The sequence below is a fragment of the Cheilinus undulatus genome, linkage group 5, assembly GCF_018320785.1.
Source record: "Cheilinus undulatus linkage group 5, ASM1832078v1, whole genome shotgun sequence".
Taxonomy (NCBI): domain Eukaryota; kingdom Metazoa; phylum Chordata; class Actinopteri; order Labriformes; family Labridae; genus Cheilinus; species Cheilinus undulatus.
In genome coordinates this window covers 29,527,035-29,669,438 of record NC_054869.1, presented here as the reverse complement: position 1 = coordinate 29,669,438, position 142,404 = coordinate 29,527,035, and the positions used below count along the sequence as shown (strand labels likewise).

Sequence of the window (142,404 nt, the reverse complement as noted above, 5' to 3'; positions counted from 1 at the left end):
ATGGACTTTCACAATAACAGGCTGACTGCCTCTAATATAAGACCAATTCAAAGGAACCCTGTAGATTAAGACATATTGGCCATATTGGGTTTGGCCATATTGGTAGTATTTTTATGCATTGTATATGTAAGAAACATGCCAGATTTCAACACTTTTGAAAAAAATCTGAAAAATACTGTAGGTCCACATTTAGGCTACCATTGTTGTGCAGTGAACTCTTGGTAGTGATGCCAAATATACTCCCAGACAGCAAGAAGACATTGAATAAATGTTGATATTTCATCTGAACTGTCAGAATGGTTGATATCGATTTCTCAATGATAAATAAACATTGAATCATCATTGTAGTGTTGATGGTACCTGATGTTGATGACTATGACATTGGAACAACATTGATTTATGATCGGCTATTGTTGTTGATTAAGCATTTATTTCTGGTTGACCAGGCGATGACACCAATGTTGATAAATAATTGAAAAATGATTGACGGCGAAACTGCATGTTATTGAAAAGCCATCGATTTATAGTTGACCTGGAAACTGCAAGTTGCCTGAGAAATATGATCAAAAATTAGATGATGTATGGTTGACCGGGAGATCATTGCGTGGTGGACCCATCCATTGTGTCTCACTCTGAAGCCAAGCACCCAGGTAAGTAAACAATCAGGTGTGTCAGTATGCAAGGCTGCAGCCATTACCAAATCAGAGAGTAAGAACCAGAAACTGACAGTATTCTGCATCAAGTCACATTTTCACTCTAGGTTTCCTGCTGCTGCGGAAGTATAAACTAAGCTTTACTTTGCACTTTTTTTGTATTTTCTATTTAGATGCTCTTGTGCTGCAGGGGGACCCGGAACAGTCACCCAATTCGTGTTTTGCCCGTTTGTTTGCAAAAGTGGCTGCGGTATGCACCAGACAGGGCAAGGGGGATTGGACGCCAGCACCAGGAAATGTGTCACTAAATACTATTAAATTGCAATAAAAATGTGTTTATATGTACTTTAAAGTCATCGGGTGTAGTCCTTTTTTGCCTACTCCCAAAGGTTTTCATCACTTTTTTCACATCCTGGCTGTAGATAAAGCAGGGTTTTTAGGCCTGGATATTCAGCTTATTACAGTTGAAATTGAATTGAAACCACCTTGATTCATCGTTGAGTAGAAATGTCCACGTTGTCTCAATATTCCTGATAATTGAAATACCATTGAAATTCTGTTCTATGTTCAGAGCTTCAATGTTGTTTCAATATTAAAAAATGGTGCATCATGATGTAGAATCAATATTAAATTTCAATGTTGATTCAATGACTTATGGGTGAAAAAATAACGGTTGAATATACTAGTAGTTTCAATAACTGCTTGCTGTCTGGGCTGTTTCTACTCATTAGTTATCACTTGTTTATATCGCTCCCTCCTTCCATTCTTTCTCACTTCCTGTTCTGGTGATCTGCTATGGGTTGCACCAGCTGTGAGAAAGTTCAAACGTAGCCTAGTTTGAACTTAAGTTCTTGCTTACGACAGTTTACGCTCTCCTCACATGTAAGGTGTTGCACCAGCTGTGATAGTTTCAACGTAGGCTTACTAGTAGATTCTACGGAGGACTTTACACCTACCCCCTAGTAGGTGTAAAGTCCTCCGTAGAATCTGGCTGTCATAGTGATAGTGCTGACGGTCAGGATAACCCCAGAGGGTGACGAGGAGTTCAGGATTTTACAGGCAATTTGGGAAGTACTGCATTTTCCATAATCAAAAACACTGTTGTTTTTCATGAGCGGAAATAATTTCCGCTGTCTACTGTTGTTGTTGTTATTTCCTCCGCCAAGGAGGTTATGTGATCAGGTGGGTTTGTTCGTTTGTTTGTTAGTTTGTTAGTTAGCAACATAACTCAAAAGGTTGTGGACGGATTTTGATGACATTTTCAGGAAATGTCAGAAATGGCATAAGGATGAACTGATTAGATTTTGGGAGTGATCCGGATCACCATCTGGATCCAGGAATTTTTTAAAGGATTCTGTATTATTGGGAGATAGGGCTAGTGGTGAAGGTCTGCGCTCTCCGAGTGCTTTTCTAATTTTATACTGGCTCTAAGTATAGGCTGTAGGCTTCACAATACTCACATATGCAAAATGCCTTGTCAAATTTTTCATCCACACTGGATGCTGTTTGAGGATTAACGGCAGTTAGCATACATTATTTTTTTTTGCCGTTAGCATCCGTAGCAACCACAAGGTTAAAAAATGCTTGTCAGTGATTGGTTAAAGTAAGAGAAAACGTCGTACTTGCAACAATATTGGTTAGTTTGGACGTAAATCTCTGCTAATTAAGATAAACCTTATGTCTCTGTGGTGCAACTGAACAAAGACACAACTTTAGTTAGAACTTAACTAAACTTAAAACAAAAAGTAAGGCAATTTGTGTTTGGTCCATTATTTCTTTGTTGTAACAATACTTCTTGGCAATAAATTTTATATCGTTAGAAAGCCTGTTTATTACCCTTTTAAATGATGCCACATTTGTAAGGATCATGCATTTGTGAGATGAGCAGCAGAGCTGAGTATGTGGGTTGCGCCCATGAAAAATGTGCCAAATCTTCACCATAACTTAAGGCAGAACTAATGCATAGCTGGTGCAACAAGCTACAGATGATTATGGTTGTTTATCTCTTAACTATTCAGCTCATCAGACTCTGCCACAACCTCGTTCGACCAATCATCACGCACCTGTTATTCTCTCTTTCACAGCTAGTCATCTCAGTGTAGGCACTGCAACCTTCCTCCCCCCCAGCCACCTCCATTGAGTTCATCAGAATCTAGTCCAGATCTTCACAGGTCTTCGGCTCATCACATCCTGCATCCCTCTTCATCACCACCACCAGACTCCATAGGAGGGTATACTATTCCTGCCTTTTGCCTCATTACCCCTACAAGTATCTAAAGTCATCATGATGGAGTCTAATCACCTGAGACATTGCACATTTCTCCTTCAAAAAAAATGTGTTAAATAGACTGTAAACTTGTATTAAGTCTCTCCTGATTGAGTTGTTCTTCCATTTAAGTGTCATCCTAAAGGCATTTTTAAATTTTAACCCAAGCATCGTTTTACTGGAGAGGAGGAGGATAAGGAAGACGTTATCTTAATGTAGATTGAAATAAGTGAGTGAAATCAAAAAGATATGGGATGAGGACCAATGCAACCATCTGACACCACTACCCAGAGTGCAACAAGGGCAGCCTAATATTTTTGTTTTTTTTTTAAACATCACTGATGTTGGGCCAAAGCCTTGTATCACCATTTCCCATCATTTTATTTTATTTTCTCATAAATCAGTGCTATTATATCTGTGTGTGGGTTTACATTAACTTTAAAGCAATAAAAAGTGTTAAAAAGACACTGACTATGACCATTCAGTGTTAAATCAATTGAAAAATGCAGCCTGAAAGGCAATGATTTTGGAGAAAAGAGGCTTTGGCCTGACATCAGGGATATTCAGAAATATGGTGTTTCCATGTATAAGAAAACATTAAAGACACTACTGTTACTCCAGTAAGGATACATCTCAATCTACAGGGTTCCCTTCAAAGTTCAACATTTCCTTAAAGAAAGGATTTCACATTAAGATGGCAAAGGTTTCCCACCATCACCTTCAAGAACACTTCAAGATTCCTCCCTTTTCTGGTATTTTAATTCACACTAATTGATCAATTTTTCTTTCTATGAGCACTAAAACAGAAGACAGCAGACAACCATGTTTACTTTGCACTTGACTGCAACTTTTATTTTTCTGCAAATACACTAGAAATGTTTACAAAAGCACAGTAGAAACATTTGTGCAGTGTAAATTATCAAAACTAAAATGGATATTATTTTGAATTCATTTTGCACCTAACATGACAAGCAGGATTGTCATTTTCAGCAGCAAAATAAACAAGTATATCTGAAGAGGAAATTTCTGTTAGTGACTTCAGAAAACTGAAACAGGGGGATGTGGTTGTTACACCCAAGAGCAAAATTAGGGGAGGGGAAAAATAACAATAAAAGGATGGTATGGCACAAGTGCTCATCCCTGAAGGAGGGCTTCATTCATCTAGATCGTTACACAGCATCAATGCTTTACTTAATCAGTCATCAAGATAATCAGCCTTCCTGTAAATATCACTCCAGTTTGATAGAAATGGTGCATTTTTTTCTCCAAACGCAATTTTTAATCACACAAGTTCTCAAACAACCTCAAACCATTCACAAACACTCTTTACAGACACATTACAGGGCTCCAACAACTCCCAGTGTGAAATACTGGACCAGCTTTTACACGTTTTTGTATTTTTACTTTGAAATGATACAAAGGAAATGTGTTGAATAAAAGAATCATTTACAGAATAAAGGAAATACTAGACAAGTGAAACTAAATCAGAGAAAACATAAATATGGTGTGGCCCCTTAGAAAATAATTTCACATACTCTGTATTGCTTTGTCTTACATAATACTGAGATCTGCTCACAAAGAACATTGATTACTTTTGTTTGCTCTTGCATTCATTGACAAAAAAGCAATACTCATCAATCTAACAAATTCTTTTCTTGCCTTGGTGTAAAAAAGGCACATACACACACGCATTTCAGTTCACGCTCACACAACATTGCTGCAAATACTTCACATAACTGGTGGCACGGTTTAAAAAAAAAACAAAACGTTGGCGGTGGTTTGTGGCACAGCCGTTATCGCAGAGGAGAGTAAACACGGTCGCCGGGGCAGATCTACGTGGGTTATCTTTGGTCAAGCAGGGACGAGCCAATGGGCTTTATCGATTGGGACTCAAAGGTCGGAGTAGTAGAAGTCAGGCAGCCGTGGCTCAGGTGTGTGTTTGAATAGACTACACATGACTCAGGGATTAAGGTCTCTCAGGTTCAAGTTTAAAAAGGTGGATAATGATGGACTACGAGTTTGCACAAGGCAATGGCTGCTCGTGCAAACACTGGAATAAAAAGGCCTTTAGTGAATTGATATAAAGGAATACTTTCAAAGGAATCTCCACCACAGTGTTATTAATCCCAGAATGACTGACTTCTGACACCAATCTGAGGTGGTGCTGAAGCGGCTCGCCCTTTTAGTGCACCGCAAACGATCTGTCAGAGTTTACTAATCCTAAAATGAACCCCAACGATAGCTGTGATATGGTCAGATCGTCTTCTAACAGAGGAATGAGTGGTTAAAGTGTGATAACTAACTGCTAATTCAGAAGAATGGCAGCAAGCTTTGGGCTTTGTATCCTTGTGCTCAGGTGGTAAAAACAGGCTGAACGCACAGCAATCAGAGAATTTAAGACTCTGTGGATCAACCTGAAGCAGAGCACGTTATGGTTCATACCCCATATACAAATACAAGTCCATAGGTCATGGCATTTTTTAGCAGCAATAACAAATACAAAAGTATATCAAAAAGAAGACACTCCATGTGCTGAAAAGCAAGTAACACAGAGGCGTGGATGTGTGTTGTTTCTTTCACAACAACATCCTTCATTACCAATACTAGTGAGGACAAACCACTGAAATGTACTGAACATACGGACCACCTGCATTGAAATAACAAGGACAAAAACATACAAAAACAAAGAGGGCACACTTTTCCAGGCAAAGTGCAGGGAATTCTCCATGTTGACAGTATTATGGCCTTAAATTCACTTCCCATCTTGACTACCATTTAAAAAAAATCTTTTTTTCCTTTTTTGACATGTGGCGGACAGAAAAAACACAACATGAAACATAAGACAAACAGTGATTCAAGTGCTGTGTGCTGCATTTGTTTCTGTTTTTGCCTGAATGCCTACAGCTCCTTGGCAAACTGAATGACGAGTGGTGCACACAAGGCTCCCTCAAAAACCCCAATGATTTCACTTTTTTTTAAGTCACGGCACTTGACAGTGTCTTTGACAGATCAGCTGTTAATATCATAACAAAAAAACAAAAAAACGGTCGCCTTGTGTGAGGACTGCTTTCAACAATCCATATTGTGCTTTCTCTAATCAGTAACAGTGTAGACGTGCAGGAGCGGTCGACACCAGAGCGACATTAGTGTCTTTCAGCACACCTAGAAGGACTGCTCGCTGGATTTGGTCAGAGGTATCTCAACGTTTCCCCTTTACATATGTACAATAAAGACAGAAGAGATTTTCCAGCTTATTTAAACCAAGTATGAACATAAAGAACACGCTGAACCGTGTAAGGCAGAAAGCAGGTTCAAGTCTCCCTTGTAAGTTCTTGTGGGTGTTTTTTTTTTCTTTTTCCTTTTTGCTTAAAAGTGTGACAAAGCCTAAAAAAGGTGCAGTTTAACCTTTCACAGCTAACTCAGGCATCACCTTCAAACAGTGATGACTTGGAAATGTCGCAAAGCTCTCTGATATTGTTTTTTTTAAATTAGTGTTGTAGCAAAACCAGGTTAAGTGGACCAAAACAAGGACATATCACATGTACTCCAGATGTCACAGTATGGTGTGCCTGCATCAAAGGACATTTAGTTAAGTTTTAAAGGTGCACACACATTTACTATCTGATACTCGAAGTGCGTTTAGTGTGTTTGTTTGGGTTTTTTCACTAATTCTTCTTCAGATAAAGGCAAAACTTGTTTAAATAATTTGGCTCAGTCATTTTTCTTTACAAAAAGGATAGGCTAATTTGAAAACATGTCATCCTTTTTCAGGTTTCTGTCCTGATAAAGGATTTACTTTCATGTTGGGGGTTTAATAAATCTGTTGGCTTGTTTATTTCTCACTGAAGACCTATGAAGAGTAGGAAATCGCACCCACTGCCGTTCAGGTGTTAAACTCAAACACTTTAAGTTCATTTATCTGCACACAATAGCAACATCTATGCAGCTACCGTGTTCCCAGGAGAATCGTGAGGAAGAAAGGCTTGTCCCGGCTGAACCCACTCAAGAGGCCATTCATCTTTGAGCTGACCGGGACGGAAAGTGTGAGAGAGTGAGTGTGGGCTGTGTTGCAGTATGGCAGGCAGTGAGGGCCATGCTCAGCAGGTAGAGTAGGAGGAGGGCAGACAGTCAGAAGAGGGCTCAGTGAGGGTAGCAATGTCTCTGTTGACTAAACATTTACTGGGGGCTTGTGTCCAATCCCTTTCCCTATCCTCCCCCACCCACCATGTATCCTAACCCCCCACCCTTGGTAATGTGACACCCATGTGCTGCAACCCCAGCCCCCTTCCTGAGCTCCACACTCGGGGAGGAGGATCCTCGATCAACACTTCTGGGCCTCCACTGGAGACATGGCGATGTACGAGCCGTTCCTCATCGGCTGGCTGGCGGGCGTTTCTGACGGCTCGTCCGGTTTGTCGCTGACCTGAGTGTAGGCCGTGTCGTCTTTCACCGTCTGGGTGAGAGAATCAAAAACGTTAGTGCAGCCTAATGCAGTTGTGAAACATCCAAACAGTCTGAATATGATCAAATGGAGTAAATGTTTTGACTGAAATGTTCAAAGTAAACCACAGCAATCTACATAATTCATCAGTTAACAACAAAACAACCACCACAGAAAATATAGCTTAATATTTTAAATAAACACAGTGAGGTGAGAACTTAAAAGGGAATATGATGTCCCAAAAAGATCATTAAAATGGCAAATAATAACCAGAGATGATGGATAACAAATTAAAAAGGAGAATAGCAAACAAAGCAAAAATTAAGACTTACAGTAAAAGAATGAAAAGCTTCAGTAAAATCAATACGTTTTACTTCGCTCTAAAACAGAAAAGGAAAAAAGGGGGGTTACAGAAAATTAAAATTAGAACATGTTAATACAACAACATTTCACATTGCAATTAAGCATGATGACAACATTTTCTAATGCTAAGATAACTTTAATACATGTGTGTATTAAAGGCAAGTTTACAAAGTTTGGGAAATACACTTGATCACTTTCTTGCAGAGTTTAATGGGGAGATCAGATCTAGTCCACCCAAATTTGAGCACTGGAAATGGGGCTTGTGTGCAAATAATCATATTTATTTAGCCATGGGAGCAACTCTTGATTATAAACTATGGTTTCTCTTTGTCACAGATAATTTTATTCAGTACCTTAGATTAATTTGTAAACTTTTATGAAGTCTACACCAGCCTCATGTCTTTACAAAAAAGGGAAACTATAGTCAAAGGTTGGTTAGCTTAACTTAGCTTAGCATAGAAAAAGATTGAAAAGCTAGTGCATATTCAAAGGTAATTCAATCCAAATTCTTACGCCTTTTAAGCACTCTTATACCTAACGTTCATTAACTTCAGACCAAAAACTAAACCACAAATTTTTACGCAAGTATTTTCTAGCCTTGCATGTCTTTACCTCTGATCTTTCAGCTAAGCTAACTGTCCCAGAACACATTTAGCATGCAATGCCTATCAAATTCATCACTCATTAAATTCGTTGCAAAAAAGGCAGGTATTTCCCAAAGTATTGAACTATTCCTTTGAGATGTTGGGGACAACTCTTCATAGAGTGGATAATCTGAACTAAATAATCTGAGGCTCTTCAGTATTGCAGGATCTGAGGTCAAGAATCCAACATCACTCGAGATAAGAGGCCACAAATGTTGAACATCAGTCTCAGGACTATTCTAGTTCAATGCACTTTGCTACTCAGCTCAGAGCTACTCTTAACAAAAGGGAACTAAAAATGCTTCCATCGACTCATCAAAGATGTGCCGACTGTTAGAAAACATTCACAAACTGAAAAACACAGACAACATTTGATCCAGATTGATAGAAACTTTTCATGCTAGCCTTGCTGTGCAGGAAGCATGCAATATGTTAGTTAGCGTGCATGTAGTTGTGTTAGTTAACCAGCAGCAGCTCAGGAAAAATGTTAATTATGCACAAAAACCCTGCAGTATTTACTATGACTCATTACTACCATCTACGTGTTATCAGTCTAGCTCTGGTTTACTCTGTGAAGCTTGGGTCAGTGGGTGGCACACACTTCAAACTGGGTTTACTGGGTTGATTAATACTACTGCTAAATCCACACTGCAGAGGGAAGCTCCTACCTTCTTCTGGCGGTTTCGGCAGAACAAGATGACAAGCACCAGCAGCAGGATGATCCCCATGCCCACGATAAGCAGCGGGAAATTTGACACAAGAGTGACGATGAGGAGAAGCGTCCTCATCTGAGATGCTGATTCATCATCAATGGTTGCCGTCTGTGGAGGCCAGAAGGAGAGAGAGGTGATTATTGATCTGTGCTTCATTTATGGCCATGAGATCCAGTTTGGCTCAGGTTGTGCCAGATGGGATCCTCACCTCATTGACAAACATGATGGGGAAAATGGTCTCATTGATGTACTTGGTTTTGCTGAAATACAGAGAGAGAGAGGGAGGGTCAGAGAGGACATCTGACTCAACATGTGCCTGAAATTGGGACAGCGTGATAACAGAGAAATTGGGTCAGCGTTCAACAAAGTTTGACTTACGGGAAGCCTTGGACTCTCTTCAGGATGATATTGAGCTGAGCTCTTTTGCAGGCACGGATGGGAACTCCAGTAGTCTGAAAACAAAACCCCAGAGAGATTTTGATGAATTGGACTGTAGCTCTTTCCTGGGATGCTCACAGTATGTAAAGTAAAACTCTCCTCCTTAATGGTACCGTGGAGATGGATGATTTAATTAATAAGCACCCTTGATTAATTTTGCTTTAAAATATAACCCCCTCACATATACCTGTCTTTAAGGAAAACCTTACAATATAAAGATAACAGAATTACATATAATTTATCTTTATAGTAATGCCATTTTAAATGCAAACAGAAACTTTTCATTGCAAGTGGATACCTGCCTTACTCTTTTACCATTTTTAAAAATCATTTTCTATTATTAACCTTTATAAGTAAACTACCGTAAAATCCAGAATACAAGATGTCCTGGTCTATAAAACAGAGTGCGTTTTTTTGGGTCTCCCAAGGGGGAAAAGGTAAACTATTCTCCTGCATGACAAATTCCATTTTATTCAGATTCACATTTTGTCGCTCTTTAACCGTTTTAACCATATAGAGTTTGCAAACTGATCCATCTATAATTCGGTAGTTAAGTTCTTAGCCTCGGATGATTGTTTTGAGACGGAGCCTGCAAGTCTCTTTGCCCTCCTCGGCTCACTAAGGAGTCAGATCACTACTAACTCGGTAACAGTATTAGTAACACGTACGGTATACTTCCTGTTTTCTTTAAATGAACGATCCCTGCTGGATTAGTCTTTGTCGTTATTTTTCTAGCACATTATGAATAGTAGAGCGGCTGTTTTATTATCCAATAAATGGGGTGAATTTTCAATTGCTTTAAATCTCATGCAGTGTATAACAGTGGCAGCCGCACACACTTGTGATAATTAATCACATACATCAGCACTTTATACTGGTATACAAGTCACCCCAGGGTATAAACTGCAGCCAACTTTTTAGTTGAAAAACTGAGTATCAAAAGTGTGTTTTATACCGTAAAAGCACTCAGAACAGTAAGAGTATTCTGGATCTATGAAAATTAAAGCTATTTTAAAAGGAACTAAGTTTTGCACAGCAAAAGCTAAGATTGAAACTGTCGCACTATACACTGCTAAAGTTTTAAAATGTATTGATTTGTTTAAAAATTCTCCTCAAAGCCATTATGCTCTTTCGTCTAGAGTGAAGCACCCTGTGAGGTATTTGGGTCACCTTGTTACTGATATGTGCTATACAAATAAACTTGCCTTGCCTTAATAATAAAAGTTAAACACTAAAGAAAGCAAACAAAAACAAGAAGAGCTATCACTTTGACTGAAAATACTTCTCAGCCACTGAATAAAGTTCAGTTTCACATAGCTCTAATCTTTTGGGATTATAATTTTACCAGACGTACCGGTTGCAGGTCCAGGTACGTCTCATGCTCTTCCTTGTTAGGGCTGAGTCCATCAACGGCATTAATGTACTTTGGGTCCGCCTGATAAAAGTGGGGGAAAGACACCACGATGGGAGCGCCTTGATAGGGGACAAGAAACAAACGCAGGTCAGTATTGGTTCATATCCTGAGGTAACTCTAACAACAAGAGCTGAAGAAACAAAAAAGAAGACACGTGAGATAAGATAAGAGGAGCTATGTGGTACTTAAGAGGGATAACAGCATATGAAGGGGTTCATCTGTAGTGGACAGAGATAACGTATATAGATAACATCATGCTGTATTTCATCTATATGATTAATGGTAGGAAACACGGAAAATTATACATCCTTTGTTACAAAATTGAAAAAAATTTTTACAGTAGATGACTTTTATCTTAAATGACCAACTGAAGTCTTCACCAGGGATGTTTTTATGTTGAGAAAGTTTAACAAAAAGAGTAATGTTATTCTAACTAGTAAGCCAATTAAACATTTTAAAAGCAGAACAACAGAACAGATTAAAAATTAGGGCTGAACGATTTGAGAAAATAATCTAATTGCGATTTTTTTCCCCCAATATTCCGATTGCGGTTTAAAATGCAATTATTTTCAGGTTCCTCATCCTATGTATTATTCAACAAACATAAGCAATAAATCATTATGTATTATTGCCAATACAATATTAGATAAATTAAACTAGGGATGAAAGATTTGAAAAAATATCTACCTGGGATTTTGGCTCATATAGCAAATTTGACATTGATTACTATGCTGAAGGGATAATAATTTTTTCAATGCTATTCTCATTTTAAGAAAATCATACATAGGAACAGAAAGGCTGGATTTTAGTAAACTATTTCGAAAAAAGACACCTGTATGTATGCACAATGTGTAGAACATGAAGTTTTTGCTGTAAAAAAATGGTATCAAATTGGTATTTTGACACATTTCAGGATAAAAATATATTGCACTGCGATTTGAAAATTGCAGCAAGTTATATTGTGATTTAATCTAATTTGCGATTAATTACCCAGCCCTATTAAGAATTGTTAGCAGATCTACCTCATTCATTTTTATGCAAGAAACTTCAGTCTTTAAGGTCCGATTTTCAAAAATTGAAGCCAAGTTGTGAGCACTTCACTGGGAAATGCTCTCAACTATTCCTTTTAGCACTACTTTGAGACCTAAAAGAAGCCAAATTTATTCAAACTGACTTCAAAACTACGAAATCATCTTTCAAAATACTGCTGCTTTTGCCGCTCACTATGAGAAAATGTGGCTTACAAGCAGCATAAGTCTCCTTTTCCCTGTATTTCAATGGTGGAAGCCTGAAGTCACAGATTTCTGCAGCTTTAACACATTTGAATATTTTTTCTTTGTGGGTAGAGCTTAGTCTGAGTCAGGGGGTTTCAGAATGACACCACTTGACACATGACAACAGGGCTTAGTTTTGATTGGCTCTCAATAAAGCATCACCAAATGTCAGCCAATTGGGCTTGTTTGCCTCATATGAGTCAGAGGGGCTGATGTAAACAGCCAATCAGGTTTAAGCACAGTAAGAACAGCACCAACCTTTCATAGAGCAATGGAAAACAGATTCGGGCTGTTTTATTAAGTTTTTTCTTCTGTTACAGCTGTGAATTATGCAACTAAATCAGAAAAATTCTATTATATGAAAGGATTTAATACAACTGTAAGACCATTCAATAAACAGCAGAGTCCTGTGGTTACAGTAGCATATCTATGAGTGATACTACACTGTCTTCTGGTGTTAAACCCAGTGTAGATAGCCTTATCAGAGCAATCACACTCCACTCAATGACCACCATAAAACACTCCAATAACCTTCACATGGTCAGCACAGTTAATCATTGAACCATGCATTGAGTGAAAATCTGGCATGCTCAAACAGAGGGAATGTCAGATGGCAGACAGGGGAAGCGGTGTCTGACTGAAAGGACAGTTTTTAGGGGGGAAATTGGGATAGTTGGGGGGGGACTGTGTCATGGGGCCAGTATGGTCGAGAGAGAGAGAGAGAGAGAGAGAGAGAGAGGTGGGCTGTGCTTGGTAATTGGGTCAGTGCTCCCTTACCTTCTCGACAAACGCTAACTTTGAGTACCCCAGTGCCGAGACAGTCTCCAGCTGGCACACAGAAGCCCTCGTTAGTGGGGTTGTCTTTAGGGCTCATTAGGACGTCACTGGGAGGGGCGAAGCGGTACGCCTGGATGCCTTTCACCTCCACATCTTCCACGTAGGCCAGATGGATTGACCTACGGAGAAAAAATAGGCACTTTAGGGAATCAAAAGGTAAACACTTAAGTTTGAAGAGGTCTAAGTAAAGAGCGTAAAAACCTGTGTATGTAAGGTTAACACAAGACTACAACTATCAGTATTTGTCATCATTTCCTGTATACTAACTCCATAAATCCTCCCAATCCTGTCACAGTCACGTTCCTTCCGTTCCCATGTGTGTTTAACTTCACCACAGTCTTATCAGAAGTTGTAATTACAACAAACTCGACTCTTATCAGTGGATTTATAAGCACACGGGGTATGACTGTGCTGACAATTTTCTAATTTAAACCTGACGAGAAGTTCTGGTCTCCACCCTGCTGGGATGCTTTGACTATAAACAAATAAAAAACCACGGGGGTAACACGTGTATACCTGCAGAGATCAGCAGCAAAGATGTAGAGCAGCTCGTTCCTGTTTATCAGAGGGTGGAAAACTGCTCCATCCGTACCGTTGATCATGTTGCTCTGATTGGAGGACCACCATGACATCTCCCTGTTGATTAAGAACATTTTGTTTGAGGATTTTGCAGCTTTAGTCTTCTAGAACTCAGAGGAACTATTGTAACTTACACTGTAAAAGACAAGATTTATATTGAGTTGTTAGGTTTTAAATTTCAAGTAATTTTTATAAAGTTAATGTCTAGTTTGGACCTCTCCTGACAATCATAGATAACTTTGCAAAGCTAGCATTAAGGCCAGACCTTCAAAAAGTCTTATGATGACAGGGGCCAGTCTCAACACCCATAGAGATTCAGTTTATTATCATGTAGCACAACAAGGAGAGTTTTAAATCCTCACATTTCAGAAGCTGGAAATCAGTAAATATATGGCATTGGTCCTAAAAAGGTGACTAAGATCATTGTGCAACTCAGTAGTTGCAGATTATGTTTGTCCTTACTTAACTGTTTAATGCTAGAGCGGTGCATTTATCCAACATTTCACAATATAAAACAAATATTCAGTCCAAAGTGCGAAGAGTATGCAATCCTTGCAGAAAAACATTGTATATCAGCATTTTTTGTTACCTAAATGTAAGTTAAGGATCTGAGTACTTCTGGATTTGACCTTTAAATGCTGATTTTATTCAAAGTACAAAGTCTTTGTGGATGTTCAAACATTGATTCTGCAACCATGTCCTATCTAAAATCAGGGGGAGAGGCTTTCCCCTTTGGACTTACTAATACAGGTTTTGTAAGGGGTTGAATGTGTATATCAGAAAAGGGCTAAAGTAGAATCTGACAAGTGTTTTTTCTTCTGTAAAGGAAGCAGGGCAAAGGCTAAAACATATGTTGAAGCTGTCAGAGAGTTTTTACCTCAGGCCGTTCCATGTGTCGATCTTTCCATAATCCAAGTAGTTCTCCTCGCCTGTGTGGAATACAAACTCTCCTTCATGGGTGCCATTTTTCTGTGGAAAAAAAAACAAGACGAGACACGAGGTTGAGACAGAGTGGCTGCGATGGGTGACCATTAAGGATACAGCAGTCAATGACAGTGTTTATACTTAAAGATCATGGGAAATGTGTAAAAAATGCTGTGTTGTGCTTGTAAGTTTCATGCCTCTTAGAATATTTTTCATATGACTCTTTTTCAGAGAATTTTATTAGACAACATAAAAGCTTGTGTTGTCAGATTCATATCCAACTTACCACTTTCAGGCCTTAATGATGAAGTCAATTGGATTTTTTTGCTGACTGAAACAAAAATCAAGTAACTGCTTTCCTGATTATGAACGTAATGGCCAAATGCTATTTTTAAGCATTTTAAGCACAAAATGCTGAACGCAGGATCACGAGGTATGCTGTCAACACCAGTGCCAAGCTGCAGACGTTGCTCTATCAACAGGAAGTTCGAGCATCTTCAGTCAGCATGTGGCCAATCTCACTTCTCTTACATGATGTCATCACAGCCTGACATTTGTCTGTTGTTAAGTAACCCCTGACAACCAACATGCAAACATTTTCTTGAGGTTTTTGCACTGAAGTAAAGTCAAGCTCAAGGATGCAAATAGATTTCAGGAACTTCACAATATCTTAAAGTTTCTTGCCCACCTTCCACATCAGCCCAAAATGCTCATCCACTTCTGGTTTCATGGAGTGGATCTTTGAGAGGAGAGGGTCTTTGAAGCCCCACAGGACCTCATGGACAGTACGTGTCATGAACAACTCAATGCCCAAACTGTTCATGTACATGGAAACCAGTGTTCTCAGGAAAAAGGAGTACGAGTTCAGCTCATTCATCACCGCCTAGGGAAACACAATGAGAGACAAAGGTTAGGGAGAGGTGGATTGGCTCCCATCACACACACAAATCAAATCCAGTTTCAAAAAGTCTTTTATTGTTCCATTTAAGTTCACTTGGATTGTTTGTCTTGGTCTGAAATGCCTGTAGTTAGTTTTGTTGTGACATTTTGGTATCTTGACTATACAAAGAAGACAATGGCCTGGAATCTGTTTGGGGAATAATAATGTGTGGGAGAGAAGATGTAAAGCACACATACCAATCATGACTTCCCTTTGAAAAAGGGACATGTGCTTAAATGTTGGCAGCAGGTCATGATAACAGACATCAACACTGAACAGACACCATGTCTTACCACAAACGGGATGTTCACTGTCCTGATGATGTCAACCTCAGGATCTCCGGCTGACTTCTCTGGCACGAACACAAAAGTTTTGGGGTTCAGAGCATAAATCTTGGTGCCGTTCTCCAGAAAAGTTACATTTTCCCGTGGCCTATACTCCCTGGTGTGGAAAAGGGACAACAGCCAGTTAAACCAGATGTCTTTTTGTTTTGATTTCATGCTGTTTTAGCAAAACTAAGACAGAACTTAACCAACACAGCTACAATGATAACAAGTTTCCTTCTCCATCCACAGCTGCAGCTCTACTCAAACAGTTTTCGTTCTTTATTTCCCACCTACCTGTAAGTATATGGTCCGATCTGTTTAACAGCTGCCTTCCCACCTGCCAAAAACACCTCTGGATTGGTCACATTGAAGAAGTAATACTCCATGTAAACAGGTGGAGGAGGATTCTTCCACGCCTCAAACACTTGGCTCTTTTCTGTCAAAGTTATTTCCTATAAAGAAAGAAAAGAAATAGAAAAATTCAGATACAATAAAAAGGCCTTAAAGAGGATCCTGGGCTGAGGTTATTAATAAGTTTCAAGGGCTGTAATTTTACACCGTTTGATTCAAATTCAAGCATTATTGACAGCACTTTGCAGTTCTTAATGAGCGCAATCTGAGTGAACACATGGCACTTTTCAGCAAAGAGCTGGTGCAGAGCCAAGACTCCCCTGAAATCCTGAGGGAGTCGAAGAGTAAAGGCCTCCATAACTAAAGAAAACACCTGGACAGGCAGAAAATCTTCTGTAGCATGTCTCTGACCTTAGCAAGCCTAGACAAGAACCGGACTGTCGGCTACTTCTCAGCCCACACAAACCAGAAATGTGTTGTAATACCATTTAGCACTTCTGCAGGACCAGCAGTTGGAATACAGGAGAAAAAACAAGCCTTAGAACTGAAGTCAGTGCTAAGTAGCTATGAGTGAGGTAAGCCTGGCTGCCACATGTCTGAAAACGGGTAACACTAACCTTTAACTAGACCATTCAGCTGCACAAGAAAACAGATGGTTTGTTCTCCTATGGTGTTTTTAGTGTGTGGGCTAAGGACATAAACAAGCTCTTTCCATTATTTGGTGTGTATTTTTAAAACCAGGAGGGGAAAAATGGCCTTCTTCTTCTTCTTATGTCTGTTTCATGCTGAGTTCCTGAAAACCCTCACTGTCCCCTGAGCGCAATGAGGTGCACTTCAGAGAGGCTATACATTGTCTTCTGCTTTGACTTGTTGTTGAGAAAATATAACTAAGGGTGTGGTAGCCACTTCCTGTTTGGGTTACCATATCCGACCTTCAAACATGTGCGTCGTTATAGAATTGTTACCTAAGGTTTTGTTGAATGATTTTTTCCTTTTTTGCTTTACAAAAAGATGTGCCAAATCAATAGCTCCACATGAAGTAAACAGTTATGACAAGATTCAAACAATGGCGCTAAAAAATGTAATATGAGAAAGTAAGAGTAAGATCCGCACACTTTTTACACTAGTTTGTTTCAAAATTATTCAATCAATAATGAGCCACAGTATCAAAATCACCAATGTTTAAAATAACTGCACATTTTCCAATTTTAACCAAAAATATCTGGAAACGATACAAAGAGGGCGAGGCTCAAGGGCAAGGGTTCATCTGCAATTTTCAGTGATTAAAATACAAGAAATTGCCAATTACTTGGTACCCATTACTTTGATTTCTGTTGCCATGGCAAATCAATATTTTCTAAGTTTAGCTTTCTGATATTCTGACATCCCTAATGGTGAGTCACAACCTTAGTTCTTCAGTTATTAAACAGAGTGGTTCAAATGGTTTAGGACTATAGGTCATAAGTTTAGTTTTCTGATATTTTCACATCCCTTGTGGTGAGTCACTGCCTTGTTTCTTAACTCATTTAAACAAAATGGTTCAAATGGTTAGGACTGCAGGTCACAAGGACTTTTTTTTGCCACTATAAATTTCCCCTGACTTATCTCTTTAAATTGAGTCTTTACAACATACAAAAAAATACTCCTCACATTATTATGTCTTTAGGATTTTCATTCAAATCTTGTTTAAACTATAAGGCAAACCAAAAATACCTATTTTAAAATAAATACATAAAACAGAAAAGGAGCAAATCTTTCCTCGAAGGAAACAGGAATATCCGAAAAACTGCATGCTCTAGACGTGTTGGTATCATGTTTAGTAGAACCTGACCAAGGTGGGATTTTTGTGACTAATACATCAACAGTTTTAGGGGTGAAATTACCTCAGCAGTAGCAGCAAAGGTGACCCTAAAGTTTCTTGCCCTGGTTTTTAAATGTTACCTTATCTATGAGGCTTGTGAAGTTATTTGCATAAATTTAACTCAGCAAATTGTTCTTAAGAGACATGTTTTTAAATAAACAGCCCAGGTGAAAAGTTTTTACAAATTGGGTTTATATTGGCCCAGTATCTGACTAACAATATATCAGTCAGGCTTTAGTGTTTTAAACCTTTGAATGTGCAGTATTCTTTATTTTTCTTTGAAAAATAGTGACAGATCAATCATGTGCATTTTAAAGAACTGAATAATCAGCTGAGTTGACGTCAGAGCTGTATCAATAATAGTAGAAGAGGAAGCTCTTAAGAACCATGAGGTACTTAAGAAGACGGATTCTCCTGAGTCTTGTTCATTCAGTTTCTTAATTAAGATTTAAAGGGAAATCAGGTGACGCAAAAAAAAGCCTGAAACAATCATGAGATGCACTATAGGAGACTACGTCAAACCTGCAGAGCTGACCCATTTAGTTCCCCTTAAATAAAATATACACCATCAGTTTTCTTTTTAAACAGGCTGTGTTCAGAGCAACCAAATCTCTATGTTTGCCAACCTTGAACAAAGATCTGTAGAAAGACCTTCGTGGAAGTTATATGTACATCATTTATCTCCCACATTAACCTTGATATATCACAAACAAAAAGACAAGTGAGGGACCAAGTGGGGCTGTTAGTCAGTGTAATCAAAAGATAGCGTGGCTGATTCACTCATGGAAAAAGCTGGAGGGTTTTGAAGGTCTAGGAATCCAAACAACAGAGCCAATGTGCGCTGTGCCTTAGCCAAACAACTTCAGGCACTGCTTAGGTGTGTTGAGGCAAGATCCTGCTTTGATCTGTAGTCACAGAAAGCAGCAAAAAAGGAGAAAATGCATCACTAAACAAGAAAATCATTGATGTGATTAAATGAGTGCCTCATGTGCTGTCCTTCAGGTGAACATACATGACATTTAGCGGAAAGGAGCGTGCTGTACTGCAGCAGTGTGGCCTTGTTCTTGAACGCTCAATCAGTCAGACCGCCTTGAAAAGTGCTGAGAGGAGTGGCATAAGTGTGGGTGTTTGTCTTTAGTCAGGTTTCCTTGTCTGAGCAGAGCTTGGGATAGGCCAAGGCTGGAACAACAACAAAACTCTGCAAGTTTGCTCCCAGGCTAAAAATCATGCCCCAGAGGCCAAGAACTCTGTCAAATTCCTCACGTGGCGTTGAGGCTGCCTCCCTCCACACCCAAATCACCAGACATTCAGAGTCTGTGTCCTGAAGGCAGCTTTGACTTGTCCCAAAACAACCAGGCTACATCATTATCAGAGAGAGAGATACATTCAAACATCAGATTAGGTAGATTTTTCTGGAGTGGGCTCAGCGTGTCCGTGCCTGCCTAATTCACAGGAGGGCCATGGCGGAAGGGGATTAGCTATGCTGTCATTTCATGTAATCGCCAGCCACATCAGAATTATGTCCCCTGTTGGTGAACTTTGGCTAACTCTTTTAATTTGGATCCCCTGGGATGCTGCCGTAATTCAAAATGAGGAAAAAATAAGACCCAGACCTAAATTTAACTCCAGGAGGGGGAAACCGTGTCAGCCAGGAAGCTGTCTGCCAGTCCCCTACTTGGACAAACACCATGTTTAGCTGTTTAAGTTTTTTTTCATTTCCTTAAGAAGTGTGTGAGTGTGTGTGTGGGGTGGCTTTGTGAAGATGCAGACAGATTTAAAAGTGCAGATAATGAGTTGTACAGAGCATCAAACACAGTGGGTTATGTCTGTAAGAGGAATGTGAGGTATTTTAAAGGGAAGAGGGCAGCGGTGGGAGTGCAGGGTGGGAGTAGAATGTCAGCTGCCAGCACCCCCACTCCATCGGCCGCCACCCCATCACGCTACATGCCTCAAATTTACAGTAACAAGCAGAAAGTGAAGATTAAGCTCAACTCAACACTGATGGTCCACTAGTCATTAGAAATGCAGCAGCATCACCACCCACTAGTCCACTAGTGGAAGTGGGGTTTCCACATATGATTTGATCCAAACCATACAAAATAAAGATGTTTGTAGATTATGTTTGTGTATTTTTATGTGAACATGATGTAAGAAAAGACTAACTTGCTTATGAAATTGCAGTTGATTAAGCCTTGATTGATTTGTGAACAAATGAAGATTCAAAATAGAGCTCTAGAGGGAGACTGCTGTTGTCTCAGCCTTTATTTTTGTATTTCTTTATTGTGTAAACTATTTAGATATACTTTCTCTCTTTTTAAGATGTTAAATGGACTTTCAAATCATAGTTTATTTGTGTTTTTAGACATATCACAACTTGTATGCTTGATTTTTCAGAGTGATACACAGCTGCAACTTGTGTTTCCTGAGAAACTTGCAATATTTCCACCACTGGAAGTCAGGGACTGTCCAGTCCCCCAGGCTCCCTTCCCCCATTGCCCTGAACCTGGCTAAACACATCCCCCGCTTACCCACCATGTCCCTGTTGGCTGAGATTTCTACTATCACTACTAGTAACCCACCTCAGAATACCAAACATGCCAAGAAGTCAGTAAATCGAGCCTGACACAGAAATGTGTCACCAGGTCATTCGCCCAGAGCCGCACAGATTATCAAAAAGCTTCAGTAACATCAGCCAGGAGAGTGAACATATCATGCCTTCTCCTCATTTCATTTCACTACTGTCCCTTTAATTCAATAACTGAATCGTTGGGGAAATGGGTCACACAATTTCCAATTAACCCTCTTGTTCAGTAGAGGAATGTTAACTGGATGTCAGTGGAGATAAAAATGCCATCATATGAAGTAAGGTCATAATAATATCACCTCTGAAAGTCACACAATTGTTATTTCCCCCCATGCGGGACTTACAGGGGATTTCTATCTACAGCAAAGCATAGGTTAGGTTTTGAGAACTGTTTCATATACACACGCTTGTCTTTAATTCAAGCTTGAACAAGACCCCTGAAGCTGTACAGGCATGTAATGGGACTTACACGCTGTCAACCTCAGATCATGCGGATCCATGAAGGGAAAGGCTTTGGATTCATCACGTTGAGCTGAAGATGCAGAATGCAGTAAAACATAATAAAGCACACAGTAACACTAACAGTTTGGACACACTGGAACATCTTGTGACCATGATTCAGAAAGATGTTGAAAGCACTGACTGATCGCTGCAGATATTTAACATTTAAAGTCCCTCAGGTGTAACACACAGGGGGAAGTGGCTGAAATGATTGTATAATCCATTCCAAAGTGGGTTTGCTCACCTTTTTTAGCCTGCTGTGAATCATTGTTTGGAAGACTTGAGCCACGACCAGGGCGATCCCCACTATCAGGAGGTGAGCGCACACGATCCCGGTGGCGTAAATGGCACAGGATCTCCGAGTCATGATGCCGGGTGGATGCGTGTCCTCTCTTGGCGGATAAAACTTCACTGAAGTTAGCAATAACCTCCACACAAAAAAGCAAAAACTAACCTAATATATAGCAATGTGGAGGTGTGAAATCTGTCGTCTCCTTGCTCAAGCAGCTGGGGGTTTAACTTCTCTCTTCACCGCCCTGGAGTGCTCTCTCCCCGGCGAGGCTTTAGGTACAAAAAAAAAACAACAACACAAAACGAGTATCAAAAATGTTGGCACTTTTCTTTAACGATCCAAAGGTCAAACCTAAAGAGACGGAGCAGTGACTGGGTTGCTCACAGGCGGAGTTGAAATGAAACAGCAGGTCTCAGCACATCGGGCCGTAGAAGAAGAAGAGCTGAGTCCACCTCCTCCTCTTCCTCTACGCATTAATGAACTCGGTCAGGCGAAAAGCGGCGTTTTGGGCGGCTGCATGGGCGGTGGGTGTGTGTAAAAGAAAAGAGGCAGTGATGGGGCTTAGCTTACATGGGCTCATGTCACGGTTTAAAACAATAACTAAAACAGAATTATAATTTACATGTATTTTTCACTTTTATTGCTAGCTAACTTAACACACTTTAATCCACTTACATACTCTTATTCTAGTTATTTGCATCATTTTTAAACTGATGGGCTCACATTAGGGGTTATGAGTTTGTAATACAACTACAAGACAGCCAGGATTATGAATGAATTAGCACCCGCGTGCTCATAGACGCGCACGCGCCGGTGGTAGTATCTAATGCACCTGGCTATTCTCTAATGAGCTTACCGGGAGAGTGGTGGTGCACGTGCTCAGGGAAATGCTTTAAATGTGCGCTTAAAGATTAAACCCATAAAGTGTAATCATTTCAAGTCTTGTCAGTGTACACACATGAACTGTGAAAGATCCGTTACTTTTTATATGAATTCCGCTCTCTCTCCTTGTCGAGTCTCCTTAAATAAGCGCAGCGTGCACATGAATAATGTGCCATTCAAGCAACCAACGACCGTTGACGTGGTCCCTTTGTCCGACCAGCTCGAGCTCTCATTGGCTGCCGTCCTCCCGGACCACCGTCTCGAGACCACCCCCTCAGTGCGCTGATTGGTCAGAGAGTGGTGAGTGCGATGTTGAATTTGATCGACTGATTTCGAGGCGGGGCTGTTATAAAGGGGGAGCTCGCGGCGTGATGCTCCGCTCTGACAGAAAGTGGAAGTCGTGTGGGTGATGAGGAGCCACACAAACTTCAGATGATGTAGTAGCTGGATAAGAGAAGGAAAAGTAGATGATTCATTTTCTAGATTATAGTCATCATTACACAGAGACCACCAAATATTGACAAACACGAATTACATGTCCTTAATCCTCTTAATACGACAAAATGAAACAGCAGAACAAGATGACAGCTGTAATACCAACACAAAACCACGTTAAACATTGGATTGAAGACAAAAATGTTCTTACTTCCTCTTTTTGCAAAAAAAATTGTTGTAAACCACAAAAAACTACATTCCAGTAAGTCAAACTGCTATTGTCAGGTCAAAAAAGTACAATATTACAAACAGGATGTAGTAACGCATGATGACATCTCTTTTACCAGTGTCCTTAATATAACTGCAACAATGTGCAATGCAGTAAGCAACGTTAAGGAGACTTTTGCTAATTTCACAAGATTGCAATCAAATCTGATCTATCCTCACTCACACAATCCAGACTACACAATCAAACTTATAAAGATTATAACGCTTTATGTATATATGTATATATATTAAGGCTTATAAAGATATTTGTTGCTGAATCTGCTCCTCACTTTCTTCCATGTCAGACAGATATTAGAGAAAACAATCACATAGCAGTTTAAAAGCTTCAAAGCAGGCATTAAACCTATATATTTGGCTTGGTTTGTTGATTTCAAAAGAAAAATATCACAGAAAGAAAACAAGTACAAACACTTCCCAGTGAAGGAAGGTTGGGCCTTGTTCCTGTTATAGCCTGTGGGCCTACTTATTGATAATTATTTATCGTGCAGCAATCATGCCAAATACAACTGTGAATCCAGGAGGTTTTCTACATCACACTTGCCACATGTGCTGTACTGCTACGGTGAAAGCATATCCTTTTTGTTAACATATGTAATAATTTAACGTTTCAACAGTAAAGGGGGTGGTGTAAACTCACAATGTGACACGCAGCAATGAAAACAAGTTTTCAGCCACACTTGAATAAATCCATTTGTTTCAGCACAGCAAAAACAGATCTGTGCCATGCAGCTTTTAGCTGCTGCTTGGACATTTTTCAGAGTTTTAGCCCAGTGGACATTGATTTTTAATCAGGGGAGATTTTTCTGGTGCTCATTTATCACTCCAATTTAAGCACAATACTTATACAAAATACAAAACCTAACAACGTTACAAATATAACTGCAGGTATAGCCTACAAGCAAGAAAAGTAAATTGCTGTACATGGCTTGACTTTACTCCCAGGCTGGACTCAGCTGTTTTTGGGAGCAAGTGTCAGTGCCATTCAATGTAGGCGGGATTCCTAAAGCCACATCCAAGAGATGTTACCTTCAATGTGATACTAACATACATTAGAAACCAACTGAGAAACTCTACCAAGGAAAACTGATTTCAGTGAATAAAAAACTACTATTTACAGTTATACTAACTGTAAATAGTGTATGTCAAGTTTTAGTGGACCAGAAAATGTTGATCTGCATGCATTAAAATCTAAAATTAAGCTTGTAGCTCTTTAAGCAGATGATGCTTTGCACCTCTACATGCAATTACTTCCTCACAACTCTCAAGCTCATTATCAATTTTACCAGAATTTGTTTGTCACACATTTTAATGCCACAAAAAGTCAGAGGTGAAATTTTTCTGCGATGCCCCTCGGACTGTGTGGCGTTCAAAGCATTTATGGTGTGAGGCTGAAACAGGACACTAGGACTCATGAGCCACCAGCATCCTTATTTAACGACAGCACCAGCTGCTTTAACCCTGAATTCCTACAGTGAAGATGCCAGCCTCCCCTTCCCAACCAAACCAGTCATTCACAGATTCACCTAGCTCACTGGCTGGAGTTTAATTGGTGTTTGGTGACATCCTGTATAAAATGCCTCATGGGTAGTAATGGACGGCCTGAGAGGTGAGCACGGTCATACACTGACCTCTTTCATAACCCATTCCTAAATAAAGCAGGACAAAAGACAATTTTTTCCTCAGGAAGTGATATACATCACATAGTTTGATGTCTGTAGCTGGAAGGAACTGACTGGGCTGGACTCTTCACATTAATGTAATTGAGTGTTACCTCATTGTGCTCAGCCTTATGGTAACCTCAGAGGACGGGGGCTGCAGGAGGGGGGCGGCATCTGTTCAAACAAGAGGAGTAAAAAATGCTAAAGAAAATCATCAGGGGGGAAGGATAACAGTCAAGTAATGCAGCAACATTGTTTCTGCCAAAAGAAAGGGCGGAGGGGGGTGAAGAGGGGTAAAACAGTTCAACCTTTGTAATGGTTTCTTTTTATGTTTGCTCAGAAGAGCGACACTGATTTCTTTATTCTGTTTTTTTGTTGTCGGACTTGTTGGACGCTGAAGACAGCTAGCTTTGAAGGCCTACACAAAGCTATTTGATGATTTGCTTTTTTATGCGAGTATCATTATGTACAGAAACATACAAGAGGTTCATGAGAGTACGGCGAGCACTCACATACAACAACAAGGAGACTTTTATCCAGAGGCTAAATCCTTTTGGGGCAAGTTCTTCAAACTAGTGTTCAGCTGTTCCCACAAGTTATTCATCATGTTCAAACACATTTTGTCCCACACTTTTGCACCATTAGCCTTTTGGTTTGCCCTTTGAAGAGACAGCTAAAGTGCAAATGTGGCTCAACAGCGAGCGCTTCTATTCAGACACAGATGTCCATTCATGGGTTTGGAAAATAAAGTATTCTCTGAATTTTTTTTACACATTCTGCCTGGTCAGCTCTTTGGTGTGGACTGTGATAACCATGCATAATGGGCTATGTGCTAACTCATGTGGGCTTTACTTCACATTGTGTTTACGTCGCCATCCTCACACACCCAATAATTATAATGAGAGTTATACTGAGAGTCTATTATTCACAAGCCATGGCTCAATACCCAAAGAAGTTGTTATCCAGTTCTGCATTGTGTTTTAACTGCACACATGGTTGCAGTTTAACAGTAAACCTAGTTTGCTGTTTAATGGGTGGATTCACTATGTACTGTGTAGAGGCCCAACGCCTTTAAGCTGTTCAAAACATCTTTCATCATCTTTCAAAACCTAACAACATTACAAATATAACTGCAGGTATAGCCTACAAGCAAGAAAAGTAAATTGCTTTACATGGCTTGACTTTACTCCCAGGCTGGACTCAGTTGTTTTTGGGAGCAAGTGTCAGTGCCATTCAATGTAGGCGGGATTCCTAAAGCCACATCCAAGAGATGTTACCTTCAATGTGATACTAACATACATTAGAAAAACCAACTGAGAAACTCTACCAAGAAAAACTGATTTCAGTGAATAAAAAAGGGGGTCACTAAAGTTGGCATGGCTTTTTGAATGATAGAGTTGTGCAGGATGTTCATGTTGTTCTGGTGACTAATGTAAAAAGGATTCTCTCAGTGAGCCCTAAAAATCATGGACAAAAAAACCCATCCGTTGGCATCACTGTCACATTCTGAAAAAATACAATTTACTGAGCTTTGAGAGCTTCATGCACCTCTCTTTCCTTAAATTAGTTTTTAAATGTAATAATAATCTTGCATCCTGAACCCTTATCCAAATTTGTTCAAAGACAGAAAAGCAGCAGAGTAAAAAGAAGCACAGTGAATGGAAACTGTAACATAACTGTAACAAAAACGTAGGCCAACATTTGGACAGTCAGCCTTCTCTGTTAAAGGCAGCAAACTCTGGAATTCATTACCAACTGAAATCAAACTAATCACAGATTTAAAATCCTTCACTACAAAGGTCAAGTGCTGGTTGAAAGCAAACCAGAGCTGTAATCATTCTTAGTCTGCCATGTTTTTAACTTCCTATTTGAACTGGTTTATAGAATTTGGTGTTTTTTTATGTGGATATGTTTTTTATTGTAACATTATTCTGTAAACTCTTGTGCCATTTTATGCTGTTAAATGTTGTACATTTTATGAACTGTTTACTCAAAGGCCCAACTAGGGACAAGAGTTGGAAACTAGAAATTGGTATAAACTCTCTGTGCAGCACATCAGATTCATGCTCTGTTATGGAACTTTCAAACTGCTTCGTCCTATCAAATAAATAAATTCAAATCTTAAATCAAATCTTCATTGCTTAAACTGACCCTTTATTTCTAGGGTAGCTTTGACTGTCTGCCAAAATTTTAGCAAAGAAAACAACAACCAGAGCCCAAGGAGAACCTACAAAGGATGGCTCCAGCAAGCTCCTATAAGTTTAGTTTAGACATATAGCCATATAAAAGTGATGAGGGGTAGCGTAGACTTCCATGTTAGCAGCTTTCTTAGGCTGTATTCACAATGGGCATGGCAGAACTTTAGATTAAACTCAATGTTAGCAGCTAGTTTGACAGCAGAACTGAGTCAGACCCTGCCAAGGAACAGAAGAGGAGAATCTGTATAAGTCTGCAGTAAGCCTGTTAGCATGTTAGCATACAGATTTTAGCCAGTACAGTGTCAACAAATTTACTGTGTTTTGGGACTGTCAAGATTAATTGCATTCATCGCAATTAACTAAGATCCAAAATGAGTGCATTTTTTTAATTGCATGTTTTATTGTCCCTTTTTAAAACACCTGCAAGATGGATTCTCCAGTGAAAAACAAGGAAACGGGCGTATCCATCTGCTTTGCAAGGTTAAGTATTTGTGGGATGATCAGCAGAGCTGAGTATGTGGGTTGAAAAATTAGCCCAATCTCCTCTGCCAGACAGCTTATTTTTGCTATTGACTCTTGTTTGGTGGATTGGATGAAACAAGGCATATTGACAATTTAACAATTTTTTATTCATTTAACAAACAGGAGCCTCAGTAGTGTGTGGAAGAACCATACACAACCACAACAGCCTGGCACCTTCACATCATGCTTGCTACCAGCCTGGTCACACACTGCTGTGGGATGGCATCCCATTTTTTAACAAGCATTTGTCACAAGTCAGCCAGCATGGTTGTGTTGGTCACTCTGGCATGAATAGCACTCCCCACACTGGGGTTGAATTCAGGACTACTGGCAGGCCATTCCATGCTCTCCACTCCCAAATTCTGGAGGTAGTCTCTAATAAACCCAGTTCTCTGGGGGTGAGTGTTGTTAAGCTGTAGGATTTAGTTGGGTCCCAGATTGTGGAGATATGGGATTGCCACTGGCTTCAGAATCTCATCTTGATATCTCTGCATTGAGATTGCCTCGAATGACGTCAAGCTCCCACAAGACCCTCAAACGTTATTTGGCATTGGCAGAGATAATTTGGCAAATTTTTCATGGGTGCAACCCACATACTCAGCTCTGCTGCTCATCCCACAAATGCATGTTCTTTACAAATGTGGCACCATTTTAAAGGGAAATAAACAGGCTTTCCAATGGTATAAGTTTTATTGCCAAGAAGCATTGTTTCAACAAAGAAATAATCTACCAAACAAAAATGTCCGTACTTTTTGTGCTAAGTTTGGATATAAGTCTCTCAGATGTAGTGACACGACACATTGTTTTTTTTTTGCAGTGGCCTATTGAAGCCCAACAAAAATATTCTCCAAATTGAAATTGCCTCAAGCCTCCTGGATAACAGCTACAAAGTCCCTGTCCATCAGTCAGCCACGCCCAAAATATGAAAAACTCTTAGTCATGATAATAGCAAAATATAGATATGTTACTTAGAAAAAACATCACTGCGAGTGCAGTGAGTGCAGGGTGTAATGTTGTCAATAATGTCAAAAGGGGTATTATTATGGGTGTTAATGGAGCTTCTGCTGCTTGTAGTTACTACCTCAAGTGGACACATGAGGAACTGCAGTTTTTTTGCACGTACATGTTTGTGAACACCAGATTGCTGCCTGATTCAAAGTTACTGTGTTTGAGTTTTTCTCTCTTTTATGATTTGGAAAAAGTGTCCAACAAGGCTTCCATAGTCCATATTTAAACTGCAAGCTTATCATAAACATGCCAGGGCAGCTTATTTAGAACAACACTGTGAAGGAGCTGTACTTTTACTTGACCACAAAACTCTACTGTCTGTAAGATGATCCATGAAAGCCAACCACATCATCCAGCAGTCACATTCCATCATCTGTCCTCCCTTTAAGCAGCTCCCTCCCTATATCATCACAGCAGAAACAATGTTAACTCTTTCTGTAAACTGTCTGACACGATAAGCCGTGTCTTCCACCCCGCAGTGGAGCCTGGTACTAAACATTCAGTCACGAAGCATTTGAGCCCAAGACAGTCTCTGTAAGGCCACAGACTGATATACAGGCATGTTTGTGGGAGTGGAGACTTGTTGGGAGTGGCGGGCCTTTTCACTGGAGGTGATTAATGTAGCTGAGCCATTAAAGCCAATGAGAAGAGAATGAATTTATTTTCTGGGTTAATTCATTCTGTGCTCTCCTTGGAGAGAATTACAAGGTCCAAAAGAACTTTTAGCAGACAGAAGAAATGTTAGGTAATATGAGAAATCAAAAACATGAAAAAGCAAAGCAGACTGGGAAGGATCCAATGTCATGAACCCAAGTACCTCCATTCATAGTGTCTTTATGATCCCAACCCTACCAGTTTCAGGCTGAAATGTCATACTTCCCACTTCCTGTATCTGGAAACTAGTTTTAGACCATTTTTACATAAAACAACATAAAAAGCGCATCATAATTCTATTAGATAAAATATGCAATTGAATGTAAAAAAAAAGTGTCCTGTAGACATCTGCAAACTGGTGTATCCATAAAAATGCAACAAATACAATGCAAACTAACTTAACAAATGAAAATTGAAGAATCTTAACTGAATTTTCTTGGTGTGATGTTTATGCAAAGAAATTATTTCTTCAACTGCTTCAATAGCTGCTTGTCTAATTGTCAGCAGGGTTACGGGAAACTGACTATGACATTTGTTTAAGGGGTGGACTATCCATGCACCATAGAAGAACCAATTACCTTTTGAAGCAAGTCCAGATTCAACTCGAAAACAAGTAGTTGAATGAATGCCACTGACGAAAAAGAAAATTGAATTCTCATCTGTTTGCAGATTAGAGAAGACCAGGCAAAGATTCCATGTCTGTCATTAGGTGAATCCATCTTGTAAAGCTTTACTTAAAGCTTGCTCCTGCTTAAAAAATGACTGGCCAATCAGTGTCCTTTTGGCAGGAGGTGGTGGTAACTACAGCTGTTGTTAATGTTCTGCAAGCATGTAGCATCTATAGCAGTACTTTTATCAGAACTCGACATTTCTTTATTAAAAGAAAAGAACAGCATTGTAACCTTTTCTTGGTGGAAAAGATGATTTTGCTCTTCTCTGGATCAGCTTTGCAACAGTTTGATTTACCACCTGGCTTCACTGACAGTGAACAGCAGTAATGGCTGCCTGTTGACCCCTTTTATGTAGCTTACTTACTGGGAGCTGCAACCCTACTTACATTTTGTTGCTCTGACATGCTGATTTGATGAATGTAACTGACAGAACTTTGGACTAATCACCCCCCTGAGTTTAATTTTGTGAGGTTCTGTCCTTCCCAAACACCATGTATGGGGGTTGTCCAGGTGGATGTGAAATTCATCTCTGCCATGTGAAACAGTCCATCTTGGTAAGGCACTGGCACAGGTCTGTGCTATTTAATACTGCCCCTTTAATTTTATAATTTTTTTAAAAACTTTTGCTCCTGTTACCAACACCTTTTTTAAAGATAGTTTGGGATCTTTTTAACTGTATTTGATAGGACAGCTGAAGCCAGACAGGAAATGTGGAGACAGTTGGGAAGACATGAACCTAACATGCGCCAGGAACCAGGAATCAATCCTGCAATAACTTCACCTATGATGCAAATGTGTCCCACATCAAAAACAACAACAACCCACTGGATGGAGCCCTCGCAGAGATCACTGTACAACTGGCAACATCTGCACACAATTAACCACATATAAAACACATCTAAACACTCTGCCCAAGGGCATGATGGGCCCACACATCCCCCAGAAATCGCAGTGGGCGAAACTTCACTCAGTTGAGTCTTTACAGAGTCGAATTAACACTGATTGATCAACACTGTCAAATACAGTGTTAATTTTGGCAGCTATTTTTAATTTTAGTCTTAGTCTTTAGACGAAATGTCTTTTAGTTTTAGTCCCATTTTAGTCATTTCTACCCTTTTTAGTTTTAGTCTAGTTTTAGTTGACGAAAACTCAAAATCATTTTAGTCTTTTCAGTGACTCAGTGACAGTCACTCTGCTAAACCTAGGGTCCCTGCTTTCTACAGCTGAGAGGCAGAATAGCTACAGCTACACTGATTTTTGACAGATTTACCCACAGTGGAGAAATATCACTGATTTCTAATGTCCGACAAAAATGACATTACATTTTAGTCTAGTTTGAGTCAACTTAACGAAAACTGAACTGACATTGTTGTCAGTTGTAGTCATCACAGATCTATTTTTTTAGTCTTAGTCTAGTTTATGTCATGGAAAAAAAGGCTGTTGACAAAAATTTTTAGTCATAGTTTTAATGAATGAAATTAACACTGGTCAAATAACTACAATACTGAAAACAATTACACTCAGAATGGAGTTAAAATGACACTTTAGGAGTTAAAATAAACTCTGAAATGATAAATACAGAGATGTCAACACTCCAGTTTTTGCTGTGTCCAATAGCTGTTCTGGCATGTGATGTGGCATCATTCTCTCACTACTGTGTAGTCAGCAGAGCTGAAAAAAGTATAGGTATTGCACTCAGTAAATGAACAGTTATTCGTACTTAAGTAGAAGTAAAAGTACTGATCTCAAAATGTACTCAAAGAAGTACAAGTCCCCCCCCCAAAAAAACCCCCTCAATTACAGTAATTTGAGTAATGTGAGTTACTTTTGACCCCTGCTTAATTGGCACACAAGCTTTAACATCTTTGTAGGAAAGTACTTTTTGTTAAAGCACCAGTGAGAAACTTTCTGTTTATGTATGCATGTACAACATAATGCTGACAAAACCTCATCCTTCTTTATTATTAAGTGTCAAATTTGCATCCCACAATGCTTGGCATGGGGAACCTCATTATAGGGATTATTCAACAGTGTGCTGCTGGTCACCTTATCTGACACCTACTCACTGTGTTCAAATGCATATAAATTAACTTTCTAGGAATCTGTTTTCTTCTTATGGTAACTTTTGTGGATCATATAGAGGCATCAGTGTCATCTTCACTCTTTCATACATCTCAAACTCCTTAGGAGGTTTAAATTAGTCCTTTACATGAACTAAAAACCTCTATTTTTCTAAGTCATTGTATTTTTTGTACCTATTTTCTCATGGTATGACTTTCTAGTTTATTTACTCAACAGCAGTTAAGTGCTAAACTGACCATAGAGTACTTTTGTTCAGCTAGGTGTGGCTTACTTCCCACCATTCAACCAATCTGTTTTGTAAGAGGAGACAGCAGCTCATTGTTCCCTCACAGAGCAATGAAGTGTTAATTTAAGAAGCCTGCTGTAACACCACTGTACACCAACAGGAAATAATACTGCTGATTTCCAGAATTTTACATAGAAAAGTGTTCTCCAAGACTTTTTTTTATCACAGTGACCCCACTTGGCCCTGATGTGGGTCGGCATGAGGGAAGTTATGCAACAATCTTTGCATTGTGTATAGAATGACAAGGCCAGCACACAATATAGCCTGCACGCTGGCTCTGTGAGGCCAAATTCTGGTAGGAGTGAATAATAAGGAAAGCCATGAGAAGTTATTTAGGATGGTTAAAATACAGTCATGTGCACAATTTCGTTCATCATAAATAGTGACAGGTGTAAGCCTTCAAATTGAGAAATCATTATGATTTGGTTAAAGAAAATCCAGTGACAAAGTGATGAGAATTCAGATTTATCAGTTTTTTGACAGGAAAATTCAAGCCACAATATTGGCGATTGATAATCATGTTTAGAAATGTACAGAGCAGATATTTAAGTTAAATCTGTCTGAAATGTGAAAAAGGAGATAATTTTGAGGGATTCAAACAAAAATCAAACCTAAATTTAACCAAAAATGAAAATGATGAATGTGTAAAGTCGGGTCAAATTCAACTGTTTCCGCCCTAAATCACACTGTTCTTTTGTAAAAACATTTATTTTGGGATTTCCCCTTGTGGGACTAAAAAGGAATATCTTATCTTATCTTCAGGGAAATATTTCAAGAATATTCTGTCATTTTCTATTCTGTCTTTTTAAATAGGATGTGTGATGCTTGATACGGAATATCTTTAGAAATCTTCTCCACCTAAAAAAAAAATACCTTGGTCAAATGGCACTAAAGATGAGGGGGAGCTTTTGTTGCCACACCTGTATCACATCCTGTACAGATAATATGTTGGGCAGCTCAGCACATGCTCTCTGATGCATTGTTTTCTACTGCTGCTTCACATCCTAAAGGCTGCAAAAGACAGTTAAAAATGGCCGTAGGGTCCTTTTCACTGGAAAGCCAGCGTGCTGCCAAAGCCTCTGAATTTCACCATAAACAAAAACATTTCCTGTGTATCACACCAGTTTCCCTCTATTGTGCTCAACCTCTCGATGAGAAGTAGAAAGTCTCTGGAGGAAAATTAATGTTGTACTGTTGCTTTGTTTTTTGTATATTTGAATGTGCATGTGTGGAATAAATAAGCAAATACAAGAACACACGTCACCAAACAAATACTCTGGAGTGGCTTCCCTTTCCAATACACCTTCTGCATGAGATTAATGTAAATTTAAAAAACTTTAAAATAGTTTTGTTGTTTAGGAAACATTAAATTATTTGTCTTGCAAAGTGCATTCACTACTTTGCACTAAGAGACTTCAGTGTTATCTGGAAACACAATGCCATAAAGTTTGCATGTGTAAAACACATTGTAGATAGAAGTTATGCACAGCCTAATATTTACTCTCAGGTTTTTTTTCCTAAAGGGGCTGAGCTTTCCCAAGTCAGGCCATCTTAGGCAACCATTTAGAGAGCTGTTTGAAGACAATACCATGTTACCCAGGAGTCGTATTTCAATATTTATGCATCAGGATGCTTGAGAAGGAAATCCTACTGAAGAGGAAAGTAAGGTGCAGCATGTAAAGGTTGAAGTAAACAGAGTTTCAGGCATTTCCTCGCTGCAATCAAGTACACAGATAAGGTTATGGCAAAAAAAAAGAGCTCCTTGTGAGCTCCTTGTAAATATAAACTTTGAAGGAGCTGAGAGGCAGCTTTATTTATAACATACCCACCATGTGTAAGAGTTTATCCAAGCAGGAATAAATCACCATTAGCCGTAGGAGAGCAGGACTCATGAAATTGCAGAACACAGAGCTGCTATAGAGCCATTAATGATCCCATGTGAAAAAGCCATTCATTTAGATACAAAATGACAGAAAGTCTAAAGCATGTATTTGCAAGAATGCACACAAAATAAAGACTTTAGATTTAAGTAAATCCTTCAATGGATATTGTACTTGATGTCACAGGAAACTCAAATCATCAGCTGACAAAAAAAGAAGCAAAAGGCCTTAAACTGACATTTGGCCTCTGCAGGCCACTGTATGTCACCCAGTCTGACTAAGGTATGTGGGGGAAAGCTGTTAAAACACTTTGCTGGCTGTCACAGGGTCACATGAGTGAAGTCCCATCTTCAATGAGAAGCTGGAAATTCCTCAGAGAAATGGTGCCACACTGACGCAGCACAGCCATGGCTACATTATCCATTCAGAGCTGCTGCTTCTGCTGCATCATGTCAGAACGTCAGAGCGATCCTGTGACAGCACGAGGAGTCTATAGGCAAGAGGAGGAGGTTTAGGAGTGATAAACAAATCTATTAAAAGGCCACAGAAGCAGCAGTATAAATCTAACTAGAAGTTAAAGTTACTGGAGTCAAACTATCTGAGGTTTTTTTCTTTTTTTTACACCTACATACATAAAAAAATTGGTTTCAACTATAAACTACAAAATCATAGCAACAATTAATGCAAATAACATAACATTGATGGTTCTGACTGCCTTTTATAGTTTCAAATCTCACATGTATCTTCAAATGTCCATGCTTTATGGCTGCATTTAGAACTTGCTGTGTTGCTGGCAAACAAACTGTAACAGCGCATTAGACAGTTCACTGGCTGCATTCAAACTGTTTACCAAGTTAGTTTGTTTCTATAAATAAGGCTCATCAGCATTGAAAGAGGGGAAACAGTAGTGCCTCTGTCCCTGCAGTGATTTCCCTGTTGTTTAAACAGCAGGAGAGTTTGGGGACCTGAACTCGGGCTAATTAGCTAATTTATCAGCCCTGAGGGGAACATGTGATTCAATCAGTCAGCAATATTCACTTTGTGATGCAACAGTCATTTCAGACATTTTCCAGAATCTCTCACATGATAACAGTGAATTTTGGAAACTGCCTGTAAGAACAGTTAGATCGACACTATAGCAGCTAAGCATAAATAAAGGTACATTACGCAGAAATGGAATGCAATACATTTACTTTAGTACTGTTTCTTACCAAAAAGTGTTATCTGATTTTGGCAGCTTTTAAACTTTTTCCAAAGGGAAGTTATGGATTAAAGGTTTCTATTGCATTGTAGTTTGGCTACTTTTATCAAACTGAAATGCTTTATATTTCTACCAATGAAATGAAGTTAGTTTTTTAAATTCTGCTAATGCAAAGTTCCAATGAACTGTGATTACAGTTTGGCATGAAACTAATCATCCAATTTTCTAACAAGGAGAGCCCCCTAGTGCTCACAAACCATCACAGTATGAGGCTCCCTCACATGCAGACAGGAAGTTTAGACTTCCATATCTAACAAATCTTTGAGAAAGTGATTTCTGATTTATGCACTCATAAAGCAGGAAAATAAACAGTTGGCCTGCTCCATGTCTACATGTAGGCTACATGGAGATAGACCTAAATGTCAAGCATGGTGGGCAACAGCTGTAACCATAAATGTATTCACTCTATTAATGCACTTACCTATCTTTAGTAACACAACATATAGTCAGACTCAGAGGACATATAGCCAAGAACTCCCCCTTTCTCCACAAGCAAGGATGTCTTTATCCAGACCATTGAGATTTGTTGTCTGTTGTCATGGTTACCACCAAACAAAGCAACTCTGTAGAGTTCACGAGCCAGATTTTAGTCTGCAGTGCAATCGGATTTTAGATAATCAACATTTCATCCGTTTTCTTCTTAGAATAAACTTCCTTAAATAAACAGCTCAGGCATTAAACCATGGATAATGGTAAAACATGCCCTTTTTTACCATGGTAAGTGAAATTTAGCTTCTGTTTCATCAAGTTTGTTTGATTTGCATATGTGTGGTAACAAATACAGGAACTTCACTGTTGTCAGAAGAGCTAGATTTTGTTGGGGATATTTCATATATTGGAATGGGGTTATTTTTTTTTTATTAATGAGGTCTAGGAAGGATAATAAGGATAAAGGGCAAATATCTCACAATTGAATGAAAGTCAATGTTTTATGTACTGTATGCATTACCTTGTTTAAAAAAATGCTTCAAGTGATGGAACTACTATACTACTGAGGATAGAATGAAATAATTTCAGAATAATAATTTGATATGATTAATGAAGCTGTTTTTTAGAGAAAATAAATGGGGTTGGTTAATGAAAAAAATACAGAGCTTAAAAAATGTATTAGACCACCTGTCATATTTGTCTCTGAGACCATCCAGCATCATGAAGTACTTTAATGCTGACTCTTTCATTTTCAGTGAGCTCTCCGTGTTTTACCATTTTGAACAGGAATGAGGAATTTCAAACTGAATTCACCCAAATTTGAGCCGGCTCACTGGGCTTCTCTGAGAATTCAGAAATGAATCAAGCATAACATTCAACCACTAAAACAAATTTTTCTGTTCAGGAATTCAAGTAAATAACTATAATTTGATATTTTAATCAAGAAATATTAATGTGCTTTACTATTTTTTCAGTTTTTTGTAAATCAGTAAATTTGAAAATTCACGGATAACAATACTAATTATATTTTAGCATTAAAAACATCATTTGGGTTAAAGACCTTCAACATATTGGTGTATTAACCATTGTAGAAACATAAAAAATGATTTTGGTAATTACCAATGCTGTTAATTTAGGGCAGCTGTGGTATAAACCTTACTTTGGTTAGGGTTAGTGGTCTAATAAATTTGTTTAGCACTGTATATGTTGTAAATAAGACCGTTTATTACAGTAATGATGCCCATTGGTTCACCGGCCCCAAACCATCATGGACATTCAGATGAGCATAGACTAGCATCAAACCAACATAGGCCAACAATTAACCAGCGACCAGCATCAAACCAACATAAGCCAGCATTTAACCAGCACTGACCAGCATCAAACCAACATAAGCCAGCATTTAACCAGCACTGGCCAGCATCAAACCAACATAAGCCAGCATTTAACCAGCACTGGCCAGCATCAAACCAACATCAGCCAGCATTCAACCAGCACTGACTAGCATCAAACAATATAGGCCAGCTTTTAACTAGCACTGACCAGCGTCAAACCAACATAGGCCAGCATTTAACCAGCATTGGCCAACATCAAAGTAACATAGGCCAGCATTTAACCAGCACTGGCCAACATCAAAGTAACATAGGCCAGCATTTAACCAGCATTGGCCAGCATCAAAGTAACATAGGCCAGCATTTAACCAGCATTGGCCAGCATCAAAGCAACATAGGCCAGCATTTAACCAGCATTGGCCAACGTCAAACAATATAGGCCAGCTTTTAACTAGCACTGACCAGCGTCAAACCAACATAGGCCAGCATTTAACCAGCATTGGCCAACATCAAAGTAACATAGGCCAGCATTTAACCAGCACTGGCCAACATCAAAGTAACATAGGCCAGCATTTAACCAGCATTGGCCAGCATCAAAGTAACATAGGCCAGCATTTAACCAGCATTGGCCAGCATCAAAGCAACATAGGCCAGCATTTAACCAGCATTGGCCAACGTCAAAGTAACATAGGCCAGCATTTAACCAGCATTGGCCAACATCAAAGTAACATAGGCCAGCATTTAACCAGCACTGACCAGAGTCCATCCAGCACTGACCAGCATGATTTCCTTGCTGGTCAGTGCTGTATCTTTTCTGCAGGTTAGTGTAGCATCCTGTTTGGCTCATCACAGAGCAGTAAGCCTATTTTCTTCTAACACTTTTCAGAGCTTCTTATCTGTTTTACTCTGAGTAAATTTACTAAAGCTACTGTTGAGGTGTTTTCTTAAGACATTAGATACATTTCACTATGATTTCAAGCCTATGCCTAGTAATTTTAGACTTTTACAAAAAAGTCACTAAATTTATCAGAAGATAAGGGGTGTGGTTGTTCTTAGATTAGCCCACATAGATTAATTATTGACATCTTAAACTTATAATTAAGGTCAGTCTTCAACTGATATTGTGGTTTACCTCAACTGAACCAGAGGGTGAGTAATGTAGGGAGGCAGAGAGAGAGATATTCAGAATTCAGTGGAGGAGGCCGGGATAGATAAGATAAAACATATAACTGATATACTGTACAAATACCGCTGTTGATAAATATCTCCTAACTCCTTCATTTAGACCGGGGCTATTCAATTAGTTTGGAACGACAGCCAGTTCCTGAAAAAAAATCCTGTTGAAGGTCAGGGAGATTTTGAATGACATACAGTGTAATAATTTTATAGCTTCAGCCAACTGCAATTCTGCAATGACTGCAATTTTGCCAATGCAACCGGCCCCAATCCACCTGTCAGTCTCATGGTCCATATGGTAGAATGGGAAAATAAGCACAAGTTGCCCTTAAATAAGATCTCTTCAAATGTCTTCTCAATATGTATTCCTTGCACACCAATATGCACTACATAAGTAGTCTACCTAAAGGGTCACTTACAATGACCTTGGGGGTCTGATTAGTCCCCAGAAAAAACAATGTCAAAACTATTATCTTTTCTTACAACAAAGCAGTACAAATTCAGATAATTTTGGATGGTAGAGGTCTTAAACAAAGATAAATTATGCACGAGAATGCCCTCCTATCTGGTTCCAAGTTATGAGACAGCACATCAAAGAATCCTGAATTATCACCAGGCCCTCACTGGAGAGTATAAATTGTCATCTGTGTTTTGGTCAGAGATATGAAACAATGAGTTATCTTCACAAAGCGCAGGCTGAGTGTCCAACTGGCAAAACATAAAGGAGGATATAAAAAGATGATACGAGGCCCAACGGGCATGGGGTTTAAATAGAGACACACTTCCTGAGTTAACAGTAAAGCCTCTCAGCCAGAGCAAGGTTTAGTTGTTCTTTAAATACTTGTTTTATTATTCATACTGTCAGTTTGAAATTTCCAACCATGCACAATATCAGCTCACAAACACAATCTTTAAGTCAGTGTGCATTTGAAATCACTGTACTGATTATATGATTAAGGCTGTAACTGTTGGGCAAAGTATCAATAACACAGGGACCTTTTGTGACCTTATTTGTGGCTGGTAGACTCTTGGTAATCTATAAATCCACAGGTCAAATAGTACCTACTCAACTTGTAGTTCACACTAAACCAGTGGTGGAAGTTATATTTACTCCAGGCCTCTGGTTTTATTGCATTTTCAGACTTAAATGATATATGATCATAAAAATTGGGTGTTTTGTAAATTTTTTAGATAAGTAATTATTGTGTGATTGAAAACTTCTGATTGGAACCAATTGTTAGAGATGTAACTGAAATAATCAATTCCACAATGAATGGTTTGATGGCATTTTGTGCCCTCAATTTTGCCTGGAAGGCAGCAGCTGTCTAGAAGGCATCCCACCCTCCAACCGCCTTCCAATCAGGTGATATCATGAACTTAACCTCTCATCCAATAACCAGTCATCGTATAAAGCAAGTGTGCTTCACTACATAATTAAACTAACCTGCTTGCTAGCTTCTGTATTAGCTACAGACTACAGACATAGTAGGGACATATTAATGTTTCCCAGGCTGCTTATACTGCTTCCTGCCAGGTGGCTTGGTTGTGGATGACTGTAAGGGAGCTGGGCAGAGTTTTTGCCTTCCAGGCTGCCCATGTGTACTGGCTACCTGCCTGGCAGCCCATTGGCTGTGGATAACTGTAAGGCAGATAGGCATAGTTAGCGCTTTCCTTCCAGACAACACATATACTAACTACCTGCTAGGCAGCCCCTTGGCCCCTGTCAGTTATCCATAACCAACAGGCTGCCTGGGAAGGTAGTTCATACACATTGGCAGCCTGAAAGGCAAAAACTATGCCTAGCTACCTTACTGCCATCCACGCCCAACAAGGTAAATGGCAGGTAGCTAGAATGAGCAGACTGGAGGACATTAAAATGTCCCTAACATGCCTTTAGCTGCCTTGAGGTAAGTTACTACAAATCCTAGAAGGCATCTAGAAGCCTACCAAATAAATAAGCTTTTCCTAATTTACTAAGGAGATTCAACTAGGTTTGTTTCAAATGATCATTGACAAGTCTCTCAAGCAAGGCCAGACAATATGTGTATTTCTTTGTTTCTTGAAAACAACGTTTAGTTTAGTTTTGAACAGTCAGTATTTAAAATGGCAAGTTTTGGTTGTTTTCTGTGACATGATAAACATTTCACAGATGGTAGTAGGTTTTTAAAACAGTAAGATCTATCACAAGCCATTGAATTGAACTGAATCAAATAGCCATTTCTGAAATACTAACAGATATTGTTGAGCGAAAGAATCAACATATTATATCATGATCAATCTTGAGTTACACCCAAATAATTACACTGTTATACCTTTTCCTCCAGTGAAGAAAACTCAACACTTCTTCTAACCTTTTAACTAACAGTTGCTTTAATTGTATCTAAATGGCTTAAACTGACCAGCCACAACCACTTCCTTTATAAGATTTGTATGTCTAAAATATTTTTTCTGTTTATTCTCAGGTACAAGGAGAAGCTGCAGACCAAGTATCTGAAACACCCAACAAACAAGATTTCCTTGGTCTCTGGTTTCATAACCACGAACCTTGACGACTTCGATGAATGCTTTTCAGTTTTATCAGAGGTCCAGAGAGGTTTCTCACCTGTTTTTTTCCATGGCACCCCAAACAAAAAAACTGGTCAGAAGCCTAGAAAAGGCATCTCCAAGGAGTACGCTTGCTTCTCAAAACAGATGATCCAAAAGCAGATACGCAGAGAATATGTTGCAGCACAGGAGGAAAAACTAATGCAGCATCCCCTAACAAAGTTCCCCCACTACAAGGATAACATGACCCCAGAGGCAAGAGCAGACTTATCTTTTTAGAATTCTCAGATGTTATTAATATTAACTGTTATATGTTTAATGTGAATGAAATTATATACTGTCTTTTTGATTGACTGAGCTCCTGTGAAGATCCAAAGACAAATTTCTCACATTGTTGGACAAAAAAGTTCATCTTGAATTGTGAGACAACAGCAGCTTACACTGGAAAGTTATAAACTGGCAAACACTTAAGCCTTTATTTATAATGAGTAGGCTGACAATTGAATGAGGCATGAAAGAAGCAGACTACGTATGACACTAAGTATTAATATAATTTAATCTAAATTTAAGTCCATTCTGTTCTGTCCAGTTATTTCATAAGGTGGCATCAATTTTGGACCCAGGCATGTTCGGAAATGACACCTCCGGACTTCCTACGCCTACAGGACACCATGTGGCAGAGGAAGATGAAGAAAACTGCAGAGAGCCAAGTGAAAAAGACCAATAAGGGACATCCTTGAATAGAATGCAAGAATGCTGGATTATAAGTATTGATATTATATAATACATATTGAATATAATGAAACCTGACATCCTCTACAATACCAAATAAGAGTAAAGCAGGCCTGATACAGACAAAACAAGTCTCAGACACCATAATATAAAAAAACGAATGGGAGTGTGTGAGAAAGGACAGGTTGTTGATAAGTTTAATGCTACAGCATCTGAGGACGCAGAAGAAGCAGTGTACCATGTATCCATTTTCTCCCCTGCACAAGCCTTCAAAGGAGGCTTATGTAGCTATTTTTCCCTAAAGAGCCAACACATCATAATGATGATACAAAAGCATTTGCAGGATAATGAAATCAGTGTGACTGAATCTGCAAGACTGAACAACAGTGGTCTTTAAGACTCTTTATTTCCAGCATTTCCTGTCCAGCAGTGATTACCAACAATCCTGTCACATCTCCAAACAGCACAAAGACTAAAGTTCACAAAAGTTAAGCTTTCAAAGAGAAGGGAGAAACATCAATTAGATTTACACTGGGAACTAAATCCTACAGCTTAAAAGAAAACCAACACAGATGAACCCCTTCAGGAGCGAGGCATCCTGTCCTAAGGAGCTGGACTTTGATATCCAACCAAGAGACACAATCAGGACTATCATCTGCCGTAAAACATCAGAACACTCTGTGTCCTTTTTACTTTTAACTAAGTTTGTTGACAGGATGATGATTTGAAACAGAAGAATTTAACAGTTGCAGTCAATGGTTGTATAATCACTACAAACTACAAACACATAAAGAGTAGACAAGTAGAGGGGGAATTTCAAAAGACCAAGGTATGAACTGTCTCTGTATGATGTCTGCATTAAAGGAACTGATGATTCAACTCAGTGCTTGAAAATGCCATCTAAGATAAGTGTAAGCTGCCAATAATGCCAGCAAAGGCATACATTCTTGACATTCCTCCTTATTTGTATAACAACAAGTATGTTTGTTTGTTTTTTTTTTAATAAATGAAAACTCAAAAACACTCCTTTAAAAAACAGACAAACTTTATTCTGAATAAATAATGCTCGATATACCTAGTACATCTGATTGTTATTTTCCTTGAAAACCTTTTGTTGTCAGTCTGATCAGGGAGCTTTGGAGCTTTCTGAAAGACAAAAAGGGTGCAGAGATCAGTTGATATCATTTAAACAATCATATGGAAACAAGTGTAACAGTTGCATCAGTGCATCATGCAGAATCTTCAAACTTGTTTGCAGCCTCATTTCTTTCAGGGAAAGTTGATGGAATAATAAAGATGAATCAATATAAACCACCTGTCTTTCTATTCCTGGAGTGCTAACAAGGGAGTGAATCTGTTATGATTTCTCTCTCAGTTAAATGGTGCAAGGCAATAATAATAATAATAATAATAATAATAATTATTATTATTATTATTATTATTAGTTATTATTAATATTGTTTCAATTATCATTATACATAATTATCACTACTATTATTTTCTAAATTATTATTATTATAACTACTGTATTCATATCTCATATCTTGTAGTGAACTTAAAAACAGCTAAAACTGCATTTCTATCATCACCTTTATATATGTTATTCATCTTTCTCTTCATTGCCATTGTTTTTGCTCATGCTAGTATTACATAACCTGGCATGCCAGATGGATTTGTTTCACACATCCATTTGGAAAACCACTCACAGACAGTGTTTGAGAAAGGGCTGAGCCAGTGAAAAAACAACTCAGAGGCTGATTGGATGAATGCTCTGTCCGTCACATCTTTACGGGACAATCGGAGCAACATAACACGCGCCCCTACCAAAGGAGTAAACTCCATAAAGAACTGCATAACACAAACCATTGCGACTGTAGACATGTCAGTACACAACTTTTGTGGTTTTTGAAAAGAAAACAACTCAGTGCTATTCTTTTTTCTTCTTTTAACAAAGAAATGTTGTCAAGCTGCTCTGATAAAACTGGCAGTACTGCCCCTCGATGCTGATTGGTCCTGTCACTTTCTAACCGGGCCAAAACGGTTCAGACGGGAGCTTTGCAAGATGGATATGCCAGTGAGAAACATGGAAACAGGCGTATCCATGTGCTTTGCAAGGTTAAGTATTACAGTATCAGTGCTTCATCTTTTGGTATCATACTTTCATCTATAATTGTTACTAAAACAGTTTGAATCCAAGAGCAATACAACTCCACAGCTATGATAAATGAATGCTGGTCTTCTTATAATAGGGTATAGTCTCTGTAATAATATTAATGATTACGCTGGTCTATTATAATAGGACACATCAGAGAGGGCGGTCTAGACCTGCGCTCCTTGTAAAGTGTCTTGAGATAACTTGGGTTATGAATTCGCGCTATTCAAACAGTGACTGACTGATGGTTGATTGAAGGTTGCTGATATATTCAAGCAAAAACCGCACAGTAGAAGCTGCGTATATATGATGTAAAAGGTTTAAAAACTTACAGATAAGAGGAGCCAGCCTCAGGTCAGTTGTGTCATATTGGTTACTGTTGGCTGTTTGGGTCAGAGGTCAGCAGAGAGTGGACGGGTGACTTGCGACCCAGTGAGAGGAGCTGTGGGGAGGAAATGTACCTTCCTGTGGTCGCTGGACTCAAAACAGCACAGCCTAGAGTCATAATGTTGATGTTAGAGAATCATACACAGACATTTGCAAAGATTCACATTTTGTTCTAACTGGTATTCTGTTTTACTTAATGTTACAGTAAGCTGTGATGATTTATGTCAGATAAACCCTTCCTTGATAAAACAAGAAACAGGAAGCCTAAAAAAGATTTAGGTTGTGAAAACTCACTCTTTGAATAGGTTTTGCTGTTCATCTTATTCCCATTCAGTTCAGCCGTCTTCAGGACATGTGACTCGCTGTGTTTAGACAGTATTTCTTTACAAGCACAAGCTATTACATGTCATTACATAGCACTTAGTGGAGTCTTGCATGTTGCATGAGAACTAAAGGGGTCACGTGGGAGGATGATGTGATCACCTCTCAGACATGCAAAGAGCAAGTCATGTTCAAAGACTCAAACAAAAACATTGGCGTGATTGGGTTTATGTTCTCTTCCTACCTGCTGCAGGTTTTTCTTCTCAGTCTTGAAGCAGCTTTTATTTCTTCTGCCTCATCAGTGCTGCTGTAAATGTTAGAAGATTGAAGCTACAGTTAAGGAATTAAAGGGTTGTCTGGCATTTTAATGAAATTTCTTGGCAACAGCATTACAAATTGCTCAGTGAATGAAACAAGTCAAGTATGGACTCCCTGCGGGGCTTCCTGCTCACTTAGAAGTGTCACATGAATTTCAGATGTGACCTAAGCTAGCCTCAGAACTGAGCTAATCCCTGTAGTGTGTGGGAAACATACAATATGGTTCTGCGCTCTCTCTCCGGTGCAGACCTCCTCCTGAAGATGCTGCCGGGGGCGGCGTTGTTTTCTGTGTGTGGTCTGTGGTTCTCTGAAATCACTCCTTGCAACTCTTTGGCTAGAGACCTGAACTCCTTGACAGAGCTCTTCTGCTGCTTGTGGGGGAGAAACATAGGTAGTGTCAAGGCATGCTGTGGTGATGTCAGTATTAAAAAAACTGGTCTGATTTGCCAGCATTGTAACAAAGACACCAGGACATGCAGAAAAAATGTTTTTGACAATAAGCAACAGGATCTTTTTTATGTTTAAGCTCTGAAAATATGAGACAAACTAAACAGCATGTTACTGCGGTAGTGAAATGATTAACAGTCAGGTTTCCCTCCTTGCCACAGGAATGTAATGATGAGCATGTTTTTGATATAAAGACCAAACAGATGTGCTGAGCTCAGGTCTTTGCAGCCAAACAAACAATGATTCACAAATGTGGTTTACGGGTTCAGGCTGTAGGAGAAAGACAAAAGCTATACGAAGAAGTGCTAACTTACAGTTATGTGAGTGCTGGAGGCGTGCTGGGAAGAGGGTGGAGCAGGGAGTGCTGATGAGGACGGGAAGTCCAGGTCAGGTGGAGCTGTTAAATTCTGACCTTGAAGTTCCTGCATTGGATATCAAAATTATTATTCTTCAACATTTGTGCTTGGCTCTTTTTAAAAGCAAGGTAACATAAAAAGTGTAATTAGAGGAAGGCAGATACATAACTTTCTAAAAGCATAGTAATAGTACATAAATTAAATAAGAGCAAATTTCTACATACAAAGTATGTTTTACAGTAACTCTTGGTGCATTATCAACTTCTACCTTTAAGTCCAGGGCATGCTTGAGTTTCAGACGGAAAAACTCTTGCTCCTGCAGTTGGATGAAGTCTTGACAATCTGCAAAGCTCTCTGACATCTTTGGGTAGATACAGAAAACACAAAACAATAATGCAGAGATGGAAAGAAGCAGAAAAGGCCTTTAAATTATTTCAACTTGATAAGTAAATTTAGATTCTTTATTTCTTACAGAGTGAGATAGAAACAATTTAGGGAGAAGTGATGATACATTTTGCAATGATACAACAGCAACTTTGAGGATGAAAAATGTTATTCCATCACATTAAACATTTTTTATAATTGGTTGTGGATCATGAGCTGTTAGCTTGTTTAAAATCATACCTAAAACTATACTCAAAACTGTTGACTTCTTGCTTGTAGACAGGAAAGTGGAGTAGAGTTGGTAACAGAGGAAAGAGAGTATGAGGAATGACATGCAGGAAAGGAGCCCCCTAAGCCAGATTTGAACCCCGGCTGCCTATATCAAGGGCAAAGGCCTCTGCTATGTGGTAGGTGCGGACATAACCTTTAATGGTGCCCCATTCATGACTGACACTTTGACCTCAAAGACCAATAGGACTGTGTGCTTTTAAATACAGTATATATGTGAGAACATATTCTAACTGTTTATTGCAAAATGTCTAGAACTCCTTTGTGTTGCCTCTTTTGATTTTAAACTATGTGTGCTTATCCCATCTTAATAAAGCCGTTCCATAGGCCACATAATCATTTGGTTATAATATAATAAGCTTTAAGGTGTAAATGACCCCTACCTTATGAAGGAGTGCCTCCAGCTGGCTGATCCGATCCCTGAGTTGTTTATCTTTAGAGCAAAGGGTCTCCAGCTCACTGCGAAGTTGTCTTTTCTCCTCCCTGATGAAGGATAGCTCCTGGAGCTGGTGCTGGTGCTGGAGGCTCTGTTGGTGTTTCTCCTAAATAGGATGTGTGACGGATGGTGTTGACAAGTGAGAAATATCGTCTCTCTGGACAGTCTTTGTTTTTTTTTATTTCTTTGCAAAAAAACCCTCATAATGCAACAGTTAATAGAAAAATAAAACAGTCAAAGCTTTAAGAGGGCTTAGAAATCAAAAACAGTTGAACACGCCTACTACAAAAGTGCAGGTTTTATTTCTAGAAATGTTTTCACCTGAAGCAGTTTCTCCATAGTCTCCTCCAAATGTTGGATTTTGCCCTGCAGAGAGTCAATCTGCTCTCTCCTGGCTGTGATCTTCTTCTGCATCTCCATGGCTACTTGGAGGCCTGCGTTGGAGACAAACCCACAAGCCAAAGAGAAGATGGACAGAAAGAGTGCAGGAAGGTGATCAGATGAAAGAGAACACTGTTCACAAAATAAAGAGAATTCATTCCAGAGCTTTAATCTTGGAAAAGCCTGATCATATTACTAACATATTGTTGCACAGATTATATCTTTCAGGCTGGAATGCAGCAGAGGAGGATCATTTTTTATGGTATTTTGAAAGTAAATCAGAGTAATCTGTTCCCTTGATCACAAATTGTATGCAAACAAGAGGAATTCCCCCAGATGTGTCTTTGTACATGAAATCTTTTAATCAAATCCTTCTCATAGATCTAACCATGCCCATCAGCTCCTTCCAGGGTCCTCAGGGTGCTTTTGACTTGGTCCAACTCATTATGGGTGTTCTTCAGCTGACTCTGAAGCTTCAGCACCACACCCCCCTGCTCCTTGCTCTTACAGATGTGGAGATGTTGCAGCTGCTGGTGCTTCTCTGAAATCATGCCATAAAAAACACTTATATATTACAACCTGTGGCAAGAAACACACACTTCTACACACATACACACACTACAATAGAGGGCTTGGCTGACTGTGAAAACATACCAAACATGGCTCTTTGTTTATTTAACTCAGCAGGACAAAAAGATCATTTGATTTGGCTGTAAACCGTGAGAGCTGAACTCTTTCTAGAAACAGCCCTGTGTCTTCCCTGGTGAATAAAAGGGCCTGATTGCACTACTTTGTTCAAAGTCTGTATGTACCGTAATCAATTTAATTTTTTGACACCTTCTTAGATGCAGTATGTTCAAATCTGGTTAAATATTAAGAGCTCATATTTGTTAGATGTTAGTTCAACATGAGATGAAAACAAAGCAGTTCATCCATTCATTTATTCATCACTAAATGAGATCAATGCTGTATGTGTGGTGGATACTGGTGTCTAGGGTGGTGGGTAATGTTCAACTCACCGGTGAGAGTGAGAAACTTCACGCGCTGTACCTCCAGTTGGGAGGTGACCTGTTGTTTCTTCATAGTTTCCTCTTGAACTCGCTGACTCTGTTCAGCCACAGAGGCCTGTAGCTGCTGTTTCTTCTGCTCTGCAGCAGACAGCTCTGACTTTCTCTGCTCTAACTCAGCCTAAACAGTGTATACAAAACAAAAAGGAAACAAAACAACAAGAAAAGGCAGTTGATTCAAACAAAGCTTATAAGGTGTGACAATGTACTTCAAAGATTTGACCATGCTTCAGTGATTTTTCTGCCATATTTCTTACCCTGAGCTGCTGAACCTCCTGCTTTTGCTGGTTAAGCTGGTTGCTGATGAGGCTGTTCTCCTGGTGAAGGTTGTCGATGGTGTGGCTGTGCTGTACTGCCATCTGAATGCTGCTCTCCATTTGCAGCCTCAGAACACCCATCATCCTCTCTCGATCATCAAGCTGAAGCCTCAGGGTCTCTCCCTGTGCTTGTAGGATCTGGCACTGTTGCTCAGCCTCCTCCAGCCTGCCATAGAGCTGGAAAAATCCATCAATTTCAATGAATAATGAAAAACTGACGGGGAGTTTCTGATCACTCGTACACCATATGATATCATTTTGTGGTTTATTACCTGTTTGGCATTTTGCTGCCTAAGGTAGAGTTCTTTGGTTTTCTCCTCCAAGAGTTCCTGGGATTTCCTCCCCTCCTGGGCCCTCTGCTCCAGCAGGGCCTCCAGGCAGGTTCTCTCCTCCTCATCTCTGCAAAGCTGCATCTTGGCTGCCTCCAGCTGTCCTCTCAGGACCTTTACCTCCTCCTGGAGCTCACACCGCTGCTTCTCATCACACCTCTAGAGGATAGAGCAGGACGCTCAGAGGGCTGATTATATTTACATGAACAAACGAATAATAAACTTTCAGCAGGATGAAGAAATATAATCTCATGAGTAAGAAACTTGCCCTGTATTTTATCCTCTGTTATTCTTGGATGGTTGGCATGCTCTGGGTTAAAGTAAATCCTTCAGAAGAATAACACCTGGTCCTATACACTCACATGAAAACTAAGAAAGTGTTGTAATCAAAACAATGGTAAAATTCCACTGAAGGGAAAATGAGCAACAGGCTTTAAAATAAAAAAATCAACCACTTTAAAGTTATAATTTAAAAAGAAAAGAAAAAAAGATTTTGTTAAGTTATTAGAAATGTGAAGATCCCTATTTACATGCAGTGGCAACAGGGTACAATACGTTTAGCCCTTTGGGTCACTAAGTGAAGAAAACAAAGTTTGTACATTCAGTCACACTTTTTCGAAGGCTGCATCAGGTTTACTGGGTGTGTTATTAGTGTGCAGACTAGTCATAGGCGTTATCTAAAAAAAAGAGGTGTAAATCTGAAGTTTCATCATACAAAAATGTTATATTAATTCTTCTGATAAAGATGCAATTTGGATTTCACAAACTATGTAAAAGTGCGATGTGTGTCAGCCTGCATACTTGTTTAAGGCTTTGTAGAAAAAAAAAATGTAAATCAGAGGTCTCATCCTTCAAAGATATGATATTTATTCTTCTGAAAGAGATACACTGTCGGATTTTACAGAGTCTGTGATATTACTTTGACCGGATTTAAAAGATGATGGTAGTGGCCAAATTTCCTGCCAAATTAGGGTGCAGTGGTAAGAAATCTTCCGCCTACACTAGGTATTTATCTTAAAACATATTTAATTTTAAAACATAGATCACAGGATATTCAGTTATTAACATCATTATTATTATCAGTCATAACAATGCTTAAATGATGGAAAAAGTAAGCCATCCTCTTTACTTTTTGGTTCACTTACCCGCTTATAAACCAAAAGTTTAAGGTCTACACTGTAGATAAGAGCACTTGTCCCGGTAATAGTTCATTAAGTCTAATGGAGTGCAAAGATGTTTAACCACTCTAAACCAAAAAGGATGAAGTGAACTTAATGTTCATCCTGGAGTTGGACAATGACGAACACACATGACGCATAATGGGCAAAATGTAGTTTGTCAAGTGTCATATTTTTGGCTTCAAAATACATCATAATATTGTAGCCCTTCTTATCAGATGTCCCCTCTGAGCATAACTGAAGCCGACTAGCACTGTGGTCAGTGTCAGTAAACCAGAGGAAGAAACTAGTCTCTACCTATATCTTGACATCCTCTTTCACTCTTCCCACCAGTGTTGTAACCTGTTTAACCACCAAATTACACACCACTCATTCCTTTTCCCACATCATAATAGGGTCACCAAATCTTAAGCATTAACTGAATTAGAGTATTTAAGGTACCCCCAAAAAAGCTGGGTTTCCACCAAGCAGTCTAGTTTAGTTTGGTTAGCTGTGGTACTCCATTATTTGTGTTTCACCATCAAAAGTTGGGAAAGGTATCAAAATAACTGATCTGTGACAACCTGCTTTTATGGCAACCTTCTGTTGGAGTACAAGATGTCCCTATTTGACCCTAAAGGTTAAGCTGCAAAAAAAAATGTGGACAAACTGTGCTGAACCAAACCAGAACACTTAGTGAAAAAACACCACAACAGAAAAGCATACAAAAAATGTTCTTGATGTGGCACCTTGAGTTGATGCAGTTGAGACTGAAGCTCCTCTGTCTGTCGTACAGATTGCTCTCTCTCTCTCTGGGCATCCACCAGCTGGGACTGAGCCTCACTGAGCTGCTTCTCTAGACAACAAACCTATAAAGGCCGCAAATCAAAACACAGCCATAAAAAATCAGCTATCATCCTTACAATGGTATTATCAAAAAGCAATTTCATCAGCATTGATTGTTCACATCCATAATCTTAGTTAGAATTAAAGAAATCCTGGTATGCTCAATGTGGCTGATTTGTTGACACTTTGGCACTTTTGACACTTTCTTTACTGTACTTCATTGTCATTGCATATTTCTACTCAGTGAAACGTAGTTCAGCAACATTCACCAACTTAGCAGAATAATGTTACAGTACATCCTTCCTCACCTGATCTTTGTAGCTGCCAAGGGTTGACTCAAGTTCACTGAGCTGACACTGGTGCAGGGATACCTGTCTCTCTGCAAGTTTCCTGGGCAAAGAGATTATAAATAAATGTAATATATATTCTTTTTTTTTTCAGAAATTTAATATTGCCTGGTTAATTTAGCCTATGAAATAAAAAACACTATCAGATACAAGTGGCATAAAATAGGTTTGAAGAAAGACTTACTTGAGCAGCTCCAACTTGGCACTGAGGTTGATGCTGTTGTTTTTTGATGAGTAAAGTTTGTCAGTCAACAGCGCCATCTCCTGACAAACACATGCAATCAGGTCTTCAAATCTGAGGAGTAGAGTGAGGGAATGCTTAATAACACTGCTATACTTTTTTGAATTAGGCATTTTTTTCAACCTATTAAAAACATTGTAGTGTTGCATAGCATATGATAGCTTAAATGGGCAAACTTAAAGAAAAGATTGAACCACACGTGTTTTAATTTACATAAAAGCCAATTTTCACCTCCCCATCTTTTTTCATTGATGAACCCAATCACTAAATAATACAATATAAAAAGTGATTTACTAAAACACTGATTAAACAGTATCTTACATTAAAATACATAGTTATCAGAATAGTTGCTGATTACCTTTCTTTTTTGTTTATTACTCCACTGCTTTCTTCACTCCCGTGCTGTTCCTGTGACCACCATGAAACAGAGAAAAGTCACATATAACAGAAGAAAAGGTGTAAGTCTAATTCACAACAAGGGCTAGGCAATTAATCACAAATTAGATTAAACCTCAGTATGGCCTGCTGCAGTTTACAAACTGCAGAAGTTAGAATATTTATTTAACCTAAATATGTTAACATATCAGTTCAATATTTTTTTTTGCAGCAGCAGCAGCAGCAGCAGCAGAGATTGTATGCACATTACGCAAACATGCAAGTGTCTTTTTTGAGAATAGTTCACACAAAACACATTTCCTCTTTTATGAATGTTTTTCCAAAACTAAAAAAAAGATAGACAAAATGATCATCCCCTTCAATACAGCAGTTGCTATAATTTTCAATATGAGCCAAAATAATCACAAAACAATACTTTTTAAAATTCTACTGCCCTAGTTAATTCAATCTGATATTATGTAGGTTATAATAAAGAATGATTTATGTTGCATTTGTTGAAAAATACACAAGATGAAGAACCTAAAAAATTATCCCATATTAAACCGCAATCACAGTATTGGGAAATAAAACTGCAATCAGATTATTTTCGCAAATCGTTCAGCCCTATTTACGACTAATGTAATGCTTTGTGCTTACCAAAAAAGGTTCATGTAGCTTGTTTGTCTCTTCTTTCAAATCATTTGTAAGATGTGCTGGGTGTCTTGAACCAGGCATGGTGAATTTAGTACTGGTGACAACATTGTCTCCACAGTGTTTCTCCTGAGATAATACTGCATTGCACATCTCTTTTAGATTTCTTTCTAAACTGTCTACTTTTCTGTTAAGCGCCAACGTTTCTTGCTCTGTCTCCTGCAGCTTCTGGTCCCCAGCCTTTTTGATGTTTTGGAGCTCCTCCAACATGCACAGCATCTTTTCCATCTGAACAACATGTGTCCTCGAATCCTTCAATCTAATGGAATAAAAATATCTGTGGGTCATAGTGATTTGAGACACTTTTTGAACCCCAAATAAATTTTATCAAAGTGTTCACCTAAGGTCAGAAAGGACATCCTTCTCCATGTGGACCTTATGCAACTCAGTCTGCAAATTCATGAAGGCTTCATCCATAGTGAGTGTCTCTTGTTGGGGTTGAGCAGGAGTCTGTATTGAACAGTGAAAATGAATACATTACAAAGAAGGAATTTAGAATACAGCTGTTCAAACACTACAGCACCAGTGAGATTTATGCCAAAAATAAAAGTACGAACCTCTCTGAGATGCAAGTCAGACAGCTTTTGCAGACAACCATCCATTACATTTTCAAACACCTCTTCTTTAGGAGAACAGTTATCTTTTGGGGCCCCCATTTGGTTAAAACTATCTAGGTCATAGACTGGGGGCTGAGTAACTACATGTTGTTGGGTTTGAAGAACAGAGGAGTCCTCAGGGGAGCCATCTGTAAAAAGAAGACATCGGCACAAGATGTAAATTTTCAGGGTAAATTATTAGAAAAACATGCCTTTGTGCTTACACATTGTGATATTTAGTTCAATATAACCTCTTGATTACTGAGGTGCATAAAAAGCAAAATGATCAGCAATTAGTTGGCACAACATTATTTCTCTATCTTTGTTGTTACTAATATGTTACTATCAAATAAACAAAATGTGAATAGAAGCTGCTTGACTCACAGAAATTAAAGCTGTGGTTGTTGCAGCTTTGTCCTGGTGAGCTGTGGATACTATACGTGCGGCCAAACTTCTGCAAAGCAAGCTTGGTTGCATGTTCCACCTCTTCCTGGAGCCTCTGGGTTTCTTTGGTGCGACTATCAAGCTCTGCACTGTTAAAATAATAATAATGATAATTTAAAAAAACTCTAGGAGAGTACAGCAGTATTCTTAGTGTTGCTGCAACACAGTGGAAATGCCTGCCTTAGAATGTTAAATAGATTAAAAGCAGAGGGGGCAAATAGTTCAGGTCAGGGTTCACAGGAATAACTTGGAAGATGACAGGCTATATATGAAACTTTGCTTTTAATAATGTGTTATAAGCAGGCATTTCTGAAATATTTTTAGTTAGTTTGCAACCATGTAATTTTTGTTTAACATAACCTTAGCCTAAGGAAGCAAAATGCGTGTATTTAGTATGATGTTAACATTTTTTTTACTTATTTTAATTTAGCACATATGAAGTGATGTCATTGGAATGGCAGCACATAAATATGCAAATGCACAAGATGCATCATATTAAGTTTCAGGTGAGAAATATGACTGTATAACATATGAAAGTTATACAGTAGATATTTATTCTTTACAGCTGCATAGTAAGGCCAGTTCTGTTCTCCATGACTATGCTCATCCTTTAAATCCAGAGTTTCAACACTTTTTTACCTGCAGCTATAGCACTTCTCAACAAAACTAGCACAAGATGATATACCTCAACTTTAATGGAATATGTATTATTTTAGGGAGTCTTCAAAAGCACTTTGGTACTTTCTAAAAGTATTGTTTACAAATGGGTGTCTTTAAAAGCACTATATCATGACCTGTTTTTAATCATCAGTGTTTGTTTTTAACATTTTTATGGTAGTTTTTTTTTTTTTATTAATTTTGTCTGGAATTGTGAATCAGTGTTGTTATTTTTTGTTTTTGTCTCTGGGATGCTGAACTCCAGTCTGCACAACAAATTTATCTTTTGGGTACTAATAAATTACCCTGAAATCTTAAAAGAAAAGATAAAACATGGAAAAATAGAACAACTGAATGAATATGATTTTAGTATATACATTACAGGTCTGTCTAAAGGGGGACGAGCGAGTTGAGATTTTCTTTCTTTTTCAATCATAATTTAATACCACCTAAAAATGAAATTGTCTTTTAATTACTTTCCAGCCACCGACAATGATGGTTCTCAGCTTACCGTTTAAGTACTAGATTGCTATCTTGTAGATTCATTTGAAAATCATTTTAATGTGGTACTAGGCTGAAGAATCAAAGAAAACAACAGTGGTCCTCAACTGGTGGGCTGGGACCCTTGTGAAAGAGATCTCAATCTCAGTGGGTTTTATCTGGTTAAATAAAAAAAATAAATAAAAAGTAGTTTGTGGATGTGTTTGAGGAAAAAATTTGAGGCAGAAAGTCTATGATGTATAGAAGCCAACAACAGAAATACCTCCATACATTTGACCTTATTCCATTTTCTGTGATAATGAATAAGTATTGGTCTTTATCTTATGATTTAATATTATTCATATATTTATCTTGGAGTAACAAAGCTGATTTTCCTATAATACTGTGTTCATTTCTCAAGATCTCTCCATAACAGCTAAAGATTTCATTTTATCATGAAAAATGGATTAGAATAATATGTATGCATGAATTTCCTCTCAGGCTTCTGTAATGATATTTTTTGAGGTGTGTGTTTTGTCTTGTCTCTTTGGTCCAGGTCCAGGTAAACAGACAAATTTTTCAGAAGAATAATCTGAGTGATTAAAATTTCCATAATTTTAGGTCGACATTTCTCTTCAAGGAGATGGTAGTGGGTCTCAAGGTTAAACCAGCTGAGAATCACTGATTTGAACTGCTCCACCTCAATTCATCCAGAGTCAGGCTGTTGAATTTCTGCTGAAGACAGGCGTCATGGGTCTCTGTTAAGACAATGAACAATAATTGAAGCTGAAGAACACAATAAAGCTAAATTATGCTACTGCTTTGGAAGTTGAGAGAGTGAACAGTTTTTTTCCCTATTTTACAGACGACAGTTACTTACCAGTTATTCCTGCTGCTGCTTGAGTTGGCTTTGAATGGCTCGACGGAGATACAGCTTGTAAAACGCGAGCGCCACTGTTTAAAAGCCCCAAATGTTGGGGCAAGAAGGACTGAAATACCGAAGACATATCTGCTCATATTATTGACCAAACTACCGTTATAACTGGGTTAAAACTCACAGAAGCTAACATTAGCAGCTAGCTGGTAAACAGTTGATTTACGTCGTTTCATCACCATGGAAACAGCCTCAGTTGCTAATTACTGGTGAGACGTATGTACAGTCAGTAATTTTTAAACGAAGGTTCACATAGATAAAACTGCCTGGACGAGTTCAAGTTAATTTTTGGTATATTTTTAAGTAAAGCCGACAACTTAATGATTGCAAAAATAACGTTAGCGCCGACACTTTGAAATCTATCAACATCCGCTTTTGTGATAGTGACGTAAGGACTACTGTGGTGCATTGTGGTCGTTGTCGTTTACTTGCAGATCAGGGGTTGTTTGTTTATTCAGGGCGGACCCTCTCTTCAACAGGGACCAACTGTCTCGTTTTAGCATTTTCCGCCCATCAGTTTTTAACAAAATGGAAACATGAAGAACTGAGAAGTGTGACAGCTATTATTATCTAGCTGGTCTGCAGCTACAGGGCAAGGTAAGATTGCGGTTTGTTGGTACGACAGCAGACCTTTAGCTAAGCTAGCTAACATTGGCGCAATAAGTGCATGTATTACCGCTTTATGACTTTAATGGGTGTTGTGCTGCCGAGATCGTGGTTTTAAAAGCTGAGTGAAGTAAACAGCTTAAGCCTATTAATTTAAATTCTTAAGTATTGTGTAATATTGTGCCCCTTCTCTGATTATTTGACCTAGTTTCTGTTGCTAAGTAGACATTTAACATGAAGCCAAAAGATGTGACAACTTGATTTCAGCAGAGTTTTATCGGTTTTATGGATTATCCCCATCAGGATGTTATGATATTGTAACGACAGCTTACTTTTCAGGAATTTGATGAGGAATTTTTGGTACTTGGGCGGTAGGGCAATCTTCCAATGATACCTGACACTCAGTAGGTGTGGTTTAGGCGGAGAAACCATGTTGTGTCCCCTTCTTCTCGTCTGTTTGACAATTTCCTCTGTTTCCCACTTATCTACTTTCTCTGCATTTGCATTGCAACATCGACATTGAAGTATGTTTTTCTCCAGGATGAGGGATGTTCGCGTCATTGACAGTTTGCTCTTAAAGGAGTTGAAGTCATGTTGTGCAAAGGAGCACACATTTCTTCCAAAGGAGGCTGGCCTGAAGCTGATGGAGTCGGCCACTACAGAGGTAACCCACTGACCTACTTTTACATGTTTTTGGCTGCCCATGCAGACATAAAGATGCTAACAATAGATGCTATTTTTAGCAATGTCTATCTAAGATGTTATAATGTATTTTCAGAATCACAGTGGAGTGTCTGCAAAATGCAGAGACACCAGAGTGGAGGAACTGTGGGGTCTGACCAGTTTCTTTGGCTACAGCACCCAAACCTTTGTTCAAGCTGTCAATTTGCTTGACAGATTCCTTACCATCATGAAGGTAGGTTTTGATGTTGTTGAATGGAATAGTACATTATTTTACAGTTTTCAAAAATTATTTATTTTATTTAACATTTATTTAACCAGGAGAAAACCTCATTGAGATTAAAAATCCCTTTTTCAAGAGTGTCCTGGCCAAGACAGCAGAGTAGTGACTTTGTTACATGTAGAGCTTGTCTGAACCAGCTTGTTACACGTTAAAAATTGCATCTAGTTTTCCCACACCATTCTACCTCTTCACATGTTTGAAAACACATTTCAGTCACTAGAAAGATGTGTGCATACCCGTAATGACCTTGAATCATGGGATGTTGACTCACACTTATCACTTCTGTGTCATATTGTTAGGTGCAGCCAAAACACTTGCCCTGCATCGGAGTCTGCTGCCTTCACATTGCAGCTAAAATGGTTGAGGAAGCAAGCAATGTGTCACCTACCCATGAACTCATTCGCATCAGCCAAAGCAAGTTCACTGTGTCAGACCTGTGTCGCATGGAGAAAATCATCTCAGAGAAGCTGAGTCTAGAGCCTGAACCAGTGACTGCCTTGACCTTCCTCCACCTCTACTACTCCGCCTTCACATCCCTGTCTGCTGGAAGGTAATCACTTCACTATACTCTTTTATATGGCTTTGATGTTGTAGCAGGTGCATTGCTCCTGTGTGCATGGAGTTGGGTCAAATAGATTGTGCATTATCAGGTTTGTGCTGGCGATTACTGTAGGATTCCCTCTATATTTTAAGGGAGGAGATCCCAAGCATTGGGAGACTGGAAGCCCAGCTTAAAGCCTGCTTATGCCGGCTTGTTTTCTCTAAAGCAAAAGTAAGGTTTGATCTCAGGAGAAAATTTTACAGCATTGCATTGTTCACTTTGAGCCATGCAACTGATTTTTCTCCTATTTTTCTGCCCTACAGCCATCAGTGCTGGCGCTGTCCCTTATTGCTCAGGAGTTTGAAGCCCTCCAGTCCATTGCCTTGTTGAAGATTGTACAACAATTCCAAAGACATTTAAGGGTAAACACATGTATTTTGCTTCTGTACTTAATAAAGAAATACAAGAATTTTAGATAGTATATTTTTCCAAATGTATTTCTTGTTATTGGTTTCATGTGGTGTACTATGTCAGATGTACAGTGCTTAACAAATTTATTAGACCCCCTGTCATAAAAACGAGAAAAGATGAATATTTTAGAAATCTTTCAAAAACTTGTTCAAAAACTAAAAAAGTTATTGTTATTTATTTGGCGAATAACAAACTGAAACAACTAAATAGTCCTTTTTCACACATAATAACCAAAAACTTAATATTTTGTATGGCCTCCTTTGGCCTTGATAACAGCTTGCATTCTTGCTGGCATTGTTTTTATGTACTTTTCCACAGTCTCTTTTGCTATTGAGTTCCAAATAGTTTCTAGCTGTTCCCATAGACTTCCTTTAGATGAAACTTTTGTGCGATCAATCTTTGAAACTACTAAATCCCAGATTTGTTCAAAAGGATTCAAATCCAGACTTTGACTTGGCCAGTCCATCAGTTCCAGTACTCCAGATTCCTTTTTCTTGGTCAAATAGTCTCTGCACAGCTTTGAAGTATGCTTGGGGTCATTGTCTTGTTTGTATATGAACCCACCACCAATCAGATTCAGTCCAGAAGGGATTCCATGATGCACTAAGATGTTGTGCTAGTTCGTTCTTGTGATACCGTAGATTTTCACTAATGTTCCCACACTGTATCCACAAATGGAACCCCATACCATAATGGAATCTCCACCATGTTTCACTGTGGGTGCAATGCATCTGGCATCAAAACATTCTCCAGCTCAAACTTGGACTCGTCCATCCAGGGTATCTTCTTCCAGTCATCAACAGTCCAGTGTTTGTGCTCCCTGGCAAATCTGAGGCGTTTCTGGATGTTTGCAGGCCTCAATAATGGCTTCTTAGCAGCTATTCTTCCCTTTAAGCCTTGTTCCGTCAGTCGTCTGCTTATGGTCATTCTGGAGACTTTCTCAGACTCTGATCTAGAAGCATTCATCTCTTTTGTGTCACTGTTTGATTACCCACTTCATATCAAAACTATAGTGTCATATGTAAGGGTATTTAAGCCCTCATTATGGCTTAAATGTTTACATTTTGTCTATTTCTTTTTCCATATCCCACACGACCTTCATTTCAGTGCGTTCTATTATAATTACTTCTGTTAAATTATCATGGCTGTGCGACAACATTTTCACATTTTTGGGGGGGCAAAACAACCCCTGACATGTTGTTAACAGCATGTTGAAAGACTATTTTTGTTCTTGGCCTCTCAAATGATTCCTGATTCTTTTTTTTTCGCAGATCAGTGACAGCGAGCTGCTCCACTGGAAGGAACTTGTGGCCAAGTGCATGAGTAAATACTATTCAAGTGAATGTAACAAACCAGACAACAAAAAGCTGGTCTGGATTGTTTCCAGGAGAACTGCACAGAATCTTCAGGCCAATCACTTTAGTGTTCCCGGCCTGCCAACCATTCCCGAGGGGAGCTTGGATGAGAGTGAGAGGTTAATATCGCTGTTTTTCCATTCTTACATGCTGTATGTAATGGGTTTTGGTGGTGAGATATGGGCAGAGTTATGATTCCTCAATGACCTGAGTTAAAAATTCACAGCATCTGTCATTCATCAGTTATTTGAAAAGAGGGTAGAGTCACATGCAAAAAAGACAGTCTTGCAAACCTAAAACTTAATTTGATACAGTTTAGTTGATGACTAGCTATTAGATGTCATTCTGTCTGACCTTATTGTTGCTTAATTTCTTATCTTCCTTGTAGGGCTGCAAAAAAACAATAGTTAAGATTCAGTTTAATTGTCAAAAGTGTCTTAGGGTAATTTTGTCATAAAATATCCAAAGAGAAATTCAAACTCCTAAGACTTCCATAAACTTGTCTGGTGCAAACAAGGCATGTAGAATAGTTTGATGGCTGTAATCTGCTAATATACAGAATAGAATGAAAACTGAAGAATGTAGCATTTTGGGTCAGATCTTTGCATTTCCTGTTCAGCCAGTTTATGCTTTTCTAAAAAGGAAATCAAGCTTTTTGTGGCATCTCAAATACAGTATATATATATATATATATATATATATATATATATATATATATATATATATATATATATAAACTTTTCAATGTTAATATTTAAAATTCACATAGAATAAGTCCATGGATTCATTACCAAATATATTAAATTCACAGTGTTAAAAAGTAGCCACTATATGCTTGTATGCAAAGCCTTGACACTGAGCCTGCATGATGAGGCAAATTTGTAATGAGCTATTACCCTGGTCCAAATTCATGCAAAACCATATGAAGTCCAATAAATAAAAATTAGACAGTGCATGCTAGCTAGAGCTCACAGTTTTCTTGTCTGCTACTGTTAAAGCTTTGTAATACCTGCATCTAAAATATGTTAATATCCAATAAAGAGCTGATTTTTACCCCCAAATTGGCACCAATTAACCTGACAGTAGCTGATGATTTTATTTGAATAAATCAAAAGGTTGTTATTGTTCTCATTTATTGCAGTAACTTTAGACGCTTGCAGTGCATTTACTGCAAATCAGTGTTAATTTTGGCAGCTATTTTTAATTTCAGTCTTAGTTTTAGTTTGTAAATGAAATGCATTTTAGTTTTTGTCACATTTTAGTCATTTCTATCCTTTTTAGTTTTAGTCTAGTTTTAGTTGATGAAAAAGCAAATCATTTTAGTGTAGTTTTAGTCCATAAAAAGTCCTCACATTTTAGTCTTTACTTTTAGTCCAAGCATTTTTTCTCTTGCCTAAATCTGGTATCAAGTCATGGTAGTTCTATGCACCCTGCCAAACCTGGGATCCCTGCTCTTTACAGCTCAGAGGCAGAATAGCTACAGCGGGATTGTTTTTTGACAGATTTACCCACAACAAGAAAGAAGCCATTCTCAGATTTTCCCCTCATGATGTCATGGGGGGAGTTAGCACCACCCCCAGGTTTGGTCGCACTCCTCTCATTCAGAGCCACATCCATTTCCTGAGAGGGGTGTAGTCAGGGGAGGAGTCAGACAGCTCATTAACATTTAAAGCCACAAACACAGAAACAGCTTGTTCTGAGCAGGACTGAAACTGGGTGGTTTTTAGACATGCAACAATCCAATACTGGAGTGTTTTTCAGCAACAAACTTCACAGGCATGTTTTGGGGATCTCTGAGACTAATATAAATATATGACCTTTAATGTCTTTACCCTCTGTAGCGAGGACTCGTGTGAGGACATGAGCTGTGGAGAAGAAAGCCCATGTGGTTCACCAGGAAGTGACGGTGAAGGATCCTTCTTCCCCTCTGCCTTAGTTACCAGCAGAAAGTGACGAGTCCTCATTGTGTTATAGCTCACAGATGTGTGTTTTTGTCCTTGAACTCTTACTGATTTGAGGTTGTCACATTGTTACGGTGCAAAAACTTTTGTGTTACTCTTTGTACTTTGTGCCAAGTGAAAGTTTTAGATCATAAGTGCCTGTTTTGATTCAGTTCATTGTCTGTTTCTTATAAGAAAACATATCCTAGAAATGCAAATCAGAAAATTGCAATACCTTGGCAGCTTGATGGCAATGCATCTGAATGTCTTTCTTCAAAATGTTCTCCTTATCTTAGTTTGTGTCCCAGCTTGGCACATTCCAAAAAATATCAGTGAAGCACAAGTGAGAGCTAACTGATGTCAGTCATGAGGTACACTCACTGTTAGAGACAGCTAACACACTAGCACATGCTCCAACTTTTTTTAATACCAGTTTTTATACTCATAAACATTCGTATTGACAGTATTCTGCAAATGTATGTTATATACACTTCTAATGTGACATGGTAGTGTAAAAACACAAGACTGTATATGCATGGATACATTAAAATGTGTAATAATGAATGGATGTTCATGTTTACCAAGATAAGCTTATTGTAAAAACTAGGAAAAAATGTACATAACTTGTAAAAAGATGAAAAAAAAATGTATGTTTTGTGAAAGCTACGTAATGTATGTTGTATTAGAATACAATGTGTAATGTGTTATAAGGGATCAGAAGTAATCCTTTCAAGTAAAGAAAATAACTTTTTACCTACTGTTTCCTTACTATGTGTATTTTAATTTACCTGTTTGTTCTTTGAAATGTGCACTGGAGGTAGTGTATTTAAATTGGCTGATTTAAAAATCATATTTAAACTGCAAATTGTCAACATAGAGATTTGTCTCTAAATCAGTCTGGTTCAAATGCATGCATTCATAGTGAGAATGAGCTACAACTGCAACATTTATTCAGAATTTTCTGAAGTTTAAAGGGTGCCGAGAAGATGTTTTTAAAAATTATATACCAAAGAACCAAAAGTTCTGAACTTTATAGCTGATGTATTTATGTATGACATTTTAGCCCTAGACCCAAATGCATTAGTTCAATTAAGTTTAATCTTTATGATTAAACACGAATATTTAAGTTTTGGAAAAACTATCGATCAATTAAGTCTGTTTTTCTTCAGATTTGTTGGGTTTGTATGTGGTTTGTAAGTAAAGAATTATCAAACTGTTTAGAGGGCTGTTTTTGCTGAGCTCAAACTTTTTGGAGTAAAAAATGGTTTCCACTTGAGAGTTTGCTACAAACATTGGTCTTTTGTAGTATACATCACAGTGAAGAGCTATGCAACAGTATATCAAATTTTACAAATTAGTGGAGCAGTAATGACCTAAAAACACTGGAAGAAAGAGATACGATTGCCATGTAAATCCTGGTCATTTCTTGTCTTGAGATCTTGTCAGATTTATAATAACTCTGGATAACAACACTGATTTTACTGTGATAATGGGTTAATTTTATGGTTTTCCAGTGGTACTGAGAAATTTACTTTGTTATCAAGGGAGTGAGATAATAGCATAAATAAGTCCAGATATTAAGAAAATAAGAGATTTTTGAAAATTAAGTAAAATTAAAGGAGTGTATGCTTGTTCCTTTAAGGCTTCAGTGGACAGGGACAATAAAACTGCAATGTAGCTACTGATTTCAGGCTTTGCTGACAAAAATTTGTGCCCCTGGCCTGTCCACTATCCCCCCAAGAATCAGAACACACCCCCCACTTTCTCCACCTTTTCAGAGAATGTGTGCCAAAACAAGCCGCTCGCAGGTTTTCCCCTCATGATGCCATGTGGGGAGTTAGCACCGCCAGGTTCGGTTGGCTTCTCCTGATCCTGGGGAGAAGGATCAGGAGAGCCACATCCATTAAGCCACACCCATTTCATGAGAGGGGCGGAGTCAGACAGCTCATTAACATTTAAAGCCACAGAAACGGCTCGTTCTTAGCAGGGCTGAAACAAAGGGGTTTTTTAGGCATACAAAAATCCAATACTGGAATGTCAAACTTCACAGATATGTTTTAAGGACCTCTGAGACCAACATAAACTTGTCTTAAAGGGGTAAAATATTTGACCTTTCAGTTAATGGGAAATTCTTTACATTGTAGTTTTAGTACTGTTGTCATAATAGAATACTTATTCCATCACTTGTGACTAAATCTGTAAAACAACTGTAGTACAAAATAAACATTTTTTTCCTGAAATACAGTTAAGTCAAATGCAGCAACATTCAAATAAGGACCAGTTCCATTAGTTCACTTGTGTAATGTTAAGATCAAAGACCGGGGGGCATGCTATGGGATTTCAACGCCTATTCATCACATCTTTTCACCATATCGCTCTATTTCTGTCTTCCTCACTTTATTAGTGCATACGCTTCCCTTTATGCTAGAAGCTGCAAAGAAGCCCGACTCAGTGTTTGTGTGTGTCCATGCGCGAGAGTGTGTAATAAAGCGAGGGGGGCGGAGGTGGCGTTGGTGATGCTGCTGGTTGTGGTGGTGCTGCTTGTGGACGGGGGTTGTCTGTTCGCTCGCTGTGATGTGTTGACACGCATTTCTGCTCCATCTCCTTGATTAAGCTGGCAGCCTGAAGGGGAGTCGCAGCGGAGTGTGAAACAGCAGACAGACGGAGGAATGAGAGCGGACCGAGCCGGGGCATCACTACCATGCAACCGACCACCACCAGCCGTCCATTTTATACGACTGTAGGAGCCGATGAGCGCTGGTTTGTCTATGTCCTACAGGCGGGCAGCAGCACTGAGAGGTCCCCGCAATGAAAACATAGGCCAACGCCTCGTTGCAGCTACATACAGGGAATGTAAACGCTCCCAAGATGGTCCGCATCGCCAAGGCCCTGGGTTTGGTTATTCTGTGCGTCGCTGTGCTCATACTGTCGCTCATCAGCTATGTGTCCCTGAGGAAAGACAGTCTCTTCACCTCCTCCAAATACTACATGGGAGGCCCCAGGATAATGTTTCACGCGGGGTTTCGGTAAGTATTTTTTCACCATGTAGCTATATGGATGTGATGTGGTAAATATAAAAACAGGTGTCTGGCCTAGGGTGCAAGATTCACACATTATCATCGACTCAATCTGGGGGCCAAATGCTTCTTGTCAATCTAACAGCGAGCTGTCCGAGGTGCTGATGCAGTTTCCCTGAGCTTTACATGGCGTGATATGGCAAGAAACTCTGGCATCCCATCATTTTGGCCCCACCAGTGGTGGCCCCATAATTGATCCCCACCTATTAGGGTCCAATTTGTTGAATATTTCCAACTCATCAGATACCTGCACGGATCCCGATACAAGGGTTCTGCCTTAAGGGGGACATATTATTCAAAAATCACTTTTTCGGGCTCTTCTAACTAAAGTATGTGCCCCTGGCCTGTCCACAATACCCTTAAGAACCTCTTCATTTCCAGAGAGGGGCATGGTCAGAGGCGAAGTCAGACAGCTGAGTAACTTTTAAAGCCTCAGACACAGAAACAGCTCGTTCTGAGCAGGGCTGAAACAGAGGGGTTTTTTGACATACTAAAATCCAATACTGGAGTGTTTTTCAGCAACAGACTTCATAAGCATGTTTTAGGAACCTCTGAGACCAATATAAACTTGTTTTAAATGGGTAAAATATGTCCCCTTTAATGTACACAGACTAACATGGAGGAAGGGATGGGCAATGATTTTTTAATAGTCCGTTTTGTTTCTAAAAAAAAAAAAGATTGGCCCCCATGTAACTGTTACCTAAACAACAAGTTACGTGTACTTCTTGGCCAGAACAGCTAAAGGACTCAATTTACTTTAGTTTACTTGGTTTAAACAAATTAAGTAAAAAGGTGGTTAAAATTGAGTTGTGTTAACTTTAAAAACCCAGCTATTTCAACTCTATTTTATGAGTTGATAGAACTCATTTTAGTTTTAAGTGAAGAGTACTCTAAAAATGTAAATATTTTTGTTACAGCTCAAATTATTTGAAATTGTTTGAAAAAAATGTGGAATGATAACAAGAAAAATGCACAGGAAACAAAATCTGGGTTTACAATGTGCTCAAATTTACTAATTGTCTTTCAAAATTAAAGCAGGTCTGTATCCAAACAGGAAGTGAATTTCCCCTACTTTAAGGCAGCACAAAAAAATCAAATTGAAACAACAATAAAAAACAGCTTGAATTCAAAATTGTGGAATTTTTAAATCAGACAAAAAGAGGCATTGATCCCAATTCACTACAGAGATTCTGGGCCCCGTCCACACGGAGATGAATTCAGGAGTATATGCAAAAGTTATTTGTCGTATCGGCATTTCATCCATGTGTTTTGGGAGGCCATAAACACTACTTTATGATACAGGGTCCCAGAGTGCACAAATCTGTAAACGCTTACCATGTCTTCTCCTTGTGGACAGCCAACCACATCTTTCTTGAAACGATTGTCACACATAGCGTAGCTCAGCCGCATGTGCATGTCGAACCAAAACAACAATGGTGGATTACAGGGGAGCGTTCCTGCTGCAGAAGCTATCGAGCTTATTATAGCTTTTACAACAAAAACTGATGCTCCTTTAACACCACCGAGAACAGCAGATACCAGATGTTCTTAAGTGTTCTTAAGAGGCTGGAGGTTGGTGAGACTGACCAAATGAAGACAATCAGAAATTAATGAGCGAAACCGAGAAAAGACTGGACTGAACCAAACCAGACTGCTTTGTGGAAACAGATCAAACATGGGCGGCTCCTCCACGCTTTAGAGATGAGACAGCAGCTCAAAAATAAGAAAGCCCTGAAAGAAATGTATATCAACCAGGGCAAAGAGACCAAGAGGGAGCTGGAGAGGTTGGAGAAATACAGCAGCAAGGAGATACAGCAGGTGAATGATAACAAGAGGCAGAAAAAGAAAAAAGAACGGCATGCCGACTGTGAGGAGCTGAAGGTGGCACACCTGATAAGCACCGAGAAGTTCACCAGGGAGCTCAAGGAAAAAGAGGAGAAAAACAAGGCCCTCCAGGAAGAGCTGAGCAACATGACGATGTCATTCAACCAGCTGAGGACCCAACATGAAGCAGACATGGCCACTGCCAAACAGCAGGTGGACTCTCTTCTGCTTGGGGAACAAACTCAGGCCCAAACAGAAAGAGAGCTCCAGGACCAGCTGATTCGGACTCTGAGGGCAGAACAGGAAGTCCTCCTTCAGAAGACCTCAGAGGAGATGTCTGCACTGAGGAAGGCTGCTTTGGACAAGGAGGAAATGCACAAGACTTAGCTGAATGACCTTAAGGGACAGCTCATGAGCCACAAGGCCACTGAAGAAGCCTTCAAGGAACTCCAAATGTCCCACGAAGCCCTTCAAGAGAAATTTGCTGCAGAGCTGCAGGAGGAGAGGGACAGAATAACCTTTCTCCTTCAAGAACAAGAGAAGTCAGAGAGCATCTGTGTTAGAGAGGTGGAGGAGCTGAAAGCACAGATCAGCCCTTCTCACCTCCAAAAATGCCGTGCTTTCTGACCAGCTGAGGGAGAAAGACAGCTGCATGCCTCCAGAAAGACAGAGCAGTGAGGAGGACCAAGATGAGCTGAAGTCCACGGGGGTGACCATCAATAATGCTGTGGCAGAAACTCCTGGAACTTCTGCAGAAACATCTCAGCCAGAACCTGAGGAGGAAGAGGGGGCCACAGCATCTGAAGATGGGCCTCCAGAACCTGAGGAGGAAGAGGGGGCCACAGCATCTGAAGATGGGCCTCCAGAGCCAGAACCTTAGGAGGAAGAGGGGGCCATAGCCTCTAAAGACGGGCCTCCAGAGCCAGAACCCAAGCAGATGTCCAGGTTTAAACGGTTCAGAAACTTCTTGGGGCTGAGAAAACCTGAGTGGAAGAAGAAGAAAACAGGTTCTTCTGCCACCCAACCCTCTTCACCAAACCTCTAACACCCCCAAACAATAAACCTTCACAGCTGATGTTCTGATTTAGCGTAGTAAGTCAAAATGTCAGCTGTGCTTCTGTTTATTGAATAAAAAAACGAATAAATAAATAAATATAAAAGATACGGAACCCTTTACATAACCCCCTGCCAATTTCATCGGCGTGGGTAACAATGAAAAGAATTCTGGTATAAAGTTGGACCGTCTTGTTTTCAGCTGTAGAGATAAGTTTCAAGAAACCTGCTGTCAAAGTGTCTCTGCTGTTTATCATGGTCTTTGATGATCTGGGATTATTTTAGAGTTTGTTACCAAACTGTTCCTAAGTCCAACAAAGGGGACCTGAACATCTACAAAATAAAAAAGAATGGTCACTGTCAGGATTTGTCATTGGAGAAACCAGTGGGTCCTGAGGGTAGAGAACCACTGCTCTAGAGAGCCACACAGACAACTATTTGAGCCAAAGAGCCAGACTGGTGTCAGAGTTCTTTATTCCCCAAACATCTGCCAAGACTGCCTCCCTGCATAATAGTCCATTATATATATATATATATATATGTATAGCATATTTAGCAGTAGAAAGAGTAAAATCAATAACTCGTGGTCGAGACGTAGGAAACCACATCTACTGTCATGCTTCTAGATTTGACCGAGTATACCCAAGAAGTCCTCTGAGAGGTATGAATGCCAATTAGAGCAACAGGGAGGTTTGCAAATCAAGACAGACAGACAGCTCTCCAATTATACTAGTAAGATTTAAGCATTTTTTTTTTTTCTATTGATTTCTACCAAAATCTGATTTAAATGGATTACTACCACCAGGCGGTGGCTGTTGCGTCCTAAAGCTGTTTGAACACCATTAACAAAATAAGGAAGAAGTAATGTCTGGTGATAGAGCCGATCTCACTTTTAATGTCTAAAAATTACCAGCATTTTTTTTTAAATAAAATACAAATCTGTTTTCATTTCATTTATTTGAAAGTCCAGCCCCCAAAGAGTCTGCTGAGAGAAAAGTTGGCCCCTGTACAAATGAAGTTGATGACCTCTGATCTCAGTAGTGTATGTAGCTTTGTGTTGCCAAGTAAAATAGGTCTTTCCTAAGTAAAAATTAGCATAGCAAGGCTAAATCTACTAGCACTTTCATGTTAATTTCCCTTTATATGTTAGCATGAAGCTAATGAACACAGATGCACAACATTGTTCATTTCAAAGTGGCTTTTAAACAGCTGAGTTCCTTCATCCCTTACTGCCAATATACTACCATTGAAATATCCTCAGAAATGTTTCTATCTGCTGATATGACTAATTTTGTTTTTGGGCTAATATCTGCTGATAGTGATATTATGACAATAATATTGTGCATCCCTGCTTTTGGCTCTGTACTTAAACCATTTTATACTGTTAATCACATTATAATTAGTCAGTCAATCTTATTTCTATAGCACTGATTCATATCCAATGTTATGTAAAGACACTTTTCAAAAACATCAGGACTAGATTGTACTTTCTGTTATATGAATTTTACAAAAAAGATCAGATCTAGACTGACCTTTTCATCATATCATAATTACAAAGAGCATTGAAGTTGATACTGAAGTGTAGAAAAACTGCTGTTGCTTCAGTGTTCATAGACACCCATATCATAATGCCTATTTTTACAGCAGAACTAGGCCAAATGTGTTTATAGCCTGGCACCAAAAATGATTTTGGTCCAAATAGCTCTTGTGTCTATACTCACACAGTGAACAGGGATGATTTCTTTTTATGTTAAACTAATCCATTTCATTTATATAAAGTCTAAGAGTCATACATAATTATGAGCATGGCTGATCTGACAGGCAGGTAGGCATGTAGGAGCAATTAAGGCCTGCCTTAACCCCACATCTTTACCTGTTGCAAAGTTGACTGAAAATGTATTTGAAAAAAAATCAATATGGCACCTACCATCATGGATCTTCAAAAGTCACTGAGAGCATGACCATGTCCAGGCTTTTAACTGACTAGTTTAACTGTTTCCTATTACCTGAAGCTATCTTATACAGTACAACTTATCCACTACTTTTGACTACAACTTAACCACTTAGATGTTATATGATAGTTTTAATGTTTGAGTATTTTTAGCAAACTAGTTCAACTAATTACTTCCACCTAGGTGGTTATGTGATCAGCATGGTTTGTTTGTTTGTTTGTTTGTAAGTTTGTTAGCAACATAACTCAAAAAGTTATGGACGGATTTTGATGAAATTTTCAGGAAATGTCAGAAATGGCATAGGGGAGAACTGATTCGATGTTGCGAGTGATCCGGATCACCGTCTGGATCCAGGAATTTTTTAAAGGATTCTGTACTATTGGGAGATAGGGCTAATGGCGGAGGTCTGCGCTCTCAGAGTGCTTTTCTAGTTTACCAATTGTTTTTAGCTAACTATCCAAAGCATAGCCTTTCACTTAAGGCTCCTGTGAGAAGTTTTGAGCTGGTTATGAAACAGATTGATATGGATGAGAATGGCTTTTTATGACCTTCAAAAGCAATGTTGCTATAGGTAGGTTTCAGCACCGTCACTTTTTCATTTTTCTTATGTTGCCCTTCATCTTATGTTCTTAAGATCGGTGGAGGGCTGTAGTAATGCTTGTCCTTCTAGAATTCTGTATATGTGAATATCCACACACCACACAGGATCTCTAGAGCTCAGTCAGAGTGGCCATCGGGTGCTTGGTCACTGCACACTAAGGGTGAATCCCATTCGTACCCCTCAGCCCTTATCTTAGCCCTACCCTTTGGTTTTGCATGTTCAGGTCAGAGAAATGGGAGGAACAAGCTAGATTTCAAGAGCTTTTGTCAAGGGTCTGAATACTTATGTCTTTGTGATATTTCTGTTTTTTATTCTTAATAAATCTGCAAAAAAAATCTAAATTATTTTAACTTTGTCATGATGGGGTACTGAGTGTAGATTAATGAGAACATTTTTTTTTGACTGTAGCATCAGGCTGATGAATAAGAAAATTTTAAAAAGTGAGGGTGGTTTGAATACTTTCTGAATGCACTGTGGGGGAGAGCAGGGTTGTTTGTCACATTTTTTACTCTAGTGTGAATTGTTCATCATCAAAACATCTTTCAATAGTCATTCCTACAATAAACTGAATATTAAGCTGTTTGCTTAAAATGTGTATACCTTTCATTTTCCAACATATTGTGACAAAGAGGTAATAAACTATCAAAGACACTAAGACACACTGTGTCAACCAACCACACACATTGTCACACATTATAGGGTTGGTTGTCACAATGTTATTTTAATGGGAAAAATCTTAAAAAGAGGGCAAGAAGGCAGGACTAAATTTGAAATTTTAATTGCTTTGACAAGTTGACAAACACACAAATTAATGCATCTTAACACAAAATGAGCTAGGAACATGAACAGGAACATCGTTAGGCCAGCCTATAGCAACACGAAGAACAAATAGGTCTAACAGTAATAACCTACTCAACTAGGCTACACGCGTTCTACTACACTGAGTTATGGTAATGGCAAATGTATGGCCTGTGCACTCCAGCTAAACAGAGTTTGTGTTCCCACTGGTTGCACATCCAACAATTCCCAAATACCTCCCTTGAATGGCTGTGAATTGAGCTGAAGTACAAGTTCACGTCTCATTACTTGTGACAACCAACCCCAAAGAGAATGTGACAACCTACCCCAACTGGAATTTCTTACTAGCATCAAGGCTTACAACCATCTAACAACTAGTTAGCTAGCCAACAACAATCTAGACTATAGCTTTCTCTTCACACTTTTAAAGGGTAACAATTGTTTTGTTATTAACCCCCTGTGTAAAAGCCTAGAAGAAAACTACTGTGGAGCTGAATATTTTCCATTTGACATGAAAAACACAAAAGTCCTCTACCCTAAAGTTTAGCTGTCCTTCTCCACAGAAGACTTTAGGTGAGCTCTGATCCCAATTTTGGAAATTTCCACACCAAATTTTGGTATGATGGTGAGATATAATGATATAACCTGTGTGACAACCAACCCATTCTCTCCTATACTGCTTTAACTACAGGGGGAACAAAATCAAATGCTCATCACAAAGACTTTGAGCTTTAAATCATCCATACTATTGCATGTATTTACTCATACATTTTATCTTTTTATCATTCTACTTTTGGCCTACTATCTGAAATGCATCTTATTCATGTAGACATAGCTACACAGCTGGACATTCGACCACTCTATGCTAACAATTTCAACAATTTGAAATCAAGCATTCACCCAGTACTTCCAGCCAAGTAGCTAAACCTTTTATTGAGCAGTTTAATAGCCTACTGACAATTATAACTGAACTAACCAGCAACTTTAACTACCTAACTAGCTTCTGTAAGCAGGTAGCCTGTAAAAGGGGCTGCTTTAAATAGCCAGCTAGTCAAAGTCCCTCTGAAAAAGCGTCTGAGGTATGTAGTATATACTCTCTACATGAAGAAGCTGAGATAGTTAAGCAGTTTTTTGTTACTGTTGACAGGTCTCAGTTTGCCATGAACTTTCTGGATCCCTCCTTCATCCCACTAACTAATGCCCTAAATGAGGAGCTTCAAGGAAAACCATCCAAATGGAAGTTCAACAAGACAGCTTTTTACCAGCAGAGGTAAGAGATTTTCATTATCAAGTATTTGATTATTTGGAAAGGTTGAACACTCAAGATTATCCATTGTTATGCCACAAAAATATTCATCCAAGTTTTACTGACCATGTATGATTGTATGAAACATTAAATCTTGAACACTGCTACACTGCTACCATAAGAAGGCTGATTTTCTCGTATGTTGAAGAACCTCAGTATATGTACAACATAACAAGGAAGGGATTTACCAGAGAAACATTAATCAGTATACTTTTGAAAACATTTTGTCTTATTTTTAATTTTGATGCCTATTTCCATATATATTAGCAATGCCCCCATTTCCTGAAATGCTGTATAAATCCCCCCAAACTGCGTAGTTATCTGCTGCATTAAGTTGTTAGTTAGATGGTGCTAAAACTTTTAGATTTAGGCCTGAACCTATACTACTTTTTTAAAGATTTGTTTTTAATCTTTTTGCCTTTATTTGGATAAGACAGCGGCATCTGAACCTGGGGAGAGAGAGTGGGGATTGTTGAGGCTTCACATGGGGTGCAATCTAACCACTAGGTCCCACTTATATTGTCTTTTCCTTGAAAATTCTCATTTGGTTTAAAATTTACCAGAAATTTGTTTTAAAAAGATGACAAAATGACAAACTGTCTGACTATAAAGTTCAAATTGGAATATTGTAAAATACATACAGAAGGAAAAAAAAAGGATGTCTCACATTTGAGAATTATGAGCCATCATATGGTTAAAAATAGACATACAGTACATCAAAGCTTTCAGGGATTATTTTGAGGATTGACAAATCAATTATTCATAGAATTTTTTCAAACTTAGTATATAATGACTGCACAGTGTTGGTTGTCACAGTTGCTATACACTCGTGCACCATGTCTTGTGGCTGTATCACATGTTTACATAATAAGTCTGTTGTCTTGTTAAATGGGTACCTTTGCATTTTGGGGCCCATAAGTATGAACATCCATCTTTAAGTGTTCAGAGTAACAAGCGATTTTCTTCTTTCAGGAAAGATATCTTCAGCTACATCGACATTCCAAAAAACTTCTCCCTTACAAAGGACAGCGTGCGTGTGGGCCAGCTGATGCACTTTGATTACTCCAGCCATAAATATGTCTTCTCCATCAGCAACAACTTCAAATCCTTGCTGCCAGACACCTCTCCCATTCACAACAAGCATTACAGCATATGCTCTGTGGTGGGGAACAGTGGCATTCTGACAGGCAGCCACTGTGGCCCAGAGATCGACCAGGCTGACTTTGTCTTCCGCTGTAACTTCGCCCCCACAGAGGTGTACTCGAAGGACGTGGGCAGGAAAACCAACCTGACCACCTTCAACCCCAGCATTCTCGAGAGATACTACAATAACCTGCTGACCATTCAAGACAGGAATAACTTCTTCCTCCACTTGAAGAAGCTGGAGGGAGCCATCCTGTGGATCCCTGCCTTCTTCCTTCATACCTCAGCCACAGTAACCAGGACCCTAGTGGACTTCTTTGTGGAGCACAAGGGCCAACTGAAGGTCGAACTGGCCTGGCCTGGAAACATCATGCATGATGTCAACAAGTAAGACAGTTGAGATTTATCTGAATGAGTGAGGGAATAATTGCTCATAGTCAGGGCTGACACACTGGGTGGTTTTGAATTGATAAACAAAGAAAAGAGTGTGTATTATATTTATACAGCACATCAAAAATGGCAAGTCAATCGGTGACAAAAAATGTGATTTATCATGGATACTGTCACCAGTTTTAAAAAGATAAAAAAAGAGAAACACTCAAATTGTTACTGATACTTCAACAGGGCTATTTATTGGATTCCCTACATGTACAATAATCTTTATTTTTGGCTTGTATTATTTTTAAATCATATTGAAATTGAGATAACAAGTTTGATACTGTAGGTGTAAAAGGTTAAAAGATGCAACTTTATAAACCTCAGTCTGACTTATTTTAGTCTTGCAAGATTAACATGAAAGCATCTTGAGCTGAATATCAGTATTGTTGCCCACATTATTATTTATAGTGGTGAATATTAACACTTTTTTTTTTTTTTTTACATTTTTTTTCCTCATTTCAAATATGATAGAGGGGCCAATGTCCATGGTCGGTGTATTTTCTGGCAGATCCATTTCCTGGTTGCAACCGGACCCAAAATGTTATATAAGAAGACAAAATTATGAGTTGAAATGCTCAAAGTACAAAGTAAAAAGTCAAAATCTCAAGTTTGAGTCCTAATTGTGAGATGCAAAATTGAAAATATAAAATTAAAACACAAATTAATTTATTTTTACTCCTTACATTTTCAGATTTTATGACTTAACAAGGATATCTTAAATCATCAAGGATAAGTTTGAATTTTTATACTTAAGGAAATCTGCAGACCACATAGTGGTGGGCTGCTTATAACAGAAATATGATATAGTCTTGCGGGCCAGATATAAAAGTTCCATGGGCAGAATTTGGCCCCTGGGCCTTGAGTTTGACACCCCTGGCTAGGGGCTACAGTTGGAGTTTGAGACTGCTTTACTGCCACTAATATGATGTGGAGCAGGTACTAGTTGCAATATGGGATGCAGTCTATCAAATCTGGGGTATTTTTGATGGCTGACTTGTTCTCTCCTTTGCAGATACTGGAAAACTAAAAACCTCTCCCCCAAACGCCTCAGCACTGGAATCCTCATGTACACGCTGGCCTCTGCCATGTGTGATGAGATCCACCTCTATGGCTTCTGGCCCTTTGGCTGGGACCCCAACACAGGAAAGGAGCTGCCTTACCATTACTATGACAAAAAAGGGACCAAATTCACCACCAAATGGCAAGAGACCCACCAGCTACCCAGTGAGTTCAAGCTGCTCTACAAGCTGCACCGAGAAGGCGTGATCAGACTCAGCCTGACACACTGCTCTTAGACACACAGTGAGTGCTGGATGGTTTAAGAGGTGACTCCAGAGACGGGTGACCCAGATCCATCAGCTCAGCTCACACTTCTGTTGTGGCCCACAATGCATGATTAGAGTAAAGTCTATTTCTGACACCCTCACATCACGCTGTAATGCCACATGAAGATGTCAGACCCACATGGGATGTAAATCACAGATATATCACAGCGTTGTTACTCATCCAGTATGTTGTCGTCTTTAGTGTCACTGTTAGTACTTTTATGCTGCTCAGTTGCTTCCATTAACCTCCTTTGCATGGCTGATGGCTGTGGCTAAACAGCTCAAACTGAACAAATGTCTATTTTATGTAACTGGAGTCTGCAGGGGATTCAGCTGTAGAAACAACAACAGTTAAATCTTTCAGTCCTGTTTGACACAATGTTAATTGATTAACCGCCTTTACGACAGTATACTGATTCTGTACACTGAAATCACTGCCTAATCTCAGGGACGGAGTTAGATCAGTGTTGTTTTATAATCAGATTTAATGCCTCAAGAGAGGTGCAGTTCCTGTTTTCAGGCCTTTTTCCCCTCATGAGGTGTCAGACAATCTGCACTACTCTGGAAGATGGTACTTGTTTACAAGACTGTACACTATATAAATATAAACATACTTGTGTGTCTTTATTCTCTGTATACAGTGTGACTGTCCACTTCAAATTTTGCTGAGAAATTTTCAAACTTTTGGAATAATAATCAACATTCCAACAATAAGCCATAAATTAATGGACAAACAATAGTGAGTTGTGATTTAAATAAAGGTTTATGGGAGGTAGTATGAGCCTACATTAGGTTCTGAGACTTTGAGTTATGAGAAATTTGCAAAATAGAGACTACAAGTCCATGGTCACGCTAGCTGTTTTATTAATGTTGCAGTGTAGAAAAGCAGGCAATGCATGGAAAACCATTAAAGCTGTTTACAAAACTGTAACAGCTACTTCTGAATTATGTTCAGAGTTCTTTAGACCCTTGAATTATTTGGTTAAGGATTTTTAAATCCTTAGAAAGAGAATATTAGGCCTGCAACCTCAGCTGCTAGTCTTATTTCTGTTCAGAAACTTACTGTACATGGGAAAACTTTTTTTTCATTTTTTTAAAGGAAAATTACATACAACCAACAATAGCCAAAAAGGTGTTAAGCCAACTTAGGCTCATTCTGCACAAGATAAATGAAGAAGATCCTGTTGCAGCTGTTTGCAAGTCCATTTAGTTTTGAATTAAAGGGCCTTTAACTTGAAAAACACAACTATACTCTTATTATGTATTATTATACCTATTATTGAACATTTCTTTTAACTTTTTCGGCTTTGTGGTTTAAAAAACATATTTAAGTTTTAATGATGGAGCTTTGAAGTCTTTTGTACCTGCGGTAAGATGGGCTAGCTATTTCTTTTCAGTTAATTTCAGCTTCATTAACCGGCAGCTAAGCTTAATAGCTTCTGGCTTCAACTTAACACTTGTTCTGGCAACAAATGTTTTCTGTTAATATACAAAATTCTGAACTAGTTAACCTGTAACATTCCTACCACAGAAATGATGTCACTTCAGTTTGATTGATGTCTATCTGATTTTGCTATCTTTCAGTGCCGTTTCTTGCTATATGCGTACTGTGCAAATGCATAGTGACCCACAAGCCAACAGGGGGCCCCAAAGCTGAAGGTTCAGCCTCATCTGAGGAGAATTAAAATGACCTGTCTTTATCCCTTATATGCTTACAAATATATGTAGGATATAAGAATAAAAATAAGCTGCAATGATTAGCTGTGTCGGTGGGGTTGTTGTTGTGTGAATGTTTGCTATGTCATCGTCCAGTAAAAGTCATTTCTCAGATATTTGCCACTTAAAATTACTTTAGGATTAATTATGATTGATTTATTAAGTTTAATGTGTATTTTATAGGTCTCTAATTAGAAATGTGCTACTGCGTTATAAATAACACTAGTTATTTATCAAGTGACTAATAAATTTAAGGCCTATTGTTAATTGTTTTGGACTTCTGTGGCAGTGGATTACTGCTAACTAAACTGAGTTAGATGCAGTCTCCCTCTTTGGTAGATTATTTTATGTTGCAACAAAGCTGCTTGGCAATAAATCTTTTACCGTTGGAAAGCCTGTTTATTTCCCTTTTAAATGGTGACACATTTGTAAGGAACATGCATTTCTGGGATGAACAGCAGAGCTGAGTATGTGGGTTGAGGCCATGAAAAATTTGCCAAATCTTCTCTGACAATGCCTAACAGCTTATTTTGCTGTTGCTATTGACTCTTGATTTGACATCCTGGTACCCCCCCTGTGCTAACAATCAGGCATGTGATGCCAATTGTACAATAATGAGTCCAGATTCTGCTTACAACAGCTGGATCGTAGGGTCAAAGTGTGGAGAAGACAGGGAGAACGCTGTGCTGATTACTGCACCAATAGAGCAACATCTTTTGGTGGAGGCAGTGTGATGGTGTGGGGCGGCATCTCCCTCACTGGAAAACAAGGCTTGTCATCATTGGAGTCAATCTCAATGCAGAGATATCACGATGAGATTCCGCAATCAGTGGCAATCCCATTTCTCCACAGTCTGGGACCAAACTCCATCCTCCAAGATGACAACGCTCGCCCCCACAGAGCGGGATTTATCAGTGACTACCTCCAGAATTTGGGAGTGGAGAGGATGGAATGGTCTGCCAGCAGTCCTGAATTCAACCCCACTGAGCACTTGTGGGATCAGCTTGGTCGTGCTGTTCATGCCAGAGTGACCAACACGACCACGTTGGCTGACTTGTGACGAATGCTGGCTGAAGAATGGGGTTCCATCCCACCAGAGTGTGTGACCAGGCTGGTGACCGGCATGTGGAGGAGGTGCCAGGCTGTTGTGGCTGTGTATGGTTCTTCCACACGCTACTGAGGCTCCTGTTTGTTAGATGAATAAATTGTTAAATTGCCATTATGTCTTGTTTCTTCAAACATCAATCATCCAATCCACTAAACACCAAACAAGAGTCAATGGCAGAATAAGCTGTTTAGCATTGGCAGAGAAGATCTGACAAATTTTTCATGGGCACAACCTACATACTCAGCTTTGCTGCTCATCCCACAAATGTATGTTCCGTACAGATGTGGCACCATTTAAAAGGATAATAAACAGACTTTCCAACAGTAAAGATTTATTGCCAGTCAGTGTTGTTACAACAAAGAAATAATCTACCAAACAAAATTTCCTTACTTTTGTAAGTTTATAGATATTTATTGTGACAATACAGTTTGCTAATTTGAACAATCCTGCCCATTCATACAGCTGAGTTAGGTTTTTGAAGTTGTACTTTGCTTTATTCAAAAGAACCATGATATCACAAACTGAACTAAGTGTAATGTAAACTATGCTATATATAAATTTTACAGGTCAAGACCATAAATAATTTAATATGAGAGGTTATCATGACTATCGTCTGTTTTACCTGTTAAATGTAATGGATTGTGGCATGTTTGTAGATCATCTAATGGATTAAGAATCTCTCCATCATTGTTTGGCGAGTTAGGGGCCCCCAAACACCATCTTGCATAGGGCCCTCACAAAGCTAGAAACGGCCCTGCTATCTTTACTGATATAGTTTGACAATTTGGCTGGCCAATTTGCGTTTTGTAAATGAAGTGAAAAGCTTAGTCTTATAAAGCCCAATTTAAAATCTTTAAACCTATATTTTTACACAGTTCAGTCATGTCAACAGAATATTCTCTAATCCTTTCCCCTTAAAGTAAACAGTATGTTTATTAGTTAAGTTAAGCTAGCTAGACAAGCTTTGCCTATTGGTACAACTAGCTACCGTTACACCTTTTTTTTTTTTTTTTTTTTTTTAAGGGATAAACTTTACTAAGAGCTTTATTCTGTTGAAACCTGTTTTAATTTATTAAGGGTCTAACTTTAGAGTTAAATACTCCAGTAAAGTGTGAAATTTGTAAACAGCTGCTACTTCCATTGAGGCAGGGTTAAAAACAACAGGAAAACACCCTTTTGGATAATTTCCTTAAATAGTCCCCACCAACGTATGTACTGAAGTGTGCCATCATTTTAATTACAAAAATAATTAAGAACTGAAATATTTATAAACAAGCTTTTCTTGATAGGATAAGTTATTTAGCCTACTCATCATGTACCCACATCAAAAGTATTGTGACCTACAACAGAGAAATCAATGAACGTTATACTGAATGACTTGCTGCATCTTGTATAAAGAGCATGATCCATTTTAATGGCATTGCATGCAAGGCACTAACAAATCTTTTAGGCTAGTTTTTTACAACCTTTTTGACGATGTTTCGAGGGAATAATTTAGTTCTTTGCTATTGTTTGTATTCCTGGTGGTTTTTTCCTTAAGAGTATCACCAATGTCTTTGTATGAAATGTTTGAAGGCTCAAAAATAAAACCTACTGCTATATTCCACATGGGACCAAACCTCTACAGATCAACTAATAAATGAACAAGCTTTATTTTTTGTAAATGTAGATAATCTTGGGTTTTAAAGAAACAGTCCTCCTAGATAAGCCAGACTGAATTTAAGAGGTGGACGTGGGGTTCAGGACTGGGCCCAATCGCTGAAAGCTGGCCACATGACCATCTCATGACCCTGCAACATGTGCTCCTTGTTGTAAATTCTTGCATTGAGTTAAACTCACAGAGCAATGCAGTCATTCACACTTACATTTGTAGTGCTTCTATACTCACTCAGAATTAATGTGGCAGGCATTTCCTTACCGCCCTTTACTACACAAAGAATTACATTTTGTCTGCCTTCTTGGGGCAATTCAGAACATTTAATTTTGGCCCTTCCTCAAAGCAACACTAAACTTTGTTTGACTGTTAACTTTTGTGTATTGTCTCCAGAGCCGCCCCCACTACAGCCATAAAAACACATATCCTATTAAGAAGCCTGAATAGCATGAAGTCTAGGCCATGTTTTATTTGTCATAGATGTGTTGTTTATGATCATTTCTATAGTCTCTTCATGAGGAATGTTTTGTCTGTACACCAAAGATCATCTGTTCAAGAGGAGAAATGCCACTTTAGCTTCATACAGATTTATTTGGCTGTATGTTTGTCAAACAATATAATAGTAGATTAAGTATAGTATCCCTTTTTTGATGTTGAATTTAATGTTGAATATCACTTTGTGGCACAAAAATCATTTCAATCTTGCATTTTTGGCAAGTGCCAAAGTACTGTGGTAGAACCTATTTATGACTCCATGAATGTCCTGCCATAGATTAAGTAGTTTGAATAACCTGTTGATGCTGATGAGTGTGAAAGACATTCCCTAAGACTCATCTTTTAATTTTTGAATGTTTTGAGTGTGTGTATACAATAACAATGCTAACAAAGTCTGTGAGGATTGTAATTCCAGTCATAACAACAGCATAGCTTTTTCTGCATTATATCTTTATGATAAGAGAGTGACATACATGACCATAAAGAGTTTTTATTCCAAATGCAGCGCCATACACAAGTCCTTTCAACAGCCCTTTAACATTCTTGTTCCTGTTCAATCTGCATGGCATCTATGTTCCATAATGCATAAAAAAGCTTGGCTGCTTATGTACATATCGTATAAAAGTCATAAATCATGTAATGAACTTGGCTATCTTGGTTGTTCTAACAAAACTGATCATACATATAAGAAATGTAACCATGTCTTAAATGTTTTTGATTATACTTCATGATAAATATATGTTATGTGCCTGCATATTTCTTCCATCATGCCTAATGTGTCAAATAAAACTGTATTTTTCTCTGATTTGACCCATTTGACCGTGATTGACTTCCTTTCTGAAGAAATAACTCGTCTTCAAAACTTCCCAGTTTTTACAACAATACAGATATTCAGATACTATATACAATCTTCAGAAATTTGAAGACTTTTTCCTCTCTCCTTTACACTTAACAATGCACAGGCTTTGAATAAATAAAATTCCATAAAGTAAATACCAACAGTAATTGGGCCAGGTTTAAGTATTACTTTTCTTAGGAATGGATCATAAGTATTTTTCTTCAATCTTCTGGCATTCTCATCAAACTCCAGACCACAGTAGCATTATAACAATGCTTTGTTAATTCAGGCCTGTAGCGATGACATTAACAGGCGCACCTCCTCCGAGCAGGCACTACTTCCTCTTCATGGCTGGTGGCAGGGCTGCCGTTAGGTTCAGAGTTCGGGCCCACATAACTGCTCTGCTCCATCCTTTTCATCACCAGGTCCAGCAGGGTTGTCACAGCCCGGTCCACATCCACACCAGTCACTGCACTTGTCTCAAAGTAAGGGATGCTGACAGGAATAGAGAAAGAAGTTTAGTGAAGCAGGAGATAAAAACATATGCATAAAACAAATTCTGTTATTTACCCCTTTTTTATCTGCTTAAAGAGTAGAAACTACATGTTATATAACCTGCATCTTATTTTTAAATGTCTCGGTCATTTAAAAAAGCTCTATTTTTCTCATTGAGAAGGATAACAGATTGGTATTTAAAATAAACAAAGACACCCAAACAGACTGTAAAACGGTATTTTCTTCTTTAATAATGTGACTACTTTGGAGCTCGGACCCAAAGGTTTCAAACGACTGTGCTGAATATTTTAAAGGATAATCAAAGCTGAGGCAGAAATGAAAACAGATCACTAGCACCATCCGGTGGTATACTAAGAAGTAATGATGAGTGTTTTCCCAGTAAATCTGTTTCAATTGCATGATCGTCTCCAGTATGTTCACAAAGAACTGTAATGCAGCTACTCATACAAAACAGTAAAATATACAGTTACATCTGAAACTGTCTGAACTAAATGGTCCATCAGTTTACAGTGAAAGAGTCTAAACATGTCAGACAACATACTTAACATCAAACGCAGCAGTAATACATTAAAGCCAACTAACTGCGCTGCTGTTTATTTTTTGGATAGATTAGGGTGTTGTTTGGTGAAGAAAAGTAGCACATTTTTATTTTTCAGTTTTGCAGCTAAAACTAGTAAATCTTTGGGATTTCAGGATAATAACAAAAGAATCATTTAACATGCTGCTATTTTAACGTTTTGTGTCATTTAAGTTGATGACAAGGTTGTCTAAAAGTTGACCTTGTCACATAATAAACAGCTGGAACAGTAGGGCTAGTAAATAGACCTTCCCCAGATGTTTTTTAATAATATCAATGCTCATAATATCAATGCTGATAATATCAATGCATGTATGTTTGACTAGTAGCATAAGACTTGCCTCCTTGCTAATATTTCCCTTCCAGGTCTGGCTCTGCTCAGCTTTGGAGCAGATGGAATAAAAGTTTTAGTATGGTAATACATACTAGCTTTACTGTCCCAATAGTTAAGATCAGTGGGCATGCTTTTGAAGCATTTTGAAACAGGCAACAATAAATAAAATCTGTATTCGTGTTGCTTCAAAGTAACAGTAAGTATCTAGGTCTTACATGAAAGGTCATCATTGCCTAAATTTAGGATAGACTACGACTTTGCAAACGTACACCAGCCCTTCTACGCAGCTGTGGCCTTGAAAGTCTCCCCCATCCTTAGGGATACCTTTAATAAAAGATTGGAGGAAAGATCTCATAAACCATCTTTTTAGTATAAACTTGAATTCTTCTTAACAGTTAATCGATCTCCTTGACAGGTAAATCAGTCAGTCAGTGAACACAAATAAATGGCAAGAGGACAAAAGACTGTCCTCTCTTGGGACTTTTCTAGGTAGCTGATAAGAGCCAAATCTGCTTCCAATTTTTATTTTATTTATGTTCTTTCATTATATAAAATCCATATGATATTTCTATATAACACTAGAGAATATTGTGACAGTAAAATTTTGAGAGACAGGGGTAGAAATGGAGAGAAGCACTGGTTGTAGCATCTCCCTCTTTTCACACAGTCTGACACGGCTTCTGTTTTAACCGGTTCTGTAACTGGCAGACAGTGGTAAGTGTGCAAAACCTTACCCATATCTATCTGCCAGATCTCTGGCCTGTCTGGCATGAACGTCCCTCATATCACGGAGGTCAGCCTTGGTGCCCACCAGCACGATGTCTGGACTATCACAGTATGCGTTGGCCTGTAGCTGACCTGCACAGACACAGAAGAAGTCATTTCAAACTGTGAAATGCAAATTGATATGCATGAACAAACTTCAAACTGAATTCAGAGACTCCTGAGGTGAACAATGACTGTAAAAAAGAGGTGTTGACTCCTAGTGTTGTGGTAACAGGAGAGAAAACATTGATCTAAAAGTGCATTGACCAGAAGAAGTGCTGGCTGCTGAGATGACACATACTCATCCAGTTTCTGACATTGAGGAAACTTTGCTGATTGGTCAAGTCAAACATCAGCAGGAAGCCCATGGCGTCTCTAAAGAAAGCTGTAGTGAGACTGCGGAACCTGAAAACAGAATAAAACCTATGAAGTCCGCACAAAACTACTGTGTTTTGATTAATAGGAATGCAAGGTATATTTGGATGAGTTCATGTGACATTTGTTAATGAAAGGTATTGTCCCCAGAGGCTGAACCCTAATAACTATGGTGATCCTTTGTCTTCTCTAATATCACTATCACAGTGACACTTTTAACTTTGACTGTATTATCTACTTAATATCTTTATAACTATTGCATGCATAGGCAAACAATTTATTAGAAATAATCATACTCCCCAGGAGATGAAATTTACTGAATCTGCTGATCCCAAATTTAAGAATAAATAGCCCAAAGACCATTTGAGGCATTCTTAGCCCCTTGAAGACAAACATTGTTGACTTTAGTTAATCCCTTACATTTCCTAGTGGCAAAGCAGATGAAACTTAGAGATTTAATTAGAATGTCTAAACTACTATGAATTGTCTTGTTGAACAAAATTTTCTACAGATGTTCAATTTCCCCGTGGATAAATTCGACAGATTTAGGACATCTGTTTTTGTCCTTTCTCCCATCATTTTGAGATTTTCAATAGAGTTTCTCAGTGTTTGATGGATCAGTGTTACATTTTATACAAACATTCACACTCTCCCGAGCAGGGGTGTCAAACTCAGTCACAGCAGGGGCCGGATTCTGGATTTAAGTCTAACCTGAGAGCCTAACAGGGTCAACATTAAACTATAACCGTCAACCTCATTTTCACCAGGAATAAAATATGAAAAAACAGGACTGATGATAAATCATTGGAAAATTCAAAAAAGGAAAAATGATAAACTAAAAGGCCCAAATCTGAGATAAGAATTCCAACTTATTAGTTCAAAGATCAGAAAACAATGCTAAAAATAGAAAATAATGTTTTTAAAGAGCAAATATATAAGGAGAAAGCTGAAATCATAAGTTTGAAAGGTCAAAATATGAGATCAAATTTGAAATCATGAGTTTAAAAGTCAAGATATGACTTAAATCTTTTAATTGTGGGTCTGATAGGTCAAAATATGGGATTAAAAAGCTAAGTTTAGGACAACGGATGAAATTTAGCTATCGTGCTAATTCCGGCATATTTACATTATCATGTTTTGTGAAAATGTTGATTGATGTGCACTGTCCTAATCAATTAAATAATTAAAAAAAAAAAAAAAAAGTTTGAATCATAACCTTGAGATGCAAATTTGAAAATAGTAAAATGAAAACAAATTAATTTCTTTCTCCACATTCTTGACTTTTTATGAAATGTTTCTTACTCTTTACTTTTTCAGATTTTTATGGCTTAACAAGGATGTTTTTAATAATCAAGTTGAAGTTTATATTATTATACTGGAGGAAATCTGCAGACCTCATACTGGTGAGCCAGTTATAATACAAATATGATATGATCTTGTGGGCTGGGTATAATAGTCCCACGGGCAGGATTTGGCCCCCGGGCCTGGAGTTTGATACCCCTGCTCCAGAGTATGGACTCTTAATAAAACATTTGTCCTATCTGATACCATCTTCAAACTGCCATACATGTATTTTTTTAACTTAAATTGTCCATTAACTGTGGTTCAGATTGATAGAACTTTTTCCTTTTTTTATACACATTAGTGTTCTCCAGAATAATAAAGCCTGTTGGCATTGATTATTCCTTATAATAAGAAGTATCACCAGCAGGTTGACACTTTTCATCTTTCCAAAAGATGAAATGACCTGATTTTGTAAATCCCCTACCTTCTAGTCTAAAGTCTAATGAGATTAAGATTTCTAGTTTTTCACTCCTCCACTTCCTCAGGTCAAGTTCTAATTTTTCTGGCAATAGTCAACATAAATACAAGAAAATTAAACTTGAGAACATTAAAACATTCTGAGCTATCATTCAGGTTTATATCTACTTAGCAATAAGCATGCAGCATACTAGATTAAGATGTGTTAGCACTTTGCTTAGCCCCTCAGAGCTGCTACTGACCGTAGTCTTTTGACATATTTTCAGGTTTTTGTTTTTTAATGCTCAGTTTTTATTTGTAGAATTATGTTAATCCTCACCAAAGTTCCATGCTTTAGCCTATTTACTTTTAGTGTCCAAAGGTTTGAATTTGTTGCTGATATTTAGAAAGTGTACTTTACTGATTAGAAAATTGAATAGAATGAACTTTATTGTTGAGCTCAAGCAGAAAATTCTCAGCGTTTGTTTCACCAATTAAAATATACACACAAACATGCCCTGAAGATAAAGAGGCCCAATTAGGACAAAAAATGTCTTTCAGTGAAACAACAGAAGAATATCGTGCATCATACCCTAAAATCTAAAAAATCCTCCACACTAATCATGTGAATAGTCTGTGAATATGTCCTGTATTTACCTCTCTTGTCCTGCTGTATCCCAAAGTTGAAGGTGGACTTTAAAGTTCTTCTCAGTTGTCCCATCAACACCCATCCCTGTGTATGTCTGAACCAAACCACAACACATCAAAACATGATGATCAAATTGTCTTTTATTCCTTTAAAGCAGCTTTTAAGGCCTTGGCTACGTATATTGAGCATCACTTACCACTCTCTTTTCCCTAAAGTCAATGCCCACTGTGGTTGTGAACTTGCGGTTGAACTTATTGTCAGTGTACCTGTAGAGGAAAGTTGTCTTTCCCACCCCAGAGTCCCCCAAAGCCAGCAGCTTGATCAGGTAGTCATAGTCCCAGTCAGCCATTATGGAGCTGAGTGCTCAACCTGCAACACAGGTGAACTCACAGTTAGGTTCAAGACTTCCAGATGGTTCGTGTTGAATAAGAGTTCAGAGAAAGTAAAAACACGTAAGGTAAAAGAACTGCTACAGAAAGGTGAATTAGCTCCAGCTAAGCCACAGTTGTGAGTCTGGGGTGCAAACCATTACACAGGCTTTGCAAGACGTCACAACTCCCCTCTCATTAGGCCCTGATCAGAGAGGGACTAGCACATGACTGGAGCTGGCTTCCACATGAGCAGTCAAGAGTTTTATCAGACTTTGTTGAGCGAAAAACAGCCCGTTTGGCAGACAGAACTCCTTTTATTGACTGTGAGGACTGTGGGCAGGCAGCTGAACACTGCATGATGCCACTCTGGTCACTGCAATGCTTTGGTTACACTTGCAGTTGGGCTGGGTAGGCCAATAAAAGTAGCATGGAAATCAGATTTGGTTATGAAAGCAGGATTTCTCAGAGCACTGTTAACCTTCTTTTCAGTGTTCAAAACATCTTCTTACTTGCTAAGGTCTGGGTAACAGAGCATACAGCTCAGATTATGGTATCACAGCACTAACAAACTATAATTAATCTGGAGTCATTTCCTAAGTGCACGATAAACAGTATCAACTTCTTTGCTGTCAGCACACTGATGAGATGGTGAGTAATTCACAGACTAACCTGCAGCTCTCTTTATCTAACAAAACACATTGCCATTGGAGAAAACAAACAGCATTTGCTTGTTTCTCTATAAAACCCACAAACTTGAAGCTACTAAATATTTCCCCAAAAAGCAAAACACCTTACCTAGATTATCTGCAGGAAGCGCCAAGGTCCATTCAAAGATAGCTCGGCTTGTCCTGATTAAATAAAATAATCTCTATCATGATGCGATGGCCCATCCTGAACCTTTCCCTCCTTCTTACATGTGATCCAGGGAGGAGTTTCTCACCAGTGAGAACCAAGCAGGGCTGTGCTTACAGACCTTGTGTTTTTTCTGGTATTTCTCATGAGGGGAGAAAAAGGCTCTTTAAAACTGGATTGTATCCCCCCGCCGACAAAAAATGTGAGCCTCTGTGGATTTGTGTGGAAATCGTCCAACCAGGCAACATTCTCCACTTGTTCAGGCTCAGAGACATAATCCTGCTTCTCTAAACAATCTGAAAACAACATGGAAACAATGAACCTAAAGACTTTAGCTTGGTCTGCTTAAGATTGTGGAATTTGTCTCACCTAATTTACTCTCTTTCTCAATTTAAAATGGGGAGACATAAAAAGGGTCAAATCAGGTAATCAATGCGTTCATAAAGACTTTGAGTACAGATAGAGCTGTATTTAAGCTTAATAAATTTCCAAAAGGAAATTAACACTGATAACCAGGGGTGGATAAAGAGCAGAAAAAACAATCCCCTTAAATGAAGTGTGAGTTTACCTATATATATTTTTAAGAGCCAGGTGCAACAAAAATAGTTAAAAACATCTTATCTGATAAAATACCAACAGTATATAATAGTATTTTATGAATGAATAAATAAATCTTATTTCTTAGTAAATGCAAGAAATACAAATTATTTAAGTACTTGATTATACTTTAAATGGTGATTACTCTAATTTTTAAAAGATTAAATAAAATATCGATCTATCAGTATATCCATGAAAAGAAATACACAAGTTGTTATAAATTAAGCAACTTTATGGATTTATTTGTTTATGTGAAAATATTGTATCAAATCCTGTTTTAGTATTCACTTAAATATCAATATCCACATAAAGAACATTTCCATGACACCAACAGTCCTCCGTATTTAGTTTGGATTAACAAAATGCCTTCAAACTGCCTTAGCAAGATGTCTATATCAAAAGGTTAAATCAAGAAACCTTGATTTTATATAACAAGAACCACTTAAAAAAAGACCAGGAAGATTTCCTTTGAGATAAATAATGTAAAAGAATATGTTTTCTAGCCTGGTTTGAAATACTTGAACAGATTGTTTTTTTGGCTGCTTTTTCCTGCAGTTTTTCTATCTTTTAGCATTGGGCTCCTTCTGGGATTCGATGATGAAGCAGTCTTCGTGGCCTGCTTCTGTTGTTTCCATTCAGACATCAGCTCCCTCTGAACATCCGGTGGAAGCTCAGAAAACACCTTAAGGTCCACATTTCCCGGGAACTCGCAGTCAGATGACAGCCTCCCTTCTTCCATGACGTCTTCCCCTGGAAATGAACTCTGGCCTGCAGGATTTTGGTGATTATCAGTGGCTAATAAATCAGGTGAATTAAATTGGTCCACAGCTTCTTTTTTATCCTTAATATTTGGGGATTCTGAAAATAAAAGTGAAGCTTCGTTTTCTGTCAGAGAGTCTGTGTAGACAGGAGACAACAGCTCCTTCTGGATGTCTACAGGGAGAAGCCTGAACACTTCGGGGTCAACGTTTGGGGGCAATCGCTGTGCCATCTTGTTATTTGTTTTATTGCAGTCTGGCCTGGCAGTGAGGCAGGACACTTTCTGCGGAGGAGGACCTTCTTCTTCTGCAACAAGGAAGCGCTGTTTTCTTTTAAAGCCATGTAATGCTGCCCCAGAGCTACAGGGGCTTTGTGTGAGCTCATTCTTCTGTGAGGTTTGTTGAGTAATGAACTGGTGATCTGTGCTGAGACTCTTTCCACTTAGAGAGGAATCATCCTATTGGAGGAGCAAAAACTATTTTAGGAAATTTAGGGAGAAACACACCACTTCTTAGAAAGAGACACTCTGTGGAGATTACATTAATGCATTTTTTAAGTCTTTACAACTTCAGTAAAATACTATTAAGAACACATTTAGTGTTTTCTGTTAAATCCACTTAAGAAGGTCTGCACACTTTAATGGTTAGCAAAAACTGCAAATAACAAGCAAATAACTGCCTTTTGTATGAAAATTAATGTGTATATATATAAATCAATGTCATTTGAGTGGAGAAAGCCACAGAATAGCAAATAACTGCCTCCTCTTTTACCAGCATTTAAAACAGATTCAAAGATAAGCTGATTGAGACTTTTTTAAAAACATTTTTAGGTATTTTTCAAGCAAAACTTTGGAACAATTACAGTGTTTTGTTGTGTCAGTTTCCTACATGAATATTCTGTGGTCTGTATTACAAAGTAATGGAAAAAATTGAGGGTTTTCCAGCCCTGCCATGACTCAATGGCATTTTATCTCTTTTTTTTTTTTTTGAAAATCCATTAATAATCTGCTCAAAAGAAAACCTAACTCACAGTAAAATCAAGACTGAAAATATTTCTTGCCTTCTTACAAAAATTCTCCTTTTGGTTATTCTGAGTTCATATATGATCCCCAAGGTCAAATTCAAGCACTTTCAAACACTTTCATGGTACATTTTCAAGCTATTCCAGCACCTTATGGCCGTGGTGAATCCCATATTCCTACAAGCACATATTGTATACATATATATGTATAGTTTCACTGTATTACCTGGCTTTGTGACGAGATTTGTGGATTTCTGGAAGAAGTGCTGTTCATGAAGAAAGATGTTATAGAGCCCTTCCTGCTGGCAGCAGCCCCTCTGACCTGGAGGTTACTGAAGCAAACATTTATAAGGGTGAGGTGAAAGGAGGCGCTGCTTTCCACCATCTTGTGGAAGAGCTTCATGGCTAGGGGGACCAGCAGGACCACAGCTTCATCACTGAAGCCTACAGAAAAAGAAACAATGATGCTTTAAATGGCTGTTTTGGAATGCAGCAAAGAGAACAATTAAACTGATTCCAACTGAGCAGAAATAAGACCTAAGAGAAATAAGACCGGAATTCCCAAATTCCCGGTGATAGAGGCATTGGTTGTCATTTTACATCACGTTCCAAATTATTATGCAAATGATATTTTTCTCTGTTTTCCTAAATAGTCAATGCAAATGATGGTCAGTATAATTTTCATCATCAACCGTTAGAGCATAGTTGAAATTATATTGAACAAACCTCCAAATGATAACTTTTTTTTCTAAAATAAAAATCTCAAAATGCACTGTTCCAAATCATTACGCACAACAGAGCTTCAAAACATTGTAAAGAACTGAAAATGGTGATTTTGTTGAATTTGCAGCATCAGGGGTCATATTTTCTAAAATCAAAAGCTATTTCAATCAACATAATCTTAACAGGCCAAGTTCCATGTTAACATAGGGGCCCTTCTTTGATATCACCTTCACAATTCTTGCATCCATTGAACTTGAGAGTTTTTAGAGTTAATGCGTGAATTTCTTTGCAAGACGTCAAAATAGCCTCCCAGAGCTGCTGTTTTGATGTGAACTGCCTCCCACCATCATAGATCTTTTGCTTGAGAATGCTCCAAAGGTTCTCAATAGGGTTGAGGTCAGGGGAGGATGGGGGCCACACCATGAGTTTCTCTCCTTTTATGCCCATTCCAGCCATGAAGATAATTTTGCTACGGAAGGTACAGTTCCTCTTTTTGTACCATGGAAGGAAGTGGTCATTCAGAAACTGTAAATACTTTGCCGAGGACATTTTCACACCTTCAGGGACCCTAAAGGGGCCTACCAGCTCTCTCCTCATGATTCAGGCCCAGAACATGACTCCGCCACCTCGTTGCTGAGGTCACAGCCTTGTTGGGACACGGTGGCCATCCACCAACCATCCACTATTCCATCCATCTGGAACATCCAGGGTTGCATGGCACTCATCAATAAACAAGACTGTTTGGAAATGAGTCTTCATGTATTTCTGGGCCCACTGCAACCATTTCTGTTTGTAAGCATTGATTAGGGATGGCCAAATAGTAGGTTAATGCATGACTGCAAGCCTCTGGAGGATCCTACACCTTGAGGTTTGTGGGACTCCAAAGGCACCAGCAGGTTCAAATACCTGTTTGCTGAAGTAATGGCATTTTAGCAACTGCTTTCTTAATCTGATGAATTTGTCTGTCAGAAATGTTCATCATTATGCCTTTATCTGCATGAACCCGTCTGTGTTCTGAATCAGCCACAAATTTCTTCACAATATGATGATCACACTTAAGTTTTTGTGAAAAATGTAATATTTTCATACCTTGTCCAAGGCATTGCAGTATTTGAGGCTTTTCAGCAGCAGAGAGATCCCTTTTCTTTCCTATATTGCTTGAAACCTATGGCCTGCTTAATAATGTGGAACATCCTTCTTAAGTAGTTTTTCTTAAATTGGGCTCACCTGGCAAACTAATTATCACAGAAGTCTGAGATTGATTTCAGTGATCCAAAGAGCCCTTAGACACAACACTATCCATGAGTTTAATTGAAAAGCAAAAAATGTCCTGTGTATGACCCTAAAATCCAATTTGCATAATAATGTGGAACGTGGTCTGAAAGCCTCAATGGATATGACAGATCTAGACTTAGATCAAACTTTTTGTGGTTTTGATTGAGGCAAACATAAACATAATTTTGCAAATTTTATTTCCAAGGGAAGAAAGACTTATAAATGATTATAAACATAATTCTGAGCTTACACACGTTTCATCATTCTTGGTGCCAAAACTTACCAGAGCTGATCTTCTGACCAATGTGGTTGGGGATTGGACACTGCCGACTCTCTCGACTGAACCACTTGTTCGTCGCTGAGTACTTACGGATGGTGAGCCTGAAGGTTTGAGGCTGCCTGCCATCTTTGTGCATCCTTGTTTTAAAAAAAACACGACGCTTCAGTTCAGTGACTGAGCATATAAAACCACAACCAAAAAGGCTTTAAATAATCAGGTAAGTACTCACCTCTCCATTAGACTGCTCAGGAGTTCATGGATCTTTTCCAAAACTTCTTTGGTTGTTGACATTTTTTTGAAGGAGTCTTCATCACTGAGAGACTGAAACATATGGAGGATAAAAATGAGAGAAAAATTCTTAACATGTAACATCTAAGATCTTTTGATTATCACAACTGAATAATGTTCAATTCACTCAAGGTTGTGTATACGGGTCCTTAGTAAAAATGGGATTTGTTGGGTGGTGGTGGTGAAAGAAATACTGCCTTTAAATGCCCTTCATCTTTAAATACTGTTCCATAATCCAAATTTTATTCATTACCAATGTGTAGAATCAAACGAATTTTTATTTGATGTACACATCTTTCTATTGTTTGATATTCCAGGTTTAGCAACCCTTTTAATAAAATGCATGATTGTAAGAAAGAGCTGATGCCAATAACAATGTTTAAAATAACACTTTAGCCAATGGTCAATACAGGTGCTCTATTCATTACTTCTGTAAGACTCCCAAATTAACAACATTTTCAGAGTTTGTAAACAGGTCACATCTTCTGCCCAATAATAGCTGGAAATTTAAAATATACTGACAGCCTTGATGGTGCATGACAGATGCTTTATTTCCAGTTATCTATCTGGTTGTATAAATTTTGTGTCTGTAATTAACAGCTTTCTTATTTGCTAAGCAGAAGTATTTTTTTGAATAATGAGACTATTTTAAGATCACACTGCCATAACTATGGGATACATTAATCCATCTTGCTGTTGTGACTTAACAATTCAATGGCACTACATATGATTTCAGGGATATCCTTGCCTACCTGAGGGGCTCCAGTGGGGGTGACAGGTGAGTCGTCAACACCGAGGGAGAGATTCTTTAACTTCTGAGCACTGGGAGCTCCAAACTCTCTCACCAAGTCATTCAATGAGAAGAGCTGCAGGTCTTTCACGCTTGTCAATCCCAGAGCTTGAAGTCTTTTAGCAGTTTGGTGACCCACCCCTGAAAATACAGAGGAGTAAAACTATAACTGATAACTAAACTATATCTACTATTATTAGAGTAAAAAATGAATGGCTAAATAATTTACTTATTTCTATGATAATCCAACAACTGATATATTAAGTTATCAAAGCAGTTTAATACCTTGGGAAAATTCAAAAGACACAACAGTAAAAAATAAAGTTGAAAATGACTGTGATCAAATTAAATATATATTAATCTTTAATTATATACTTGTAAACATTTCTGTTAACAGTTATAAGATACAGAATGAGTTAAGTGACGCATGAATAAATCTCTTTACCAGGTACTTTGCGGAGGCTGCTCAAGCAGCCCATTATGTCACTGACGTTCTCTGGCAGGAGAGTAGTTTGCTGATTGGGTTTGAAGGTGCCTGATACCAGTTTGGCCAGTAGTTTATTTGTGGCAATACCAGCACAGCCTGTCAGACCTAGTTTGCTGTGGATCACTTCTCTCAGCTCGGCTGCAATGTGTGAACCTAAAGCCAGCCTTAGATGATCTCTGGCTTTAACATCTGCAGCTAAGCAGAAAAAGAAAAGCAAAACTGTATTCATCAGTGCTTTAAAAAAATGAGATTTTACAGGGGACTCCTGAAGTATGAAATTTCATGTTCACTGGAACCGAAAGTGCAATGCAAATGATTTACAGCTTTTAGCTTATGTGTCTGTTTCACTGCTCATTTCCTGGTTTCCATAAAGCAGATGTGCACACATAAACAGCAGCTGCACAGAATTCACTTACTTGTATGGTTGTAGACATGCCCTTTGAATGAAATTTCATCAGTCGCTGGGATCTCTGCAAGCCTTTTCTCAACCATTGATGTGATATCCATGAAGTTTTCATCAAACCCAAGCCTCTCAACTAGTGGACAGTAGGACATCAGCAACTCTGCATGAAGCAAAGAAAGAGGTAAAAAAGAGAATAGAATAAAATAAAACATGCCAGCTAAAATGTTATTCCAAACAGTAATATTTATTAAGGCTAAAAAAAGCATGAACTGGTTTATGGGTAATGTATTCTGTGTTCACAGAGGATTGGTTAGGCTGCTGTTGCGACTGTACAGCAGGACTGTGACATTAGACAGATTTTATACTTGTGCTCTTCATTTTGATGAACAAAGTCAACAGCAAAAAAGACAAAGATTAACAGCATCAAAAAAGTGTCCTGTGGTAAATGTGACACTTTATTTATCTTACTGTTTAGTGTTTGTGTTCAGTTTAAATATGCTCTCAAGTCCACCACCAAACTGACAAGTAGCAATGGGATCTACTAGCATATCCATGTGACATGATGTGAATAAAGCTTGTTTACTTTGTGCAATACTTTATGTGCCTATCGAGTGGCAAAATTGAATACTTTTCTAACTACTTAAAAACTACTACAACTTTAAAGAAATCTAAGCTATGATTTGCAAACTTGCACTCTGTTGGGATGTAGCACTTATGCTTACCAGTCATTTTGTAGGACATTTCTCTATAGTGTGTCAGGTCTTCCCCTTTTACCAGCACCAGTTGAGGACATTTCTCTTTAGCAGCAGTCACAGACATCAGCTTGGTGACACCTTGCTGCCTTGCCACATAGTTACAAGTAACTATGATGTATTTTTGTTGAATACCTGATGATATGAGAAACATTATTAAGCCTTATTATCTCTGGAACATACAAATCTGAGAGTCAGCCTTTCTTCCACATTAGAGGGTTTGTTGTGGTAGACTTACCCAAAGGGACTTCTCTCAGTGCTGGGTTTCTGATCATTTCTACCTGAGCATAGAAGCAGTCCAGGTCAAAATGCAGAATCACTTTATGTTCAGGTGTTGGTTCTAAAGTCTTAGGGAGGCCAGAGCCTGAAACTAAAATTATACTTTAGTCAAATGCCAAAAGACACGTGCACATAGATGACAGAAAGCGCCGTTAATCTCTCGATATGACAAATATATGAAGCCAGTTTGGTTTAGGACAGTTCCGTGTATACGCCCCCCAGTCTTCATACTTTACCTGAAGCAACAGGAGCAGAACTCAGTGGGACAGAATCAACGAAGCTGGTCCTCCACTCGTTTTCATCCTCCTCAATGTCGTCCTCGCTCGTATCCATTTTTTTTTGTTTTGATATAATAGGAAATTTAGTGGTCAAGTCGCCTAAGATATGGCAAGGGAGCCTGCAGTGAATATTCTCCTTCGTTATAGGTGTTAGCGGCATGCCTGTGCAGTAGAGCCATCTACCGGCGTGGAGGTATAATTGCAACAAAAACTACATAGTCCTACAGAAATCAAAAAATGTTTTTAATCGTAGCGTTAGGGACGTCGTTTCTGAAAAAAAGGATAACTTTTTAGGTGAAATTCATTTTTAAAACTTACAGTCCCGCGCCATGAGCGGAGCCTACTTAAATGGGGCTGACGTCACTTTACATCAGTCGAAATCCTCACCTGTAGGTCGGCGGCTAATTAGACAAACTCAACGGTTTTTCGCATCGTTAAAAGCGGAGATTTGCTAATGTTTCCGTCAGCTGGTCTTTTTGCGAATACAAACTGTCCTTTCACAAAACATGGGCTTTGTGAGCGGCCTCACTGTTTCTACAAACATGGCACAGAGCTGGATGTATTCGGTGACTGTAAATCATCGATAGTTGACCTCACAGGTTGGTACTTGACGTATGCTAGGTAGGCAAGGTTAGCTACAGCTCAAAACATTGGTCAAAGAAAAGTCCTTATAGTTAAAATATTGATACTCAATATATATTTACGAAGAAGCAATGTGTGACTCAAGGTGTAACTTTATTTAATATTTTTTTAAACTTTGCAGCTCAGTTGAACTTCAATATATGTTTGTATGAAAGCAGCCCTTAGCTGAGCAGCTCAGTTTCATAATGTGCTGTGAGATATTTAAATCACCGTTATGGCTTTTTTTGGTCAGAGGTAGCCAGGTAAATTGATCTTTTCATGGAAATGATTTGCTTTTAATTCTATGGCCATTTTATTTTAAAGTGCTTAATAGTTGTCCAAAGGGGAAATTTGCTGTAAGGTGTTTTTTTTTTAAATAAAAATACTTAAAAAAAACTATATTCAGTTGCTTAAAACAGTTTGAACACAAACATCATCAATCAGCTACCGATAACCACACCAGTACATAATAAAGTTGTACCCTGTATGACAAATGCTTACAAGTTTTCAAATGTACATCTTTGATATATTTCTCATTGACAGGAGACCAAAATGACTATCCATATGATTTGGCTGTATCAGTAAATGATGACACCAAAGATGACTGCCGTAAGCAGCTGGAGAGGCTCAACAAGGAGATTGAAACTGTGAGACACGAGGTGGAGCAGGAGCAGAGGCGATTATCCCACTATCAGACGGTACAGGCAGATAGCAGAAACACTCTACCAAGGTCCTCTGTTTCAAGGTCCAAGACAACCGGTAAAAACATTGACAAAGACGCTTTGTCCACAAGCTTTAAAAAGACAAACTCCTGTACAAGGAAGTATGTGGTTGACAACTCAAAACCAAGGACTGATTTGGAGTATGACCCTCTGTCAAACTTTTCTGCTGGCTTGCGGTCCTACAGCTCATCAGGGAAAGGGAAAGACTGTAAAAGTTTGAAAAGAGGAAGAAATGCTGTTCATTGTGTTGAAAAGGAGACGGTTGATTGTCAGGCTCCAGATCGACTTGATGGCTCTTATGAAGACTGTCAACTGATTATTGACGTTCCTTCCTCACCTGACAAGAAGAGAGGGAAAGCTAAAGATCATTGTGATTCTGTTCTTGACAAAGAAAAGGAATTCAAAGAGACTAAAGCTTCACCAATTTTACTTGATTCTCCACCGCTGCAACATTTGAAAACTGAGGTTACATCTCCACTTGCATCAAAGCTGAAAGAAAATAATGTTCAAAACAACTGTGGCAAAAGTCAAAGTTTGTCCAGTTTTCATGAGAGCAAAGAATGTGAAAATGTTTGCATTAATGGAAGTGGTATTGACTTTACTAAATGTTTAGAAGAAGAGGAGAGTAAGGAAATAAGTAATTTAAAAACTCCTGTAACACAAGTGGAGAAAAGTCCTAAACCTGCAGGTCCTCCTGCAACCACAGATCAGCACAATCAAAACCTGAACTACCTGGTGGTGAAAAAAGTACCCCAGAGTGCTAATAAGATGTATCCCCTGCAGCCTTGTTATTATCAGTCAAAGAATTCACTTTTCTATAAAGCTCCAGAGGTTCACACAGAAGTACAAAACCGGCATCATGTCACCCAGTCCACGACCACAGAGCAGCCAGCTCAGAATATGATAGGTGATCATTGGTCTTCAACAAATATTTTACCAACACAACAATTACATAGCCAGAAAACAAGCAAAATACTGGCGCAAGAGAAGACTTTTGTTAATCATTCTTCACTTGAAAGATCCCTGGATCCAGTCGAACCAGCCTCAGGCTGCAGCCAAGCTCAGGCTCAGCACAGTTCTTCAGCATCAAGATTGACAAACAAGGTTGAATCACCACATGCAACAACAGAGCAACCTTCTGGGACAGATTATAACAAAGAGGTTATAATCATTGAATCCAGCTCTGATGATGATGAGCTCAACTACTCAGATATAGAGCTGTCAGACAGTGACCCAATGGAGGAATGCTACAGGATCTTCATGGAAGCAAATGTTGAAGATAAGGAAAGTGTGGAGCATTGTGATGATTCTGTAAGTATGCTGTAGACTCTTTATCAGAGACAGAGGTTTCTTCAGCCATGTAAAGTTGTTAATCTGCTATTGTGATCTTCAGGTTAGAGCTATAAATGTGGAGGAGCAAACACTGAATGTCAAACCATCAGCAATGGCAGGAAGGAAGAGGGTGGCTCATGAAGTCAAACATATAGAGGTATGTTATTTTCATATGTGGAAAAATGACAAAATGATCCAAAGTCTTTGGAGGTAGGAGGAATTAGAACCAAAGATGATACTTAAACTAAAACTTTCATTCTTAAAGATGCATGCAGAAAAACTTTGTTCCTGTAAAATATATATTCAATTGTTTATGCGCACACATGAAGAATCTATGCATATTTTTTAAACTGTACAGTATTGTACCTTAAAACTATGCTCAAATTGGAGAATATCTCCAAATGACTAAGTTTGCAATGAGCTATAATAAACATGGGACTGCAAAATTATGCATAATTTCTTTTAATGTATTTACAATGTTGAGCAGTCTGCAGCTAAGAGCAGACCTCAACCTCAGGTGCTGGTTCCCTTGTGTGGACCTGCAGTGTCAGGATTTGCTCCCCAGCCCTCCATCACTACTAAGATCCAGCAGGTACAGCAGAGAGCCTCGATTCTTACCGCTTCAGTCAAGGGCAGCCAGGCTTTTGTTTCCTCCACCTGTCAGAGGAAGACAGAGACACAGAGTGTATCTTCTCTACCGACTCAAACTCCTGAAAACCTGCTGTCAGCTGCTGTCCAAAATGGTAAGTATTATTACGTTGTAGTGGCCAAGATTTTTTTAGATTCTATTGGAATGTAACTATCAGTAAGCGCCCGAATTTAAATATTAGCTAAATCGGATGGAAACATTATACATAAATTTCTTAATTTTATCATTATTAGAATATAGAAAACACGGACCCTAATTAACTAATACAGAAGTGAAAGACAAGTAATAATTCTGCACCATCTGGTTTTCATCATGTCTGTAGTTGTCAACATAGACCTACATAGATCAAGTTGTCGTTTTTCCTGTTTATGTAAATCTTAGTCATTTCTTTTTGTGGTTTATTTTTAGTGATCTTTAATGCATCACATCTTATTTGTTTTATTTCACAGCTGCCATGAACTACATACCTTTAGGAACTGCCATGATAGATATGGGAAGCAACGTACACTTGATCCTTCCTGAGGGCACCTTCCCTCTTTCTGTGACCTCCAGTTCCAGCCAAGTTACTTCTGTGCTAACTCCAATAACTCAAGTGTATACAAGCCCTGTCACCGTGAAACAAGCATACAATCCACCTTTACTTAACCCTGTGCAAAGGTACCGCACAACAGCACCTGTGCTCATCCCAGCACAGGTACGCAAACCCACATTCAACTCTACCTCAGCATTAGCACATCCAAGTCCAGTATCCTGTGCTCCTCAATCTGCTGCCAGTTCTACTGCTAAGGTGAAATGTAAAAACTGCCTGTTTGTTTTTATAGACAAAAGTAACTAAATTAAATGTACTATTCTTATACTATTAATGAGTTTCTTCTTTCCAGACAGTTCCTTCTAAACGTAAACTGAAGCAGCAGAGTGAGCCCCCAAAAGACAAAGTGCCCCACGCCATTAGACAGCGTTATGTTAACATGTTTACAGAGGAGTTTCTGAAAACATCAGCCAATGTCAATGAAGCCTTTGAAAAGGTGAGAATGTGCCACTTGATGCAAGTCTCTCTGACAGTCTTGCTATTAATGTTTCCTCTTTTTTCCATTTTTCTTTATGATGTTGACAGGCACTTGCTGAAGAGAAGACTTTGTACAATCGCAGTATCAACAAAATCAAATATCAGAGTGTTGTAGTGAATGCTTTAAAGAGGCTGAAAAACCAAAGTGCTGCTGTTGCCAAATGTGAGTATTTCTGGAAAACCTGCACTGTTATTAGTGAAATGTGCAAATGATCCTGACCACAGCAAATAATACGGCTTGATTTTTAGATCAAACCGAGGTCAACAGCCAAAGATCCAAGGGCAACATCCCACTTAACCTGAAGAAGTTTGAAGGAAATGGTAAGAATATAATTTTATGTTTCAAAATGTATACTCAAGTACTTTGACGGCTTTTAGTAAATTCATTCTTTCAGCAGATGACATGCCATTTTATGAGAGTTTAAAGGACTATATTTTGACTGAGGAAAGGCTGATTGAGAACAACTATCCTGTCAAACACCCTGAGAAACCTGGTTATGCCGTACTTTTCGCTGACTCAAAGAAAGTGAACACTGACTGTAAGTCAACTACAAGATGCTTTATTTGTATTTTGCCACTAGAGGGCATACTGAGCTCATGTCATGTGCATTTAGAATTGCTTTTGTCTGCACAGTCAATCTGATGATGTGCATTTTCCCGTTTTGTTGGTAAAGCCTGCAAGAGGGTCTGTTGCCGGTGTGGGGCCACATACTCTGTGAGCCAAACAGGCAAACATGTCCGTAAAGAGGAGTGTGTTTACCACTACGGTAAAGGAGTCACAAATAGAGGTAAGTAAAATACTTTCTATACTTTACAAACAAAAACAAGCCAAATATTTTGGGTTGTTATTTACTCTACACCTCCATCAGGTCACTGTGTACATATTTAATCATTAATAGTGCCAGGTGGAGTCGAAACCCGCTACAGTTGCTGTGAGGGTGTCATGGGAGCACCTGGATGTCAGGTGTTTCAGGTAGGATGAAACAAAGATATTCTACTACTTCCAAGTCCTTCACAAATTGAACAAATGATTTGTAGTATCAATTTATAATTTTGCTATTTCTGTAACAGCTGCATGTCCATGATTCCCTCAGCATGGATGGCTTTGTGTCAACCATTCCAAGAAAACCTTCAGATAGGAGCCGTCCTGGAGTCTATTCTTTGGATTGTGAAATGGTGATGCTGAGAATGTTCTTGTTACCAAGCACCAAACCCAACTTTACCACAACCCATTTGTAGGGTTTATAAGAGCCTAGGACTGGAAAATGTATCAGATTTTAAGAAAAATCAATAGATTTTCAAACTAAATGTAGGTTAAGAAAGTCATGTTTATATCTAAAGAGCTTATGCTTCCTGAAAATAACATTGTTTGTTTCCTCTGCCTTCATCTGGCTATTGCTGAGTTGAATGAACTGATTCAAAATAGATGCCAGGCTGAATGCTTAGTTAGCATTAGTATAGTGACCCCTGATTGGCCGGAAGATAATATTTTCTACATGTTAATTCTGAAAGGGGAATTATTTTATTCATTTTATTTAAACAACACTCTTAAATAGATTAACTCAGCATGATCACTTGCCTGTTAATAATGCCTCTGACATTTGGCATTTTGTCCAAGTAGATCTGACTCAGCACTATCTTGGTTTTTGCTTTTTCTTAAAAGAAAATAATTTTTATATATCATGTATTTTCATCCAGCTAATAAAACTGAAATTTATTTTTAGTTCTGCATAATACAGCCCCATTAGAGCCCCATGATAAAAATGTGGGTTGTAGAAACAGATACACAAGAGACACAATTTAACATTCAATATGAAACCAATAAATGACATTACTGCTTTGATACTAAACGGACAGATGTATAGATATGCATGCACACCTACCATACAACTATTAAACAATATGGTTTTATGGCTTATGAGTATTTAATGTCAGCATATACTCGGATATTAATGTATATTTTTCTTTATAGTGCTATACAATTCATGGTCTGGAGCTGTCCAGAGTGACAGTGGTGAACTCTAGTCTGCAAGTTATTTATGACACCTTCGTCAGACCTGATAATGAGGTTATCGACTATAACACCAGGTAATCTAATTGTTTTTTTCATACTCTTTTTGAAGACTGTGAAATGTGCTTACCTGTGCCACCTAACATGCCACCTAACATGCCAGCTCAAAAGAGATTAGGCTGTTTTATTTCTGCTATTTTTCTATGCATTTCTGATCAGCTACCTGCTCTGCCCATTTGACATTTTACTTCGCAAGGTTTTCAGGCATCAGTGAGAATGATGTGAAGGATAACCATACCTCCCTCAGAGAGGTGCAGAAGGTCTTATTGAGCTTCATTAAAGCTGACACCATACTGATTGGACATGGCCTTGAAACAGACCTCTGCGCCCTGAAGGTGATTACTTTCAGCTTTTTCCAGAATTATTTGTTAAGTTATTATCTGTTGCAGGCCTGGCTCACCAAGCATATAAAAAAGTATTGCAAGACCACTAACAACCATGGCACAAAGTCACTTAAATCAGCTTTTTTTTCCCCTTTTCTGATATTCAGTTTGAACTTCAGTAGATCAACTTGACCATATAAACATGCTTAAATGTGTTTGTTTCTGCCATTTTATTGACTGTTTATATTGAATTATTAGCAGTTGAACAGATGTACCCAATTAAGTGATTAGTGAGTGATTACTCCATGTATAATAGAGTTGCAAAATGTGAAGCTCAATAAAAGTAGAAAACCTCAATTTATTGAAGACACAAACACTGCTATAAATCTGGGTCACAGATGACTGAATACTTACTTTTTTAACAGCTGCTTGAGATTTTGAATAATAAAAAGCAATATTCTAAAAATAAAGAGAGAGAGAACTAAGAAAAATGTGACTGGTTCAAAGTTGCATTGACCAAGTGAAAGCGTGATTAGTGGTTAAAAGGTTTAAAATGGGTTTTGAAATCAGATGACGGCATCCTTTTTTGCCTGTACCTCTGTCTCATGACTGTTGGGTATATTTTACATTATCCAATGACCTACACCCAGGGATAAGCCTTAGACATCTCTGTTTCCTTTAGTTGCTTCATGGGACTGTGGTGGACACATCAGTCATCTTTCCCCACTGTCTGGGCCCCCCTCACAAACTCACCCTCAACAGTCTCACTGCTGAATATCTCAGGAGGATCATCCAGGAGAGTGGTGGGTCAGCGTTGATAACTGCAGCAAACACATGTTTCACTGTTGTTGAATTTAATTGCCTGTTAAGTTTACATCCCATTACAGGACAGAAACTACTTTATTGCAGAAATAGATGTTGTAATTAGACTACATCCATTGAGCATAACTATTAACACAGGTCTAATAATGTCTGAAATGCCTGATAGATACTGTGTAAATTTCTTAAAATATCCCATTAATGTTTCTCCTAGTGTGTGGACATGACACTGCAGAAGATGCTGTTGCCTGCATGGAGCTTATGTTGTGGAAGCTTAAAGAAGATGGAAAACTGAAGAAATGATTTAATAAAACATAATCCTTTCCTCTGCATATGAAATAAAAAGAACGGGAAGCTATTGGGAAATTTTTATAGCCACATTTATTTTTTTGTGAAGTTCTGTTACATAGGAGGGCTTTTCATTTTTAGTTTAATCACTGATTAATGACCATTTTGAATTTCTTTGTTATATTTTTATTTGTAGCCCATATGTCATAAAATATGTGGTATCACTGTACCAAGACCATGAAAGGGTGTCCTGTTATCAGCATAATTCAAATAAAGGCAATGAAAGTATTCTTGTTTTTTTTTTCTCTTCAGCCTATACCAGCCAATCAGCATTCAGCTTTTAATATCAAATTTGGTGCAGGTGCAAATCAGTGTGCACCTGTCACTGATTGGAGTAATTACTGCAGGCTATAAAAAGCTCTGACAAGGAGGAGGAGTTACAAAGTGTGTTTGTACTTGTGTAAAAATGGCTTTCACTCTTTAACTGAATGTACAGATTAAAGAAAGTGTATCTTTAGGAACGTTGCTCAAACAAATCATACAGTTCTAAATAAGCACACCCTACTTCACCAAATATTAGATGATTTGTTTCAATATTTCTAGTTCTTCTACAAGTCTTTTACTCAGCTTTTTTCTTTACATTTCTCCTTCTACCACAGCACCTCCTGAAGCAGAATTTGCATGTCTTAATGAGGATGAAAATCATGAGCAGCACAATGGAGAGGAGAAATGCCAGGACATCCAGGCTGTGATACTGATACCAGGTGAGCTCATGGGCCTGCACCCTGAGGTGCTTGGCCCCTTTGTTTCTCATGGTGTATTCAATCCAGAAAACAGCTTCATCTAGAGGCTTCATTGGTCTGTCATGGTGAATGCTGGACAGCCGCATGGCATTCTCCTTGTACCTATGAAAATAAATGAACAGAGGTCAAAGTGTGGTTATATTATGCATTTTACAATATAATTATATCAAATTAACATTTTTCCATAAGGATTCATTGGCCTCAGGTTTTTCCCAGTTTTTGATTCAATTTGAAATTGTTATCTTAGCCAGGTTGCAAACAGTGAGATGTTTTTACCTTTCTGCGGGTGTGTGTGTGTCTGTCTTTTGGCAACTTATCTCTCAAACTACTGGAACCATCAGCCCTACACTTGTTTAGCCAATTTGGACCTGCATGCTGAATGGCCTTTGGTGATTGCAGCAGTTTTAAAGCTCCAAGTGCTTACTTCTTTGCTATTTCATTAATTATTTTCACTGTCTATTGCCAACTAATGTGTACATCTTGTTCTTTTAGCACTTTGATGGCTGATCATCTTCCTTAAGAGTCATAAATTCTTATTATTCAAGCAGGTGCTCTCCAGTTCTCATGAAATAACATAAAATATGAAATTCTGATTTTGCATGGCAACCATCATTATGTGCATGCTTCTTTAACAGTAAATATTATACCTTGAACCAGGTGGGAAATTTCCCTACAGTGTAAAGTTTCTATATTGGGCCCCTTTATTGTCGCCGTCTCGATACACCTGCCTGTGTATCAGTACAGTGTACTGTACCGTGTTACTCAAAACAGCACTGTTAATGGGAAAGATTTCGCAGTACTTTAAAGGGTAATTTTGCTATTTTGTCTATACTTTTGTGTTTCTGTGCAACAGATTATTCTTTGTTTCTTTTTAATTTAAATGTTGAATATAAGACACAATTAAGGGAAAGGCCATGTAGTGTTTAGCAATCTCTGACCATGAAACTCAGGTTTTAATGAACTTTGTCCTACTGCATTATGTAATGGCTCTTTTATGGCATGTCGGTCATCTTGCTTCAGTGTTAATGATGTAAAGTTGCTTCTTAGGCAGAAAGGCAATATATATATTGTCTAATATATTAAGGTGGGTAAGTAAACTTACGATTTCTTGTTTATGACAGCGTTGACTGCATCCCTAAGGTCCTCTGTCTTTATGAAGTTCAAGTTTAAGACAATTGCTGCTCCCTTAGCCTCAACGTGGACCAGGTTATCAGGCTGGTCAGCAAACATGGGCAAGCCCACCATGGGAACTCCATGGTAGATGGCCTCATAAATCCCATTTGTGCCACCATGGGTGATGAAAGCTCTGGCCTTAGGGTGACCTACAGAAAAAATAATTAAACACACAACTTTAATCCAATCAGGACCAAGAGTCTATTACTGTTGACCATTTTACACATTATTTATTTCTGCCTTAATCTCAAAATCAGAATGTAAAAAATGACCTGACTTCAGTTTTTCCCCTACCATTCTATAAGGGGGGTGCCACGATGGGAAACATTGTTAAAATCAGCCACTGTTGGGCTCATGTCTGCACCAGTTCCCTCTTCATCTGCTCACCACAGCAGGCAGACATATGCATGGTCCCTCACAGGTGTGTGGGGGCAGGTGAGCCGTGAATATTGGAGGGGATCAGTTCTTATAAAGACTATGACTGAGCAGCCCATCCGCAGGTTACCTGATGATCATTTAATAATTTAAAATTCATTTATCTGGGATCAGTAAACTGGTGGATGACCCCTTTTGTCTTTTTATTCCTCGTGTGCATGTTTCTAATAGCGCCTGACACTATTGGCAATATTTATGATCATTATTTACACTCATAAATAAACCTCGTCCACATGCAGATTACGACAGAACCTCTTCAACCTCTGTAAAGGTAGGAGTATTGACAAAATATCACACAGGGATAGAGACAACAGGAGATAGAGACATGCATGTGTGTGGAAAGTAATAGTGAAGAGAGAGAAAATGAGTAGATAAAATCAGTGGAGAACAATCATCATAAAGAACATTTACCAAAATACAGAATCTTACCTATTATAAATATGTTATATGTTACAATAAATGGTTTCCTAAATAGTTTTTTGGTTATTTATTTGTTAATTCTTTCAGATGTCAGACTCATTTGCATGTGGGGAGGCCTTTCAGACAGCACAGGTTAACTTTACACTTAATATTGGTATGAAACAGTCCTAAAGTTGCTCCTGATGTGGCAGGAAGGCAAAAAACTTCATTTCTAACCCTGTCATTCTTACATGGATGAATATACTAATAGGTAGATGTTATACTGACAGCAGGAATCACATGAACATCGTGATTCCTTCAAGTGTTTGTGTCGGTGTCCAACTGCCCCCCCCCCCCAAAACAAACAAACAAACAAACAAAAAGCTGTAAACCAAGGGGAAACACTGGACTTATATGGGGTGTAACCTTGACTTGCAGCTTTTTTATACTGTATTGCAAAATTGTCATTTCTGGATATGGTTTATCTCATGATTATACAATAGATAAAGTCTTTATACCTGAAATGGTGTTCTATCATTGGCAAAAGAAAAACAACCCTTACCCTTTGTTTCCCATATATTGCTCTGGAATTTCTATTTTAAAACTTAATAGTTACAAAGATTTTGTAGATACTTCCTGATGACAAGTGACAGTGTCAAAAGCGTTCTCTATAGCTTTTGTTAATGCTTTACTTGCCCAATAGGTCATTCTGGGGAATCCAGTCATATAGCCTGGTGTTGGCACCGAGTTTGGTTGGTTTTTTCCCACCGTATCTCCACAGCACCTGTAATCCCATGGAAAAAGACCAAAAAATGATAACTCAGGGCATATTTTATATCATGCCTATACTCTGGAGTATTAAATTAATTATTAAATAATATTTGCTCAAAACAAATGATGATGATGAAATGATGTTCAGATATGTTTGATATGTGTTTATGATTGACAATTTATTTTAACTTGTTTTTCTTGCTCTTTTTTCTTGTCTCAATATCCCAAATTAATTCAAGACTTAACAGAAATGTGTCACATTAATAACTTTTAATCCATGACTGCACACCATGGTTCCCTGCTGACCCATCTCACTTTAAATTTCTGAGTTTGAAAACACAAGAGCAACAAATGACCTTTCTTCAAAAACAACTACAACTAGCTGGAACAAGAATATGCATATTCTGAGTGGGAAAGCTTTACTTTTATATATTTAAATTATTCAAATCAAAATTCAAAACTCTGGAAATTTCTCAGGAAATAATTAAAATGAAATCTAACCTCTTGTGATTGCTTTAAACATCAGGGAGAGAGAAATGGTTTTAATTGAATATTAATTTGTTTAAAAGCAACAAAAAAGCTAAATGTGGTTCATCACCAAATCCCATAATTTTTGTGGCTGTGTCTTTGCTTTCAATAGATGCGTAGCTTCACTTGACACTTAATTTTAAAGCAGCTACTTCTCATTTTGCATGGGGGGATAGTTATGTCACCAGTCAAAGCATGGCATTTACTAATCTACACAAGTGGCCAAATTTGTTAGTACCCTTCGGCTAAAGACAAAAAACCCACAGTGGTCACTGAAATAACTTGAAACTGACAAATCTCATGATACATTTAAAAAATACTCAAAGTTAACTAATGAACATCAGACAGTGCTTTTAAATTATGGTTAAACAGAATCATCAAAAGAATGATGGCACCTTTAACTTAAATTAGTTTGCACAACCTTTTGAGGTGATCACTGCAATCAAGCAGTTTCTTTAACTCTCAGTGAGACATCTGTACCTGTCCACGGGTATTTTGACCCACTCCTCATGAGCAGACTGCTCCAGCTGTCTCAGGTTTGAAGGGTACCTTCTCCAGACTGCATGCTTCAGCTCCTTCCACAGATATTCAGGATTTAGATCAGCGCTCATAGAAGTTTTGGAGGACCCATGACCTGTGACTGAGGCCAAGCTTTCTGATGCTGGGCGGCATATTTTGCTCTAGAATGCTTTGATAGTCTTAAGATTTTATTTTACCCTGCACAGATTTGAGACACCCTGTGCCACATGCAGCAAAGCAGCCGCAGAACATAACCGCCTCCTCCATGTGTCCCAGTAGGTTCAGTGGTCTTTTCCTGGTATGCTTCATTTTTGCGTCTGTGAACATAAAGCTGATGTGACTTGTCAAAAGCTTCAGTTTTGTCTCGTTTGTCCAAAGGATATTCTCCCAGAAGCTTTGTCAATATGCATTTTGGCAAATTCCAATATGGATTTTTTTATGATTTGCTTTCAAAAGTGGAGTCTTCCTCAATCATCTTCCATTAAGTCCACTTTGGCTCAAACAGTGGCAGATGGTGCATTCTAACACTGATGTACCTTGACCTAGGAGTTCACTTCTTATCTCTTTGGAAGTTGTTCTGGGCTCTTTGGTTACCATTTGTATTATCTGTCTCTTCAATTTGTCATCAGTTTTGCTTTTGTGGCCTTGTCCAGGGGGGTCAGCTACAGTCCTATAGACCTTAAGCTTCTGAATAACATGTGCAACTGTAGTCACAGGAACATCAAGCTGCTTGGAGATGGTCTAAAGCCTTTACCTTCAACAGTCTTATAATTTCTTTCTAATCTCTTGGGGCAACTTTCTCCTTAGCTTTCTGTGATCCATGTTCAGAGTGGTACACACAATGATACCAAACAGCACAGTGGCTACTTTTCACCCGTTAAATGGGTGGACTGACTGATACATACCTTAGTTTAACATGTCCCTATGGTCAAATTATTTTACATCTTTTCTCAGGGTACCATCATTTTGTCCAGGCCAGTTTCAGTAATATTCAGTAACTTTTTATTTGTTATTGCTTTTGTCAGTTTCATGTTATTTCAGTGACCATTGTGGGCTTTTCTTTTTTTAATGGAAGGGTACCAACGTTTTTTCCTAGGTGAATAATTGCTGAAAAATAAAACCCTTCCATTCTTTACAACAGATGCTTCTAATTGCTTGGCACTGTCTTAATTGAGGCTGCACTTTCTCTTACCTTTTGTGGGATCTGAGCGAGGGCTGAGGCTATCATATTTCCTCTCTCTTCTGTGATGTTCTGAATAAACGATCCTAAAGTAAAGATCACAATTCCAGCATCGCCAGAACTTTGTACAAACTCTTCCATATCCTGCAACAAAAACAGTTGTAAAAGTGCTCAAAAGCTTGCCTTTTTCTATGATGGCATTTTTTTCATTATATTTTAAGATTAAATGCTGAGGAGATGTGAATAATGATGAATAAGATTGTTACAGTGAAGAAAGCCCTACCTCTGGTAAAGGTTTAGCAGGTCTGCAGTGGATTCCACCAACAAATTTGAAGTTTGGGAGGAAAGGCCGAGGGAACTCAAAATCCCAGTAGGTTCGTATTAACCAGAGATCTGCTCTTCCCATCATCTCACAAGCACTTGTCGGTGTTCCTGACATCATAAAAAAATGGATGACAGGTGCTCATTACAAGTATCAGTAATTATGAACGGGTTGCTGTTTATGTTTCTTTTATTGACTGATGTAGTTGTTGAAAGTGACTGAAAATACTACATGAATTCAATGAAATCTCTGTGAAATCTCTGAGTCCCTAGTGCTTAATCAAAACCATCATTTGACTTCAGTTGGTTTGTAAGAAAAGTATTGTTACAGGATGGTGTTGCTCACCTTTGTAGTCAGAGTAATATTTATTGAGTTCTTTCCAATAAACATCGTATATGGCAAGGTCTTGCAGTGCATAGAAAAGGAAGTTCCACACCCTCTCTGGGAAGTCCATCTCGTCAGTCAGTTTGCTCATTGTGCCCGGGACAAATGAAGGTGGTGCTGGTAATTGAGCACAATATCTCTCCCAGTTATGGGCTAGAGAAAAGCGCAGGGAGAACACCAATGGGATGTCCAGTAAATCTGCCAGTAAGTCACTACCTGGATAGATTGGGTCAGAAAAGAGAAGGTCATATTTTGCCTCCCTCAGCTTTGCCATGACAGTTTCTGATTTCAGCACTCCGTCCAAGCTCTTAAGAGAAAACTGCAAGTCGGTCCTCATTATATCCATGTATTTGATGTAAGTCTGCAGGTAGCTCAAATGGTCAATCTCATACATTGAAAAGTGAAGGTATTCTTCAAAAAATGCCACCATTTCTTCCAGCGAGGCAGAGACATTGAAAGGTTCATAGCCAAAGCGTGAAGGCTCACTAGAGTTCATGAACATTGAAGAACTCGGCACAAGAACCGTCACCCTGTGTCCCCTGTTGATCAGTGTCTCCAGCACAGGCTTCATGTTAATCCAGTGGCTGCCTTCGGTGTACCACACCAAAATGTTCCCTCCATTTGCGCTCCATGTGGCACAAAGAAGCAAAAGGAGGGAAAGGGAGAAACACTCCTCTTGCTTCATAATGCCTGTGTCAAATGGAGAGCTCAGTCTATGCTAAAGCTAAAGCTATGCCTAGGGAAATGATTAACTATTGAAGGTGAACTCTGGCTCCTCTTTGTACTCCCTGGCATGCTATGACAGTGAGAGGTTAAAGATAATTGGGTACATTGGTTATGCAAAAGAGTGATATTTCTCCCCTGTACCAGAAATCAACAGACGAAAGTAAAGATTCATATTAATATTTTGTACTTTTTCTTGTTGATTAATAATTACTCCACCCAAATGGGCTTGGACTTAATGGTATTCTCTGATGAAAGTCTTCAGACATGTGAGTCCCGTTCAAGACTTTTATAGACTATTTTTGACCAATAAGAGATGGATTGAGAGCAACTATTCTTTTCAGCAACTTTAAACTCCTTAAAGCTGACTCTAAAAGATTACAATGTGATGCAAACTTTAAAAATACTGAATGAGAAAGTTTTTTTTTATACATTGTATATATCACTAGAGAACATGTTAAAATTGGGTTGTTTGCTTATTGATGCATTTGTTAGCTTCTGTTGTTGAAGCGGAGTATTTTTTGCTGAATTGGCAGACATCCATATATAGGAATACCATTATGGCATTGGGAAAATAGCAGGGGGTGTATTTGTACCGCACCAATTCGGTACGTGCCTCTCGGTATGGTACAGACATGTACCGAACGGATACATGTGGAACCAATCTCATACACAGAAGGAAAACCAAAGAACAACTAGAAAAGCACTTGGAGAGCGCAGACCCTTTGCCATTAGCCTTATCTCCCAATAGTAAAGAATCCTTTAAAAAATTCCTGGATCCAGACGGTGATCTGGATCACTCACAAAACAGCATCAGTTCTTTCTTATGCCATTAATGACATTTCCTAAAAATTTCATCAAAATCCATCCATAAGTTTTTTAGTTATGTTGCTAAAAAACAAACTAACAAACTTACTAACAAACCCTGCCGATCACATAACCTCCTTGGCGGAGGTAATTAACTGTCTCACTGTCCTGGCAACCACACAACCACAGCAAATGACAGCAACAGCCTGAATATTCCCAGATGAAAGTGTCCTGTTTAGGAACCCTTTGTTTCCCAGTAAAATGCAACATTGTACAAAGACAACAACAGTAGCGCTGACATTATTCAGCAGTGTTGTTGTGACAGCACGTCGTCCAGCAGATCAAAGCATTTGAAAACGCACCACTCAGATAAGAACGTCACTGTAACGAGGAGGAACAACAAAAAGTCTCACCAGCTGGTTATGAATTTCCCATGATTAAAGATCTTTGTAATATAACAATGGTGCTTTGGTTTTGTGAAACATATAGATTTTTAATGCGGACCTTCAACTGTCAGCGTCAGAGGAGGGGGAGAAGGGACTCCATCATGTCTGCAGCTGTGTCATAGGTAAAGTTATCCTCAGATTTCACGCGGCTCTAACCTCTTTATCCTCCAAGATGGGCTGACAAGTTCTCCCAAACTTTGTAGTAGGTCCCATTGGTGAAAAAAGTAATCCAGTGCTGAAGTCCATGTTGAAATTGGCAGGATTGATGCTAATTAGCATACTTAACTTACAGTTGTATGATGATGTGTTCAAGTTAGATGGGAAATTTTAGTGTTTAAAAAAGGTGTATCAGTATGTCAATATATCAATTAAAAATAACCTAGTAATTAAAAAAATGTATTTATTTATTAACAGTTTTCGTCATTGAAGTTCTTTAAATTTATACAGCCTATTTCTTTTTATATTATCCAATTTTTAAAAAACCTGTTATTATTTGCTTTAATTACTGTACCGAAAACGTACCGAACTCTGACTTCACAACCAAGGTACATACTGAACCGAAATTTTTCAATACCGTTACACCCCTAGAAAATAGTAAGAAAAACAATGGTACAATCTTCTTACTTAGCCATATCAGTCTCCTTCTGAGGAATCCAGAGGTGGTCCAGTTTGTTTTCCTGCATGCAGCGTTTGACCACATTCTGTATATGAGTTCCAATGATGAAAATCAAACTTCTTCAATAATGCCAGTCAGCATTCATCATGACTTAGAATTGCTTCAAATGTTGGTTATGATTCTTCAAGGTTTAAAGATAATTTTTTTATCGAGTATTTATAAATATGGTTGACTTTAAATTTATCCAATAAATATTCAGTTAAAAGTGGGCTTTCAAAGTCACACCCCAGGTGAGGTATACCTAGCTCCAAACATGCTGACGTTCTATCTCTACCATTTATTGATCAATATTTGAAATTGCCTTAACTTTTTCTGCTGAGTATTTTTCATTTTATTGTAAAGGTAATGTTCAGTTATCTTCCAGCTTACAGTTGGTGTTTTATGGAATAGAGGTAGATGCATCAGCTGTCTTTACCCTAAGTTTTGGTCTTTCATGAACTACTGTCTGCTGCCCATAACAGGCCCACTGCTAAGTATCAAAAGGATCTACCAAGAGAGCATGAAGTGAAAATGGATTTTACAGCCAACAAACAAGTGTTTTACTGCTTTATTTGAATGATTGTTAGGGTTAAGCTCAACAAGACATCTGAAACTAAAGAAAATTCAACAAATTCTTAAATTCAAATATGGATGTCGATCATGTTAGACTTTAACAGCTAAGTGTAAAGTCTAAAAAAATCATCCTCCCACAATCTTTTTATTCAAAAATGGCTTATAAAAATTTTTACGTCAAGGTTTTTCAGTAAGGATTTTTTTGATTAGTCATTATTCTGGTGGAAAGGTGCAATTAGTAAATATATGTTAGCACAGTATTCCATATTTGCATTCAGTTTGCTTTTCTACACTTATACTAGCTGTCATCTTTTACATTTTTAAGCAAACAACATGACAGTGCAGGGATACCGATGAGCATGCAGTTACTAGCATTTGAAGGAAACACAAACAATGAGATGAAATAGCAATAATCAATAAAAAGATCTTCATATGACAGAAATTTATGTGGATATATTGCATAGAGGTCAATGTTCTGATCACCACCTTTCAGGCTTACCCTATCTGGAACCAAGGAATATGGAGAAACAGATTAAACAAATATTAGTAGTCAATCTTTGTACTCAACTCAATCATGCTGATGATGGCTGGAGCAAAAAAAGACTGCCAACAAAACATGTACTCATTTTAAAGATGCTCTCTAATTTTTGTCAAATGGTTGTTTGTGTTTTTCTTTAGAAATCAATCAGCCTTTCTTTTTGTTGTACTTTTTGTCCCACAGCACTTCCTGAAGCAGAATCTGCAGGTCTTGATAAAGATAAATATCAGCAACAGATCAATGGAGAGGAGAAATGCCAGGACGTCCAGACAGTGATACTGATACCAGGTGAGCTCATGGCTCTGCACCCTGAGGTGCTTGGCGCCTTTGTTTCTCATGGTGTTTTCGATCCAGAAAACAGCTTCATCTAGAGGATTCATTGGTCTGTCATGGTGGATGCTGGACAGTCGCATGGCATTCTCTTTGTACCTGTGGTGGTGAATAAACAACAAGCTAGTTGTCAGATCCATGCAAACTCTGACATAGCACCTTTATGTTATGTTATGTCATCAAGTTGCCTCTGGATTATACTCTAAATACACACTGTAAGACAACAACTCTAGAGAGCCTTTAACTGATTTTTAGATTGGTTAAGGAACTTACGATTTATCATTGATGACAGTATTGACTGCATCTCTAAGATCTTCAGATGTCATGAAGTTGATTTCCATGGTAACTGCAGCTCCCTTAGCCTTCAGATGGGCCATGTTGTCTGGCTGATCACCAAACAAGGGAATGCCCACCATGGGAACACCGTGGTAGATGGCCTCGTAAATCCCATTTGTGCCACCATGGGTGATGAAAGCTCTGGTCTTGGGGTGACCTGATGGACACTGAAATTATTAATCACACTGTGCATTCAGACACCAGTCACTTATAAACAGCATGTGCATTCTGCTGCAGAGGGTCTCTGAATCAAAATAATAACAAAAGATGAAGAGAACTGCTGCTCTGCTCCGCTCACCTCAATTGCTTAATTCTCCTTTGAGAACTCTGACAAAACTGCTCTCCATCTGGTGTATTTACTAAACAGTGAAGCAATGCTTTGATCTCATGGATGGATTTCACATAACCAGTGAAAAAGCTTTTAAAAGTGTTCCTCCAGGTTAATGCTGCAAGCTGCTAAAAGAAATCACCTCTGGTATCACATGTAGTGTGAACAAAGACTGACACCTGAAACAGTGTCATCTGGTAATGTATTGAAAAAATGATGATGGTCATAATTGAATTCTTTTACTTTAAGTTAAAGCCAGCTGAAATATATCACAAAAAATTGAGGAAACTGTGTTATTAGCAAGTTTTGATTAAGCAGAGCTTTTTCTTTGCTCGCCACACATCTGTGACACAACATCAAGGGCAGCACCTGAACAAAACTTGAAGTGTAATAGCAATGGTTCTGTGTATTCATGCCAACATGCTTTATTTTTCTTTTTCAACTTTTAAATAAATTCATCCTGTTTAGGGAGTTTTAGCTAAAATAATATCAAATGTAAAGGGCAGGATATTCTGTGACTTTTAAAATAAGAAGTCACCAGACCTGCTGTAAAAGGCTTGCCCAGTAAATCTGTTGAAACCTCTACTCACCCAGGAGATCGTTCTGAGGGATCCAGTTGTATAACATGGTGTTTGCACCCAGAGTTTCTGGTTTTTCTCCACTGTATCGCCACAGCACCTATAAACACAAGTTAAATTATTATTAAACTTGTGCCTTACTTGCAATTTATGATCACGTTGATGTGATTAGACTTACAAATACATGCTAAGATGTGCAGATAATTTTTTTGTTTGTTTGATAACTTAAATCCTTTTAGCTTGAAAAGGGAGAATCTCATTGATTTATTTTATTATTTATATTAGCCTCTTAAGATTTGTATTCTTCTTCTATGTTATTTGTTTCTGCACCAAGCCAAATGTAAAATGTACTTGCCAATAAAACTTTGTTGATTCGTTTTTTTAACAATGCATATGTAGAGATTTTAACATTTATTTGTTCCCCACAAATGTAAGATATCAAGGGAATATTAACCAAATAATATTTTAACATAGCGCACACCCCTGACTCACGCGAGCGACACAGACACACACAGCTGGAGTGCACACACACACACACACACATGAACAGCGCTGACGCTGATCCTCCTTGGTCAGAGAGGAGCTTTAACGAAGGAGGAAAAAGTTCAGGCATTCTGAAACTTATGCACTCAGCAGATGTTAGACTGAAGTCTGAACTACCAACGTGTTAGCATGCATTTCAGAGCAAGTGTGTGCGTGAGTGTCGTGTCTTTATCGCACAAGTCCGAGTCAAGTCTTAAGTCACTGATGTGTACGACTTAAGTGCGACTCACACCCAAGTCATGGACTCGAGTCCCAGGCTATGTGCATTACACTTGCAAAAGCCTTTTCTTTATTTATAAAGCCCCTTCCCCTTTTTCTTTGTATAGACTCTAATGAGCTTGTTGGACCTTTTCATCGACTCTCGTTTCCCCAAAGTTTTCAAAACCAGCAATGTTCCTGAATATCCTGTCATATCCTTGCATCCCGCCTGTGCTTATCTGACTTAGTTAGCCAGTTTCAAAGTGTATCATGAAAGTATTTCCCAGGTCAGCGCTGCTAGCTCTGGGGTTGGCAGCCCATTTTTGCAATAACCAGCTTTTTTTTAAACACCCTTTGCAAAAAAAGGGCTTGCAAATCAGCCACCAAATCCATGTATTCTTGTCTTTCAGCCATTGTGTTAAAAACATAGCTACCTAAATATCTGTAACAGTCAAAATCACTAAAAAATCTCAACATCCTGAAAAGACATTCACATTTATCAATTAACACTTCTTGCAACAATATGCAGATAACTAGTTACCAGAACTATTAGCCCAGTCCACTGACTAAGCAGGCCTCAGTAAATTCTGACATGCAGCAAGGCCTGCTTGAAGCCATGTCAAAGTATTCACCCATCATGTCAAACTAAGAACCTAACTGATCAAATCGGCTGTTCTTATTTACTTCAACTGCAGAGAAATTCAGCTGAGATTCTGCACATTTCAGGCAGTTAAATAATAACATTCCCACACTACATCAGAAAAGTTGGATGCTGTTAAAACCACACTCTTTTCAGTAGAATTGTAAAGAATCATGACCTGACCTTCTGAGGGATCTGAGAAAGTCCAGTTGCTATCATATTTCCCCTTTCTCTTGTCATGTTTTTGATCATTGATCCCAAAGAGAAGACCACAACACCAGAGTCTCCAGAGCTTTGCACAAACTCCTCCATGTCCTGCAAGAACAGTAACATTATCATTAAAGAAAAAAACAATGCTTTTGTTTTTCTTTTCTTAATATAATGAAACAAAAACAGGCATGAGATGATTTATGAGCCTCACCTTTGGCAAAGGTTTAGCAGGCCTGCAGTGGATTCCACCAACAAATTTGAAGTTTGGGAGGAAAGGCCGAGGGAACTCAAAATCCCAGTAGGTTCGCATCAACCAGATATCAGCTTTACCTAACATCTCACAGGCACTGGTGGGTTTTCCTGTCATAATACAGAGTAATGGATGACAGCTGCCCTTTGAAAACCTAACATGAATCAGAATTGAGTTTTATTACAAAGTAGTTTTCACTGACAGTTGTACCAAGACTATCAAGTTGCTGACCATTGTGGCTAATTTACTCACCTGTGTAGTCTGAGTAATATTTATCCACTTCTTTCCATATGTTGTTTGCTTGCATGATGTCCTGCATTTGGTAAAAGAGAAGGTTCCAGACTCTTTCCATGAAGGTCATCTTGTCAGTCAGTTTGCTCATAGCTCCAGGTACAAATGAAGGTGGAGCTGGTAGCTGGCCGCAATGTCTCTCCCAGTTATTTGCCATGGTAAAGCGCAGCGTAAAAACCAGAGGTACTCCTAATATATCTGCTACTAAGTCACTGCCCAGGAGAAAGGGGTCAGAAAAGAGAAGATCGTATTTTCACTCCTTCAGCTTCATCATGATGGTTTCTGATTTCAGCACTCCATCTAAAAGCTTCAACATAAGCTCTATGTTGGCCTTTATTATCTCCATCATTCTGTAGTAAATCTGCCAATAGCTCATGTGGTCACTGTCATATATATTAAACTGAAACATCTCTTCCATTAACTTCTCCACCTCCTCCTTTGTTACAGAGACGTCGAATAGTTCGTAGCCGAAGCGTGAAAGCTCACTGATGTTCATAAACATTGAAGAGCTCGGCACAAGCACTGTCACCTTGTGTCCCCTGTCGATCAGTGTCTCCAACACAGGCTTCATGTTAATCCAGTGGCTGCCTTCGGTGTACCACACCAAAATGTTTCCTCCATTTGCGCTCCATGTGGCACAAAGAATCAGCAGGAGGGAAAGGGAGAAACGCTCCTCTTTCTTCATACTGCCTGTGTCAAGTAGAGAGCTCACAGTCCCCGTGCCTTGTGTTAAAGCTACTCCTGGAAAATAATAAACAAATCAAAACTGAACACTGGCTCCTCTTTGTACTGCATGATCCAACCAAAGTTAATGATAGACGTTTAAGATAATGGTTGTAAAATAACGAGCCAACACTGAATAATAAAAGGAGTCTGACCTGTGCCACAAATTCATAAACAGGAAGTGAGCCGAGACTTCGGATCCCCATTCTCTATTTTGAATGAAGAGAGGAGGTTACCCCCAAAGGTGTGATTTTTTCAGCTCAGTGGGCTAGAAAACACTTGTGTAATCTGAAGAAGTTGTGAACTTGTCAGTGCTTGTGGAAGATTATCCTTGAATACTTTTAAAGTGAAAGAGCACTAGTAGTCACCACATGGGGGACAGGGACAGTAGATGAATAAGGAAAATGCAGAGAAGCTCACTTGGATGGACATGTGGAGTATGGAGGATAGTAGAGTCAAATTCATGTAAGGGGCTACCTGTGATGTCTTACCATCATCCCAGAACCTAAAGCATTGGATGTGTGGGGACCCATCATGCCCGTTGTGTTCAGGGATGGCAACTTTGAGGCATATTTTGACAGGGTCTAAGATCAGTCTGTCACATGGCTGTATACACAGTGATATAACGTGATTTTGAAAAGTTTAGCAGCAGGAATTGAAGTAGAAGGTGACAGGTGAATGCAGGATGTTATCAGAAAGAGTGCAGCAGTTCAGTTTGCTTGTGAGGGAGAGAAATTTAAAGTCAGGCTCACTGAAGTGGTGTGCACAACTGGGAAATGCGGATTTGTCTGGAAAACCTGTTTAGCTACAGGAGAGTTTGCACTAACCATATGGTTTGTGAGTCAGTGTGGATAGTTTGACTCACTGTTCGCTAGGAGGATTTTGTGGTAGAAGCACATGAAAAGAATGCTAAGATGCTGATTTAGGGGCAGAAGCTCAACAGTCAGGGTTTGTCCAGTAGAAGTGTGATAGAGGGGATTTACAGAAAGGTCAGAAGACAGCTAGGCTCTGAACTCTGCTGGGAACTGTGGCTCCTTATGGTGCAGCTTGACCCATCCCTAGCAAATGGTTGGAGATTTAAGGTAATGGTTTTCAAAGAAAAAGACAGCACTCAAAAACAAGAGTCTGACTTGCATGGTACTGTATGTGTATGTTGTATATATATGGGTACATGTGCAACACAGGTATATGTAGGTGTATATTACATATGTATGTAAAAGGTATAATTCAACAAATTAGATTCAAGTATGAAGCATAATGAAAACAAAACAAGCGCAAAGTCTAAGAATAATCATTTTGTTTATTCATGACAAAAAGGCAGACAAATTTACTGCAATATTCATTTCAGTCAAGCTCTCAGATTTGTTCTGATGGTATGGAAATTAATATTAATTTATGCAAATACAGCTAAGAGTTCATGATTTTATCAACACGTTTGTTTCTCATAGAATAACTTTAAAAGTTAATTATTTTTATTGGCAGAATGTAGGGCGATAACATAATGGGTCATCTTATAGATGAATGCTCTTGATTTCTGTTTGAGGTAAATAGAAAAGAGGAAAGAGAAAGCGTTAGAATCATATTATATTCATACTTAGCAGAATGCATGTAGCTCTGTGATATGATACATACAGGAAGTGATAGTTACCGTAACTGCAGCTTAGCCCCATGATTTTCATTGTGGTTCAGTACCTTTCATTCAAAATATGAGAACAGAGAATCTATACTGTCTGCAAAGAACATTCTCAGGAAATGATTACTGTGAAGTCTGTTATTTTCAGCTTATTTTGCAAGCTTCCTGTCTCAGTATGTGCTTTATGCCACTCAGCGAGTGGAATTGCAGTGATTCTGCCCACAATGACATCACATCTACAATATCTGCAAGATGAAGCATTAAGTTTATGCAGTTTAACGCAGAGAAAAGAAAAGAATGTTTGTTTTGTTTATGTCTGTTTTAAAACAATACTGTGACAAATAAGAGTAACAATTAAATTCTAGCACGGCAGTGACTTAATGGTCTTCACAATAAATATGGTGAACATATTTGTATTGGCTGAAATGAGTTTGTAAATTAAAGCATAAAAAAATCTAATATTGTGCAATGTTCCATCTTCCCATGTTGTGTGCTTTTTATTTTTAAAACAGCAATCAACATTCAGATTTCAGTGACAAACTGCTCTATAGTGTTTGCCACTGAATATGCAGTTAGTAGCAAACAAGAATTTAATTACTGATTACTGACAAAGCAAAGAACAAAAAGACTTTCATATGTTGTAAATTGAATATGTGGTTATAGTTCACATAGAGGCTAACAGTACAGTAGTTCAGCAAAGATTTCTTCTTAACTCAGTCATGCTGATGATGGCTCCTTTCAAAAAGCATCACATTTCACACCAATACCTGATACTTAGACCCATTTTAGACAGTCTTCCTCAAAGTTCTTGTCTCAGTTAGTTGTTTGAAGTCCAAAGCAATGAACGTTGTCTTTCTCTGGACACAAAACATGTTCGAGACAACCCCTGGACCTCATTTAAACTGTGTCACTCAGCCTTTCTCTTTGTTGTACTTTTTGTCCCACTGCATCTCCTGAAGCAGAATCTGCAGGTCTTGATGAAGATAAATATCAGCAACAGATCAATGGAGAGGAAAAATGCCAGGACGTCCAGACAGTGATACTGATACCAGGTGAGCTTGTGACTCTGCACCCTGAGGTGCTTGGCCCCTTTGTTTCTCATGGTGCTCTCGATCCAGAAAACAGCTTCATCTCGAGCACTCACTGGTCTGTCATGATGGATTCTGGACAGCCGCATGGCATTCTCTTTGTACCTGTGGTGGTGAATGAACAAGCTAGTTGTCAGATCCATGCAAACTTTGTCAGAGCACTTTAAACATGTGGTCTTCATGTTATGTCATCAATTTGCCTTTTGATTATACTTTAAATACTTGATGTAAGAAAACAGCACTGGAGAGCCTTTAACTGACTAATTTTTAGATTGGTTAAGGAACTTACGATTTATCATTGATGACAGTATTGACTGCATCTCTAAGATCTTCAGACGTCATGAAGTTGATTTCCATGGTAACTGCAGCTCCCTTAGCCATCATATGGACCATGTTGTCTGGCTGGTCACCAAACAAGGGAATACCCACCATGGGAACACCATGGTAGATGGCCTCGTAAATCCCATTTGTTCCACCATGGGTGATGAAAGCTCTGGTCTTGGGGTGACCTGATCAGTGCAAAAATCTCATTAAACATACTGTGCATTCAGATATTTACATTTGAGAGTTTGACTTTTTTGTGGCATTGAACACATCCCTCACTTGTATGTATTCACTGCCCTATTTTGACTTTCTAAATGTTTTAGGGATAAAAATATTATTTGCTATTCTGTTTTAAAAAAGGAAATTACTTATGTTGAGTATTAAGCCATTTACTAAGTATTCGGCTGAGAAAGTTTTAGCAGCCATTACAGCTGTCAGTGTTTTTGGTCATGACCTAACAAGATTGGCCCACTTGAATTTGAGACATTTTTGTGAAACTATTAAAGTAGGGATGCACGATATTATCAGTATGACATCGGTATTGGCAGATATTGACTTAAAAAGTTAAATATTGATATCTGCAGGACAAATACTTATGGCGATATTTAGATCCAATATTTTAACTATAAAAATCTGTCTATATCAGCTGTAGATATTGGCAATATGAAAAAAAAGTTAGTGGAGTTTTAGGCTCCACCAACAGAACTACATCAGCTGAAGTCTTTTTCTTTACTTGTTATCATTTCTTACACTTAAGTGTGTTTTAAGGACTGAAATGTATTATTTTTTCCTCTCAAACTTGTAATTGTGTTGTTTAAGGACCAAAGTTTTAGGTCTTAACTATATTTTAATATTAATGCCGGCTAAAATTATCCTATATATATATATATCGGCATGTCTGGCGTCTCTAGTTCAGAGTACATTCTTAAGTTCTTTCAGGGCACATGCACATCATCAGTGGACAACAGCTCAAGTCTGTCCATTTGGTCCAGGAAGGGGTTTTTACTGGTCCACTAAGGTTATTGTGCTGTTGGGAATTGGGCCAAGTTTGGAGTTATCCACACTGCAGACTAGTTTTTCTAAGGATATCTCAGTAGACTTCCCTGTACAGATTTCTATCTATCCTTACCATCCCCTCTTGCTTGAAAAAAAACCCTACAAAATGATGCTGCCAGGACCATGCTCGACAGTTTTAATAGTCTTGGGCTGGTAATGAGTGGTGGTAAAAATAATAATAATATCTTGGATTTATAAAGTGCCTTTCAAGAAACCCAAGGGCGCTTGACAAGAACACATAAGACAAACTATGTGAGGGTAAGATGAGTGTAAAGGGTGGTTTAGTGAAGACTGTAGGCAGGGATATCCTGATCCCAATCGTATGTATCGGATCGGAGTTGATATAAGCATTTTTAATTGATTGGAGATCTGCAATTTGATCCGATTCACTCAGCCAATCATTTACGTCAGCTGTTGTAAATGGACCACAATCTACGACAGGCCGTAAACAAATCAGTAACACAACAAAGCAGCAGTAGCAACATTAACATTCCTGTGTTTAAAATGTCTGCGGTGTGGAAAAACTTAAAACATGAGAGTGAAAACAGTCCAGTGGCCACTTGCAGTATCTGTAATACAACCTTTTAAAGAAGTGGTAGCAGCAGCTAACACTACAAATTGGATCCATCGTCTCCAAACTGAACATACAGCGGAATACGTTGACTTCACTATAGCAACAGGCAGCTTCACCTAAGCCACAATTCTGGATTTTAAGAGTTCTTCAGGACTTCTGGACCCTCGAGAGAGCAATAAGGCAAAAAAGATAACAGAAAATGTAGTTGAATTCATCGCTTTGGCAACCATCCTATCTCTGTGGTGGAGAATTTGGGTTTTTGTCATCTTCTTGAGCTTTTAGACCCACGCTATGCCCTGCCGTCTCGACATAACGTTACTGACACTGCCTTACAGGACCTGTACAACAAAGTACAGGATAGCATACTAGAGAGTTTAAAAAGTAACTTCGCTGCCATTAGCTTCTCTACAAACGTTTAGAGCTCTGATATTTGCCCCATGTCACTGCTGAGCCTCACTACACAGTCCTCCACTTTTTAGTTAAAGCGTGCAGAATTAAATGTGCGCCAGTTTAGTGGGTCTCACACAGCAGAGAATGTAAAGCAGGCCATCAAGAATGTACTTAAACCTTCACTTCATTTTAAAGTAATAGTGGGTAAAGTAGTAAAAGTGAGGGAAAACGTGATGTGGCAGCTCCAGTTGCACTTTAGAAATTACACTGTAGAAACAAGAGTGCCTTGTATTTGATGTTTGGGTTTTATTGCAATGCTAGTGTTTTGGTTTATGTCTCAGATTAAGCTGCTACATTTTAATAGGGATTGTTGTTTTGAACCTGTATGATTCATATGTTTTTGATCCTATTCAAGTTGAAATTCAACTGTTTTGACTTCAGTTTTTGTTGTGACTAATACAGTCAAGTTAATATGTAACTTTATTTATTTATTGGTGGATTATTAAAATGAAACAGAGCTAATAAACCATTTTGAGTAGAGATGTAATTTTGTTTGGACAACATTGTTGGCTGTACTAAGTTAAATGGAATACATGTGAGACATCTAGTAGTTACTCTGTTTACTTAAGTTATTTTTATAAACAAAAACAATTGAAATTCTAATCTAAGAAATTATGAATATCGGATTGGGACTCGGTATCGGGGGATATTCAATATTAAAAAATTGGATTGGACCAGAGGCCAAAAGTGCTGATCGGGACAGCCCTAACGATAGGCTGTGGTGAAGAGGTGGTGCCTGAGACATTTTTGAAAATGTTCAAAGATGGAGTGCTGAGGATGTCTGCAGGCAGAGGGTGGGGGCTGCAACACTAAAGGCTCCGTCCCCATAGGTTTGGAGTTTGGTTTTGAGTATAGAAAGCAGGCCAGTGTCTGAAGAACAGTTTCTGCAAAAGGTGCCTGGTTTCCTTTAGACATGACAGTTAGAAATATTGGCAGAATATTGAATGAATTATTTTAGTCCTGAGACAAGTGAGTCAGAAGTTGTAACACATCATTAGCTGGTAGACTCATTGTAATGGATGTGCAAATTCATGAATCGAGCCAATTTAGCACAGCCTATCATAGTAAATGCTGACACAAGGGTGATGTACTGCTTTGTTGTTGTTTTTTAAATAACATTATCCTGTTAAACGAATTTAACCAATGAAAAATGACATAAAAAGTGAGGATATGTTTTGACTTTAGAAAGTAGAATTCTGAATGCCCACTGTTAAAGCCTTCTCCAATAAATCTGATTAAAAAAAAAAACAAAAAACCCTCTACTTACCCAAGAGATCATTCTGGGGGATCCAGTTGTAGAGTCTGGTGTTTGCACCAAGAGTTTCTGGTTTTTCTCCACTGTATCTCCACAGCACCTGTAAACACAAGTTAAACATTTCTAGACAGAGAAGGTGCTACTTTATGCTAAAGTTGTTATAATTACATATGCTAAAACATACTTAGGTGTGCGGACAAAAGTGGAATTCATTTCATAACTTTAGCTTTAAGATGGATGATCTTTGGAACTTAAATGATTTCTCAAGGTTAAAAAAGTACGATATTCAAGTGCCAATTTACTTTTTCTTAATAGTATTGCTTATCTAATAAAATACTTTCTACTCTTCATCTGTCATATATTTTTGTGATATGAACTTCTAAATTTAGAATTTATCCTTTTGCTAGATTTTTATTCAAGTGTCCTTAATTAACCAGAAAAAGTGCAGTGTCATACTAACTTTATGACCATTATCTTTAAAGCTTGTGTTACTGCTGACTCTGACCTTATCTAAACTGATTAACTTTCACCCCCGATTGATAAGTGCCACTTTGTATGAAAATTTCTTCTCTGCATAACTTTCTTACATCAGATTGAGATCACATTTTGCTGCATTGGTCCTTCTAGTTCCATTGCTGTACCTAAGGTAGTGTCCTTTTATGTGAGGACGTCTACCAACAAGCATCAAAATAGCTATGATAGATATTGTGAAATACGTCTTCATTGTGGGTTTAATTTTTCTATCAAAAATAACTATTTTTTTACTACTTTTTAAATATTTTTATTAGATCCCAGGTTAATTTCTTCACAGTATTTTGCTGTCAGTAGAAATGCAATGAATGCTTCTTATAAGAAGATTTGCACCTTTACATCAGAAAACTCTGAGTGCTTTTAATATCCTTCTCACTTTAGTTCCATTTGGCACAAAGAACTATAATCTGACCTTTTGAGGGATCTGAGCAAGTCCAGTGGCTATCATATTTCCTTTTTCTCTTGTCATGTTTTTGACCATTGATCCCAAAGTGAAGACCACAACGCCAGCGTCTCCAGAGCTTTGCACAAACTCCTCCATGTCCTGCAAGAAAAATAACATCATTGTTAAAGAGGAAAAGTCATACTTTCCTTTTCATTTGTTTTCTTTATGTAATGAAAAAATAACAGGCCATATGAGCCCTACCTTTGGCAAAGGTTTAGCAGGTCTGCAATGAATTCCACCAACAAATTTGAAGTTTGGGAGGAAAGGTCGAGGGAACTCAAAATCCCAGTAGGTTCGCATCAACCAGATATCAGCTTTACCTAACAACTCACAGGCACTGGTGGGTTTTCCTGTCATAACACAGAGTAATGGATGACAGCTGTCCTATGATAGTATCATCAGTACCCAACATGAAGACATTATCATTGAAATTTGTGACAAGACTGTCAAGTTGATCAATGTAGTCACTAGTTTTTGTGACTGAATTGCTCACCTCTGTAGTCTGAGTAATATTTATCCATTTTTTTCCATATGTTGTTTGCCATCACGATGTCCTGCATTTGGTAAAAGAGAAAGTTCCACACTCTCTCCATAAAGGTCATCTTATCAGACATTTTACTCATCATGCCGGGGACAAATGAAGGTGGTGCCGGTATCTGACCGCATTGTCTCTCCCAGTTATTGGCCATAGAAGAACGAAGAGTAAAAACCAGGGGGACTCCTAATATATCTGCTACTAAGTCACTGCCTGCGTATATGGGGTCAGAAAAGAGAAGATCATATTTTCCCTCCTTCAGCTTTGTCATGATGGTTTCTGATTTCAGCACTCCATCTAAAAGCTTCATTGTTTTATCACTGATGATCTTTATTATCTCCATGACTCTGTTGTAGATCTGCCAATAGCTCACATGGTCAGCTTCATTTATAAAAAACTGAAAAATGTCTTCCATTAACTTCTCCATCTCCCCCTTTGTAACAGAGACGTTGAACGGTTCATAGCTGAAGCGTGAAGGCTCACTGATGTTCATGAACACTGAAGAGCTCGGCACAAGCACTGTCACCTTGTGTCCCCTGTCGATCAGTGTCTCCAGCACAGGCTTCATGTTAATCCAGTGGCTGCCCTCAGTGTACCACACCAAAACGTTTCCTCCATTTGCACTCCATGTGGCACATAGTGTCAGCAGGACAGAAATCAAGAGCTGCTTCCCTTGCTTCATGATGGCCAGCTGTCAGGATTAGCTCACTGTACCCTGATCTAACAGCTACTCCTAGGAAGACAATCATTAACTAATCAAAGCTGAACTCTGGCTCAGAGCTCTTTTTGACACAACATGACCCACCCCAAGCAAACGGTTAGAGGTTTCAAGATCCCATAAAGGGATAATAAAGCCTTTTTTTCCATCAAGGGTTCCGGTTTGATTCAGTACGGTCTGGTACGCTAAACCACAAAACAGTTTGCGTGTCTACAGACACCCGTCCCGTCACTTGGTGGGCGGGCTGTAAAAAAGCTATGAATGTGACGTCACAGTCAGCGAAGCGCGAGTCTGCTGGTCCAGCTGCTGAGTTGTCGAAATGACAAGTGACAGAAATCAGTAGGGAACACGCATTAAACATCTTTCTTTCTCCTGAAAGTGCTTTTTAAAAAAATAACTAAATATTAATTATGTTAACCGCTTTCAGTACAGATCAGCTGATGGAATACTGTACAGAAACGTTTAGAGTCGTAACGGTACGTTAATATGTGAATATATTTAGTCTAGAACAGTTTATACTATAAAATATGAACGTTTAGAGCTGTATTGTCAGAATTCGCCACATTAAAAATAAAGTAAAAGTTCAGTTGGTGTTAAAATCAGACTAGATTAAGTCAGAAATGCTGGGTGCGCTGATCTCGTTACAAAATAGGCTGCAGCCCGAAGTTTTACGAGCAGCAGCCACACACAGCGATGTTTTCACAGGTTACCTAAAGTAAGAATTAGATGAATAACTAGTTACAGTATAGAGAATGAACTGATCTAAGGCTTCGTATTCACAAAACTTCAGCATTAATTTAGTTTCACATCCATTGCGGATAGATCAAGCTGATGAGATGCCTTCAGGTCCAGATAAACGTCAGGAAACTTGATTTGTGGCCAGATATCAATATACACAGACTAGGAAACAGTTTGGAGTCCAGATATCCCCGATTTAGGCAGATATTAGTCCGTTTTTCGCCGTTTCTCTCTCGTTTTCATTCACAGACACTTCCGTGTTTTGCAGCCCGGAGCCACAGCTGTGGAGCGCTGACTTGACGTCAGTGCAACCACAGAGTGCAACCCCATATTGTGTGCGTAGCTCCACCTTCTTGGGACGGATAGGTAAGATTGGTACCCCTAAGGAGGGGTGCCGTATTTAACTATTCAAGTATTCTTTATATCCAGTTGTGGACCTAGTCAAATTTTATCCCAATAAAAGTAAATTAGCTCAGTGTATTGATTACTTGAGTTAAAGTACTGGAGTGCTTGCTTTAAAGAATACTTGAGTTTTCAAAGTACTCAAACAAAAATGGATTTTCACATTGCTTAAGTACAGTCAAAGATCACATCACTGTACATTTTGATATACTAATTTTTATTTCTTTAAGAAAGCATTAACAATTTTTAAACCAATGCTGGTTTAGCAATGAAGTGGACCTCATACAGGTGGCAGCATAGCCTGATGAAAGTAGTGCAAAGTTACCCTCAAAAAGTCAAGTTTTATTAATTAAACTTCAACTGTCATTTTAAAACCTTCAACACATCATAATGACACAAGTGCAGGCCGCAGTTTGGATAGTGTTAAAATTAAATACATTTGAGATAAAAAGAGATTGAAATTCCAGATGAAAATATACAGTCTACCCAAAATAGCATGCAGAGTGGTTGGGTTTAACAATTAGTTTTTCTAGGATGCTAGGTTAAAACAGATTAAAAGGATATCAAAACAAGATAAAAGAACGGCTAGAACAATAAAAACAACTTAAAACTGGTAGAGGTCCCTGAATCCCTCAGCTCAGTGTCCAATCAGCAGTGCACAGTCTCCCTGAAGGGAAATTCATAGTTTACACTCTGTTGTTGAACATATAACACACACATAGGCTGAGTTATATGCAAACATGCACAAGCAGGATCCTATGGACATGCTCTAATGGAGAGATGTCAGAGTGATGGCCTTGCTGCATTAGTAGCAGCAGCGTGGTGCATCAGCACTAATACAAGCAGGGATTAGTGAGAAGTACAGCATATTGATATGCACCGCTGTGTTTGGAGAAAGAGCTGTGATTGGCTGTGGAGGCAATAAATAGGATCAGCTGGACGTCAGCTGATCACGACTGGGTGTATGACAACTGTGTCCTGCATGAACTAATGCTAGGTTTCATTGCAAGTTATTTTTTGATGTTCTGTACTTAATGTTTACAGATAAACAGAATCACATGGAAGAAAACCAAACTCTTGGTTAACATAACTGTCATGATTACAAACTCTACAAGATCAAGGGTTTGACAGGTTGAGACATGAAAAGCAACTAAACAACATTTAAGTTCTGAAAAGCCATGTTTTTTTTTTTTTTTTAAGATGAACGTTTGCATATAAATCATGACCCATATCACAGACAAAATAACTTCACTGACACTGACAAAGAGAAGTTGTTGTCACATACGTATTTATAATTTTACATGCGTGATTAAGGAATACCAGTCAGCATTTATCATTCCATGTCTGAATTTGGTGGTGTTTGAAATGTTGATCCTGCTTCTAAATGTTCATAATAATCAAGTCTTTATTTTGTCTTAGCCATCAAACAGCTTATCTGGTTTAATTGTATCAAACAGTGAATTAAAGGTAGGTTTACAAAGCCACACTCAGTGTGCAACCTACTTAGATCCAAATGTGCTGTTGTGCTATGACATTTGACCAGTATGTTTTAACCTACCTTTTACCCTAATTACTGCGTTATTTTCATTTTATTGAATAGGCTACACCTAGTGATAAGAGCATTCTTCTTCCAGTTTACTGTAGGTGTTTAATGTGATAATAGAGGTCACATGAACAGTCTTTCTTTAAAGCTTTGGCCTTACAGAATGTGCCACCCTCACTAAGAGCAGCAACAGATTAAAGTACATGTTTGCAGGCAACACGCAAGTTTTTTATGGTTTATTTGAATGTTCATTATGTTTAAGCTAAACAAGACATATGAAACTAAAATCATTCAACAAATTACAATGGAGTATGGACAACAGGAGGATCAGACCCTACCAGACAGGGCAAACAACCCAGCTCCTGGTACAGGCTCTCGTTATTTCGCACCATGACAACTGCTGATGAAGGGTCAATCCAAAACTGACTATACTACTCACACTTGTGCCTGATACTTGTACTCATTTTAGACATTCTTCTTCAAAGTTCTTGTTTCAGTTAATTGTTTGAAGTCCAGAGCAAAGAACTTTGTCTTTCTCTGGACATTTAACATGTTTGAGACAACCCCTGGACCTCATTTAAACTGTTTGTGTCACTCAGCCTTTCTCTTTGTTGTACTTGTTGTCCCACAGCATCTCCTGAAGCAGAATCTGCAGGTCTTGATAAAGATAAATATCAACAACAGAAGAATGGAGAGGAAAAATGCCAGGACATCCAGACAGTGATACTGATACCAGGTGAGCTCATGGCTCTGCACCCTGAGGTGCTTGGCCCCTTTGTTTCTCATGGTGTTTTCAATCCAGAAAACAGCTTCATCTCGAGGACTCATTGGTCTGTCATGGTGGATTCTGGACAGCCGCATGGCATTCTCTTTGTATCTGTGGTGGTGAATGAACATGTCAGTTATCAGGTCCCAGCAAGCTCTGTTTAAGTGTTGTCTGGTATGGCATCAATTTCCCTGTGGATTTTAATACAAAGACACAATGATAAATGGAGCTCTGGCCCAGTAGGAACTTACGATTTATCATTGATGACAGTATTGACTGCATCTCTAAGATCTTCAGATGTCATGTAGTTGATTTCCAAGGTAACTGCAGCTCCCTTTGCCATCAGATGGACCATGTTGTCTGGCTGGTCAACCAACAAGGGAATGCCCACCATGGGAACACCGTGGTAGATGGCCTCGTAAATCCCATTTGCTCCACCATGGGTGATAAAAGCTCTGGTCTTGGGGTGACCTGATCCGTGCAAAAATCTCATTAAACATACTGTGCATTCAGATGATATGTACATTTGAGGGTTTGACTTTTTTGTGGCATCAAACACTTTCCTCACTTGTCTGTATTCACTGCCCTATTTGACCTCATGACTGTTTGAGAGATAAAAATATAAAATGGTATTACATAGAAAAAGATAAGAACAAATTATTGGCAACTAAATATTCCCTTGTTTAACTGGTACAAAGAAAACCTTTTCTCATGGTGTGTTCATTGACAATGGGTATCAGTGGTGTAAAAACCCTTTTGCTGTTAGAAATGACTTTTTTGTCTAACTAAGACTTTAGAAGTTTCATTTTTCTCCTCATTTATATTTTCAAATGTCAGTGTTATTTTTACTTGCTATTGTTAAAACTTTAACTGAGATTGCTTTTTCATAATAAAAGCATCCAAACAACACCATGAATATGGTCTTTTACTCTGAATTACTGTCGGGTAATAAATGTCTTTAGCATAGAATTTGCTGACCTTGACTGAGCTGCAGCTTGCAGTAAATTTTTTATAAAGCTGTCAGTCACTTCTTTAGCTACTGGTCAAAGTCACACTTTGTAACAAAACATGGCGGCGTCCTGATGAGTTTATCAGCTCAAATTTACTCAAAATGCAGATATCTAGGTTATCTAGTGAGTTTTTTTAGTTCAGTATAAATATGTGAGATACAAATATCTATCCAACAAGATGAACTTGTCTGATCATGCAGGGTTTCTTTTAAGATAAGTGAGTCATCAGTTGTCAGAGTTTCCGCGAGACTTTTTTTTGTCTCCGGCCACAAAAATAAGCATTATTCACTTGATGTGAACTTTCTTTTTGCATGGATCATATTTTTTTCGCAAATGCTTATTTTTGTTTGATACCCAGTAAGTTTTGCTTTAATCTTCCAGACACAAAGTTCATTCCATAAATACCATCCTCCACTAAGAACACCAACAAATAACTTACCAGTGCTCCGTCAGCTTAACACCAACTTAAACTCTCCATAACAAATGAAAATTGAGTCTTGCTGGCAATTATCCAACATTAGTCCTTATAAATAGATGAATTCAACTCTCACTGCTGCTAAAACAATAAGATCCAACCATCATGATTTTTCAGAGAAATCCTGAAGAAGTAAACTATTGGATAGTTTAGTACAGTCCTCTTCTCATCCATGCCTCTTCCTCTACTGCTGCTGATTAGCCAGAAAGCCCTGAGCACAAACTTCAGGGAAGTGAGATGGTGCTCTTGCTGTCTCCCCTACTGATCCATGCCTTTCTGCATGACATGATTCTGTGTTGAATACAGCTCCACTTCATCTGAGATTTACCCACTCACTAATCCCCTCAGACACTCTGCTTGGCCCAGGCCCATCGTTGTCCTGGCTAATTTATGGTGTTTATGCCGTTCAGCTTTCTACAGTTCCCTTTGTTTTGGCCTCTTTATTACCTGAAAAACATAATAATTCAAAAATCCTCCCACACCGCTGTTTTCCCTGCACCGAAGCTCCAAACTCTCCTGGAGATGAAGTTTGTTTGATGTCATCCACAATGATCACATGAATATTCACTGCTTAAATTAGCCATGTGCTGCCTATGTAGAGAACCCCCCCCCCCCCTACTGCACAGGAAGTGGGTTGATTGCAGGACTCTTGCAATATGTCTTTTTGTTACTACAATATACGATATTAAATTATTCACAGATTTATTTATTTTGTAACTGGAATATTTTTCAGCTGGACAACTATTAATGTTATTATCTGCTGGACTTTGCCTGTGAAAAAATACAATACAATACAAAAACTTTTTTTATCCCCAAAGGGAAATTCATTTGTCTGGAGTCTCATCTGTTTATGGTAGAATTATATAGTCTTATTGCTGACAGTATGAAAGATCTTCTATATCTTTCTATCCTGCAGCGAAGAGAGAGGAGCCGTTCACCACTGCTGGCCAAAGGCTGATAAATGCTGGCTAACCAAAACTCTTAGCTGGTAGACCCTCTGTAATGGATGCGCAGATTAATGAGCTTGGATGACTCAAGCTTACCTAGCACAGCCTGTCATTGTAGACACTGACACGAGGAGGAGGTGAGGTTCTTTGGTCAGTGATTTTTTTTTTTTTTTTTTCAAAAAAACCTTCATCCTGTTAAAGGATTTGTAGTTAAACCAATAGAAAATGACATACAAAGTAGGGATGTACTTTGACATTTAAAACTGGAAGTTTGGGGGCTCACTGTTAAAGCCTTGTCCAGTACATTTGATAAAAACCTCTACTTACCCAAAAGATCATTCTGAGGGATCCAGTTGTAGATTCTGGTGTTGGCACCAAGAGTTTCTGGTTTTTCTCCACTGTATCTCCACAGCACCTATAAACACAAGTTAAACATTTCTAGACAGAGAAAGTGCTTCTTTATGATAAAGTGGAACTTATTGTGCCATGTATTTTTTTTTCTTGATATTATAACTTACCTTATAACATACTTTCTGCTCTTCATATGTAATTCATTTTTGTGATATGGACTTATAAATTTAGAGTTTATCCTTTTGCTACATTTCATTTCAGGTGTCCTGAATTAACCAGAAAAGGTGCAATGTCAATCTAACTTTATGACCATTATCTTTAAAGCTTGTGTTACTGCTGATCTTCCCTTATCCAAACTGATTAACTTTCACCCCTGACTGATGGTGTTGGTTACTTTGAGTGCCTGTTTATATGAAAATTTCTTCTCTGCATAACTTTCTTACATCAGATTGGAATCACACTTTCCTGCACTGGTTAGTCTAGTTCCATTGCTGTACCTCAGTGGTTCCCAAACTTTTTCTTCTGGGCCCTTTGGCCGATGAAAATGTTTTCAGGCCTCCAACATACACCATAATATCCTGAAGAATTTAGTTCTATTTTGCACAAAGAACTGTGATCTGACCTTTTGAGGGATCTGAGCAAGTCCAGCGGCTACCATGTTTCCTTTTTCTCTTGTCATGTTTTTGATCATTGATCCCAAAGAGAAGATCACAACGCCAGCGTCTCCAGAGCTTTGCACAAAATCTTCCATATCCTGAAAGAAAAATGACGTCCTTGTGAAAGAAAAAACTGCTGTTTCCTTTTCTTTTCTTAATGTATGCAGCTGTAACAAGTCAGAGACGGTATATGAGCCCTACCTTTGGCAAAGGTTTAGCAGGTCTGCAGTGAATTCCACCAACAAATTTGAAGTTTGGGAGGAAAGGCCGGGGGAACTCAAAATCCCAGTAGGTTCGCATCAACCAGATATCAGCTTTACCTATCAACTCACAGGCACTGGTGGGTTTTCCTGTGATAACACAGATTATACCATGGTCTTGGTGAATACTTGATTCTGATTGGCTCTGGAAGTTCCATTGGTGTCCATTAACCTCTGACATATGAACAACTATCGCACTTCTTAAGTCCAGTCAAAAAATCTTTACGCTGTAAAAAATTAATGTGCAGCAGAATTTACATGGTGGGGTAACTATAGCAACCTGAGACAGTCATATTTTCTGAGCTGGGAGTACAGCATTGCCAGCCTAAGGAGCCTGCGGACCGGCATCAACCGTCACTTAACTGACATAAATATGATGACAGACCAGTTACATGAGATGGCCGTATCTGCTATATCTGACGTACAACTTATTTCCAGGCTCACCTTAACTCTGACCCACAATTTCCACATAGGACAACTGCGCCGCGCACCAAAGCAACATGGGTTTGGTCTGACCGAAGGCGAGCAACCTCGCCCACTGGAAGCAAGTCTAGAGCACTGCGCCGCGGCGCCCAGCCCTGATCAGCAGGAATACATCACGGGAGAACTGCGAGTTCACACAGGAATAGTATGTCAACAGCGAACTATTTTACCTTTGGGGCTTATCATCCTTTCCGGTATAAGTCCATGATATTAATGCTTCCGCCATTGAGTGAGTACATTATAGTTAAAAGGTTAATATTTGCTTAAAGGATCTGTGGTTTTATGCAAAACTCTTTGGCTAAATATCCCCAAAAGTTCACTTTTCCTCATCAATGGCGCCATGATAGCTCTGTGACTTACTGACCTCACGGTGACCCTTTGCCCTCGCTGCAGGATGAGACGTAATGTTGATATAGTGATGATTTACCGTCAGGAGTCCGTGCATTGTGTTGTATTTTGAAAGAACCGGATATTCTACACTTGTGACTTCCTCCTCTGGAGCTTTCGGATCGATGGGTATTGACATAGTTTGGCAGCGGCCGGCGCTGAAAATAGACCTCTAGCGTATTTGGAACGAAGCAGAGCGAAGTGTCGGTCCAGACACGCGCCACCGCTGGTCTGGAGCACCGGCTCCACAGTACGATTCGGTGGCGGTGCGTTCACTGTATGTGGAAATTGGAGGTGAGAGGTGAGTGTCACAAAAAAACCCTCACTTCCCTCCTATTCCAACTTCTATAAACTATTGTCAGATGATTAAATTAACATAGAACAAGAGAAAAGAGGCCATTATTTAGTTGTAGAGCTGAAGGAAAAACTTCTGATAAACCAGCATGATAATATCTGATATATATATTGACGTGTAACAGAGAATCAGCACCTAATTCGGAGGCCAATCTTGTCACACCTTTCTATGCACATCAGGAGCTATGTGATTTTGCAAAAAATTATGGACATTCTTCAAAACACTCGCGCTGCAGCGTGTTTTCTCCAGTCCTCTGATAAACAGTGAGATATATTGTGGCAGAAGATATAAGGAGGTTTCTCTCTCTCTCTCCTCTGGTGTAACCTGAAACGGCAGATGGATGTGTTTTACACATCCATCTGGAAAACCTCTTAAACATTGTGTTTGAGAAAGGACAGAGGCTTTGAAAAAAAAAACCTCAGAGGGAGATTGGATGAACGTTCTGTCTGTCACATCTTTATAGGCCAATCAGAGTAACAAAACACGTGATGTAGCCGCTACAAAGTAGTAAAACGGCTCTGGCAAACTCCATCAAGAACTGCATAATGCGAACCATGGCAACTGTAGACATGCAAATACGCAACTTTTTTTTTTGTTTATAAAAGGAAACAACTCAATGCTGTTCTTTGTTCTTCTTTTAACGAAGAAATGTTGTCAAGTTCTGGTAATGGCACTTGAGCAGCATCCACACTGTCTTCCACCATATCTGCACTGGCCTCTTGTTGCTGCTTGCATACGTCACGATGCCGTCATGCCTGAAAGCACTGTCCCTCACTGTCCCTCATTGCTGATTGGTCCTGTCACTTTCTAACCGGGCCCGAATGGTTCAGACAGGAGAAACACAGAAACGGGCGAATCCATCTGATTTGCAAGGTTACCTCTGGTCCCTAAGAGGATCAGCACCTAAAGGGCAGGACAGCTCTGTGACCTCGTAGTGTAGAAGGGGGGTTTATTTCTGTTATTCAAACAGCTGGTCTGCTAAAACTAAGCTCTCTATCAGATTACTGTCCATTTTGATGTACAGGTTTATAGTCTGATCACAGTCTCCCTCGTCTTCATGCCTTTTCGTTGATAAATCCGTCAAGAATGTGCACTGATCTATTTTTTTTGTTTCATTGTGACTTTATATTTACTCCGTTTACATTTCCTAAGCGCATTAAGGGATTAGAATGACAACTCCCATTATTAGTCAAGCCCTCAGGTGTTGCTCGGGCTGTCACTTTTTATTTGAAATTCGAACATTCATTCGAACATGAGGGTAAAAATTCATATTCGAACTGAAATGAGATGTTCCAAGTCAAACTACAACCTCTATCAGTGCATCATGCAGTCTAAAGTAGTTTGCCATTCGACCAAGCATAGGGCGCCCTCAGAGAAACTTGTCCGTTTTATGCCCTCTTGACCTCCGTTAAGACTCTATTTGCTATGCTATTTTACAATGGAAGGCCTTTGCAAGTGAAGCAACAAACGGACAATTACGACACCAAAACATCTTAGAAGCGCTGTGCGGAAGTATTTTGGATTTTACTGTGTACGTGAGTTTGAGTCGCGGTGCAGGGGGGGTCGAATATATTAGAACATCACGTTGTCATATTCTAAATTCGTTTTAAGTTGTTTTTTATAAAAGGTGACAGCCCTAGGTGTTGCTAGGGAAAAGGAATTGTTGTTTTTGTAAAACTTTGTATTTTGATCGCAAAATGTAAGAAATTATAAATTAGTAGTTTTTTTTATTCTTTTCATTGGCAGGTGACCATGGTGTAAGTGGGTTAATACTCTTTGAGGTGTCCAATTATCAAGGATTAATGGACTTCATGTGGGAAACCGTCCTCCGCGCTCCACGTCATCCGTTAATCCCTCATAATTGGACACCTCGTCAGGCATTAATCCTTACGTAATGGATGGCAGCTGCCCTTTGAAAAGTATCATCAGTGGCCAACATGAAGAAGTTATCACTTAAATTTGTACCAAGACTGTCAAGGTGCAGACCAATAAAGTCACTGGTTCCTGTTGCCGAGTTGCTCACCTGTGTAGTCTGAGTAATATTTATCCACTTCTGGCCCCGCGTAATATGCTATCATGATGTCCTGCATTTGGTAAAAGAGAAAGTTCCAGACTCTCTCCATGAAGGTCATCTTATCAGTCAGTTTGCTCATAGTGCCGGGGACAAATGAAGGTGGTGCTGGTATTTGACCGCATTGTCTCTCCAAGTTATTGGCCATAGAAAAACGAAGAGTCAAAACCAGAGGGACTCCTAATATATCTGCTACTAAGTCACTGCCTAGGAAGACGGGGTCAGAAAAGAGAAGATCGTACTTTCCCTCCTTCAGCTTCATCATGATGGTGTCTGATTTCAACACTCCATCTAAAAGCTTCTTAGTGTTCTCCATGTTGATCTTTATTACCTCCATGAATCTCTTGTAAATCTGCCAGTAACTCATATGGTCAGCTTCATATATAAAAAAATGAACAATCTCTTCCATTACCTTCTCCATCTCCCCCTTTGTAACAGAGACGTTGAACCGTTCATAGCTGAAGCGTGAAGGCTCACTGATGTTCACGAACATTGAAGAGCTCGGCACAAGAACTGTCACCTTGTGTCCCCTGTCGATCAGTGTCTCCAGCAAAGGCTTCATGTTAATCCAGTGGCTGCCCTCAGTGTACCACACCAAAATGTTTCCTCCATTTGCACTCCATGTGGCACAAAGTGTCAGCAGGACAGCAATCAAGAGCTGCTTCCCCTGCTTCATGATGGCTGTTGTCTGGAGGTGAGCTCACTGTACCCTGACCTTTTGTAGAAGCTACTCCTAGGAAGACAATTATTAACAAATCAAAGCTGAACTTTGGTTCAGATCTCTTTTATACAACATGACCAAACCCAAGCAAACGGTTAGAGGTTTAGAGACCCTGTAGTGATAATAAATATGTTAATAGGTTTGTTGTATGATGGGCCAGCGTGTTTTGAACCACAAGGCCAGAGTTCAGTCAAAGTTTATAAAAATGAGCTTCAAAATCATGAAAAATGAGGCAGTAAAATCTGTCCCAGGGTGGTGGGGGCGTGTCAGTTGAATGTGCCGAAGCCATGCCCACTCTTGAGAAATACAATCCTCTCAATTTAAAAAAATGCTCCAACCTGAATGTAGGAATTATCTGTCAGCTCTTCTGGACCTGTCAGCGCTCTGTCAGATACCAGAGAAACAATCACATTTATGTTTAACCCTTTTTTTTTTCCTGAACAGACTGCTACTGATTCAATGCACATTAACAGGGACCTGGGTGCTTAGCTTTTGTTGTTGATTTGACTAAATCTCCCTTTACAAGTGGTCAGTGCAGGTTAGATATAGGCTAGTGATTAAATGTATGTAATAATGTAAAGAACAAATAAAATAGCGTGATGCCTCCACTGTGGAACTACTCAGCTCACACTAGGAGCTTTCTGTGTATTTCCCCAGAAACAGAATTAAAGAAAAGGGTACAGGTATCAGTACACTGCATGCAAATAATATATACTCCACAACTAAGTGAAAGGAATAACTACAACTTTATTCCCTCTGAACTCTTTCTCAGTATTAGGTCACAGCATTTCCTGGTTATTAAGATTCACTCAAGAGTTGTATTCAGAAATGAAACCCTATGGAATTGACAAACAGATAATAATAACCCAAATACCTTGTTAACTTAACAAGTACAATATAACTTGGCCTCAAAATAGAATAAGCAAAATGAAAATATCAAGATCAGCCCTATAGCTCTAATATTTTTAAAGAGCTGTCCTAATGACAGAAAAAAACTTACTCCAGCAAAGTCCTCGTATCTTTCCTTCCTGATTCAGCCTGTAGCTTGTGCTCTCCCCTGTGACGGTGCTCGCTTACAAGATTCGCGTGCTAATGTCCGAACTTAGCACAGCGCGAATGACAACAAGACTCAGATACGGCAACTGCACTCTCATTACATCTCTCATTTTACGTGGTAACGAAACAAAAGTCTTTAAAAGGGGCGTTCCACACGTCGGAGAAGTTTTTTTTTTTTTTTTTTTTTTTTTTTTTCTTCTTCTTCTTTTGTTTTTTTTTTGGCGGTTGGCAACCAGCGTTAAGGTGCATTACCGCCACCTACTGTGTTGGAGTGTGGACCAGAGTAACTACCCGTGTTCAACCAACAATAATGAAAATAATAATAAGCAAAATTAAAAATACCTAGAAAAAAAAAGGAAAAATGAAGAAAGAAAGAAATAAAATAATAAAGAAATAGAACAAAACAATCCTAAATTCTTTGCATTAAACCTGTCTCAATAAGGTACTTGAACAGCCATTTCTGTCCAACAGTAAAAAGATTTTTAAGTGTCATCTCAACTCTCAATTTCCTGAGTTCTCTTCTCAATATTTCTTGCTTATCTTCATACTTCTGACAATGAAATAAAACATGTTCAACTGATTCCACAAGGCTGCACTGATCACAAAGTCCTGTCGGATGCTTTTTTATCAGGTGAAGTGTCTTGCTCAAACCTGTATGTCCTACTCTTAGTCTTGTTAATATATTTTCTTCATAAGTTCTTTTCCTACTCCTACTCCTCCTCCTCGCTGAACTTACTTCTTGCTGTATTGCATACAGGTGCCTTCCAGTATGTCCATTATCCCAACTTTGTTGCCATGTTTTCATGATGTGACTTTTAACTAATGCTTTAGCCTCATTTTTACTAATAGAGATATTCATTTTACCATCAAGTTTTAAAGCCAGTTTTGCAAGTGAATCAGCCATATCATTGCCTTTAATCCCCCTATGAGCTGGTATCCACATAAACCTTACAACAATATTCATATTCTTAAATCTGAAAAAAGTTTCATAAATTTCATTAACAATGTCTTGTCTACTCTTAGATTGAAATGACTTCAATGCTAATAAAGCTGAAGCTGAATCAGTACAAGTAATAGCATTTTTAATATGACACTCTTCTATTTTCTGCAGCGCTGTTAGAATTGCTGGCATCTCAGCTGTGAACACTGACAAGTGATCTATCATCCTCCTTTTGACAGAGATCTCTTTTTTTGGAATACAGACAGTAAAGGAGGAACAACCAGTGTTAGGATCTTTAGAACTATCTGTATACACAAGAATGAAGGACTGATAGACTGTTTGCAGTCTGTCCTTTACCAACACACACACATCTCCAGATCCTCTTTGAACCTTATCGAGGAAGCTCCTATCAAGCTCCACTCTAAGAAACAGCCACGGAGGTGTTACTGTAGGCAGACTGGTTAAAGAAAAATTTCTTTAATTTAATTCCATTTCTATTGCTGTCCTTTCACTGCTCCATGCAAAACATTCACGCTTTATTCTCTCCCTTTCCCACCATAGAAGAAGTACCTTAGTGGTCGGTTGGTGCTCGGATTGCCCTTGAAGGTTAACCCAATAATTTAACATTAATTGTTTTCATCTTAGAGATAGGGGCATCTCTCCCACTTCTACCTGTAGAGCAGATACAGGACTTGTTTTAAAAGCACCACAGCACAATCTTAAAGCCTGCGCTTGCACCACGTCCAGCTTCGTTAATAATGTTTTCGCTGCTGATCCCGTAAGCCATACATCCATAGTCTATCACTGACCTAATAAGTGCTACATATATATATCTCATTGCTGATCTTTCTGCCCCCCATTCTGATCCTGTAAGACACCTCATTACATTCAATATCTTTTTACATTTATCAATGATTCTGTCAATATGTTCCTTCCAAATAAGCTTTGAATCAAACCTCACACCAAGAAATTTAAAATGATTCATTTGCTCTGTGATTTGCTCGTACGTCTTAATCTGTGTTTTCACTCCTCTTTTTCTTATAAACAAAACTGATTTAGTTTTATCAACAGAGAATTTAAATCCCCAGGAGTATGACCACTCTTGAACTTTATCAACAGCCTGTTCTATTTTCTTCACAATATATTCTACATTTCGTCCTCTTTTCCACAAAGCACCATCATCAGCAAATATAGATCTTCCTATCTCTTCCTCAGCATCAGAGAAAAAAATCATTTATCATAACTGAAAAGAGGATTGAGCTAATGACACTCCCCTGGGACGTCCCATTATCCACCATGTATTTCCCTGATAATGCAGATCCTATCCTTATCTGAATAAATCTATTGAACAAAAAAAATCCTTAATCCAATTAAATGTTTTACCTTCTATTCCAAGTTTACTTATTTTGATCAATAGTCCTTCTTTCCACACCGTATCGTATGCCTTCTCTACATCAGAATAGACAGCCATTACAGGTTCTTTATTAACTAGAGCTTTTGTTATTTCTGTCTCCAGGCGTATAACAGGATCCATGGTTCCCCTTCCCCTCCTAAAGCCACTCTGATGAGGACACACTAACCCCCTGCTTTCCAAGAAAAACGTTAATCTTTCTGTAATCATTCTTTCCATAACCTTACCTAAATTTGAAGTCAAAGCTATTGGTCTATAATTCATTGGGTTTGACCCATCTTTTCCAGGTTTCCTGATAGGAATAATAACCGCTTCTTTCCACCCAGATGGTAATATCCCTTCATCCCATGTTCTATTATACAATCCAAGCAATTTTTCACTTGCCACAGCACCTAGATGCTTTAACATGGCATAGCATATTTCATCCTTTCCTGGGGAGGATTCACCTGATCTTAAGATGGCCCTTTCCATTTCTTCCATCATATAGGGAGCATCCATCACACTGTTGAAGTTATTTTTCCTCCCAAGAACACCAGGGTTTTCCGATCTTGTTAATTCCCTCCCCTTTTCCCCCTCCTCGCTCAAGTTTTCAGAACTATGTATTTTCACAAGTGCTTTTGTAATCATCTCTGCTTTCTCTCCATCAGAGATTGCTGTTTCTATCCCACTCTTTAACACTGGATATTGTCTCTCCCTCTGGATTCCTGTCATACTCTTTATCATATTCCATATGTCACTTATAAGAGTTGTTCTTCCTATTTTATTACAGAATTTCTGCCAACTTGCTCTTTTGGCTTGATGAATGATTTCCCTGACCTTTGCCTGGGCTTGTTTATAATTTAATAAGTTTTGGAAGGTATGGGTTCGTTTTAATATTTTCAGAGTTTTATTCCTTTCTTTTACTGCCTTAGCACACTCTTCAGTCCACCAAGGAACAGCTGTTCTCTTCATTTTTCCTTTACTTTTAGGAATTGCCTTATGGGCCGCTTCTAATAACACAGTTTTAATTACACTCTTAGTTTCCTCTATGCTTTCATTTAAATCAACTTTATGTATTTCATACTCACTTATATATTTAAACAATTCCCAATTAGCATTGGCACACATCCATTTCCCCATCACACTCCCTTGGCTCTTACTCTTTTTAAATCTCATTTTACAAAAAATTGGAAAGTGGTCACTACCGACTGAAGATTCCTCAAATACATCCTATTCACATTTTTCTGCCAGTTCTCAGGATACAAACATTAAATCAAGCGTTGAAGTCTTTCCTGTGCGCACATCAATTCTGGTTCCTCTGCCGTCATTTAAACACACCATGTTCCTTTCATCCAGAAGCTCTTCTATTACCTCACCGTTTGTCTGTTTTTATTCCTCCCCATAATGTGCTATGTGCATTAAAGTCCCCACATATAAGCACCCTGTTGCCATCTAGCCCTTCTATTTGTGTAAACATATTTAAATCGAGTTTTTACATGGATTATAATAATTAATAATCACAAAATCCCCTTCATCTGTCCATATTTCTACAGTTACAAATTCATGTTCCATTCCTATTCCTATTTCTCGAAAGACAATACCTTCTCAAACAAATGTTGCACAACCTCCCCCTACTCCATCTCTCCTGTCACATCTAATAGAATTGTACCCAAGTATCCTGAAACCTAGGATAGGTCTTAGCCATGTCTTGTACACAGATGATATCAGGTTTACAAGTTAAATCATCAACAAACTTTTTAAATTCTTGTCCATTATCCAACAAACTTCTTGCATTCCATTGTAGTATTAACAACATTATCAAGGCTATCCAACCCATAACTGATCCTGACTTGCTTGAGCACTGAGGTCATCCCTCACCTCTTCCCAAGTCATCTCACTCAACTCAAAGTGATGGACTGCAGCTTTTACTATGATCTGGATTCTTTCAG

The 142,404-nt window shown here is 38.6% G+C and overlaps 9 protein-coding genes and 1 pseudogene across 14 annotated transcripts; 3 read left to right on the top strand and 7 right to left on the bottom strand.

The window, feature by feature from the left end:
- Window positions 1–4,171: 4,171 nt before the first annotated feature.
- scarb2a (scavenger receptor class B, member 2a) lies at window positions 4,172–21,860 on the bottom strand. 2 transcript variants are annotated; one of them, XM_041787161.1, is made up of 13 exons: window positions 21,354–21,860; window positions 16,107–16,264; window positions 15,780–15,927; window positions 15,235–15,429; window positions 14,500–14,591; window positions 13,560–13,679; window positions 12,984–13,162; window positions 10,873–10,991; window positions 9,459–9,532; window positions 9,289–9,340; window positions 9,036–9,188; window positions 7,693–7,740; window positions 4,172–7,372 (listed from the first exon to the last, which is right to left on the bottom strand). In XM_041787161.1, the coding sequence occupies exons 1-13, from the start codon at window positions 21,474–21,476 to the stop codon at window positions 7,241–7,243; spliced, it is 1,593 nt and encodes a 530-aa protein (XP_041643095.1). In that variant the 5' UTR covers window positions 21,477–21,860; the 3' UTR covers window positions 4,172–7,240. The 2 variants fall into 2 exon arrangements, with proteins under 2 accessions (XP_041643095.1, XP_041643096.1); XM_041787162.1 differs by lacking the exon at window positions 7,693–7,740.
- Window positions 21,861–41,308: 19,448 nt separating this feature from the next.
- LOC121509986 (coiled-coil domain-containing protein 158-like) lies at window positions 41,309–55,761 on the bottom strand. 3 transcript variants are annotated; one of them, XR_005991910.1, is made up of 24 exons: window positions 55,353–55,761; window positions 55,173–55,230; window positions 53,276–53,424; window positions 52,853–53,040; window positions 52,636–52,745; window positions 52,242–52,554; window positions 51,568–51,617; window positions 51,153–51,263; window positions 50,930–51,011; window positions 50,525–50,644; window positions 48,562–48,777; window positions 48,230–48,466; window positions 47,925–48,093; window positions 47,294–47,446; window positions 46,846–46,958; window positions 46,472–46,630; window positions 45,685–45,777; window positions 45,375–45,482; window positions 44,830–44,984; window positions 44,540–44,602; window positions 44,269–44,336; window positions 43,920–44,082; window positions 42,511–42,581; window positions 41,309–41,399 (listed from the first exon to the last, which is right to left on the bottom strand). XR_005991910.1 is itself a non-coding variant. In XM_041787832.1 (23 exons), exons 1-22 carry the CDS (start codon window positions 55,477–55,479, stop codon window positions 43,961–43,963), a joined length of 2,964 nt encoding a protein of 987 aa, XP_041643766.1. In that variant the 5' UTR covers window positions 55,480–55,761; the 3' UTR covers window positions 42,463–42,581; window positions 43,920–43,960. The 3 variants fall into 3 exon arrangements, 1 of the variants encoding a protein (XP_041643766.1); XR_005991909.1 differs by having other exon boundaries at window positions 44,830–44,981; XM_041787832.1 differs by lacking the exon at window positions 41,309–41,399 and having other exon boundaries at window positions 42,463–42,581.
- A 73-nt stretch (window positions 55,762–55,834) lies between these two features.
- Window positions 55,835–62,036, top strand: LOC121510294 (cyclin-G2-like). Its single transcript, XM_041788274.1, has 8 exons — window positions 55,835–56,003; window positions 56,553–56,676; window positions 56,791–56,928; window positions 57,276–57,526; window positions 57,670–57,748; window positions 57,841–57,939; window positions 59,260–59,462; window positions 61,185–62,036. Exons 2-8 carry the CDS (start codon window positions 56,554–56,556, stop codon window positions 61,294–61,296), a joined length of 1,005 nt encoding a protein of 334 aa, XP_041644208.1. The 5' UTR covers window positions 55,835–56,003; window position 56,553; the 3' UTR covers window positions 61,297–62,036.
- Window positions 62,037–63,898: 1,862 nt separating this feature from the next.
- LOC121510293 (sia-alpha-2,3-Gal-beta-1,4-GlcNAc-R:alpha 2,8-sialyltransferase-like) lies at window positions 63,899–76,987 on the top strand. Its single transcript, XM_041788272.1, has 4 exons — window positions 63,899–64,309; window positions 71,736–71,858; window positions 72,867–73,424; window positions 74,488–76,987. Exons 1-4 carry the CDS (start codon window positions 64,152–64,154, stop codon window positions 74,768–74,770), a joined length of 1,122 nt encoding a protein of 373 aa, XP_041644206.1. The 5' UTR covers window positions 63,899–64,151; the 3' UTR covers window positions 74,771–76,987.
- A 977-nt stretch (window positions 76,988–77,964) lies between these two features.
- LOC121510080 (ras-related protein Rab-27B-like) lies at window positions 77,965–86,967 on the bottom strand. The gene is made up of 6 exons (XM_041787973.1): window positions 86,734–86,967; window positions 85,764–85,936; window positions 85,576–85,661; window positions 83,105–83,208; window positions 82,773–82,896; window positions 77,965–81,106 (listed from the first exon to the last, which is right to left on the bottom strand). The coding sequence occupies exons 2-6, from the start codon at window positions 85,914–85,916 to the stop codon at window positions 80,917–80,919; spliced, it is 657 nt and encodes a 218-aa protein (XP_041643907.1). The 5' UTR covers window positions 85,917–85,936; window positions 86,734–86,967; the 3' UTR covers window positions 77,965–80,916.
- A 588-nt stretch (window positions 86,968–87,555) lies between these two features.
- On the bottom strand, window positions 87,556–94,868 carry poli (polymerase (DNA directed) iota). Of its 2 annotated transcripts, none has more exons than XM_041786552.1 (10): window positions 94,680–94,868; window positions 94,403–94,534; window positions 94,135–94,299; window positions 93,426–93,572; window positions 92,968–93,204; window positions 92,485–92,663; window positions 91,674–91,765; window positions 91,448–91,581; window positions 89,393–89,610; window positions 87,556–88,603 (listed from the first exon to the last, which is right to left on the bottom strand). In XM_041786552.1, exons 1-10 carry the CDS (start codon window positions 94,774–94,776, stop codon window positions 87,887–87,889), a joined length of 2,118 nt encoding a protein of 705 aa, XP_041642486.1. In that variant the 5' UTR covers window positions 94,777–94,868; the 3' UTR covers window positions 87,556–87,886. The 2 variants fall into 2 exon arrangements, with proteins under 2 accessions (XP_041642486.1, XP_041642487.1); XM_041786553.1 differs by having other exon boundaries at window positions 94,403–94,445; window positions 94,680–94,776.
- A 240-nt stretch (window positions 94,869–95,108) lies between these two features.
- Window positions 95,109–103,217, top strand: zgc:152968 (uncharacterized protein LOC564848 homolog). 2 transcript variants are annotated; one of them, XM_041786551.1, is made up of 16 exons: window positions 95,109–95,320; window positions 95,886–97,375; window positions 97,458–97,553; window positions 97,884–98,139; window positions 98,495–98,832; window positions 98,927–99,070; window positions 99,160–99,274; window positions 99,361–99,432; window positions 99,510–99,650; window positions 99,786–99,899; window positions 100,011–100,084; window positions 100,183–100,287; window positions 101,084–101,199; window positions 101,379–101,517; window positions 102,188–102,308; window positions 102,539–103,217. In XM_041786551.1, the coding sequence occupies exons 1-16, from the start codon at window positions 95,176–95,178 to the stop codon at window positions 102,625–102,627; spliced, it is 3,555 nt and encodes a 1,184-aa protein (XP_041642485.1). In that variant the 5' UTR covers window positions 95,109–95,175; the 3' UTR covers window positions 102,628–103,217. The 2 variants fall into 2 exon arrangements, with proteins under 2 accessions (XP_041642485.1, XP_041642483.1); XM_041786549.1 differs by having other exon boundaries at window positions 99,507–99,650.
- On the bottom strand, window positions 102,687–109,832 carry LOC121509296 (UDP-glucuronosyltransferase 2A1-like). Its single transcript, XM_041786554.1, has 6 exons — window positions 109,088–109,832; window positions 108,704–108,852; window positions 108,433–108,564; window positions 106,119–106,206; window positions 104,518–104,737; window positions 102,687–103,517 (listed from the first exon to the last, which is right to left on the bottom strand). The coding sequence occupies exons 1-6, from the start codon at window positions 109,809–109,811 to the stop codon at window positions 103,232–103,234; spliced, it is 1,599 nt and encodes a 532-aa protein (XP_041642488.1). The 5' UTR covers window positions 109,812–109,832; the 3' UTR covers window positions 102,687–103,231.
- A 3,097-nt stretch (window positions 109,833–112,929) lies between these two features.
- On the bottom strand, window positions 112,930–117,257 carry LOC121509297 (annotated as a pseudogene).
- Window positions 117,258–118,621: 1,364 nt separating this feature from the next.
- On the bottom strand, window positions 118,622–138,241 carry LOC121509756. Its single transcript, XM_041787418.1, has 13 exons — window positions 138,070–138,241; window positions 136,301–137,081; window positions 132,994–133,142; window positions 132,759–132,890; window positions 132,113–132,200; window positions 129,605–129,824; window positions 129,188–129,464; window positions 125,145–125,877; window positions 124,853–125,001; window positions 124,619–124,750; window positions 123,688–123,775; window positions 120,306–120,525; window positions 118,622–120,121 (listed from the first exon to the last, which is right to left on the bottom strand). Exons 2-13 carry the CDS (start codon window positions 137,022–137,024, stop codon window positions 119,836–119,838), a joined length of 3,198 nt encoding a protein of 1,065 aa, XP_041643352.1. The 5' UTR covers window positions 137,025–137,081; window positions 138,070–138,241; the 3' UTR covers window positions 118,622–119,835.
- Between the last annotated feature and the right edge of the window lie 4,163 nt (window positions 138,242–142,404).

Bases quoted from the DNA above. Each gene is read 5' to 3' on its own strand.
- scarb2a (XM_041787161.1), bottom strand. From the start codon at position 21,476: ATGACTCGGAGATCCTGTGCCATTTACGCCACCGGGATCGTGTGCGCT. The intron at 14,592-15,234 runs GTGGGCAAGAAA...TTTTTTCCACAG, and splicing joins ATTTTGGGCTGATGTGGAAG to AAAAATGGCACCCATGAAGG. The intron at 9,341-9,458 runs GTAAGTCAAACT...TCTGTATTTCAG, and splicing joins AAGAGAGTCCAAGGCTTCCC to CAAAACCAAGTACATCAATG.
- LOC121509986 (XM_041787832.1), bottom strand. From the start codon at position 55,479: ATGTCTTCGGTATTTCAGTCCTTCTTGCCCCAACATTTGGGGCTTTTA. The intron at 52,746-52,852 runs GTTCGTACTTTT...TGTTCAATACAG, and splicing joins CTGACTTGCATCTCAGAGAG to ACTCCTGCTCAACCCCAACA. The intron at 52,555-52,635 runs GTGAACACTTTG...TTATTCCATTAG, and splicing joins GATGTCCTTTCTGACCTTAG to ATTGAAGGATTCGAGGACAC.
- LOC121510294 (XM_041788274.1), top strand. From the start codon at position 56,554: ATGAGGGATGTTCGCGTCATTGACAGTTTGCTCTTAAAGGAGTTGAAG. The intron at 57,940-59,259 runs GTAAACACATGT...TTTTTTTCGCAG, and splicing joins AATTCCAAAGACATTTAAGG to ATCAGTGACAGCGAGCTGCT. The intron at 59,463-61,184 runs GTTAATATCGCT...TACCCTCTGTAG, and splicing joins AGCTTGGATGAGAGTGAGAG to CGAGGACTCGTGTGAGGACA.
- LOC121510293 (XM_041788272.1), top strand. From the start codon at position 64,152: ATGGTCCGCATCGCCAAGGCCCTGGGTTTGGTTATTCTGTGCGTCGCT. The intron at 71,859-72,866 runs GTAAGAGATTTT...TTCTTCTTTCAG, and splicing joins ACAGCTTTTTACCAGCAGAG to GAAAGATATCTTCAGCTACA. The intron at 73,425-74,487 runs GTAAGACAGTTG...TCTCCTTTGCAG, and splicing joins ATCATGCATGATGTCAACAA to ATACTGGAAAACTAAAAACC.
- LOC121510080 (XM_041787973.1), bottom strand. From the start codon at position 85,916: ATGGCTGACTGGGACTATGACTACCTGATCAAGCTGCTGGCTTTGGGG. The intron at 83,209-85,575 runs GTAAATACAGGA...TTCTGTTTTCAG, and splicing joins GATACAGCAGGACAAGAGAG to GTTCCGCAGTCTCACTACAG. The intron at 81,107-82,772 runs GTAAGGTTTTGC...TATTCCTGTCAG, and splicing joins GATCTGGCAGATAGATATGG to CATCCCTTACTTTGAGACAA.
- poli (XM_041786552.1), bottom strand. From the start codon at position 94,776: ATGGATACGAGCGAGGACGACATTGAGGAGGATGAAAACGAGTGGAGG. The intron at 94,535-94,679 runs GTAAAGTATGAA...GTATAATTTTAG, and splicing joins TTCTGCTCCTGTTGCTTCAG to TTTCAGGCTCTGGCCTCCCT. The intron at 93,205-93,425 runs GTAAGTGAATTC...TTTTCTGCTTAG, and splicing joins GCATGTCTACAACCATACAA to CTGCAGATGTTAAAGCCAGA.
- zgc:152968 (XM_041786549.1), top strand. From the start codon at position 95,176: ATGTTTCCGTCAGCTGGTCTTTTTGCGAATACAAACTGTCCTTTCACA. The intron at 98,833-98,926 runs GTGAAATGTAAA...TCTTCTTTCCAG, and splicing joins CTGCCAGTTCTACTGCTAAG to ACAGTTCCTTCTAAACGTAA. The intron at 99,900-100,010 runs GTAAGTAAAATA...AATCATTAATAG, and splicing joins TAAAGGAGTCACAAATAGAG to TGCCAGGTGGAGTCGAAACC.
- LOC121509296 (XM_041786554.1), bottom strand. From the start codon at position 109,811: ATGAAGCAAGAGGAGTGTTTCTCCCTTTCCCTCCTTTTGCTTCTTTGT. The intron at 104,738-106,118 runs GCAAGTAAAGCA...TTTTTTCTGTAG, and splicing joins TCCCCAGAATGACCTATTGG to GTCACCCTAAGGCCAGAGCT. The intron at 103,518-104,517 runs GTAAGTTTACTT...TTATTTTCATAG, and splicing joins GCTGTCATAAACAAGAAATC to GTACAAGGAGAATGCCATGC.
- LOC121509756 (XM_041787418.1), bottom strand. From the start codon at position 137,024: ATGAAGCAGGGGAAGCAGCTCTTGATTGCTGTCCTGCTGACACTTTGT. The intron at 132,891-132,993 runs GTAGGGCTCATA...TTTTTCTTTCAG, and splicing joins CTGCTAAACCTTTGCCAAAG to GATATGGAAGATTTTGTGCA. The intron at 125,002-125,144 runs GTGAGCAATTCA...GTGTTATGACAG, and splicing joins ATATTACTCAGACTACAGAG to GAAAACCCACCAGTGCCTGT.